The sequence below is a fragment of the Mustela lutreola genome, chromosome 7, assembly GCF_030435805.1.
Source record: "Mustela lutreola isolate mMusLut2 chromosome 7, mMusLut2.pri, whole genome shotgun sequence".
Classification (NCBI taxonomy): Eukaryota; Metazoa; Chordata; class Mammalia; order Carnivora; family Mustelidae; genus Mustela; species Mustela lutreola.
The window spans coordinates 39,577,503-39,720,794 of record NC_081296.1 but is presented as its reverse complement, the minus strand read 5'-3'; the positions used below and the strand labels follow the sequence as shown (position 1 = coordinate 39,720,794).

Here is a 143,292-nt window from a genome sequence, read left to right as displayed (position 1 = left end):
TAGTAGTAGTCTTAGAGCCCTAAAGTGTCATCATCATGGGGGCAGGGTAGGAAACAGCCTTTCCAGGCAGGAACAGCTTCTGTTCTGCATAGAGGTAAGAGATACCCTGGCCTACCTGGAGTGGGGTGGTGTGGAGGGCAGTGATGAGAAACAAGGCTAGGGACATAAGCTAAAAGTTTTGACCTTATCTCATGTCAACTGACAGACACTGAAAGGTGCTAATAAGGAGCACATGGAAAGAGAGTTTTGAATCAGATAGCCGGGAAGACTTCCAGGAGGAGGTGGCTTTTGAGCAGGTCCTTAAGCAATGGCCAGAACTTTGGAAAGTAGAGATGGCAATGAGTAAGGCAGTGAGTAAAGCAGGGCATGGAACAGTAGGCATGGGGCCATCTGGAGAACAGCCAGGCCAGCAAGAGATAGTGGGGAGATGTCACAAGAGATGAAGTGAGGCTGCATGGAGGAGCCCAGAAGGTCAGGGAAGGGAGAGAGCACTTGGGGTTGGTAAGTGTCAGAGGAAGCCTTATAAAGAAAATAGATCAGTCAGTGACTCAATCATCCCATGAGTTAGCCTTGAGTTGAACCATCAAGTTTAACAGGTTTGTGTGACCATGGGTGCCACATCCAGGTGGGCGGCCTCTGCCCACCCCCACCCCATGTCCCCTGCTTCCGCCTTTTCACCACGCCTTCACCAAACCTACCCATCTGGATCCCACCTCTTTGGAACCCCACAAGGAGCTTCGGAGTTTATCTTCTGAGCTAATCGAAATCCTTGATTGCATCTAACCTAAGCCCTTAATGTTCTATTTGAGAACACTGAAGCCCAGAGAGAAGGAGTGACTTATCCAAGGTCACACAGTGACACTTTCTAGCGTCAGAGCCAGAACTAGTGCCAGGAATCCCAAGGGCCCTTCCTCTTACACATCAGCCATCGGGGGGGCTCAAGGGCTTCTCTAATCCAAAGATGTGTCTTTGATCCCAGAAACTTCTTTCTCAGAAGTGAATTTCCTCATTAGGCCCCAAAGGAATGACTCTAGGACAGCGATGCCTCAAGCAACAGGACCAGTTCTGGAGAAATACCAGGACTGTGCAGTCCCACAGAAAGACCAGGTGAGTAACCAGCCTCCTTCCCCAGATTCAAAGCTGGCCTGAGCACTAAGTACAGAGCGAGGAGGTACGAAGAGCTAAGAATTTCACCTGCTCTGTTTCAGTTTCCATAGAAACCTCATGGAAAAGCAGTATGAACCCCATCCCGCAGAAACGCAGCCTCAAAGGGCGAAGAGGTGGCCCAAAGCACGATGGTGACAGCATCAGGATCTGCCCTCCAGCCACTCCCACCTTGCAAAAGGACACCATCCTAGCTGGCTCGCCCATCACGGACTCTCCCTTCAGGGCCTGGCCGGTCTCCCAGGGAACATCCGTCCTTTGCCGGGTCAGTAACAGCCCATCAGAAAGCCCCTGTTTAATAAACCATGTGTGCTAAATTATTGAAGGCATAGGAAAGTGCCATGAAGATTCAGGTCAACGGGAGTAGGGAGGAGGTGGACGGTAAAGGAATATTAATTGAATGTCCATGAACTAGACAACCTCTTGGGTTTTTTTTATAGCAACTTTACACTAAGCCATGTCCTTTCATTTTACTGATGAAGAAAACTGAGGCTCAGGGGGGTTTATAGACTGCCAGGGACAAACAGCCAGAGTGGGTCCCACTGGGGCCAGGCTGACTCGTTGGCCCTGTGTTGTCCCCATGACAGGCTGGTCCAGGAGGAACTGAGGGGATGGAGAGAAGGGGAGGGCCGGGGAGAAGCCAGAGGTGGGGGTGGGGGACTGGTGGGAGTGATTCTTAGCAGTGCCTCAGTTTCCCTCATGAGCTTCACTTTCTCCTGAAAATTGTTACCAACCCTACTGTGGCATGAAGCGGATCCTCAGGGGCAGGGAAGCAGGCAGCAGAGGAGAAAGTGAGCGACTGACCTCTCTTCTCCCTGTATCCATTTCAGGCCTTAGGGCTTTAACGTATAAATGAGGAGGGATACAATTCAGTCCATAACACTAACCAGGGAAGGAATTTAAAAACAACATCTTGGGGCGCCTGGGTGGCTCAGTGGGTTAAGCTGCTGCCTTTGGCTCAGGTCATGGTCTTGGGGTCCTGGGATCGAGTCCCGTATTGGGCTCGCTGCTCAGCAGGGAGCCTGCTTCCTCCTCTCTCTCTGCCTGCCTCTCTGCCTACTTGTGATCTCTGTCTGTCAAATAAATAAATAAAATCTTTAAAAATAAATAAAAAATAACAACGACATCTTAGGAGGCCTCCCACCTTTCGCATTCCTCTCCAGCAAACCTCACAAAGGCCGCACCTTCTCGCTCCACCTGAACACCCTTAAAGAGTAGTTTTGCTCTCTCAAACCTTCCTGAAGAAGCCAGCCCTGGGAGGCATTGGAGAGGCAAGGCCACCTCCTGTCTGCAGGGGAGAACACTGTCTGGGAGGCCCCACGTTCTCAGGTCCTCCCCCCTGCTGGGGGAGCCTCCCCTACTCCTGCTTTACCTACCCACAGGGAAAAGTAGGTTCGCAGAGTCAAAAGTACATCAAGGCAAACCAATGAAGACCGTCAGCTTCATGACAAGCAGCTAAGAACCTTCTGACAAATGAGTTAACCTCTGAATTTCCCTTTCTCCGAATGGGCATTATCGTGATAACATGACGTGCTCCCTGGGATTTCCAGAATCCCTGGGAGAGATTGCATCCCCTACCCCTTCCTGTACTGGCGGCCTTTGCCTTTGACTTTGCAATTCTTCTCACAAAGAAATAGACTGTCTCATAAAGACTTGGAGTCTATCCCCCTCTTTGATTCAGAGTTAGGCCGTGTCACCTTCTGGCTGATGGGATGTCAGCAAATGTAAGGCACGCAGAGGCTTGGGGGAGAACTTGAGGGACTAGTGTCATTGCTTTCACATACCCGCCCCCGCCCCGCCGCGTTGCCATGAGAATATGCCTGAGCTAACTTGGTAGAGCATGAGAAACCCATGGAGTGGAGTCAAGTTGCCCCAGTCTTCCCAGAGGAAGCCAGCCAAGATCAACCAACAGCCATCTTATCCCTACACCTTTACAGAGCTCAGTAGAGGCCAGAGGGTGCTCCCGGCTGACTCCATAAATTAAGGAGCTAAATTGTTTTCAGCTTATTGTTTTAAGCCCCTGAGTTGGGGCTGGCTTGCTACTCACTCCCAGCAATCGCTAGCGGACACCATCACGGGGTAGCATGTGACCGGTGCCCAGGGCGTGTTTACTCCCCGCATCATCCCACTTGCCCCCATCCCTTCTGACGCACACCCAGTTCTCCCGGAGCTAGCCAGAAGCCGTCCAGCGTGAATCTCATTGTTCCTCCCACCTCAGATTGATTACAGACGCTGACTGCTCAATTTTGATTAAATACTAAATCATAAGCTGCTTACAAAATGCCTGCAAAAAGCTGACATTTATGAAGTCCAATAAACTACTTGTAAGAACAGGAGTGCTAGATTGGGAGAAAAAAAAAAAAATAAAATCTTCATCCAAACAAACATCGGTTGACAGCAGACAGATGGTCAGAATCCCTTACTTGTAAACTAGAAAAATTAAGATTTGGCAAGGGTTGTCTGAAAATAACTAGCAAACATCAAAGTTTCCCCTTTCTATGCTGGTGTTTTTCTGGGCCCGACTTCAATATTTGCACAGGCTACTGCACGGAAAAGGTGTTGCAGGCCTCCGCGTCGCTGGCAAGGGAAGGCTAAGACATACCAGCAACGATTTATGGGAAGCAAGGTTGCCAACATCCCAAAGAGTGAACGCTTAACAGCCAGCAACTGCACATTCCCATAAACCCCCAGAACTCAACATCGGGCCTTCCCTTAATCTGCTGAGGTGGGAGGGAAAGGAAAGGCAGAATTTTCTAACTCGATTTTCCACTCGGATCGGCTTTCACAGGGGTGACTGTGAGTTAATCCTATGGGGCCTTTGGTGATCTTAATAGAAATGGAATCCAGCCTTAAAACCACAGGCAGGGCTCTCCTCACCTTTGTGAAATCAAGGAATGCGGGTGCTAAAAGTGGGCTTTGGCTCAGGCCCAAACAAGCCCCATAGGTCCAGAAGAAGTGCGGGCTTTGGCTGCCCTGGTTCTCATTGTTTTCCTGGCCTCTCCACGACCTCCAAAGGGCTCAGAGGGCGAGCGTGTGTGCCCATGAGGGGGACTCATGTGCTCCTTGTGCATGGGGATCAGCATAGTTCCAAAGATGGCCCGTGTGCCACCCTTTGATGGCTCTGCCCCTGCTGCGTCAGGTACGTGGCTGGCACACAAGCAGGTGACATCACGCGTGGCAGAATCCGGGGCCCCTGCTAGGAGAGCAGCATCTCGTGGTGGAAAGATTGTAGACACCGGAAAACTGGGAAACCAGGAAACCCGGCCCCCAACCATCGCTGCCTCCTTCTGGCTTCATGTGCCAGACCTTCAGACATGCTGAGCCTTGGGCTCCCCACCCTCCAACAAGGGGAAACCACGCGTACTTTGCAGGGTTACTGAAGGATGATATGGACAAGACGCAAAAGAGAGAAACTCAGAAGCTCATCATGGCGATGTATGGTGAGTGCCATGACGAAACTATGCCCGGGAACATCACAGGAGCATACAGAACACCTGGTCTACTAGGAAATGATTCCTGAGCTGTCTTTAAGGTTGTGTAAGAGTTAACCAGCAGAAAAGGATAGGAAAGAACATTCCAGAAAAAGACCAGGTGAGCAAATTATTGCCTATCAGCTTCTGTTTGAACTCTCCAGTGGTGGGGGTTTGATGGGTATTCTATTTGAACCCTTCAGGAACTCATAGCCTACCAAAGAACCCATTCCACCTAAGAAAGCTCAGGCCCTTGGAAAATCCTTTCTCACAGAGGGTCTCTCTATGGCTTCCACTTACTGGCCTTATTCCCAACAGGGTGTATACTGAAGGTGGCTCCTGGGTCTTTACCTCTCTGGGTAATAGAGTCCAGCATTATTAGGTGTTGCTTGTGCATCAAGGAGTGAAGTCACCTGGAGAATAGTGACCCTGGAATGGAGCCGAACATCAGGGTAGTGGGCCCAGCTCAGGGTGGAGGATCTAGGGCTTAGCTCAGCTTCCACGGGCCCAAAAGAACCACAGTCTGAAGCCCCAAATAGCAAACAAAGGGCATGGCTTCTTGAGGTCGTTGGCAAAGAGGAAGGGAGGCCATAAGGGAAGGCAGCTCACCCTGAACTTTCAGGCCCAGCTCCCAGCTGGGCCCTGAGGATATCCCAGGGCAGTCTCCACTCGGAGAGCCGTGGGTGGGCCAGCCGTGGGTAGATGCATGAGGAGGCCCGCCTGGCCCCGTAGAGGGCTCTCCAAGCGCTGTCCTGGAGATAGAGAATGCAAACTTGGAGATGGAGGACTTAAGGGGTCCTCGCAACGATGCCCAGCCCTAAACTGTGCCCCCATCTGCCTGCCGTAGACTGGACTCCACCAGGAGTTGTCCCTGCATGCAATACGGGAATAGATCTCTCCAGCAGAGCCAACGAGGTACTTCAGGCACCTCCTCAGACAGTGGAAATGCCTCCCTCAGAGGGCTTACCTCCTATGACAAGGAGACGAGTTAATCAAAATAAAAGCACTCAGGGCACCTGGGTGGCTCAGTTGGTTGAGTGGCTGCCTTTGGCTCAGGTCATGATCCTGGACTTCCAGGATCGAGTCCCGCATCGGGCTCCCAGCTCCTTGGGGAGTCTGCTTCTCCCTCTGAACTTCTCCTCTCTCATGTTCTCTCTCACTCATTCTCTCTCAAATAAATAAATACAATTTAAAATAAAAAATAATAATAAAAAAAATAAAAGCACTCAGAGCGGCACCTGGCACGTAGCATTATATTAACAACAACATCATCATCATCATTATTAATATTATTATTAGCCCAAGTACTCAGTTAGTGAGTATAGCAATAAAATAAAATAAAATCTCCATTTTGGTCGGTGCCGCAGTTTGCTTCTATACCTGGTACCTGGAAAACACAGTGAAAGCTAGAACTCTGTAGAAAAGCAAGGTCTATCCTCACCTCCCAGGATGCTTGCCTCACTGCCAACTTGACTTTCGCAGCCAGCAACTGCCTCTTCCTCACCTCCCCTGAGAGTTGCTCATAGTCACCACAAGCAGAGAGACGAGGGAGCAAAGCTGGACGCCGGTGACTTCCCCTCAAATCCCAGCTCCACTCTCCAGGCACTGTCCTTCCCGGGCCAAGCGACCACCGGTGGACACCGCCACGATATTTAAACACTTCCCTACCGCGATTCACCTTCCAAATCCCCCAGTAACGTTCCCTAATTAATCACCCTGTGTACTGCATTCTAAATTAATTAAATTAAAAGTCATTAAATCCAGGAAATTGAAATTAGTCTAATTAGATTAGAGGCAGATCCAGTGACTGTGGTGAGGGGTGTCATGTAAATTGGCCAATTTCAGGGTAGAAGAGATAAACTCTGATTACAGACACGCTGTGAAGAGGGAGAGGCAACCCTTCCAGAGAAGGCTCGGAGGTCAGAGCAACACTGTTAGCCAGGAGAGTCACCGCCACAGCTGAAGCGCTCCCCTGCGCCCAGCCTGCCTAGGGAGTCCCCACAAAATCCCTCTGAGCCCCGTGCTGGCATCTTCCCTGCCTCAGAGATGGGACAGCAGAGGCTGTGTGTGTGGAGGACCGTGGTAGAGGCCCACATGGTTTGACCCCAGAGCCCTGCTCGCCCTCTCGCGCAAGCCTCCCGGGTCAGCGTGCAGAAATGGCTCTGGGGGCTGGACAAAGGACAGCACTGGACGGTGTCCCCATGCCCACGAGCCAGCTCGGTCTGGTACAGTCGAGTGCGACACCCCCTCTCAAACTTTTATCCTCTCATAATGCGTACGGCGGGTAACGTTCACGCATCCACTACGCGCAAGGGGGTCTGGGCCAAATCACGGCTGTCAAGAGCTGTGAGGAGTCCAAGATTTCCCCTCCTCCCAAGCTAACAAGCTACCTCCCCAGACTCTGAAGATTCCTGGGTCAGAGACAAAAGACTTCATTCCTCACAGAAACAGCAAGAGCCAGAATAGGAGCATTTTCTGGCCTCGTTCCCCAAACCCCAGACCCCACAAGCAACATGGAAAGGGCCAGATGGCGCTGCACACACGACGGGTTGCATTGCCGGAGAGAAACCCCAAGCTTAGGGAAAGGGAATCTCAGATCGGGAACAGCGAGATGGCCCGCCCGGCACTCCGCAGGGGGATGCTCTCCTGCAGCGCTGTTTGCTAGACAACATTCTTAAAAAGATAGCCCAGAATAAAGGCAGGCAAGGGCCTCTGCTCACAAAACAGGCAGAAATACCAAAGGCCGGCAGAGAATTTTCCCCCAACCACCTCCACCCCTTGTTTTTAGTCTCAGTTTCTGGCAAATTCTCCCTTGAGCGCAGCACTCCACCAGCCGCACTGATTAACGAGACCGAGAATAGAACCAGTTCCGTCCTGTTTGTGTCAAGCAGCCTTGAGCTAAGGCAACTACCAACAGGACTCCAGGCAGAAAGAGGAGACTGGCCTGCAGGATTGACCTCAGCCATGCCCTCCCTAGAGTCCTAGACCCAGCCACCTGAACAGAGGTCATAATAATCAGGTTCTACCTGAGAAAGCCAGGGGGGTTCTGCCTTATGGCTCTGTACTGACCCTTCCAGTTGGCCCAAGGCGATGATCCAAGTAGACAGAATGTATTAGGAACTGCACACACTCCACTGCACCTGCCAGGAGAAAGCATAGGGCAATTCCATGATTTAAAACAACCCGGGCAGTGAGCTGAGATTGACAGGAGTGCCCCCCAGAGCCCAGGGCCAGGGGAGGTCAACTCAAGCCGGGGACAAATCTCGTGCCTCCTTTCCTAAGTGGAGGCTAACTTGGTAGGGATAACTAGACATAGGTACATGCAAGTAACAAGTCAGTTTCTATCAGGGAAGCCCCTCCAAGTAGCTTCAGTCATCTGGGGGTTCAGGGATGTACCCTTGGTGTCTACTTAGACACTTGAAGGTCTCCTAGAATAATGATCCTAAGGTTTGGTCACTGTGTTTTCGGAATGGACACACATTAGTATCTGGCTTCTCTACATGAGAAATACAGTCCCCGGGGGGTGCATACAGAGCCCCCAGAAAGAGAGTAATCTTTACAACTGTAAAGAAAGTGGGGTCCTCATCAGTCAGGGGACACCAGCTGACAGTATTCCCAATGGCACCTCAATGGGGGTTCAGCCATGGGGTCCCCCATTCAGCTGCAATCAGTCTAGTCTAGTCCTTGATTTAGGAGATACTGCCTGAGGGCAGACGGTCACAGCTTGTTCTGTCGGCCCATTCCCCTAGCTGGGTGATGTTCACAGGCCCTTGGAAGGACTGAGCAACAGCGGGGGAGAATGGGGCGGGGCAGAGAGCAGAGGGGCTGACAGTGTGGGAGATGCCGGAGCTGGGGCCATCCCTGCCTTCCCTATAGACTTCGCAGGAAGACGAAGGGGAAGGGGGACCAAATTATGGTCAGAACTCCCTGATGGGGAACAGCAGATCCAACAGACCATTAAATTTAAGGCGCTTCAAGAATTTGGGAGAATTGCCCCGGCGCATTTTCTTTTGCGATGTTCCAGGAGTTGGTTCAGAAAGATGAATCCCATGAATGCCTCTTGCTCCCTAGTAGCTCACCTCTGAGGACAGACCTAAGGTACTTCCTCCCCAGCGGCTGGGTTGCTGCCCTTCTGCTGCCATTCCAGGGGGTAGAACGTCACCCTTTTCCCAAAAATCTCCGACTCATACTCCGTGCAGAAGGTTCGTGAGTAAGAGTGGCGAGAGCATTTTCATAAAACATATAGAGACCCGTTACATCCCCCACTCTGGCCCATGTAGGAGGACTCGGGGAGCCACGTTCTCATCCAGGTGGTCGTTACCCTAAGACTCCGAGAGCATGACAACCCAACAAGGGAATCCAGGTGACCGAGCCAAAGTTCAGTTTGAACCCATAGATCTCCCTTGGGCCTCCCTGGGGTTGCTGTTGGGAAAGAAAACCACATCCTGCCCAGGAATGGTCCAGAAGGAATCCCGAAGCTTCCGAAATAGATCCGAATAACCTCCCAGCCTCATCCTTGCTCAGGAAGCAGCCAAGGAGAGAGGCTTCCTTTCTGGGTCAGCGGTATTCCATGACCAAACTGCCTGACTAAAGTAGGCGGACCAGGGCCGGCCCAGTCAGCAAAGAGAGGAGCAGGGGGGAGGGTGGGGAGAAGACGAAAGGAGAGACCCAGCTCAGGCATAGCCACACTCACCGGCATCTCCCGTATTCCCATTGAAAACACTGACATTCGGGTTACTTTCCAGTTTCCCCGCAACAGAGGGAGGAACTCACTTTATGGGCTCAAAGGTCCATCCCAATCATTCCAACAGCACAGAGGGAACATTCGTCCTCAAGCAGAAAGCCTCTCCCTTTATCAAGACAGAAACCACTGGCTGTTGGGAGAGGACGGTTTTCCCATCTTCTACGCATCCCTAGGTCCAGCCCCTCCCCAGTCCTCACGGGCGGCTGGCATCCCACCAGCTCATTAGAAACAGCTCTACCCAGGGCCCCCAAAGGCACAGGAGAGCTTCCCGGGTGGCTGCTTAAACGGGATGCAAAGGTACATTCTAGACTTTCCAGAGCTGGGTATACACAGCGTATCCTTCAAGGGAGGCTCCATGATATTAATTTTTACAGCTGAGTTGATAAGGATGAAGCAACAGGCGGGGAACAATGAGGCTGCCTTCCCCGGGCAATCCCCTCATGGCTGATGTTGCAAAACCAGAGCTGTGTAATAAGGCAGCTCGGTGTGGGCATGAAGGTTTGCTGCCCGGTGGGCCCTTCCGAAGCGAAGGGGCCATAGCCCACCTGCCTCGTGCCCCCCCCCAGATGCCTCGCGTGGTGCAGGCTCTCTGGCGATTAGAACAAGGGGCCTTGGTAAGTCATGAAAACCCGCGTGGGCGCCTGGCTTTGAAGACGCCAGTGGGACACGACTGCGAGCAGGTTGAAGCAGGCAGGGGCAGTATGCCTCATCTCTATTAGCTCCCAGCCAACAATTAGCCTGACCTTTTCCTCGGAAATCATACCAACTGCAACTCTTCCTCTGCTGCTTTGCCTAATTTGTTTCGCTGCTGGGGGGGGGGGGGGGGCAAGTCCTGGAGAAGAATTAAAGCAGTTGGTTTCTTGCGCCCATCAAAGGCAGGATGGGATGCTGCGTGGTGATTTTCAAGGCAATTCAGAATTAACTTCCAGTTACCCAGAGCGGACTCCCTCCCTGCCTCTCGCTCGCTCTCAGGCACACTCGCTCGCTCGCTCTCTGCCTTCAGCCTGACTTTGTTCACAAAGCGGAACTGTTCCCAGCCTCCCTGTGCTGGGCTTTCAAGCCAGCCCATGTGTTTCCACTTGGCCTGTTTTGGCCTCCAAAGGAGCCGATGAGGAGGCACAGAAACCGAGCACTTGTCCAAGGTGCCAATGTGCTCCCCGGCCAAAAGACAGGGTCTGGCGTGTGATGGCTGGAGATTGTAAGGCATCGGCCAGGTAGGGTGGCCTCCGGGTCCTGCCAGGACTCAGCATGTCATCCCTGAGTGCGCCCCCCCCCCTCCAGGGAAGAAAGTGGTGAGGAAGGGAGGAAGGGCTGGCAGAGTCGGCAGGGACGGGCATCCTTTAGGGGAAGCTTGCATGGACCGCCCCCCGCCACTTCTGCTAGAGCTGCTTCTACAAGATGTTCTCTCTCACCGCCCCTGCCCTGCGGAGCTCAGCTGCTCCCCTTCCCTGAGCATTCAGACCCACTTCCCCCGCCCCTGCCCCTCGATCCCAGGCGCGTGCAGCGAACTATTTGTTGGGAGCTCTGGGGGTATGAGAACCCCACCTATAGCCAGACAGCGAGCCGGCTCTGAGGGAGACACGCCCCTCTTCCCCTGTCCTGTCTCCTCTCCTAAAAGTCAGCTTCATGACCAAAGGGACCATACAGCCCTCGGGTGGCCCCCAGCACGTAGCCCAAGCCCTCAGTATCTTAGTCACAGAACCACATAAGTACTTGTAAATTGGATGATGGTTTCCTTCGAACGTGGTAAGCGCTTGTTTTTCCCCTTTAATGACTGAAGGAAATACACATGTTAAGAACATTCCCAGCCTCATCTCTGTTCCTACTTGCCCCCAAGGCTGTAGACAGAGTCACCGAATTTCCCCTCCACGTCAGACCAAACGGCTGGACAGTTTCCCGTGCGATTAAAAATTCAGCCTTGAAGGGGCTTCTCTTTTCCCCCTACTAACTGCCTCGCTTGGAGAAGCTGGGCCAAGCTATGAGCTTCTGAGTTCCTCCTGCCTGGTGGTGAGTTTGGCTTTGCCATAACCAGACCAGCAAGGTCCCAGACAACTTTGGGATCCTGAAGAAGGCCCCGTAAGAACTGTCTTCAAAAGGACACACCCCACTACATGGTGAGGTTGTACAAAGGGAGCTTTGATCAGTTGCAAAGAGCCCCCAGGCTGTAAGAGATGGGTGTGTGTGTGTGGGGGGGGGGGTGTTGCTGGCCCTTTCAACCAGGCCAGACTGATGTCTCCACTAAGAATTTAACTAGGCCGGTCAGGGAAGGCCCAAGGAGGTGACCTTGGAGCTGAGGCTTGAGTATAAAACCAAGCCTTGGCAGGTTCGGGGAAGGTCATTCCAGGCAGAGGGAACAGCTACCCTAAAAGCTCTGGGGCAAGACGAAGCTTGGTATGTGCAAGGAATCCAGCGGAAGCCACTGTGGCTAGAAGATGGTGGGCTAGGGAAAAACAGGGGTTGAGAAGGGGGCACAGAGTCTGTGTGGGTCCCGCATCTCGTGATAGGAAGTACAGGCTTTAAGTTCGACAAGAAGCAGTTAAAGTGCTTTACACAGGAGGGTGATATTTGGAGGTCATTCTGGCTATGGTAGGAAGAATGGGTATCAGGGAACCTGGTGGGGGGTGGAGATGCCTGTGAGGAAGCTCTTTCAGTTGACAGGGGAAGGCTTGATGGCTCGGCCCAGAGAGATAAGGATGAGGAAAGTGGGCAGATTCTGGAGAAATGTTCAAAATATAGCCATTACATTCTAGGACATCCTGGAGTATGGGGAGGAGGAAAAGGAAAGGACCAAGGGTGACTCCCACGTTGAACAGTGGGGCTGGACAGCAGGGCTCCTTACCTGGATAGGAACTACCCAGGGAGGTCTCTAGACAAGGCTTCTAGCTTGCTGTAGCCACTGCCACCTCCTCACTATTGTGATGGCTACTGGGGTGCTCTGCCCAGATCCCCTCTTCAGAGCCAACACACCAGTCCTCACAGCTCATCCCTCATCAGAACCCGTCTTGGACCACAAGTGACCGGCCCTCTCACGGGGACGGGAGGCCAATGACCAGCTGAGGCGTGGACACAAAGCCCAGCCTTCTTACCTCAGCTGGAGACCACGGTGAAGGGCCATCCCACTCCAGAGCTCCCTGTAGGATGGGCTGGAGCCTTGTTCATAGCTCTTTCGTGGGTGTGCTTCCCCCTCTCCCCACCCCCGGCCGGGCTAGCCTCCTCACCTCTTGATTTGTGCACACTTGATGCCCAGCTTCTCACGCAGCCCTCTCAGAGCCAGAAAAATCTCGTCTAAGTCAACTAGTATTATCATCATTATTATTATTATCACAAGATCATGTCACGGGTCCCATCCAATCTGAAACCTTTCTTATGAGGAATTCTGAAATTGCCTCTCAGACTTCCCTGATGCCTACTAGCCGAAGATTCCCAGCCCACACATCTCAGTTCACCACCAACACCCCATCCCTGGGAAAGAACTTCCTGTCCTAGATTTGCAAAGACAATACTCCTATTTCCTCTGCCTTTGTCTGCAGAAGCAGATGCTGGTTCCTAGGCTGAGAAGGGGCAGGTACCCTGGGAGCTCTGTGCATGATACACAGGGGATCAACAGGAGCCCCTTGATAACCCAGGCTCACCCCCAACCCCCGCAAAGGGTGGAGAATATGAGGACAAGAGCACAAGGGCCCCCTTCCCTGTTCCACAGTCATATACTGTGTTTGCAAAAAACGTGTTTTCATCTGCACACGTGCGTGCATGTGTGATGCTCTCCTGCAACAGAACACACCCTGTGCTGTGGCCAGACAGACACTAGACCCCAGACACAATGGTGTAGTTCATAACCTGTGCAAGTAAGTGCACCCCATCGAGAAGGCGGTAAGGGGCTACAATCCAGCCCGCAATTTTCTGCCCAGCCGGACACCCTGGTGTGGTTCCCTTCTTCCTGGAGACATCGTTTTCTAATTCTGCTCCCCAAACCCTGCGCCCTGACACAGGGCCAGTTCTGCCCAGAGCAGGTGTTTTTCTCTAATTTGCATTGAGACCACGGTAAACGGAAGCAAGGCGTCCGGGTTATTATACACTTGCCTCTCAGCTCCAAGTGCATCCTTCTCTTCCCTACTTGGGTGATGCCGGGCAGGAACTCTGCAAATCGCACCGGCCCTTCGCTGTCCACTTCCTGATGGACCCACTGCACTGTCACCATCACAGGGGCGGGGGACTTGGTCTATCCCATGGACTTCCTCTTCCAGGTAGTATGGCCCCCCAAGCCACAGGTCATTCTGGTTTTCCTCTTTTCTGTCATAGCCTGAGAACGAGCCACAGCATGTGGCCCTCAGAGGCAGCAGCCCCCATCAGGCAGCACCCCCTCCTCTGGGTGTGAGCCTCCTAGCTCCGCAGCTTCTTCTCCCAGCTCTGGGTTCTCACCACCCCCATCTCCTTTGTTCCCCCCATCTCAGGGCACCAGCTGCCTTTTTGCAGTTACAATCTTTTATGTGTCCTCGGTGAGCACTCTGCCTTTCCGGTACCTCAAGCCTTGTTGCATGGGTGTTTTACTGGAGTTTCCATGGGCTCTGTTTCCTGGCTGACCACCGTGGAGGGCATAGGGAACAGTAACCTCCATCCCTCTGAGCCGCACATAATCAGATGCCCCGTTTCATTTTAGGTACTCGTTTATTCATTTGACAAATGTTGGTTTCTACTGTAATCCCTGTGTAGTCTACACATTATGAAGGATTTCGTTTTATAGACACAGACACGTATGTAAATGCTGTTGATGCCTCTGGGATACGTACAGACATAACCAGGAGAACCCATGGTAGGAGGACGGCTGCAACTCATTCACTCTGGGAATCAGAGGGACGCGGTGGGGAGGAGTACTTTCCACGTCACCTTCTGAGTTTTTGAAAACAAGCCACTTCTTACTGTTCTACTTGAAAAGCTGATTACCACTCATGTGTTCAGTGCCGTCTGAGTGCCAGGCGGAGGGGAGGGCCTGCAGACAACCAGATGTCTTTACCTTCCACGACTCTCTCCCTGCCCAGCCCAGGCTGACACCGCAAACCAGCACCGCTGCGTATCTGGGCTTTCCCTTCTCATCTTAGAGTCAGGGAACATTCTCGGAAGATCAGAAGTTGATGGCGGAACCTCCAACAGCGGTAGCGGTCCCCAGACCGAGTCACTTCACTAAGCGAAGAGGGTGGTGAGGACACAGGCATGGGGGAGGGAGGCTTTGCAATGTCTTGTGCACAGGGTGGAAAACCAAAAGCAAAGAAAATTCGAGTAGGAAGGGACCTCAGAGCTGGTAGAGGACACTTAAGCCGCAGCCCTGTGTGCAACCGGAAACCCTCATCATTCCTACCCCCCTCACATAGGAACCATGCCGTATGAGCAGAACTGACCTCAGCCCCAGCTCTAGGGTCAGGCCTGACTGTTCCAAACCAACTTAGACCATCCTAAACCCCCTTCCATGGGGACTGGTTCTGGTAACTTAGACTTAAGCCCATCAGTTGGAAGACCTCTGCTTAATGACCATGAGAAGTGACACTCTTTCCAGGGGCCATGCTCAAAATATTTAATAACCTCCAGGTCAGGCCCTGAGCCACTGGAACTAGTGTAGGCTCAATCAGAGCAAAACTGGATTGAAACCATCCATTTGGTAGCTGTGCTTAACACCTTTACATAACCCCGCCTCCCTCTCCCTGGCTGTGAAATCTGTGGCTACAGTTGCTGCTGGCAGCCCTTTTGTGATCACGAGGCTGGCCACCCTGAAGATTAAAAAGGCTACCCAGAGGAGGGTTGAATCAAGAGCCCTGGTCAAACTATGCCAAGAACCACAGTCCTTTATTGTTTCTGTCCTACTTGTGGGAAGTTTCTCCACCTCCAGACTGTTGGCTGGGTGAGCTGGTGGTTAGCTTTTGTATCCTCTTATCTATTCCCTCACTTCATCCATGGCTGAACTGAGATCCAGAGCTGGGAAAGGCCTTCTTCAAACTCTTGCAGCACCAGGACCGCAATCTTTTGTCTGGCAGCCTGGTGTGCTTCTAATAAACCATAAAACCTCTTCTACCACGCTGTCAGCAGCAACCGGGACTCAGTATGTGTTTGTTGAATGAACTAATTACACTGAACATGAATGGACCAGAGGGAAGTGCTGGCAGGGGCACGGGATAAGCAAGGGTTTGGAGTGAGAGAGGGATGACACGGAGGGGGACGACGAGGAGGAACACCCATGAGTTTATTCTATTTTAGTCACATGAACACATTTGCCATAAAAAGCCTTCATTAAACTCGAGGTTTTCTGTGGATAAATCTCTGCTTGCCACTATATCCAGAAACAGTAAATATCCAAAACACAGAAAGCCTTTTTGAAGTTTATTACAAAAATAACTAAGAGGGCTCTGCAAAGATCTTGGCATACCTGGTCCAATCAGGAATTTGTGGTTGGGTGGAGGGGTGGTCTCAGCACTGTGCCCTTGTTCTCAGAACAGAGGATTTAAAACCTGAGTTTTCTTGGGGCGCCTGGGTGGCTCAGTGGGTTAAAGCCTCTCTGCCTTCGGCTCAGGTCATGATCCCGGGGTCCTGGGATCGAGCCCCGCATCGGGCTCTCTGCTCAGCGGGGAGCCTGCTTCCTCCTCTCTCTCTGCCTGCCTCTCTGCCTGCTTGTGATCTCTGTCTGTCAAATAAATAAATAAAATCTTAAAAAAAAAAAAAACACCTGAGTTTTCTTTGTACATAAAATAGAAATAATATAGGCCCACTATAATAGATCTCAGGGCCAGACAGCTCAACATTCAGCAATGTGGGGTTCCAGGAAAAATATACGGTGCATACAAATTGATTATGTAACACCGGTGTGTTCCGAGGAACACCCTGTAATCCAACACACTAATATTTCTATAGGAAAACAGATAAATATTTACAGTAAATAATGAAATAATACAGTAGGTAATTAAGACCCTAAATTAACCTCACATCACTGTAGCCTGGCACTTACCAGGTGAGTTATAAAAATCTTTGGCTATCAGGACAGTTTGGAGTTTGGGAACTCGACTGAGATAAAGATCCCACCAGGGGGACCTGGGTGGCTCAGTCAGCTAAGCGTCTGCCTTCGGCTCAGGTCATGATCCCAGGGTTCTGGGATCGAGCCCTACATCGGGCTCCTTATTCAGTAGTGAGCCTGCTTCTCCCTCTGCCTGCTGCTCTCCCTGCTTGTGTGTGCGCTTGCTCTCTCTCTCTCTCTCTTTCATTCTCTCTCTCTCTGTGTCAAATAAATAAACAAAAATAAAATATTTTTTTAAAAACCCACCAACACCCATTCCCAGTCAGTAATAACAGGGAAGATCAGTACATGCTCCGAGGCCACAGACTGTTTCCAACGGGCATCCTATCTCCATGGCAGAAGCATTTCCCGGAGTTCCCAGGGTTGCGCAGACACACAGTGTGGGATCTCCCCTGAGCCCGGGCAAAGGGAACAGTACGTCCATGGAATAGGTTCTAAAGCTGAATCTCTGGGCTACACCATACTGCACCCTCGCCTGCAAGGCAGGACTCAGCACCCAGTCCCTTGAGCCCCACAGCAAGCTTTAGAGGCAGAAAAGGAGCTTGGAAAATGATGCCAGGACCCACTCCATCCCACACCTCTCGCTAGCTCCACAGCCGTTATGAACCTAAAGGAGAAGAACCCGCTTTCATTTCCTTCCAAAACACACTGGTTCTGCCCTTGGCAATGCCCTCCCGCTCTCCTGTAGCTAACAGCATGGCCAGTGCTGAGAGCAGAGAGAGATTACCCGCTCTGGTCCCAGGTACTGGGACGGTCCATCTGACAGGTGTGAAAAGCACCTTTTTGCTCTTCTGCTTTAGTCTACATTTCCTTGTTTTCTGTTCAGTTTGAGTACCTTTTGGACACAGGTGTGTTGCTCAGTCCTTGCCACCTGCTCCCCATTCAGTGGCCTGGGCCCCTTGGTTTTTCTGTGGACATGCAGCTCTCTTGGTGTATCTGACCAGCTGGAGTAGCACAGAAGTCTCCCCTCCACTGTTTCGCACGCCATGCTTCTGTTCATCCAACCTGACAACTGGGCACTGGGCACGAAAGCTTGCAAAGTAATGCCCCAAGCTGCTATTCCCCCAGGGTGCCTGATGAGGCTACAGGGAAGTAGCTAATGAGACCCATTTTAAGTTTGGGACCAGAAGTCCTCCATTACCTAGCAGGCCAGGTCAAGGATGGCACAGCCGAGGGAGTGGAGTTCCCTGGGGAACCGCAGCCTCACAAGCACAGTGCACAGTGCAGGGCAGACTGGAGAGCCCTTGGAGGAGGTCCTTCCACACTGTTCTTCAGGCCACCGCATGTGTGCAGGCTGAGAAGTCTCCAAACTCAGCACTGAGGTCGCCCAGGCCCCCAGGTTAGACCTGTGAGTGGGCCCAGGACAAGCATGAGGCATGGGAGGCATCTGGAGGTGGGCGGGCTCTCCCTCGGGGGGCCAGCCTGCGCTTTGCACGACCTGGGAGAGAACACCCCCCAATGCAGAGTTTGAAGCCTGGGCCTTTGTTCGCCAGCCTGGGGTACAGAGCAGAAGGGACGGTCCCCTCGTCTGTGAGAAGCTGAGGAAGAAGTGCTGACTGGAGACATTCTCCCTCCTTTGTGGCTTTCTAAACCCGCATCTTGGCCCAGTCATTCTCAGCAAGCCCTGTGGTGTCTTTATAAAGCTCTGTGTCAGCCAGCAGGAAACAGAAATCAGCATACTCTTTGAAACAGAAAGGAATAGAGTACAAGATTAAAAACAAAGCAATACCCAGGAAAGGCTGGAGGGCCCCCCACACACACCGCCCCCCCCCCCCCCCCCCGGCCTCCAGGAATGTCTACGGACAGCACTGAGCTGACTACAAAGATGGCCGCTGCGTCTGGACCGGCCAGGAAGGTGGAGAATCAGGGACCCTGTGTGTTCAGTCTGGAGATCAGAAGCCAGGGTCGCAAAGCCATTGCCACTGATTGTCTCTGCTCCAACAAGGCAGCCACTTAGACACAGAGACATGGCAACCAGTGGCCTGTCTCCCAACCTTGCTAACCCACAGACATGGGCTAAACGTGATAGGAAACTGGCCTCACTTCGACTTTCAAAGCTCAGCTCGATGGTATCTGACTGGCAGCACCAAGCTCACTATTAGAACTCTAGCTGCAAGGGAGTCTGGGAAATTTGGGGTTTTTTTTCCTTTCATCCTTCCAAACTTTGGGGCTGAGGAAGGTACCCTAAAAGAAGAGGCCAGTGCCTATTCCTTAGGGAATTCCGGTGCTAGCTGTTAGGGTAGTAAATGTCTTGCTTTGTTACTTGTGTGTGTAAATTTATGTATGTAAACAAATACTTTACATAGAGCCAAAAGCCGTGTATCTCGGTGTCTTCATCTATAGACAAACCATATCTAACCAGTTCTTTTGGGAACAATGGTTTAAATGGTATGCAAATACTCACAAATCTCCATAAAACTTCAAAATAGCTTAGCTTCTCCTCTCCAGTTCCCCTGCTTCCCTTCCCCTTTACCTCCAGCCCAGGTGGCCACACCCCCACTAGGTATGAATCACCGGAGAGTTGTAAATCAAAGGAGAAACCAACAGGACAGCTGTACCTGCCTCCGTGTGCAGCCCCAGGAACGCAGAGGCTGTGTCTCATAAGGGCCACAAGGTCCAGCCTCTCCCTGGCCTGGGACTTGTGTTCTTTCTCCATAAGTCAGTTGGGATGGGGCTGGAAGATGTGTCAGTGGTCCATGGAAGGAAGGTGTAGAGCTCCACATCCTTCATCTACACTGCTCCAGACTCCTGCCTTCACACATACGTCTCTGCCAGGAGCTCTCAATCGCAGCACTATTGACATTTGGGCACGAGAACTGGGCTGTCCCGGGTATCATGGGATATTCAGCAATGTCCTGGGCCTCTACCCACTTGATGTGGTAGCACTCATCATCCCCCATCCAGGACAACCAAAAATGTTTCCAGATATTGCCAAAAGTCCCCTGGGAAGCGAAACTGGCCCCCAGCTGAGAACCAGTGCCCTGGCTGACACCTACTGTGTGTACAGAAATGTATATACACATACAAACAATTAAATATTTCTATGTCCTTATTTTAAGTTGGCATCTGGTATAAACTTTTCATTCAATCAGCATATGCACAAAACAGAAATGTAACATATTTTCTTCCTTTTCTCCTAAAAATTAATGTCATCTGTGATAATAGTGACATTTGTGGTGATTAAATAAATAGAAGCATCTTACATCTTTCTGTAAAGTTGGCACTTACCTTACCCAGCAATGACAAGTGGCCCTGGAGATCATTCATTTATTTCCCGTGGTCCTTCCCACCATGAGTCCTGGCTCCTTGAGCTCTGGGAAGCCAGATGGACAAATCCAGCATCCAACATGTATATTTGTCTCTCTCCAGCCATGATATCCCAGAGATCCTTGTGCAAACCGTTCAAAAGAAGAAGAAGAAGATGACAACAATGACGAAAACGATGACAAGTGGAAGCCCAGGGAATCCCCACTACACAAGGTTACCTTTTCTAAATCAACCCCAATTCAGTATATTAGCCAGGAAAGGCAAGACCATGGGACAGTAACAAATACCCATTTTATAGAGGTGGAAAGTTAAGACTTACAAAACTGAGGTGATTTTTCTACTCTGTGCAACCATTAAGCAGCAGAACTGGGATTAGAATTTGGGTGCCCTGACTCCAAAACCGGTTCTTCCTGACCCCGAGAGAACTCTGGAAGCTTCAGGGAGCCGAGGATACCCATGATACCACAGCAGGGTGATCATGCTTCCCACACCTCTGGACGTTTCTTTAAGGGTGCTTCTGCCTCCAGAAAGATTAGGATTATTACATCAGGAATGCGAGGTGTGAAGAGAAACAGTCAACTCTTTCCACTTCAAAACAGGTTTTTGGTACTCAGAGCAGAGACAAGCTCTTGGAAGCTAAGATTTGTGATTTGCAGGAACTACTTTTAAGTTCTAAATGCCTAATTTTTAGAACTGGAAACAAAACTCTGAAGGAAATGGGGCATAGGATGCAGAATGGAAAAAGGACAAATGGAAGCCAGACCGCCAGATACCTATGGATACGCAAGGTGGGTGGGAATGGGTTGGAGGCAGAGAAAAGAGTGGGACAGAGCTTCACCAAGGTGGGAGGCTGGGAGACGGAGCCACATTCCCGAATCTTCTTGATGTTCAAATCTCAGTGGGAAAGGAAATAACAGAGCCAGAACCTCTGACAAGTTCGAGGAATAAAAAAGGAGGAGCCTTTGGGTGAAAGCAAACTTTGGAGAAGTAAAACTATCCAGTGGAGGATCTCAAACGTGCGGACCCAGACTGGTGCAGAAAACAGACTTGGAGACGTGAAGACGCCTGCAGAGAACAGCAGGGCTACTGGGGAGGCAGAGACTCCCAGGGGATGGACAGCAATAGGAGATGTCCTGTGGGATCAGAGGAGGACACAGTTGTGTCCCAGCCCATGTCAACAAGGAGGGAACAACTGCCCAAAGACCAGACTAGATGGCAAATCTTAGTAGACACCAGGGGAAACAGATAGTGACAAGTGTGCCTTACCAGGGCAAGGATGCAACAATGGATGACAGCTGGAACCAAGAACCGCATGTCCAGCAAATATCCAGAGACTCCTTCGGATTGGCCCAGCTGGTGTCACATGGCCAAGCCCACTGAACCAATCACTGTGGCCAGAGGAGGGCATGTTCCAATTGGTCGAGGCTTGCTTTGTACATCCACTCCCAGAGCTCTGACTGAGCCTCAACCAGACCTATGGACCAAAGTGAGGGAGGGTAGAAGCCTAAATAAAATCAGGGCTGTTATTAGATGGAGAAATAGGTCCTAGAGAGACGAATGAGTTCTATGAAAGAAGGTATTTGGGGAAAAAAAGCCTCAGGGGGATGCAGACACTATGGTTGCTTAGCAAGTCTGCATTCTCAGTGTCCTCCTTGGGCTCACACTATCCCTAAGGGGAGCAGGGGCTTTACTCCAATTTCTACTAGAGCACTAAAACATGCAGTGGAGAAATAGATCTATCTGTCAGACTGGCCCAGATGAGATGTTGCATTCCCCCACAGGCTGGCTTTCCCTGGAAGACAAGCCAGATGAGGACAGACTTATCCTGGGAGATTTGCAGACTCTGACACCAACCCACCAGGACCTCACACAGGAAGGCTTTGGTTGGGAGACCAGGACAGGAGGCTTGTTTCAGTCAGGGCTGAAGCTGTCCTGTCTGATCTTGGGGAAGCCAGCTCTGGGACCCCAAGAGGAAAGAAAAAGGGCAGGGGAGCAGAGCCCATCTCTCAAGATGGCCTGGGCTCATGCTCATTGGTCACCCAGTCAATGTCCTAATCACCGAGGCTCATGGAGATGAGCAAGGTTGCCCACGGACACATTACTCTTACTAGAACCATGATTTGAACCCATAGTTATGGTTCTCTTTCCACAGCTGCTATTATCTGGGACATTGGCCAGCCACGGAGTATCAACCCTACTCAATTTTATGGAATGTTGTAGGGATGTCCCCTCACCCCACACAGATGGGGTAAAGGAAGCTATGACAGGCTTCCCAGTGTCACACAGCAAAGTAGTAGAGCCTGCTGGTCCCAGGAGAACCCAGGTCTTCTCCTGCTTGGCCCAGTGTTCTGTCCTCTGCCCCTAACTTGTCCACCATCCCGGGACCTGCATCCTACATGGGCCAACCATCTAGGGTACTGTTCTGGAAGTAGACATGAAGCCACAAGTCAGGTGTTGACATCTCCATATCCCCATCACAGTGCCAGATCCCAGGGCTGCCACGCACGTATCTGAATGTACTTCTTGGAAGAATGAACCCAGTCTCCATCCTCACAACCCCAAGTGTGGTCTATGGACCAACAGCATTAGCATCACCTGGCCTCTTTTAGAAATGTAATATCTCAGATCCTTCCCAGAAACCACGTATTTATTTGGACAAGATCCCAGAGGATTCTTCTGCATATTTCTGTTGGAGAAGTGCTGGTCGGCACACCTTCTTCTGAGCACTGGGACCTTTGCCAGCCTCCAAGGTTTCTGACTCACCAATGGTTCCTGCACTTTGTTGCTGCCATAAATGTGCTCCCGGTGGCCCCCATGGGTTTACACTTGACGGTTGCCAAATACACCAGGCCCTTGGGGACATGAAGATGCTACTGACTTTCCAGTTTCCAAGGAAGTGAGTTCACAAAGTCCTTTGTGGTCCTTTGTGGTCATCAAAGGCCAGGAAAGGAGGGACACAGAGGCGTCCTGGATGTTCCTGCTGCTGATCCTCCCTCATCTTCTGACATGGAATGCCTGCTTGCCTTTCCCTGCAAATACTGGGTTTGTAAACAAACCCATGTGTGGATGTATCAGGGAAGTCCAGGCAGGAACCCTGCATTTTCCAGGACCTGCATCTGGGTTTTTACAAAAGGCTACCCTCCTTGGAAGAGACCTGCTTCCCCACTTTCACTGTGGTTTTTCTTCTCAACTGCAATTTCGTTGTGTTTTGGGGTTTTTTGTTTTTTTTTTTTAATAGATATAAGTCCCCAGTTTTTGGTAAGTAGTAAAATCCTCATTTCTCTTCTCTCTCCTCCTTCTCCACTGAGTCTCTAATGACTGATACACACATATTTTGCAGAATAGCAGGTATCAGTCATATAAAATCTTGGAGAAAAAATATGAAAGAAAATAGAAAAGTTTTAATAGTCTCCCCGTTTAGCACAAAACTCTCAATGGTAGGAATACTTTTTTTTTTTTTTAAGTAGCAGGTTTTTTTTCTTTAAGCTTTATTCATTAATTTATTTGACACAGAGAGAGAGAGAGAGCAAGAGAGCACAAGCAGGGGGAGCAGGAGAAGCCGGCTACCCACTAAGCAAGAGCCCAATGCAGGACTCGATCCCAGAACCCTGAGATCATGACTGGGGCTGAAGGCAGACGCTTAAATGACTGAGCCACTCGGGCGCCCTGGTAGGAATGAATACTTACGTGTTCATTCCTCAACAAGGGACTGTTCCCTCCGCACCGTGAGTCTGTGGAAGTATACAGATGTCTGTTGACACTACTTGGAGGGTAGGCGGATGAGGTGGGAGGGAGGAGGCAGGCCCATGAGACCATATGTGCTATCACCAAAAAATGAAAATTAAAAAGAAAGCAAAGTACGGAGCCCCTCGTCGTGTCTTTATTTTTTGTTGATGGGATTTAACATAAAATACCGCTGACCCAGCTGAAATCTTCAGAATCTGAAGTCGACATCAGATCCCCATGCACCATATTTTTGACTTGCAAATACCTTCCAAGAATAGCAGGAGTGTCCTTATTAAGCCCGGCTTGTGATGCTTCCGTACCTCGCGCCGTCTGCTCCAGCACTGTATAATTCATGGACTTGCCTTATGAAGTTCGGGAGGGATCGAAACCATGACCAGCCCGTGAACTCAAGCTGACACTTCCATTATTTTAAAAGGAATACGGCGCAAGCTGACATCTGACCCACGGCTCAGCCCCACCTGGCAGGGACACCAAGCGGGCTTTACTTGAGCCAGGTCCCGAGACCGGCTGTCCACAGAGACTCTGGGGCCGTGGGATTCAGCGAAGGGACACATACCCCCCCCTGCCCCACTGATGCCGGGTCATGACTTGCCATCTCTGCGATCACGGCCAGCACAGAAAACCAGCCTGTGGGCCCGCGGTACGTGGAGGTGAATTTTGTTAATTTCAGCAAGAAAGGGCAAGCCCCGCCGTGATCATCATCACCATAGTTACCATACGGGAGCTCCTGCAGCCTGCTGGGCCCTGGACCCATCATCTCCTTGAAGCCACACAGCAAACTCAGATTTATTATCCCCTTTTACAGAGGATTAAATGTTTCAGGTCCAGAAGCTGGCCTCAAGCCACATCGACAATGACCAGAAAAGTCTGGATTCACACACAGGTCTGTTCGGCTCCAAAACCGATGTTCTTAGTCTCTGCTCCCCAAAAGGGGGTGCATAACTCCCAGGGCTTGACACGGCAATAGGCCCATGAGAAGAAAAGAACAAGATCATTTTTTACATTTTGAAATCTCACTTAAAACGTCTGTCCTTGGGCATTTTCATCGTATGCATAACATAGTATTACGTTTGAACCTGCATAATGAGTAAACAAATACGTGTGCATCTTTGGGTAGCTGGTAGTGAGGCCAGAGCTGAAATGCTTAGAACGGCTGCTCTTGGCTCCTCCCTGCACTGACCCCCTGCCCAGGGGCTCCAAGAACAGACTCTAGGCGATCAGGCTGGCCCTCTTTCCTGAGGACTCTTTCTGAGATCTGGCAAGCTTCGCTTCTCCGGCCTGCCCACTCCACCTGGCAAGCCAAGAGAGACCACTTGTTTTTGGTTTCTAAAGATTTCTTTATTTAAGAGAGAGAGAGCACGCAGAGGGAAGGGAGAAACAGACTCCTCGCTGAGCAGGGAGCCCGATGTGGGGCTCGATCCCAGGACCCTGAGATCATGACCTTAGCCGAAGGCAGAGGCTCAACCCACTGAGCTAATCAGGCACCCCCACCCCCAAAGGCCACTTCTAATTTACAGTGTGACCTCCAGCCAGCCAGGGCACCAGCCAGGGCACCACCCTGGGCCTCAGCTCCTCATCTGTTGGCCTTTACCATAGAGATGTACACTTACTATTGATTATTGCCCCCTAGGAGTTATGGTCTTGCGTCGGGAGCCTGAGCTCCATTCCCAGGTGGAAATGTGACCCCTTTGTGCACTACTGATCCAACTTCAGGGCAGGGGGACACGCTCCTGCTGCTGTCCCTCCAGTCAGGGGTATCATCTGGCCTGGGATGCCCCCTGCCTCCAGGGCTCAAGAAGCTTCATTTGTGGACCTGGTCCTGCTGCGGCTTATGCAGGGGATCTAACAAGCTGAGTGTCGTGAACACCCCTGGACGGTCAGAAAAACTTTCTAAAACTTTCCTCTGCTTCTGCCATCATTCATCCAGCCAGGCCGGATGACGGAGCCTCCCATTCCTGTAGAGGAGACTTACTGAACCCCTCTAGGGCTAGGCACTGGGGTTCCAGCCCAAAAGAAAACCCACAGTCTCTGCAGGGAGGTTTCCAAAGTAAGCGGGGGAGACAGAAAGGAGTGAGAAACAGTGGAATGAGGACCATCCCCTTTGGAGATCATAAAAGAGGACCACCCAACCCTGGAAAACGGACACCAGCCCCCAGGTAAAAAGGAATGTCCTTATTCAAGATCAGACTTAGAGCCTCAGCCAGGGGTATACAGATACAGATATGGAAGCTACAGTTCCAGAAAGACTCTCTGACCCCCTCTACACCTCTCTCCAGGTAAGATGTGAGTGCAAAGAAGAAAACCCACAGCTACCAACACTCCTGCCTCAGATATGCCCCAAATCCTATCTGAGAGGTCAGCTTGGTTTGAGCACCCAAAGGAGCCCCTGCCACCTAAGACCAAGGGTGGGGGAACTAGCTGGAAGCTCAGACCATGCAGACGGGCCCTGCCCTTCACACTTCCTAATGGCTGACTTGACTGTCTTCATCTCCTTCCCCCCCACCCCCTCTTCCACCCTGCCTGGGGACTTGGCTGCCACCATCCTGGGGATGGAGATATGACCAGCCTCTGTCTGCAGCAAGTCTGCAGGGTGGTGCTCTGGTCCCCGTGGCAATGCCCACTGTGCCCCCTATCCCCTGCTGTGAAGCCAGGAGACCATCTCCAGGGCTCCTCCTCAGCTCCGGGCAGGCCAGGGGAGACCAGAACCTTAACTGAGTTCCCTGCCTCCCTCTGGGCATCTAGAGACCTCAGGGAGCCCAGTCTGGCTCTCAGGGTAAACAGCTGAGAAGCAGAACATGATCACAGCTGCCACTCACAGCTAGCGACACAAACACAAACAGGTCCTTGGGTGCCCAGAGCTAGAACATGGGGAGCAGAGGAAGCAGGATTCCTCCAGGACCAGAAGGCCAGGTCAGAGCAGGGAGTGGGGGACACACGGTGCACCCCGGGAGCTGATGAGAGCAGAAGCTGCTCTATATTGGGCACCCTCTCTGTGCCATGCCGCATGCTTGACACTCACAGCTCATCACTCCCCCAGACATCACATGGTAAGCCTGGGACTCAGGGTTATGACCCCCGCCGTGTTAGAGATGAAGATGCTAGAGCTCTGAGAGGAAAACTGAGAACCCGAGGTCACGGTGCTAAGAAGTGACAGATGAGCCATTTGAAGCCTGCCTGCCTGCTCCAGGACCTATGCCCCCTCTACCTTCTCAAGGCCTTGCGTCTCGCTGACTCCCCCTGAGGCCAGACCACGTGTCCGCCACGGGATGCACACAGAAGGACAGAATCTTGAGTCGGTGGGCTTAGAGCTGAGAGGTAGAGACATGCACCGAGAAATCAGTTCTAGAATAACAAACCATGGGGTTGACTAAGTGAGAAAAGCACATCGAACTTGGGAGTTAGCCCACTCAGGGTTTGGGCCTGAGCCTTCTGAACCTGAACCTAGGCACCCTCATCTGTAAAATGAGTGGTCCCGAGGGACCCCATGAGCACCAGCACAGTACTTGGCCATGAGTGGGCATCTCACGAATGTTTCCTTCCTTCTTTTCTTTTTCTGTCCCTCAAGATAAGTTCATTAAGACTTTGGAGAAGGAAGCACTCCTGGCAGGCTTCCTGGAGGAGCTGACCCCTGCGTCATCCCCGACCCACTGGACCTGTGGCATCTGATCTCAGTAGAGATGAAGGTGTTAAATTATTTGCCCAGTATGTCACTGTTTTGAGCTTCAGCTCCTCATCTGTGGAGCAGGGATAATTACGGTTACTTTATAAATAATCATGCACATGGAGGTACCAGTAAAGTGTCTGGGAGAGAGCTAGGAGCCCAGAGAACGGCATTCCAGGCCAAGATCTGCCCCACCATGACACAACCCTGGGCAGACTTCATTGTCTCTTCTAAGAAACAAGGAATGTTAAGTCACTGGGTGAGTTGTGTGGCATCTCTGGGTCTCCTGCTTCCTCAGGAGTTCAATGGCCTGCTTGTAGCTCTTTGAGGTTTCTTCTTATGTCTAGAATCCCCCGAGGCTCCGGTTCTAAGTCAGGGCCCACCCTGTCCCAATGGCCTCCCCACCCAACATAGGCCATCCAAGACCCTGCAGCCCTGGAGAACAGTATTCTGGGTCCCAGGGTGGGAAAGGAAATGTTTCTGGGCCATCTCCTATTCCCCCAGGGCCTTCGAGAAAAAAAAAAAGTGGGGGGACGAAGAGCAAAGAAGAAGTGTGCCTTGAAAACAAAATCACAGGATGTAAACTCACCCAGGTAGCTGAGGGCAGGGCAGCCCTATCACCTACAGAGGAAACTCAGGGCACTTCCTGCCTGTGCTCGGAGCAGGGCTGGCCAGGATGTTGGTGGAGACAAGCCCCAGGCAAGACAGAGTGCTCTGACCACGTGTCAGGTCGCACACAGGGGAGCAAACGTCTACTTCTGATCAATGGTGAAGAGCTAGTGGCAGGTGACAAACGGATGAGGACCCACAGATGGGCCCCAGGCCCCTGAACATAGACAGTCTCCCTACTCTTACATTTCCCGCTTCCAGGGTACATTTTCCTCAACAAACCACCCTCACGCCACCCTCACTCCGTGGCCAGGTCAACCCCACCCTTCCTAGACCAGGATCTAGAACTCACACATCCTTCAGTGGGGCTCTGGGGTGGGTGGTCTGCCAAGGTTCAGGGCTCGGGGTGCTCAGCTCCGAGTCCCTGCTGTAGGCTGGGGCATTCCACCGAGAAGGGGGTTGGAAAATGGCAGCACAACTCCCCAGTCTCTACAATGGAGCTCTGTTTTATGGGAAGATTCCTCCAGGGTCCCTCCCCATCATCCCTCTCAGGGTGACCTTCCTCGGGAGGAGGGTTGGGCAGGAGCCAGCGATAAGGCTACATACCCTAGCCTGACCCCAGCTCTCTCCCTCTCTCCCTTTCTTCCTTTCCACTGTCCCCTCCATACACAGGAACTGAGCACCTACTACACGCCAGCCCCATCTGGGGGACTACCTATGTAGTGGTAAATGAGACTCAGCTATCTTGTGCTCTAATCCCACACTCTGACCCATTCTCCTCCTGAAGCTGGGGACCTAAGGAGGGCAAGAGCGGAAAGGGCTCCTCCACCTGTGAGCTGAATCACCACCCCCATTTCATAGATGTGGTCACTGAGGGCCAGGAAGGAACCCAGCTTGAGGTTGCCGGTCTTGAAAGCAAGCTAATGCCTGCTTTAGCAGTCCTGCATCAGCCTGCGGGGACACGTGGGGGAGTCAGGACTGACTCAGGGGTAGGAGGGTGCAAACACACAGAGCTGCCTTCCTCCTCAGGCCGCTGCAGGGGCTGGGGAGGCTGACATAGAAGCCCAGGCTCCAATGCCAGCAGGGCTGTTCCAGCCAGACTTGAGGAATGCCCAGCCACTTCACGTTTTAGAGATCATGAGGGTACTAGCTGCTCACTGTCCCCAACCCACATGTTGGCATGGAGCCAGGACCTAATAGGACCGGAGGGGGGTGGGAGGAGTGCCCCCTGCCCCTAAAACCTTGCTCCTGAGTTGACAAGAGTGAAAAATGGGGAAGATGGGACCCAAGACACCTGTCTGAGCCACTGGCCTTTCATTCTCTAGCCCTGCCTGGCTGTCCCACGTCCAGCATCCTTCCTCCCCCCGGCACCCTCACGTCTGCCCCATCCTGCACTCCAGTCATTCAGGGACCAAATGAACAGAACCCTAGCTGTGGAATTCCAGGACAGCAGGGCAGAGAGGGGGTTGGGGACAGAGCAAGACTTGCAGGGTCATTCCTCACATGGTAGGAGTGATGGGGAGTGTCCTAGGGCTGAGGCCCAGAGAGGTGTCACCCCTCGCCCAAAGTTGCACAGCAAGAAGGGGCAGCGCTTGGCCTGGAGCCCGGGTCTGTACCATCATCTCAGACTTCGACGACTCCTCCGAGTGGGTGGCCCCCTGCTGGTTCCACTCCCTGCCTGGCTGTCCAGGCCTGCTGTTCCTGCAGCTTGGAGAGAGAGCCTGCTGGGGTGGGGGTGGGGGGAATTGGTGCAGAGGAGAAAACAGAAAGTGCCAGCTGATTCATATTTCTAAATGTCATGTTATTCCAGGAGCGTTCTCGCTTTGCCACCACCTTCATCCACCAACACCCCCACCCCCCCGCTGTCTTGAAGGAGGAGCGGTCACGGGAGGCGGGCTACTGTGAGACCAGGGTCTGGGGGCTGCATCTCCACCCTGTCCCCTGGATGAGTGGAGGGGTGGGCACTGTGCTGGGAGCCTGGGAGCTTGAGTTCAAGCTCCGGCCTTGGAATCGCGTCCCTGGGGCCCCTAAGCCTGGCCCCACCTCCTTTGTACATTTCCCTGTACAAATCGGGGAGGGGGGGCTGTGCTTCCCAAGGCAGTGGCATATCAGATTTGCCTCAAAAGAAAACAAAACAAAATGGTCTCGGGCTGCACCCCTAGAGATTCTGATGCAGTAAGTCAGAGACGAGGCTGGGAGTCCATATTCGATCCGTGTTCCCTAACCCCTGCCCAGCCCAGTGGTTCTGTACATCCTGTCCCAGGAATGTGCTTCCATCCAGATTCTCATTCGTCTTCAGTATTTATTTACCTCCTCCGGAAGGCCCTCCCTGATTTACTCACCCCATCTGCCACCTCCAGAGCTCATCACTCCTGGCCCTGCCTTCGCACCCACGCTCATCTTAGTACTCCCAAAAGACATTTAGTCATTTGTGCTTGTTGTCTGCGTGTGTGCCCCACGTGGGTTCGGGAAGGTAAACCTTCCATGCAGCATCGAAAAAGGAGCTCAGCCCTTGAGCCAGCAAGTCCCAAGCTTGTGGCCTCTGTGAACTCTCCCGAGGTGTAGTGTGCAACACTTAGCACAAGGCTTGGTGGAAGGGGGCAGTCAGAGGCCACGACAGGACAGCTGGGTTCATGCCGGAAGGTTCCTGGGGGGCTCCTGACTTCCAGGGCGGCCATGGGAGATTCGGACACCTGCCACCTGCTGTGTGCCTACAGGCAGAGGACTCGGGCAAGCGTGGGTCCTCCACAAAGAAGAGGTGCTGCTCAGAGTTCTCCAGAACCTTTCAAATGATGCCAGGTGCTGTCCTGCAGGAAATGGAATTCCCAGGAAAAGAATTCCCCACAAACGGTTCCATGGGAGGGGCAGGAAGGGAGGGGGCTGCTGACAGAGGCACATAGGGTCAGGGGGACCCGAAGGGGGATCCCGAGGCTCTGTGGTGCCAGGAGGCATTGGAGCCCCACACCTAAAGAGGCAGGGGCAGATGGCATTGCCAGACCCCAGTAGGAGTTAGAGTGCTGGGAGAGGGGCTGCCCCCCAAGACTGCAGTCACAGAGGGTGGTGGCCATTCCCAGGGCCACAGCATCACAGCAAGGAGAAGCAACAGGGAAAAAGACCCATTTTCTCCTCCCACCTTCCCATCTCATTCCAGTGCCTGCCATTGACCAAGCCCAGGCTGCAGCCAGAGGCACCAAGCAGTCCCTAAAGGTGCCCCCCACCACCACCACCCGGGGCTCAGAGAAGGGCAGAGAGAGTTTTGCTGGTTGTCGAGTGGGTAGAAGGCAAGCAGAGAATAATCAGCTACTCAGGCAGCCTGGCAATCTCCCAGCTCCTCCACACCCCCGCCCACCTTCTCCACTCCACAGGGCTGGGGGGTGGGGGTGTGCCTGACACAGCCATGGGAAGATGGGCTTTCAGCCGCCGCCGCTGCCAGGAGCACACAGGACGATGGCAGGAAGTCACCGCCCCACTTTGGGACCTGCTCCCCTCATCTGTAAACCCCAGGGGCTAAGCTAGCCAGCCCTTTCCAGTGCTGACCTGAGGTTTTCCTCCCCTGCCTTTTCTCGAACGGAGCCCTGCTCGGTGGCAGGAAAATGGGCTCGGAGAAGCAGGAAGCTTAGCAAATGGAAAATTAATTCTGGACGGTAAAGAGCAGAGGCTGTTGTTTGTGATGTATAACTTACTCTTTGTGTCAAACTGTGTACTGTGAATATCAGTGGGATGGCAAGAAAACCGAGATCTATTGCTTCGAGTTTAATCTGTTCCCCGCGTTGGAGCAGGGAGAGGGAGGGGGAGGAAGACTACCACTTTAATCACAGGCCCAACTCGAGATGTCAAGCTGCTCTCGGGCGTGTTAGTCAAACGGTGTTGTATTATGGGGCCTCCCAGACAGCGCCCCACACTGCAGCTCGATCTGCCGAGCCATAAATTAGCACACCTACTTTACGCTCTTCAGGTAAAACCAGTAATTTAGCTGAAAAACACACACGCACGCACGCAGAGCTTGGGGAGGGGGGATGCGCGGAGGGTGCAGGGGGGCACTCAGGAGAGGGGGCTGCTCCCCTTGAGCAGGGAATAGCCAAAAACGTGCAAACCGGGATGAAATGACCCGTCTGCGGCACCTCCTGTCATTAGTGCGTGGGCTCCTGGTGCACGCCCCAAAGCCGGCCCACCTTCCCTTCTACCTGTCCCGTGCCTCGCCGCCCCCCGCACCCCTCTTCGCCATGAACCGTAAATTACATGCTGACACCTTTAATTTGTGCAAAGTATGCCTGGCTGCGCCTAGCATCAGCAGCCGGCTGCTATAATAAGGTCAATCTATATTCATTGTCGCAGCCCTTGACGTGCCAGATAACACAGGGAGGCAGCACTGTGGTGGCTTCTCCGGGCGGGGGGCGGGGGGGTGAGTGGGGGGGTGCCCACTGCCGCTCAGCGCAGCCTGGCACCAGTTGGTTCATTACTTATGCATGGCATGAGCGATGTTATGATTTAGCTAATCACCATCAGGTATTCATCCTACTGCTGCCTGGAGACGGCCGCGGTGCACGCCGGCCTGCCTGAGCCAGGGAAGGAGCCCCCACCCCTACTCCCATGGACACCGTGGAAAGACCACTCGGTGGGTCTGACCATCCTTGCTGGGCCATGGCCCCTGGTACTTTAAGATTCAGGACTATAGGGGCGCCTGGGTGGCTCAGTGGGTTAAAACCTCTGCCTTCAGCTCTGGGCATGATTCCAGGGTCCTGGGATAGAGCCCCACATCGGGCTCTCTGCTCAGCAGGGAGCCTGCTTCCTCCTCTCTCTCTGCCTGCCTCTCTGCCTGCTTGTGATCTCTGTCTGTCAAAAAAATAAATAAATAAAATCTTAAAAAAAAAAAAAAAAAAGAATAAGGACTATAGAGCCCCTAGCTGTCGGGGGTTACTCCAGGAGGGGGGTACGGGAGGAGATGTGGGGTGTCCCTGGATCCCAGGGTCCAACCAGGGGTGGGTGTCTCAGGGATGGGTCACACAGCATGAGCCTAGGCATTGGAGTCCTAGGGTTCTGGATTCTAATTCCAGCTCTGCCTCTTACAAGCTGTGAGAGCTTCAACAAGTCGCTTAACCTCTCTGGGCTGAATAGACCAACAATTCCAATCCTGATGCAGAGAGGGTAAGGAGACAAATACACGAATACAGTTGCTGGTGGGTCAGTCCATGGCAGCTCCCATTACTCAGAGCCCTAGTGGGCCCATCACAGGGGCTGTTGGGTGGATGTCTGCTTTCACGTGGGGAATTCAGACCCCAAAGTTGGCTAAAGGATGGGGCTGGGGCCAGTGAGTGAGCGACTTGGTCAAGACACTTCCCAGATCCTGAAATGTTTATGCTGAAGAAGATTCAATCACACTGAAGAAGCAGGAATCCATGGCTGGCGGCGGGGGGGGGTGGGGGGGGTGGGGGTGTCCCAGGGGCAGAAGTGAACCAAGCTCTGGGCCTCCAGCAGGCTGGAGGCAACAGATGAAGCACAGGCTTCTGGAGGAGAAGGGATGTGCAGGGGGGCCAGCCAGACCCTTCCTGCTAGCAGTGACTGACGGAAGACAGAAAGGAAATGGATCCATCCAAGGCAGGCCAGGCAGCTGGGGTCCTAGCAGGCTTCTGCCTTGGTAGTTTTGTCTGTTGCCCCTCAGAACGAACAACCATCAGTCTCCTGGGGGCCACCCTTAGGATGAGAGGGCACCCTCTCTCCCCTCTTCATGGCACAGTTAGGAGAACACAACATGGTTCCCTGCTTTGTCCATAGCCAGGTGAGCCGAGGGAGGCACACAACTGAATTCAAAATCCTCTATCTGATCCTCATTTTCCTTATTTACACAAACGGAGCCAAGAGTGAGCCCAACGGCACACCCGCATGGTCCAGATGAGGACCCCTTTTCTCTCCAATCAACCAGCTTCGGGTCTAAGGAAGGGGGTCACCTAAGTCCTGCTACAACACCAGCAGCCAGGCTAGACGCTTCGGTGATCTGGAAACATGCAAGCTCATCCTACTGCCACGCCTTTGTCCTCGCTGCTCTGTTCCCCAGCAATACTCCTCCCTTCTCCCTGTCCCCAGACCCAGCCCATCATCCCAGGTCCTGGTCAGATCCTGCTTCCTCTGAGAAGCCTTTTGTCACTCCTCAGTGTCGGGACTGTTCTCCTGCCCACAGCACCAACCACCCTTTCTGACTGGAAGTGGGCTCGTGATGCGTCCTCTAGTGATTTGGCCCCCGATAAAGAAAGAAGGGATGGGAAGGTGAGCCATTCCACACAGACTAAGCAGCGTGAGGCCCCTGTGGGTCTCCCCCGCCCCCACATCTGTAAAATGGACAGGCAAAGGCGGTGTGGGTTGTTCTTGGCCGCCCCAGGCATCACAGTGCTAGGCGAAGCTTCCAGTAAAGCTGGCTGGGAAGGGACTGCAAGGGCGAGGCCAGTAGGCATCTCCATGGAAACCAGTGCCCGTAGGTCGAATTTCCCCCATCTTGACAGGCTAGGGACTCCCAGTCCGAATTAATTTACTTTAAAGAATGCAAATGTTCTCTCCCATGTAGCCTGGCGCCTTGAGGTTTCTTCCCAACGCCCAGTGCAGTCACCTGCCTTGTCCCACCTCTGGCCCGTGCCCTCTGCTCCTGCCTCCAGGCCAGCACAGAGCTGCATCTCCGCATACCTCCCCACACCTCACAGTGACCCACGCACCTGCGCCGCGAGCGCCTGCCAAGTCACAGAGCAGCCGGTGTTCAATCGCCCTCGAAATATGCTGCATCTCTTACCAGCAAAACTTGGGCAGAGTGGAGGGCGGGGCCTCCCCAGGCCAGCGGGGCCAACAACCTCCCACCGCCACCTGCTGGGTTCGCCTGGCTGGGCACTCCTGCCCATCAGCGGCAGGTGAGGTGCCACCGACGGGAGAGCCACCTGACCGGCCCGGGGCTGGGCCCACACCCTCATCCCAAAACATCCTTATCATTCACTAGCTCGTGACCATGATTATGCCACTTTGCTGCTGAGGAACCAGAAGCGTGGGGCTGGTGCATTCCTTCGTAGAGCAGCATCTGAGCCCCACACAAAGACGGAGGTTTTGCAACCCGTCCTCCGCACCAGGGACTCAGAGCCTGTCATCCCTAACACCCATTTCCAAACTTCTTGCCCTAACTGGCTGTCCCACCACACACCACTTCCCCACCTGCTCCCCAGGAGAGGCTGTTGTCTCTTCCGTATCCCACATGACCTAGGGCTGGGACGTGAGGTGGATCCCCTCTAAGAAGTCCTCCCCCTTCAAATGCCCCAGCTCCTCTGAGTTCCATGCCAACTGACTTTACCTCTCACCACCATCCTTGCGGCAGTGTCACCCACTATCCCCCGGGTCACACCCTGCATTCACAGCAGACTTAATGGGCCCCTTCGCCCACTGGCTTTCTCTCCGTCCCCATTGGGTGACTTCACGTCCATTTTGAGGATCCATCCAACAGGGAGGCCTCTCCGTTCCTCCACCTGCCTGGCTCCAACCATCCTATCCACCCAGCGGCCATGGGCATCACACCCAGACCTTCCTTACCATCTACACAATACCCACTTCAAGCCCCCGATCTGGGACCACCTGCTCCCAGCTATTCTTCCAGACCACTCTCCCTTGGCCTCACTGAGCCCTCCGGCCACCAACCGCCACTGTCTCAGGTTCAATACCCATCGGCTGTGCTCAGGTCAACCCTACACCAGCGTCCTCCCTTCCTTCTACACACTTAGACACCATGCCCAAGCTCAGTGCCCTCCAGCCATGCACCTACGTGATACCTGTACCCTTCTGAAGCGCACAGCTGCAGAAAAAGCAAACTGACTTTCCTCTAAATTCACGGCCTCAAATTTCAAAGGAGCACTGCCGCCGAGCAGCTGCCTTGGCCACCACAACCCCGTTCTCCCACACAGATGCCCTGTCCTTTCTCCTCTCCCCACACCCCTCGCCACCCCCACCCTCAGGGGTCTCAGGCTTTGCTCAGAAGATAGTAGCAATCAGAACTCCCTCAACCTTCCATTGGGGAACCGGCATGCCTCCTGCACCTGCACATGCCCCCCTCTGCTCCCTCCCTCCCAAGGAGTGGACGAAGGCCACTACTCTGCCCAAGAGCCCCTGTTCCACATGGGGTCTGGATCCCACCTCTCTCAAGAGTCCAAGACTGGATGTCTCCTCTTTCTGCACCCCATTTCTCCCTGTCCCCCAGGTCACCCTGGACAGGATGCCCATGGTATAATAAACAAGCTACATTCTTCACCACGCCTCTCCCTAGCTCCCATCCTGGTTTTCCTGTTTCCCCTTCACTGCAGAATGTGCTGAAGAATGCTCAGCAGCTCCTGTCTCCATCTCTCACCGGCCATTCTGTGCCCACCACTAGAGCCCGCTCCCACGCCCCTGGCTGGGAACGGACCGGCAGTGGAGCATGGCTAGTGGGCGAGAGCAGGAGGGAAGGGGAGCTCAGGGGCAAAGAAAAGACCCTCACTGGGAAGGGTCTCGGGCTCAATCAAAGACGTTGGATGTTTCCCGTAGCCATCTTCAGATTTGTGTTTTAGAAAGGAAGTTCTGATGGCACTGGGTAGGAGACCGATTAGGAGGACATGGAAGGGGTGCAGAGGAGAACTCAGGGAGGTCTGAGGGGACAGAGGAGGGACGTAGAATCACTATCAGGACTAAGGGGCCAAGCATGTCCATCATCTGGTATGAAACACTCCTTACCCCATGCTATCCCATCATGAAACATACCAGACTGGGTGACCCCGGATTGGTGATCGTCTCTCTCACCCTCCCCCAGCAGTAGGCACCCTGCTCTCAGCCCCGCCACCACCCTCCCCTCGCAGCTGGCATGTGGTAGGTACACTCCATCAAGGAAAGGGTGGACCACACAGTGGCAAGGCCGGCTGGAGGGGAGCAAAGGGCCGGGCTGTGGAGGTGTAAATGCCAACCTCAGAGCCCAGACTTCGTCCTGTCAATACCAAGGAGCCCCCCAGAGGGCTGCGAGTAAAGCAGGGGCACAGCCAGCTCTGTGTGTGACCTAAGCTCATCCGACAACTGAGGAAGATGAATCGGAACAGGGCAAGACTAAAGGGGAAGACCTGTCTCCAGCCAGCTCAGACCCTCCGGGCAAGGAAAGATGAAGTCTGATCTTGGAAAGAGGACTAAAGAAAGGCCAGTCTTAGAAACACCAAGAAGGGGGGCACCTGGGTGGCTCTGTGGGTTAAAGCTTCTGCCTTCTGCTCGGGTCATGATCCCAAGGCCCTGGGATGGAGCCCCGCATCGGGCTCTCTGCTCAGCGGGGAGGCTGCTTCCCCTTTTCTCTCTACCTGCTTCTTTGCCTGTGATCTCTGTCAAATAAATAAATAAAATATTTTTAAAAAATAATAAAAGAAATACCAAGGAGGTAAGATTGGCGAGGCAGGATGATAAACGGAAATATAGTTAATCAGTTGGTGGCTCAGGCAGCTGGATAGATGGGGCAGTGGGTGGGGGGGTGGTAATGAACTTCGCGGGGGACGGGGATCGTGTTGAGTTTAAGCTCACCGTGGAGCACTCTAGGGAGAGATGCACTGGTCTGGCAGCTAGGCGTGCAGGTGGGATGCTTAGGGTGGGGAGGCCCAGGGCTAGAGATAGAGACTGGGGATCCCTCTGCCAGGTGAGGCAGTGACCGCAATGGCATGAAGACCAGGGAGTCAGTCACCCAGAAAGGTCATGCCGAGTAAGAAGAGCGGATAGTCCAGGACGGAGCCACGGAGACTGCCTTCCTTTGAAGGTCAGTGGAGAAGGTCAGTGGAGAGAAAGGACCCACAAAGAGACAGCCAGGGAAAGAAATCAGGACAGGGTGGTATCCCAGACACCAAGAAGGAAGGTTCAGGAAGGATTAGGGGTCATGGAGCTGGTAGCAGCAGCAGGTCTGGCTTTCACTGGTTTGGCTGCCTGCGGGTCCCTGATGACCTTGCCAAAGCACTGCCATCGAATCAGGGGTGGAGGAAGTCACACTGCTGTGGGTGGGCTAAGGAATACAGAGGCAGCTCGATTCATTAGTTAATAGCTTTGTGATCATCGTTACACTTCCTTCTTCCAAAAAGAAGCAATTTCTCAACTGTAAAATAGAGATGAATATAAATCAAAAGAGAAGCATAGGTAAAGGACTAGAACAAGGGCAGCCACACAGTGCTGGTCAAAACAGGTTCGGTGCACTTGCTTCTCATGTTGACAGGCATATAGCCAATAAAGCTGTTAGAACAGGAAATTAAAATTGACATGCCGACATATACGCCAAAACACTGGAGCTGGGACTCGAACAGATCATCATATAACCGTGTCCCTAGAAGCCGAGTTTGCAACAGCCAAGAAAAGTGGGAGCCACCCAAGCAGCCATCGACAAATGAATGGATAAACAAAATGTGGGACACATGTCCAGGGGAATAGCACTCAGCCTTACAAAGGAAGGAAATCCTGACCCAGGCTGTGACATAGAAGAACCTTGAAGGCATTATGCTAAGTGAAACAAGTCGGTCACAAAAGAGCTAAGAGTGTCTGGTTTCACTAATAGCAGGTGCCTAGACTAGGCAAATTTGAGACAGAAAGTAGAATGGCCGTAGTCAGGGGCTGGAGGTGGGCAGGGTAAGGAGTTCGTGTTTAATGGGCACAGAGCTTCAGTTGGGGAAGAAGAAAAGAATTCTAGAGGCAGGTGCTGTTACTGGTTGCGAAATATGAAAGCACTTAACACCATGGAACCGTACGCTGAGAAATGGTTAAAATGGCAAGTTTCATGTTGCATATATTTTACCACAATAAAAAAAAATGCTCAAAGAGAAGAAGAATATATATTATAGTGTGGGCTAATAAAATGATGGGGATTGAGCATTTCATTATGTTCTGAGCTTCTTGGTAACCAAGACATAGGGGGAAACTTTTGAGGCTTGATGTTTAATAAATGGAAAAAGTTACGATGGCAAGAGATTTCAAGTCCACCCACCCCCAGCGCCGGCCAGGACTGGGTCGGAGCAGGCATTTTTGTGAAAGAGTTAGGAGAAGCAATCATAGCATCAAAGACAAAGCAGAATATTGACAACGTTACAAAGACACATTCATCACAGAGCCATTTCTGGTGGTGAGTCTTGAAGAAACATGAGAGAAAAATCAATAAAACCTCACTCAAAAGGTCTTTCCGGTGGGAACAAAGTTAACAAGGTCTAGATGTGAAGATTTCCAAGATGGGACTTAGAATTCCCTAAGAACAAGTGTGTTCAACTTGGTGGTACCTGGAGGACTTCCAGGGGGAGGCATCCATGAGGCAGGTGCCAATCCGCCACCAAGCTCAGTGGAGAGGTCCGCTCAGTGAAGGTGGGGGTATGAACATCAGCAGCACAGAGCTGCTGTCTGTCTAAAGCGTGAGGGTGAGAGCGTGATGGCCAGGGGGGACATGGGAGTTCTAGGAAATGCTGCCCCATGATCACCCCCACTTCCCCAGGGCCCACCCAGGTATGGAGCAGCAGGCAGCAGCTGGCAGCACAAGAGGGGAGCAAGAGCTCATGTCCTCTGACTTTACATCAGCATGTGCCATTGTCCTGGGCCCCTTCTTTGCACCAGAGAAAGGACCCAGTGCTGGGTGTCAGAAGGCCTGGGTCAGAATCTCACATCAGCACTTCTGTTGTTGTGCCCTTGGATGACTTACACATAGTCATGCAACCTCAGGATCTCCATCTGTAAGTGGTGACAATAATTTTGCAGTCCCTCTCTTCCCTGCAAGGTTATTGGGAGCAGGAGGGTGACTGAAGAGGGCTTTGGCCCATGCTGATCCATGGCTTCTCTCTCCCTCTTCACCATCTCAAATAGATAGCACAAAGAAACAGTGCCCCACCCCCATGCAAAGGCTGCCAGTCAGGAACCGCCCTTACTGGGGCTATCAGCTGGGATGAGCCACGAGACAGCAGAATGCCGCCTGTAAACCACTGATATGTTTGAGTGACCATGTGTCCATGCCCTACAGCTGATCCTACCTACCAAGGCAACGGGATGCCCTTTCACCAAGCAGGGGAAGCCAGGAGGCTGGCCAGGGGCATGGGAAGATGGTGCTTTGTGCATGGGTTCAACTGTGGCCATTCCACCCAAGGAAGCCTAGAAGCCATGGGATGGCCATCAGCAGGTAGGGTGGACGTGGTGGACACTGTGGGACCCTTGCAAAGGGAATCCTGAAACTAAAAGTAGTGAAGACTTTAACAGTGAGATGACTTCTGTGCATTAAAAAGGGCCTGGGGAAGATCGGGAGTTCCGACGCATGCCCAAATTCGCATGGCACCCAGTGGCCACAGCCAGACCTGAGTGGGACCCTCCCCGTGTGCAGCCCAGGGTGTTTGACACAGGACAGTCTACAGTGCTTGGCCTTGCATGACGCTGTGGGGACATGCTGGCAGAACCCCGTCAGACACATCAGCTCTTAAAACCACAGCCTGGATGGCTGTGCTCAGCAATCATGTGTTTAAAAAGCAATAAGACTAAATGCTTTTCCGTTTCCCCTTTGAGAGACCATGTATGATAAATGATAGGCAATTTCATGGTTGGAGTTTCAATTTCCGAAAATATTAGTGCTATTCCCCAAGCTCCACTTCCAAGATAAATTCTTTTTGGCAGCCTCCTCCGTTGTCTCCTAATTCCCTGATTCTGAGCATGTTTGGAAGTCTGGTGTAAATTTCACGGGCTCAGCCCCAGCATCCCACCCGGCCTGGTGTGCCCTGGAAAGGGGTAATCCACCTGCCCCTTTGGCAGGTTCTTTCACATTTGCTTCAAGTCCCTGCGTATTTACAAAGTACCTGCGGGTTTCCCAGCCCTGTGCTAAGTATTATTATGGTGGTTGTAAGGAAGCTACAATCAACCATTCAATCAACAAATACTAATGGTGCATCTGGTCTCTTCAAGCTCGAAGCAAGAAGATTAACTTGCTGTCTAGTGCCCCTCTAACACCTTGTACTGGTTCCACTGTCTCCATTTCATTGCTGGGAAAACTGAGGCTCAGGGTAACCTCATAAAATTAGTGTGGACTGCTCAGTAGACAGGGTGAGATGAGAGACAATGAACATTTACTGAGATCCTATGACAGTTCAGGCTCTGGGCTGAATGCTTATCCAACCCTCAGCATAGGAGGCTAAGCTGTTTCTCCTCCTAAAACTCAAAGTAGGTGTTATTATTCCCATTTTATAGATGTGGAAACTGGGGCCCAGAGGGGCCAAACAACTTACCCAGAGATTCTCATCCTACTGGACCACACTGCCTCGCCTGATATCACAAGGCCAGATGGTGTCCCAACAGCCATCTTCAAACCATGGGAGAATCCCTGTTTAAAAACTTCAAAACAACAAGCCAGTCAGTAGGAGACCAATCTTCCATTGCCCCTTTACCTCTCATTCCTCACTACCCTCTGCTTGCGCTAACCCTAGTTCCCCTCCTAAATTTCTCAGGCTGGTGTCCTCAGTGTATCACCAACACCTAGGCCCATTACCTGCTTTCTCTCATGCTGTCATCCTCTCTTCTCCACCAAATCCTCTTTATCGTGGCTCAGCTTGGATCCACATAACCACCTATTTTCTCTCTAACATTTACTCACCCTTTAGAGGGCCTCTCTCATGCCCAGGATGACATCTCCTTCTCCCATAATCTCATGGTATTCTTATCAAAAGACTGAGCACAAAGCAGGTATTCCAAAACCTTAAGGAAAACATAGAGGCAAGATTAAAATGAAATGGGGCAAAATGAGACTAGATCTCTCAGAATAGAGCAAGGGGAAGGAACTGCAACGGAACGCAATAGAATAGAGCCAAGAAGAAGAGTGCGGTTCAGATGGAAAGAAAAGTGTGTGTGGGGGGGGGAACAGAATAGACTAGAACAGCATGGAACAGAATAAAAGAGGATGGAGACAAGACAGTTAGAACTAGACCAGGACAGCCTGGAACAGAATCAACCAGGACGGAACAGATGAGGTCAGAACAGACTGGAACAAGGTAGAACAGACTAGAACAGGGTAGAATAGGGTTCACCAGAAGAAAACGGAGTAGGAAAGACTCAAATGGGTCTGAACAGAAGACAGTGCAGTAGACTAACAGCTACAGCCCTCTGTTAGACAACTAAGTGAAACAAAATTCAGTCCATCCATTCAATACATATTTATCAGGTGCTAATCTGGGCTAGGTAATAAAAAAAAAAAAAAAACAGACATGGTCCCTTCCCTCCCAGAACATACTGTCCAGTGAAAAGGGGGAAAAAATAAGACATACAGAAACATTAATAAATACATAATCACAAATTATGAATTTCTATGAAATACCATGAAAGAATGGGCAGGAGTCCATGATGAAGAACAACAGGATGAAAGTAATAATATTAATAATAAGGAGGGCAGGAAAACTGAGACCTAAAATTGAGGAGGTACCTGAGACACTCGGAGAACTAGGGAAAAGGACTCTAGGCAGAGGGAAGAGTAAGTACAGAAGCCCAGAGGCAGGAAGGCATTTGGCCTGTTCTGGGAGCTGAACACTCAGTGTGAACAGAGTTCAGGGTGCAAAGCCCAGGATGACAGGACAGCTGGGGAAGAGACAGGCATAGGCCGATGTCATGGTGGGGGGAGGGGTTGGATTTCATCCTAAGAAGCCTCTAAAGGGAGTTTCATACCTCCTCCTTGGGTGGTGTCAAGGAATGACTTAGGGCAGGGGGACCAGCAGGCATCTTCTGAGGTCATCCGGGTCATGAGGCTGGCGGCTTGGTGCAGAGGGACAGCCGCACCAGAGTGGGAGAGACTCAGCCGACTGGAGAAACATTCTGAAGGTAAGCCCAGACCCCAGACTTGCAGAGGTTTTGGACCTGGGGTGGGCAGAAAGGGGGATCTGAAGAAGCCGCTGGGGTTTGGCTTCTCTTTTCCGAGGTGAAGCTGGGAAGAGATGTTCTGGGAAGGAAAAATCAAGTTTCCTTTCAGGAATCCCGGGGTTCAGATGCCTGGGTCATGTCCAGATAGAGATATCAAGTAGATCTGGACATACAGGCCTGGAGATCTGAGGAGAGTCTGAGCTGGAAATATCAACTGAGGAGTTGTCAGCATATAAATACTGTGAAAATCATATATGCAGGGGTGCAATGCAGAACTCTATCAAAGCACGTTCCGTGGGCTCCTGGCCCTGGAATCCCTCTGGGTGCTTGTTGAACGTACAAGTTGCTGGGCCCCCTGGGGCCACCGAGACAGAGCCTTGGGGTGGGGCTCCGGAGCCCACATGGGTAGCAGCCACCCTGGAGTGTTTGCATGCTGTCTAACATGTGCATAACCCCGGTCTACAGACAGAACAGAGGGCACTACCTCTCTCACTGAGAAACATGGTTATTTGCCCCTGAAGAGGGAAAACCCAGCAAAGGTGACAGAGAGGGAGTAGCCAGAGAGACAGGAAGAATCGGGGGAGGCTGGCGTCTCACCTAGACGAAACTAGATAAACTAGTTTCGGGGAGAGATTAGAGGATATCAGGACATGTGGTCAAGTGGGCCCCACTCTGCTACGCCCGGGAAGCACGGGACAGCCCCCACACCCCGTGTGGCAGGGCTCAGGCCTCCGGGCAATGCTGGGCCCCAGTGGAGTGGGGCGAGAACTGAACAGGCCAGAGGAGGACACTTAGATGACAAAGTGGGGGAGTGGAATGGGCCATAGCAAGATCTGTTGCCAAATCAATGAACGTTTGGGGACAGATCAAATTTCACACGTGATTTTTATCCCCTCTGGTAGCCGCCCCAGGAGGCCTCTGGCTGGGGGAAGCGGACATGCTGGTGGTCAGGTGGTTCTCTCCAGGTCCCAAGATGGCTTCCTTTTCCCACTTTCCTCTCACAGGAGTCAGTAGTCCTCTCCCAACCCTGAGAAATCACCCTGATACCCCAGCCCCTTACCCCAGGCTTGTCCCAGCTGCTGTCTCTCCCCTCTCCAACCAGAGCCCTTAACAGGCCGCAACCAACTGGTGTAGGAGCTGGAGGCCCCCTCCCCGCTGCACCCCCGGGGACCTCACCTCCAGGAGTGAGTTGCTGAGGCCGCCATTTCTTACACACACAAAACAGGGTGACAAGACGTCACCTGAACCTCAACAGGGAGAGGTTATGAAATGGGCACCTTTTGAAAGACACATTCAACTTTCACATTCATAAAACAGAAACTGGAAACCTATGGCTTTCATAACGCAAACCTCAGAAAGCAAGCCAGCAACATTTCCTTGTTGGGGAGGTTCCTGAAAACAAACAGAGATTTTCAACTGGGGACAAACTGCTGGGGGATCTTTCAGAATCCAAGTTGGTGAGATGTTTACATTTTTCGAAAGGTTAAACATTATGGAAGGAGTGAGTCCCCCCAACCCACCAACCTCCACTGGCTTCCCCTAGGTCTGAATCCGATTCTGTTACAAGTGTACTCCCCCAGCCCACGTCCAGGAAGGGCCACACACCTCGGAAGACCTGAGGAGCCCCTGTCATCCATCTGGAGGCAAATTCCTGGCAAGGAGCAGCTGGGAGAGACTTCACAGAAGTCCCTGAACCTCTCAAGAAGAATCTGCAGCAGCAGAGGGATTTTCCCCAGGAGAGCAAATGACAACAGAGCGCCTGTTTGTTTTCGATGCAGGAAGGAGCCAGAACATCTGCTCCAAGAAGCCACTTGAAAGATAATCAGGCAGCAATGTTGGCAAAACAGCTGTGTGGCAGGCAGGGAAGGGGGCGGCCAAGAGCTGGGAGGGTGGGGGGAGTGGGAGGAGGGAAGCTAATGCCTGAGCTAGGCGGGCAGCCACGGGCCCAGGACCCCTGCTCGGGCAGGGAAAGCCCCGCCCCTGCCCCGCCCCCGGCCCTGGCCCCGCCCCCAGCGCTCAGGGCTCGCTCTCTCGCGGAGAGCAGCTCATCTGGGTGGGGGACAGGAAGGGGGCGACGGGGGCGACGGGGGCGGGGGGAGGGGGGTAACGTGTCGCTCTGCTGAGGTCCCGGATTGGATGGTCCTCCTGAAGAAATGCTGGGTTTGTTCCAGATTTCCTGCAGGAGTCAACTCAAATTTATAGGATGAGCCTGACACTGTTGAATGTTTCCTACACCTGTGGCCCTGGGAAGCCTCTAAGGTTAAAGAAATCACATGCTCGCGCCTTTTTGTTCCAGAAAAGGCCATTGCAGTTCAGTACCATCCTTTCCCGCATGACTTCGACGGGACTCAACTCTGCCCCCTTGTTAACCTGTGACAGAGCAGACACAGTTCCTCCGAATTCCCATTCTTTGTCTCGTAAAGGAGGAGCTACTGAATCAGTAGCTACTAAATTTCACGTGTGATTTTTATCCTCTCTGGTAGCAACCCCAGAGGCCTGTGGCTAAGGAAAGCGGACATGCTGGTGGTCAGGCGGTTCTCTCCAGGTCCCAGGATGGCTTCCTATTCCCACCTTCTTCCCACTAGAGTCAGTATCCCTCTCCCACCCCTGAAAATCGCCCTGAGGTCCCAACTCCCTCCCTCAGGCTTGTCCTGTTTTGTCCCCCCTGGTCAAATAGAACATTTTATCAACTAAACAGTCAAATTCCTTTCATCTGCCTCAGCCCCCACCAAGATGTGAAGCTCCCTCAACCAGAATACAGCCCTTCCTTAACTGCCCCTTGGGCTGGGCTCAGGGAAAGGCATTCTCCTCTGCACTGTGCCTTTGAGTCAAGTCCATCCTGAATGAAGTCGTGTTGGCTCTTTGCCTACAGGAGGTGAAGGTCCTCCGATCACCTCCTGCAGTCCAGCTTGCTCAGTGCCTAATGTGACACCCCACGAACCACTCTTTGGGACTAAGAAGACACGAAACCTCCAAAGACCCAGGATTCTATCTGCCACTCACCTAGAGGACAAAGAAGCAAGTCACTACTCAGTGAGCTCATACTGGGAATTGAGCTCTGCAGGGTTTGGCTTGACAACCCCTATGCCCAGGGCCAGGCAGGGTGGGGGTCCCTCAGGCCAGTGCCTGCTCACTTTTCTTTCCAAAAAACTGTTCAAGTAACCCAAAGAAAGGCAATAAAAAGAGAATGGAGAAACGCAGAACAGAGACAAGAAACAGAAAAAAAAAGATAATTCAAGATATATATATAAATTCTATTCTATTTCTATATACTAGCAATGAACACATAGACAGCAATATGGTAAATACAATACCACCTGTAATTGCTCCCCCCAAGAAGGGATACTTAGAGTGTAAATAAAATAAGAGTTATAGGCTGAAACTATATAGTGTGGATGAAAGCAATCAAAGATAATAAATGGAGAAACATGCTGTATTCGTGGATAGGAAGACTCACCCTAGTAAAATTGTCAATTCTTCCAAACTGATTACAGATTTAACACAATTCCTATCGAAATCCCAGCAAGGTTTTTTTGTAAACAAGATTATTCTAAAATGTATAGGAAAAGACAAAAAAAAAAAAAAGAAAACAGCTAAGACAGTGTTTAAAAAGAAGACTAAAATGGGAAGAATCAAATTTCAGGCTTAGGTGCTCACTGTAATCAAGACTGGATAGCTATGGCAGAGGGAGAGCCAGCCAGATCAATAGTACAGGTCAGAGAACCCAGAAACAGACCCGAGCAAGTATGCTCAATTGATTTTGATGAAGGGGCAAAAGCAGTTCAATGCAGTAAAGGTAGCCTGTCCAAGGGCTGGTGTTGGAACCCACAGGCTTGCTGGGTTGGCTTTCAGACTCCCCTGTGTTTTTGGAGAACCCAAATAATGCATGAAGCGAAAAGAATATAAGGAACCCAAGGCAATTCAGTTGCTATACAAAATTAAGGGGCAGTGGGAAGGGGAGGAGGAAGGAGAGCGTGAGGCAGAAAACACCTGATCTTGAGAAGAGAGCTGGTGGGAAAGCGTCAGGTGTGTTTAGATGGGGGGGAGGCTGTGGAGCTGCTACAGGGCCAAGAGGATGGAAGGAAAGACAGGAAAGACAGTGGAATTTTAAGGAGGGTCAAAACGTGGATTTCCGGGGTGCCTGGGTGGTTCGGTGGGTTTAGCCACTGCCTTCAGCTCAGGTCATGATCTCAGGGTCCTGGGATGGAGTCCCGCATCAGCCTCTCTGCTCAGCAGGGAGCCTGCTTCTCTCTCTCTCTCTCTCTCTCTCTCTGCCTGCCTCTCCATCTACTTGTGATCTCTGTCTGTCAAATAAATAAAATCTTAAAAAAAAAAAAATGAATTTCCTTTAATGCCCTGTCAGAGATCCAGTAAAGACTGAAATCGGCTTTATTGTTTTTTCTAATTTTTTAAAGATTTTATTTATTCATTTGAGTGAGAGAGTAAGTGAGAAGCGGGGGTGGGGAGTGGGAGCCAAGAGACAAGCAGGGGCAGGGAGCCCATGGCGGGACTGGATCCCGGAACCCTGGGATAATGACCTGTGCTGAAGGCAGACCTTGACACCGAGCCACCCAGGTGCCCTGTGTTTCCTAGATTATGGTTTAACGTGATGGCACAGTGAGACTGGGCACTGTGGGGCCTGACCTTATACTAGAGTTATGCATTCTTCTCACCACCTTCTCCATCAGCTCTGCAGAGAAACCACGCTGTGGAGTGGTGGACAACACGGGCCACGCCCCTCCAGGCTGGGCGTAGACCCTCAGAGGCACCTACCCGCAGATCATGCTCCCATTCAGCTCTTTACAGTCCTCAAGGGTGGCACAAAGACATCCAGTTGGTGGTGGGGAGCCCTTTCTTGGTAATGTTAGTGATTAAAAAGTGACACAACAGATGGGTTCTTTAGGAAGGCCAATTAGGTAGTGATGTGCAGAATAGGTTGATGAGGGGAGAGATTGAGCACGTGTACAGGTGAGCATTGTGCCCCCCGACACAGTGTCTGGGACAGAGTATGTTCTTAGTAAATATTTGACTGAGAGCTGGCCCAAGATTTGCTGATGTGCGCTAGGATAAAGGCAACAGAAATGGAAAAGAATTGACGGGTGTGAATGCAGGGCTCTTAAAGAGGACATGACCACCAGATCTCGGGCACTGGAGCCTGGAGAGACCTTTGGCTGCAGTAAGAAGGGAGAGAGACCAGGCATGGACAGATGACCACAGTGTGGGGTCCTCTGAGTGGGTGGTGCTGTTGGGCTAGCTGAGTAAAGCTATCCAGTGGGTGGGTAGACATGAGGTGCTGGGGATCCTTCCCACCGAGATGACTTCTGGAGCAAGGGAGGCAGAATGAGAAAGTTCCTGGCAGATCACACAGCCCCCTTTGCACTCTGTGAAGGGAGCAGGAGAAGTTTCCAGTCCTGCCATCACCCATGTGTCCTCCCTCCTCCTGTCCAGTCCCCAGGAGAACGAGACCCCCGAGAGGTCAAATACAAGGGTTCCTCACATGACATCTGTGCCCAGCGACAAAGCAAGCACCTCTGCACTGCTCCCCGAAACTTCTGTTCTCTAAGCTCAGGTACCCCAGCCCTGGACACCCCACCCATCCCCATCCCTTCCCCCACTCTTTGTTCTCTCCCTCCTCTATTCTCTCCGCTGTCTGCATTCCCCTCCCTCCTCCCCACCTCTGTTCTCGCCTTTAGCCTTTCGGCTTCTCTCTGCTTCTGCCCCCTTCTTTTCTGCTCTCTCTGTGCTCACACAAATTCCACAAGCACGAGTCAATTTTAAGAGACCAAGAACTAACTCAGGGAGACTCGTGCAAAGGGCTCTAGCTGACTGGCGTCCACAGGCCTCCTTGGCCCCCTTCAGTGGGTGATATATTACAGAAATACATTAAGGGGCCGTCCCGCTGACAGCAAGCTAAGGTACTATGTCAAGGTACCAGCCCTGGGATGATGTACGTCCCCCATAGATCAGGACACCATCGCTCTGATTACACTTCAGCACTGCGTGTCGGAGCACCACGGGGCTGTGATGGACGGTGGAGATCCATCACCAGCCGATGGCCCATTCCCAGCCCAACATTCATAATCAGAGGTGATTTAGGGGCCGTGCTGGGATACCTCCCAAGATGCACACACAGCAAAACTGGACTCTTTCCTTTCCACTGAGAGAAGTTTAGGGAGAGAAACACTTGTAGCCTATAACGTCAAGGCCAAGGGTTCGGGAATCAGACAGCCCTCCCCGACTTTTCCATTTAAAAGCTATTTGACCTTGGGGCACATTTTCCTCCCTCCTGGAGGTCATTGCCTTGCATATAAAATGAGGGTGATGATACTGTCCTCCCCGGATTCGAGTGAAGCTCCAATAACATAATATAGGTAAAGCATGAAGCACAGTTTCAAGGTCCTGGGACCACCCTTCTACTCCCTGACCTGTTCAGGGTGCACACAGCAGCTGCAACCCCCAGTCTCCTACACACACTCTTCACCTGCACCCCCTTTCCCTTCACCTCCCTCCTTCCATCCCTGATGGCTCTGTGGCCAGCGGGGCAGGTCCCCAAGGACACCCATCTCAGGTCAGCCATCCAGCCTGACTTTCAGGATTGCCCATCAATCCTCTCCCCACTCATTCTTCATTCAGTTGGTAGGTGTCGAGCACCCACTAGGTGCCAGACCCTGTTCTAGGCACTGAGGACACAGAAGTGAATGAAACAAATGAAAACGCCTGCAGTCACGAGTCAACTCCCTTGCGTCCATCAAGTAATCTGTCCGTCTTGGGGTAGGAGCCCTGCCTGAGGGCCCTGTGAGCACAGCCTTGACCCAGACAGACTAGGAGATGACCGTGACTTTTAACCATGCAAGGAGAATGGCATCATGACAGCTTTCTCGGGGACCGTGGCTATTCCTTCCCTCCTCTGATCCCGAGCTGCTGAAGCCCAGAGAGGGATGGTAAGTGACCTAAGGTCACACAGGGGGCGTCAGGTTGAGTCAGGGCTGGAACTCAAACTCCTCAGAACTTTAAAGTTTACCTTTAGATCTTAATTGCGCAGCATCCCATCTTCCTTGTCTCTCAGGTAAAGGAGCCCCTGGATTCCTGTCCTTAGGCAAATTCCACCTCCCTGGAGAGAGAAGCTACAGGTGCATGAAGAATTAGAACTTACATCACGCCAACATGGGATACCTCATTCATCCTCCCATGGCCCCGGGGCGTGGTGGGGGGCAAGCACCCCATGATTCCATTTTATAGTTGGGAGGACTGAGGGCAGGAAATCGGGTCACAGACTCTGTCAGTTTGGCCTCTTCTCCACACTGCATACAGAGGAGTAGAAAACTGAGTCACTGCACACAACACACACACACACACATGCGCACACACACACAGCTTCATTTTTAATATTTAACCATATTTTTAGTATGGTAACCATATTCCTGTATTTTTAAATTTTTTTTTTTAGATTTTATTTATTATTTGACAGAGAGACACATGAGAGAGAGGGAACACAAGCAGGGGGAGTGGGAGAGGGAGAAGCAGGCTTCCTGCTCGCAGGGAGCCTGATGCAGAGCTCAATTCCCGGACCCCAGGATCATGACCTGAGCTGAAGGCAGATGCTTAACGACTGAGCCACCCAGGCGCCCTTAAATATTTGTTAAAGATTTGATTTACTTATTTGAGAGAGACGGAGGGAGATCATGAGCCCTCGGAGGGACAGAGGAAGAGGGACAAGCAGACTCCAGCTGGGATATGACATGAGCTAAAGTCAGATGCTCACCTGACTAAGCCACCCAGGTGCCCCTTAAATATCGTTTGATATATGCTTTTTTAAAATGTATTCTACAACAGGGGCGCCTGGGTGGCTCAGTGGGTTGAGGCCTCTGTCTTCGGCTCAGGTCATGATCTCAGGGTCCTGGGATCGAGCCCCTCATTGGGCTCTCTGCTCAGTGGGGAGCCTGCTTCCCCCTCTCTCTCTGCCTGCCTCTCTGCCTACTTGTGACCACTGTCTGTCAAATAAATAAATAAAATCTTAAAAAAAAATGTATTCTACAACATAAATACATGCTATTTATCAACCCTTTGTTATCATAGGTCTTAATGATTTCTAATATTCAGGTCTGATAAATAAAATTGAGATGAATATTCTGATACTGTCTCCAGGGTTTTCTTCCAACGGATTCCTAGAAGTAGAGCAGTTGGATCAAAGCTATGAAAACTGAAATTCTTCTGGAAAGATTGTGCCAATTTATGTTCCAATTTTGTCACCTGGTCGCTAACATTTACGCAGCCAGCAATAGCAACATCCATCCCAACAATCAGACAGGTGAAAACAGAATCTTGTCTTATTTTGCATTTCTTTGGCAAATAGTAAAATGAAATATTTTTTTCATACATTAGCCATTTGTACATCCTATTTCATGAATGTTCCTTGCCAAATTTTCTACTGAGATGTTAGCACCTTTTTTTTTTTTAAGGCTTTGTAAAAGCTCTTTATACATCAAGGCCATTAACCTTTTTCCATATCTGTTGCAAATATTTTTCTCAGTTTGTCGCTCCCTTTTTCACTTTTGCAGTTTCTTCTTAAATACCTATCAGGAGGTTTAGGGTAGGCAATTGCTTTTGTCATTTCTTCAATTGTTTTTGAGCTTAAATGGATGTTCTCTAATTTAAATGTTCCCTTGTGTTTTCTTCTATTGTTATGGGTTTCTTTTGTCTCCTGCTCTCATTATTTGAAATTTCCTTTAGAAAAAGGTATAAATGACTGTCTCCCAAGTAGTCAGTTTTCTCAACACCCATTGTTAATCCGAGTATTTCCTACTGATTTGTAATGCTTCCCTTGAACTCGTGTTGCTTTTATGCCTGTAGTAAAGTTGGTTTTACAGTTATCCATTATGTCCTCTTGATGCCCCGTGTTCCTGGAGCTCGTACATTGACAGGGACAGTTGCTCTACCTTTAAAATAAAACTTAATATTGCTAAGCAAGCCATGCCTCCTGTTCTTAAAAGTACGTGAGCTATTTTTAGTTTGTTACTTTTTCAGACTCATTTTAGAGTTGTCTTGTCAAATTACCAAATGTTTCCATTGAGATTCTTACCATATTTTTGCCAGATCAACATATTAATTCAGGAAAAATAAATGTCTTTTCATTGTTCCTTTTTCCCCCAAAGCCAGTTGTGTTCTCCACTTACTTGAAAGTTTTCTTACACAAAACTAATAAAGTTTTGTGGCTTTGTTCATGAAAGTTCCACCCCATCCTCATGGAGAATCATTCAGAAGTAGATTATGTTTTTGTTTGCTTTTATCTTCCAACCGGTTATTGTGGGTATGCAAGGAATTGGTTTTTGTATATTCATCCAGGGAGGAGGATATATCTGTATATTATCGGGGAAGAAAATATCCTCACCAGCAATGTTCCCAATGATGAGTCACAGGAAACCCAGGGAGAGCAAAAGAAGAGCTGTTCCCCCCCCCCAGAGACTCAGCCCATCCATCACTCTGGACAGGGGAATAAGCAGCAGGCGCGGTGATGCCCAGGCCTCTGGCAAACTCTTAGAAGTGCTATACACACATTTTATTGTGCCTTTTAATCTCAGAATGAGGCCAAAGGAAGCTGTTGGTGGATCAGGCTGTGTCTAAGTGTGAGTGGGGGACTGGGGGCCACACATCCGGCCAGGAGAGCCCGTGTGCACACAGGGGCTGCCTGAGTCCTGCCCCACCTGCCCTTGAACCATGGATGCTGAGAACAAGGAGAGACACTCAGGGATCATGGGGCTCATAGGCTGGCCAGACACCGGCTCCTAGGAAGGGCTGCGGGAGGGAAAGGGTTTTTACCCCTGCGTACCGCCCACACTGGAAACGTTGTGTGCCCACCTGCGCCAGCCCTCTACTCCCGCCCACACCCCCTTTGGACTATGGAACTTTTGCTTCTGCGTTTTGCTGAAGTACATATTTATATGCTCTCATGAAAGAGTGTATTGGGCAGAGGAAATGGAAAACTTGGGGCCTGATTCATACTTAGCAGTACTTAGAAAGCCCCAGAACAGCCCCCATGGTGGGGATCCACCCACCCACCCAGCTGCCTCATGATGGACGTCCCAGTTTGCTAATGGTGGCCTTGTGGATGACATAGCCATGGGGAAGCCCTGTGGCATGGCCCTCCTTATTGTAGCCATAAAGGCTCAGATTTCAACAGAGCCTTGGACCCCAGATGTCAGTTACACAGAGGTTTCCAAGTGCTTTTTAAGCAATGGAAATCTTTTTTTGATTAGAAGCCCTTATGAAGGGCGCCTGGGTGGCTCAGTGGGTTAAGCCACTGCCTTCGGCTCAGGTCATGGTCTCAGGGTCCTGGGATCGAGGCCCGCATCGGGCTCTCTGCTCAGCAGGGAGCCTGCTTCCCTCTCTCTCTCTCTGCCTGCCTCTCCATCTACTTGTGATTTCTCTCTGTCAAGTAAATAAATAAAATCTTAAAAAAAAAAAAAAAAAAAAAAAAGAAGCCCTTATGAAACCCTAGTCATTAGAACAGATATAAATGGAACTGCCTTCAGTTGCATGGGGGGAAAAAGTCCTAAATCTCCCTACACAAGCATGCATGTGTGTGCGTGCTCTCTCTCTCTCTCTCTCTCTCTCTCTCTCTCTCTCACGCGCACATACACACACACACACACATACACTTGGAATCAAGTGTGTCATCCTGCGAAGGCACCGGGGACATTCCTACACACTGCTAGGATGGTGCCAGACACAGACCTCTTTTTAAGGGTGGGGAACTGAGGCCCAAATGGCAAACAACTCTGTATGAACATCAAGCAGCATCTTAATGGTGGATGTAGGGCTGGAATCCTGGCGTTGCTTGTCATCCCAAGACCAGTGCAGAGACAGAAGGGCTGTGCTCATGGAGTTTAACTTGGGAGTCGGGGAGTGATGAAGAAGCACGACTAAGGGCTGTCAGGATGTTCACTTGGATAGCGTGGTCTCGCCTGGAGACCTGCTCCTAATCACAACACTTGTAAGAATGCACTGGAGTCCTGAGTTACTCATGGAATCAATTAATCCAGGCGAGCTTGAGAGCCAAGGGTCAAGGCTCCAGCTTCTGCCCTGGGTGTCACTGTGCCAGGGACCTTGGGCCAATGACTGTCTGACTTGAGTTTGACTCATGATCTCCGGGATCCCTTCCAGCTTCCGTGCTCCACATCCAGCCAGTGCATGAAGCTTTCTGACCTACAGCTGATGCAAGAACTCCTTTAAGGAGCCAAAGGTCTCTATTTGGGGAGTGACCTCAAAGAGCAGATGGAGGAGTCTGAAGATGGGGGTGGGGGGGAGCAAGGCTGCTAAGGCCATTGCGGGGGTGGGGCAAGGCCACCCTACTCTGTAGGAAATGAAGAAAGAAACGGGATTACTCAGAATGAGGAAAGAGAGAGAATCAGAGAAAAGGGGGAAATTGGAGAGCAGAAGATGGTACAGAGCTGTGAATGTCTGGAGTGGTGCATTGGCCAAAGGGACACTTTAAGAATGGAAACACCTGCTGTTGAACTTGAAGTTGTTTGCAATGATGTGATGTAAATCCTTCCTTTATTCCCACCCCCATCCCACCCTATGTCTTCAAATCAGTCTGTCTCACTCATGAATGCTTTGTGCCAGTGAGCTGTTCCATGGAAAATGAGAAGAGACTGAGATGCCCATCTGGGTGTGAGGAACCTGAGGCAGCAGGATCCAGGAGGCTATGTGTCCCCTAAAAAGTCTCAGAAACCTCAGGGTCCCTAAGTCTCCACAGAGAAGGAATTTTCAATGTTCTAAGTACATCTCACCTGGATTCAAGAGGCAGAGAAGCTCTCACATAACACATAAGCTGATTTCAGTCTTATAAAATACTTGTGTTATACCTATCACATGTCCAACCATGAGCTCTGGGCTGTAGGAACCCCAAGACACAAAAGGCAGGAGTCGTGACATTTCATTGTGTCTGATCAGGACCTCAGGAGCAGATGAAAGACAGAGGTTCCCCAGTCTAATGCCATACCCTTTGACTCAGCAGGACTTTGACAGGCCCTGGGATGTGCTGATGACATGATCCCAGCCCTCAAGGAGCTTACAATGTCATTGGCGACTTAAGTAACAGGATTCACTCTGGCCTTCTTCTGGTCACTATTGGTCAAGAGTGGTTCCTATTAGTTCCTGTTGGTCAAGAGTTCCCAGGCCAAGCAGAGAACAACCAGTCACAACGGAGATCCATAAGTCTTTACCTCAGATCTCAGATGGCCAACATCACTGGCAGAGCAGCTCTTCTCTGCCACTGTGAGCCCAGGGGAATGCTGTCCCTTCTAGATGGAAAAGCATTGGCTTGAGTTCTAGAACGTATAGTACATGCCTTGTTCTTGTGTCCCAGCCTGTTTCCAAGACCTGACTCCTTTCCTACCTGGACCAATGATTCCTCCTGCCCTTCTCTGCCTCAGCTGGACCCTCTGAAGCACCCCTGGCTAGCCTGCCCTACAGCCCTTCTTCTAGGACTCCCCTCTGAACACAGTTTTGTTGCGGGCAATGTGATGGAATATTGGAAGACGGTGAGAAGGATTTCTTTAATATAGCCAAGCATAGCTAGAGATGTGGAAGCCAGTCAGGGATCAAAGAAAGCATCAAGAGGTACACCCAGGAAGTTAGCCCAATGAAAGGGAGAGGGTTCTACAGGCTGGGTTGGGGGCAGTCTTCTGAGGAGGTAAAATGGAATCACAATAGAAAAAAAAAAAAAAAGAAGAAGAAGAAGAAGAAAAAAAAGGAACCAGTTTCATTTGTGAAACTATTCACTCACTCATTTGTGCAACAACATGTGTTTAGGCCCTTCTGTGCAAGGATACAAGTATAAGGGAACTCAACCTTTTTCTTAAGAAGCATACCATCTACTAGGGGATGGCATGGTCCTTAGAGGTTGGCAAGACTCTGAGCATCAGAAATCGGTAGAAAGACATTCTAGGCTCGGGGAACAGCTGGAGCCCAAGCAGGAAAGCAAGACTCAAGGGCCAGTGGGCTGGGCAACTTGGATAGAAGAGAAGGACATGGAAATATGTTCTAATTCGAGATCTTTCCTATGCGCTGAGGCGGGCCCAGGCCAGGTGCTGGGGACTTAGGGTGAATAAGGCAATCTCTGCCTTCCTTTGCCAGGACTTATACCATCATTCTAGAAAGTGCAAGGAGGCCACACGGTAGCCAGCTCCCCTTCTCAAAGCGTTGTACACAATCAGCATGGGTTACACAGCAGACCCAGGCAGCTTCATATCCCAGTAGAGGACAGGACAGCAACCACTACAGGGACAGCTGGCAGGGAGGGCCCTAACCACCTAACAGGAGACAAACTTTGGCGGGGAGGAAGTAACCTCCCTGCATCGCTGGTAAGTCCCTGGTTCTGCCTGAGAGAGGCAGAACCTTAAAGAAAAGAGCCCCAGAAAAACCAATAGCAGGGCTGGTGCTCTTGAAGACATGCTAACCGAAGTATACAGACATAAAACGCCTACAAAGGCAGGGGAGGGTAGAGTCCCAAAGCGTACAGCTTGCCCTTGCAAAATGGCCCTGGTCAGAGCAGGTCAGGGACTAGGTCCCCTCTCTGAGATTTATGTAGTGAAGCCTTCTCATGTCAGGGCTGGGGAATCATGGGCAGTTTTCTTTCTTTCTGGTTTGTTGCCCTTTTCTTGTTTTGTTTTGTTCTCAGTGAGATGATGCTTTCTAGATGGTGATGCTTTCCTCTGAGGCAGGCAAGAAGGAAGTAAGGAAGCCAGCTTATTGGTGGGGCATGGGGCTTGGGAGGAAAATGCCTTCCCCTGGGAGTCAGGAAGTCTGGCCTCAGTTCTGCTCCCACAAGCTGTGTGACCTCGGGCAAGGCCCTTCCCTTCTCTGGGCCCACTCATCAGTGAGCCACTTTCCTCTCCATACTGGGCCAGGGTCCATAACTTATAAGAATAAGAAATTATTACTTTTAAAGAAGTAACAGCAGAGGGAGTGGGGCGAGAGCTGGGGCTGCAGACAGAAGAGTTTCTGGGAGCAGACCCTGCTCTTTTGTCAGTGTAACCAGAAGCTGTTAGGCGATGGCCCTACAGCAGGAGTAAGTGCCAAGGGTGGTTCTAGAAACAAACTGTGTGGGGTGGTGTGGGCATTTCCTTTGGTTTAGGGATAGGGCTGGCTTTCTAGCACCCACCAACACAGCCAGAGGCTGACATACAGCCTTTGGGTTATGGGGAGCCAGGAGCCTCCTACGTGCTCTGGGAGATGCTGAGGAGGGAAAATCAGAGCAGGCCCAATATGCCCAGCTTGCCTTCAGTGCTGGGAGAGGGAAGAGACAGGCTCCTGGGACTTTCTCTCCACCTCTTTGCCCGTGGATGGCTTAAGTAAACCTCCTTTGGGGGTCCCCAAGGTCATTTACAGCTAGTGGAGCAGAACCTTCCCCAGGGGCTTGCCTTGGTCCTGCCCAGCCTTCAGGGCTCACTGACGTTGACTAAGCCAGTTTCTTAGCCCCAAACCCATTGTGTGAATTAGATTCTTCTCAAAACAGAACATTCTTGGAGTCGGGACAAAGGTCAGGAATGCTTGCCTTTGAAAAGTCTCTCCATTGTTGTTTCTGCGTTTTATGTCCTTGCCAGAGCCTGAAGCATTGATCTCGTGTTCAGAGGGGGTCTGGGTGATGGCCAAGCCTGGTGGTGACCAACTGTCAGACCAGTGGGGCCGAGCCTCCACAAGTGACTTATTACACCGTCTCCTCCCCGTGGTCCATGTAGAACTTCAGACTGGGGGCCCAGAGGTAGGTGGCAGGGAGCTCAGCTGGTGGAAGGTCTCCAGAGAGGGAGAGGGGGGCGAGAGAGGAGAGGAGGGGGAGGAGTAGGAGAGAAGGGCTGGAGGAGGGAGAAAAAGAGGGAATGGGAGAGGGACGGGGCAGGGGGAAGGAAGGGGGAGCCATTTACTTCCCAAAGACTCAGTTTCTTCCCCTGTAAAAGGGGGACACTGTTCACCCTACATCAGGCTTGTGAGTTAGAAAGCATCACTTGGGTAAAAGTCCCAATACAAAGCTGGGACTCCAGAATATCAGAGAGGGGAGAGGGAGCTGCCTGGGCCCGGGATCCACCGCTCTTAACAGCCAGAGCCAAGAATGGAGCCCAGGGAGGTCTGAGTCCGAAGTCAGGACAGGCCACACCAAAACGCCACTCCCCAGGCTTCCTGGAGGCAATGTCACGGAGTCTGAGACTTACTCATGGTCTTTCCAAATAGCTCGGTGACTTCCACCTCGAGGTGCTCAAAATTCCCCACAGACCCCAAATAATAACCCAGGGAAAACACCAGCTTAGGCTGGGATTCACCAGAGGAAATGACTTAGGGAAAGACCAGAGGAGTTGGCAGAGAGACCCGTGAACCCCAGGTCTCTTTTCAGGGTGACACTACCTCATAACTTCAGGCCCTAGAGGCTGCCCAGTCTTCCTCACTTGCCTCCCCACAGGTACACACAAGGTCTCACATGGTTCTTGGAACCTTCTCCGTGTGGGTGCTGGAGTCCCCAGGCCTCGCTCTTATTGGCAGCCAGCAAGGGGACCCTACAGTCACCTGCGAGGCAGGGAGGCAGGGGGGCCAGGGCCCCACTCTGAGGAGGCTGGGAGGCAGGATCCAGCTTTAGAGTCTGTCCTTTTGCAGCTCTGGTTTCTCTGAATATATGTATGAGGAAACTGGAGATTTCCCCCATCAAGGTAGAAATTTACATAATTTGTAGATCTCCCAAGACACAACAACTATAGATTCTTTTAAAATGTGTGGTCCGGGGCGCCTGGGTGGCTCAGTGGGTTAAGCTGCTGCCTTTGGCTCAGGTCATGATCTCAGGGTGCTGGGATCGAGTCCCGCATCGGGCTCTCTGCTCAGCAGGGAGCCTGCTTCCTCCTCTCCCTCTCTCTGCCTGCCTCTCTGCCTACTTGTGATCTCTCTCTGTCAAATAAATAAATAAAATCTTTTTAAAAATAAATAAATAAAAAATAAAGAGTGTGGTCCAGAAGATAAGGGCCCCTTTCCCTCCACTAAACAAAGAGATCAGAGGGACCCAGAAGCTGCCTAGAGTGGAGGCCAAGAGTAGGTTTGCTGAGGGCATCTGTGTCCCAGGCACTAGTCCCCAGATCCGTTCAGTCTCAAACCACCCACAGCAGAAGCAGGACTTGCTCTCTTGCCAGAGAGCGAACTGGAATTCCCAGAGTATAAATTACTTGCCCCACATACACCAGATTCCAGCTTAAGGCTGCTTACTTCGTGGAAAGCCCAGCATAGTCCCATTACTCTCTTTCTGGGTCCCCCCCCATAAAAGAACCAATCTCTTCCCTCTCTGCCCAAGATCACAGTGCTCCTAAAATCTCCCAGATCCAAAGTCCTTGGCCAGCTAGGCACTTAATTAAACAGAGACTGAACATTCCTGGATTCACGTTCAAGACCCGATTGAGGAGCAAATGTTAGAGGTGATGATCAGGGGTGGAGAAATTTTCAATGCGCCGATTAAAGTTGATCAAAACTGATGTGCCAGTTAGCAATCACCCATCAGCCCAGGTGCAGGGGGGGGCACCCAAGGTATACAGAAATGTGGCTCTGCTGCTGCCTGACATCGGGGATGCGTTTTCATCTCTGGGGCTTCCTTTCCCCATCTGCAAAATGGGAACAGTAATGCTGTCTTCTTACAGGTACTGTAGGAATTCGATGAGGCAATTGTAAGGGCCTATTTAGCCAGAGCAATTCCATCCTGTTAAATAGTGATTTTGTTGTTTATGCAGTAAAACTTAAACTGACCCTGCCCACCCCCCCACCCCTGCCAGAGGAACTTATTTAAAAACAAGTCCCAGAAACCAGACCCAGGTAACAAAGCCCAAATACAAGAGTGGGTCAGACCAGGTGGAGGTATCCAATCAGTGGGGGCGCATACTGTGTCCTAGCTACCAAGGAGTATGGGCTTGGCCCTTTGGGCGCCTTTTGGGTGCCAATTCTGACCAAGGTGATAGGCTAGTTTAAATATGTACTAGGGTAATTTGTAATTCAATTGGCCACCCTTGTGTGACGTAGCATGACTGTGCAGCTTTCTCTGTGTGTTACAATCTCATTGGCCACCTGTGTGTGGCCAGACCCAACCATATGTCCCTTGTCCCTTAACAGTTAGTCAGTAAGGCAGGGAGGGGTCGCCTCTTTGTAAGAGACGGCCCTGGCTGGTCAGTTTGATTCTCGATGCTTGGCGCAAAATAAAGCTTTGGTTGACCTTCGCTTTGTATCAGTCTCGTTCCTTTGACCATGGACCCAACAGCAATCACTATAAACTGTTCAGGGCAGGGCAAGATGGTGGTAAACGCTACTTAGCATCACTGTTGTTGCAAGGGAGGCTGGGAACTGATATTTATTAAGCCACTCCTGGGCATCCCTGACCCCTGAAGACAACTTTCAATCCTTAACGGAATTAGTCCTCTCTCACTGTCTTCATTTTCTGGATGAGAACACTGAGGGTTGGGGACTCATCACACAATTATTCCCTGACAAAGTGGAGAGGCAGAGCTAGGTCTGTCTGATATTGGGACAGAGAAGATCCAATCAAGTCAAACAAACGGGTACTTTTTTAAAAAAGTTTTAAAGGTTTTATTTATTTGTTTTGAGAGAGAGAGACAGGAAGGAGCAGTGGAAGGGGCAGAGGGAGAGGGAGAAGCAGACTCCCCACTGAGCAAAGAACCCCATGTGGGGCTTGATCCCCGGACTCTTAGATCACTACCTGAGTTGAAAGTGGACACTTAACCAACACCCAGGCATCCCCAAACAGGTACTTTTGTTAGGACTGTTGGGACCTTAAACTCTCTAGTATATTCTGGACCAGCCTGTTCCATTGAACATTCTGTGATGATGGAAATGTTCTAACTTAATGCTGGTTAACACGGTAGGTCACCAGAAAGGTGGCTGGTATGACCAAGAAACAGAATTTTTAATGTAGTTCAATTTTAGTTAATTTAAATAGCCACCCATGGCTAGTGGCTGCTCTTTCAGACAGCACTAGCCTACACAATAGCTCTGGAACCCTCTTTAACCTTGCATCTAAGCCCCTCCCCTGCCCGTCCCTATGTCTCCCTGAGGGTGACTGGCTTGCTCAGGTCCCCATGGTCTTGCACTCCCCACTCACATCCCATGTCAATCCCTGTCTCTGGTCCCTTGGTTCTGGTGACCCTCCCTGCCACCCCCCTCTAGCTCCTCCCCCTGAGTGTGATGTCAGGTTCTCTTAACTCCTGTGCTCATGTCTCCTGTTACATCTGCTGAAAACTCCCCAAGCCAGCCCCAGAAGCTTCAGACTCTTCACCCTTACCTTAATATTCACATCTTCCCCCCAAAACTTACCAAGACCCCAAGTCCAGATCCAGATGCCCTGGCGGGGGGCAGAGTAGGTGGAAGGAGAGCAAAGGGACAGACTGTTCAAAACAGATGCAGCCAAGAAACCCCAGAATATTTGGTTGCTTCTGTATGGGAGATACAAAAAGGTAGGGCACCTGTTGGAACTTACACACTAAGTGGGGAGACATGATACACTGAAAAGACCAGAGAGAGAGAGCCACATCCTTACAGCACAACTAAGAGGCATTACAGCTCCTCAAGGTCAAGGGTGCTCCTGAGGCTCAGAGAAGAAGGAGACCTCTCTGGGCTGCACTCATGACAGGGACTCCCAGGCGAAGGCGGAGGCCTGCCCACCCTTTTCAGCCCACAGCCCCTCCATCCAGCTTGCAACTCTGAGGGCTGCACAAAGGACATCTTTCCTCCATCTGCAAGCTGGGATTGGCCAAAGAGGTGCAGGAGGAGAGAGTGGGACTCTGTGTTCCTCTGGCTCCATCTCTGCCAGGTGCGGGCTGAGCCATGATCAGTTTCCTCGACTGAAGGCCATGACTTCTGCCAAGGGCCCGCCCTGCCAGCCATGGTTCCTTCGTGGTTCTCTTGCAGTTCTGCAGGTGGCTCTCCAGGCCACGCCCAGCCACTCCTTTAAACAGTCTCTTCCTCGCTCATTCCGAGCACCCCCTTCGGCTTCTCCTCGTGACCCAGCAGATCCACAGTCTCTGCAGGGTATTCCAGGATGAGTGGGATTGAAGCAGGCAGAGAAGAAACTAAGCAAATCAGGAGAACCCCAGGGCAGAGAAGCAAGACAGAAGCGTCACAGTCTTGCTCTGAACGGAGACCAGCGGGCTGAGAAGGGGCTCTGGGTGGGGGAAGCTGAGCTGAAGCTGGGGCTGGACTGTGGGTGCCTCCATCAGCAGGAGCTGGGACTGTACACCTGGGAAACCAAGAGACCCATGTCAAACTGAGACGAGGCAGCATTTCAGGGGCCCTTGTGCCCTGTCCTTCCTATGGAACCAGTTATGGCTATCACATAGGCAACTGGTTGTAAGAGTCTTATTAGCTAGAGCCACCTGGGTGGCTCAGTCAGTTAAGCATCTGCCTTCATTCGGCTCAGGTCCTGATCTCGGGGTCCTGGAATAGAGTCCTGCACCCCTGAGCAGGAAGCTTGTTTCTCCCTCTCCCCATCTCCCCTGCTTGTGCTCTCTCTCTCTCTCAAATAAATAAATGAAATCTTAAAAAAACACAGAGAGAGAGAGTGTCTCCTGAGCTACCCAGTGACCACACAACCAGCTTTTAAACACACATGACACTACTGGTCAATAAACAAGGCTGCCCTTGAATAGACTTCCACTCTGGCTCTCATGACAATCAAGTGAGTAAAATTCACTCATATTCAAGTGTATCTATCCTGGATCCAGTGACCTACGGAATCATGGTTCTGTTTGCTAGACAGGAACATTCTAATCCTGCCTCTTCACATCTTATTGGTCAATCAAACGCGAGGACATATTGCATACTACATAGTGTAGATATATCGTAGTGATCACTGTACTTGTCGATTTCCCCCTGCATAAATCAGATCTACTTTCGTTTGGGGGAAAAAATGTTTCTAATACATATTTTATGCCAGATGCCCTTTGAACAAAGTATGGCATGCCTCCAATGCTAAGTGCAATGACATTGGGGCTATTCTTTTTTTGGGGGGGAGGGGAGGCTTTTCTTTGACAATACTTGGCAACTTCTAGTAAAGTGTATTGACCTCTGCTGCCTTTAGAACTGAGAGAATGTGGGCACCTCAGCCGGCTTCTTTACAAAGACGGAGCTGTCAGACTGGCCGTTGCTCCCTCAGCTGAAAAGCATATAGAATTCTTGAATGGAATCATGCATCTAGAACTATACTAATGCCTTAAAAGATGGGTGGAAAAATTCTGACTATATTTCTCAGGACAGGAAGGGAGGGAGGGAGGGATGGAGGAAGGGAAAGAGGGAGAAAGGAAGGAAGGAAGGAAGGAAGATTGTGGCGTCAAGTGCTCCTGCCTGTTTATTTCCTGAGTGTCGGGATGACAGTAAATTGATCTTCTGCAGTTTTGTTGTGGGTTTGTTTTTTTTTTTTTTTTTTTTTTTTTTTTAGAAAAGAATTTTATATTGTTTATCCTTTTCTTCACAGGTCATTGATAACATTAATTACCTAAATAGACCCAACATTTCAGGGTTAAGTGTAACCGCTGACTAATTTGTACTTCTTTTCCACCACCTTAATGAACTCATGCAGATGAAAAGTCCACTGTAAAGCACAAGGACAGTATCAGTGACCCATTAGAAGATCCCCCATTAAACTACTGCTTTGTGAATATCAGCAAGTGACACGGACAAAATTCGAAGTATCCATGGATTTGCATGGAATGGTACAGCGTGTCTATAGTGAGTTTCTGCAGACTGTTATCTGTTAATTTTATTTTTGACAATTTCTGCCCTGGTATCTTAAGCAGAACAGCCTTTCTCCAAATTAAAACCAATTAAAAGCTATTTAAGGAACACTCTGTGACAACAACGTTTAACAGAATTAACACCACTCACTGCAGAAACAAGGCAGCAAAACTTGCAAAACTTATCGATGATTTCGCTCACGCCAAATCACAATGATGATGCTGGAAGTTTGCTTCCAATTTCCAAATTCGTCTGTGTTGACTGAGTATGGCTTGGTACTGACATGTTTTATTTTAGAGTCTAAGTCTTAAAGTTTACTTATATAGGTTTTTTTGTTATATCAGGAAAGAATGGTAGTAATTAATAGTTTCTTCTTTTATTGTATGTGGGGAAGGCACTACACTAAATATCCACTTTAAATCTGTTTTTACAGATGATGCCATCGTGTTAAAGGGACTTTAAAATGGTTTTACCCATGTGCAGAAGAGCAAAAATGAAGGGTTGTTCTGAAGGGCCAAAGGGGGGAACTGAGAGCTCCATCTGTTCTAGGAACCAGACTGTGGATTTTTCTACATTATTAATTTTTATCTTCCCAACAACTTTGAAAGACAAAAATGTTTATCATCCTCTTTTGATAAGTGAGGGGGCTTCACATCAGAAGGTGAAGTAACTTGCTCAAGGTCACGTAATGTGCCCAGACACCAAACAGCTCTGAAACACTCATAAGGTCAAAGAGAGCTCTTTCCCATGAACCCAGGATCACGGGATGTTGCCACCCACCTAAAGATCATCTGAAACGGTGGAGCCAGGAGTCACTGAGGTAGAACTTGGCCTTCTGATGTGATCCGAGGGCACATTGGGCAACAGTCCAATCCCTGGCACAGCTCCACATGCTGCCCCATTTGAGTTGAGGGTGCTCGCAACATTAGCTCTCCTGTTAGGCTTACAAATTAGGTGCTCAGAGGGCCAGCCCGGTGCAGGGATGAGTGTGAGTCTCAGCTCTACCATATACAGACCTGGAATAAGGCACCCAAACCCCACTGCAGCTGCAAAAAAAATGTTTTAAGTGGATAGCAGGGGTTGGAAATAATCTATCTGACATCAAAGGCTGTCTACAGGAATAAATTAAATGATTTGTGAAAAATCCTTGGGAAAAAAAAAGCATATACACAGAAGGTGCTTGACGATGGTGGCTGCATTAAAATGAAGCCTGGAGTGCAAGGCCATTGCCCGGGTTCAGAGTGTTACCTTAGATCCTTGCCGTTCAAAGTGTGCTTCATAGATCGACAGCATTGGCAACCCCTGGGAGATTGCTGGAAATGCAGAATATGGGCTCTACCTCAGGCCTCCTGACTCAGAAACTGCTTTTTCAGCAGGGTTCAAGTGTACACATTCCAGTTTGAGAAGTACCACCTTAGGCTTCCTGCTGTGGTTCTCTAGGTCTCAACCGTCAGAGAGGGAAGTTAGCGTGGTTCACTGTTCAATTATTCCTCATCAAAAAATAGAATCCAAAGGGTCGTTGAAGGTCATCCAATCCAGAAACGATCAATGCACAACACAGGGGACTGCCATTCCCTTCCCAGTGACCAGGCAGACATCAGTAATCAATCATAATCATCGATAATCACTTGCAATCGATGAGGGAACATCTTCCCCGAGCTCAGAGGTAGCAGCCTCATGCTCCATATTGCACTCCAGAAGGGCACTCTTTCTCTTAGAGTGAATATGGATATGAAGACTATTTACAGTCCCCAACCCTTGCCATGTGGTCTAACCCCTCTTATTTCATAGGGGGACACTATCTCCAGGTTAAGCTTGTTTTCCCAACATTCCATCCCATTTCATATGCTCCCCTACAAAAGTGTTGAATAAATCACATGGCCGTACTGATTAAAAAGAAACCGAATTCCATCAGGTTTAAATGACATACCCCTAAATGGAGAATCCTAGTCCTCTGACTCAACTCTTCTCTTCCTGTCATGGTCCCCCTCTGTCCCACCATCAGTCTTGGAAACCTAGGAAGAAAGTCTTGAAACCCAGGACACTGCTCTGATGCCAACGCCGAGGTAGAAGGACATGAGAACGTTTTTGCCAAGTTCAGAGGCTTTGAATCGCACCCCCGTGGGCCCTGGCAGCCCCACCCTGTCCCCTGCTGGGAGCGGGAGCTGGCATCTTCAGAAGGGCCGGCCTGCCGGGCCTCACGCCTGTGGCCCTCACCCAGTTTCCCAGCTGCCTGCCTCAAACACAATGAGTACAGTTCCAAAATAGGAGTGATATTTTGAACTTAATTTTTGTTCACATGTAATAGGAGACAGAGGCCCCTGCTAAGCTATTGTGCCAATTAGCCAGCGGGAAGCAGCCCATGTTTCTGGAAGGCAAATCATTAAGAACTGTAATACAGTGTAGGCCTCTAGACCGGCTGGACCCAATTTTAAGTGAAAATTAATGGCAAATTCTTGTAACCACATTAAGGGCCATTGTCGTTCATTTGAAATCGGTTAAACATGAAAACAGTATGAAAACCATCTTGAGTTTATGGAATATAAATATTTGTCCGTATTTTGTCTTGCCGGTGCCCCGGAGAGACTCAGAGATGTTGGCAGATGTGGTGTTCTATAAACATGCTTATGAAGGGGGGTTGGGATAAGGAGCCTGATCTTATTGGGTCAAGCTACTTGTCAACTTTTCCATTTCCTCAGTCAGAAGATAATTAAACAGTAAGCAGATGTCAGGATCTAATTGGTTCAAGGAAAGATGGCTTGATGACTTAACGGTGCTTGTGATTTGTACATACTGTCTGCACACAGCCCATGGGTTAGTACAAGAAGCAGAAAGTCATGCAGTTACTTTTCCTCACAGGGAGGCAGAGGCTCTCCCAGCAAATCCTATCTGCAGACACTCTCCATATCAAGAAGCAGTCAAGAAAGTTCCTGAAACGATGCTCTGGGCCTCTCAGACTGGAGAGAAGCTTTGCCACTTTAGAAGAAGAGAGTGGAAAAAGGAGAGAAAGACAGATGGAGTAGAGGATGGGGAGTCGGGAGAGGACAGGAAGACAGAGATGAGGAAGGGGTGAGTAGAAAGACCGCGACAGAAAAACGAAGTTTCATTGGAAGATGGTGTCTAGGCGGGGGTGGGGGGTGTGGGGAGGGGGCAGTGGGTATAAATATGCTGCAGCCAGCTAGGGGCATAGTCTTCCATCACCTTCTCCCTGTGGGACCCTGGACCATTTGGGACGTCCCCAAATTCATCCCCATATCTGACATTTGGGTATTGTAATCCCCACCCTGGCTCTGTCACAGGCTTGTTGTGAGTGACCTTGAGAAACGTGAAGGTCCCCAAATCGTAAACTGCTGGACAACTGCTTTAACATCTCCCGAAAGAGCAGAGGAAATAGAGTAAAAGAGAGTGGAGAGGAGCTGAGGTCTGAGGTGGGGCGAGGGAGGACCGTTCTCCGTTTTGTTTTTGTGTCAGGGTCTGTGATCTGGGTCCCTCCCGTGGTGCCACGTGGAGTCCGACATGTTGCCGAGTTCATTAAGGAAGCTCTTTCAGACCCTAAAACAGACCGCCCTCCGATGGCGCGCGTGTGCGCACACACACACACGCACACGCACACGCATACGCGCACGCGCACGTACACATACAGGCGCACACCTGCATGCACATGCGCATGGCGCACGCACGCGCACACGCGCCGCTCCCTATGGGACTGCAGCAGGTGTCCAAGGGAGCCAGGTGAGGACCGGGCTTGACAATCTCTCACTACGCTGTGTTTGGAACTTCAGTTCCACTTGTCCTCGGGTAACCATTTGCATAACGGCCTCTCCCTTCAGGATAAATCTCCCCGGAGGCCTGCCGACTCCCCCTTTCAAACTGACCCCCATTAGGGGACAGGCATGCCAGCGCAGCCTGTACGCCTTAAACCCATCCTTCTTGTGTGGTTATGTATAAAGTAGTCTGCTCCAAAGAACCCATTTACTGATGTGGGGTTCGCACTTACCCTCCTGTCCCGTCAGAGACTACCTTACTGTGTGGCCTCAGAGCAGCATGAAGCCGCTCTGGGCTTCTGTCTTCCCATCCGTGAAATGAAGTTGAACAGCTTGATCCTAAGAACCTTTCTATTGGTGACTTTGGAAGGGCTCACCCTTTACCCACTGGAAATCTAGGGTAGGAGGTATCATCTCTCTCCCCTTCCTCCCTCCCTGCTCCCCGCCCCTCACTCTGCTGCTTGCCCTTTGCAGGGGTCCTGCACGGACTGGGTCAAGGACTCCTTTGCCCTCTGGCTTGCCTAAGGTCTCAGCCAACAAGGGGCAGATCAGAAACAGGAGTTTGAGGTCTGGGTGTGTTTACCTGACTTCTCCTTAGGAGCCCCCGCCATTGCTGACTGCGCCTCCCCCCTGGAAGGTCCCAGTGCCTGGGTCTTCTCTTTGGACTCTCTCCTTGCAGGTTGCCTGACAGTTTCTTCCCCTTCTTTCTTCAGGACTTGGGGTGGTAACAGCTCTACTGTGACTAACCCCAGATACTGTGATATCCCTTGTGGTTCTCCCACTTCCAGACATCACTTTAGCAAGTGGGCCTTTGTAAACAAACTCTCCTTGGTGGGGGTCAGTCAGAGGAGAATAAACAGGTCCAATGGGGCGGGGGGGGGGGCATGAGCAGAAGGATCAGGAAGACCTCCAAGGGAAGAGGCAGGCCTTTGCAAGTTTGCACTGAAGCCTGTCTGGAAGGACAAGAAGTTTAGATGGACCACAACAGAGTGGGAGAGGGCATTCTAGGTAAGACAGTGGTGAGGAGGCTGCCGTGATGCTTGTCTGGAGGGAAGAACTTGGTAGGGAAGGAACAAGGGTCACAGTTGGAAAGCCAATGAAGCCTCAGTCTCAGGGACTTGAAGGGGACAGAAGCCTGGGATTTTGTCCAAGGGGAAATGAGAGACTGAATGGTTCTGGAGCAGGGGAATGGCCTGATCACACAGAGCCATTTGAGGCACATTAATCTAGCAGTGGGGAGGAGACAGTATGCTACCAACGGGGTAGCCCTGTGCAAAGGGCAGGGAGGGTGATGCCGAGTGGGACTCCTCTACCTGGTATTTCTCCTAGCGGTGGTGGGGGAAGGGCCAAGGTAGTGCCAGCATTACCCCCAGAGCCATCTCACACCCATGCCAGCCTCAAAAGAGCAGAGAGTGAAGTGCACCGCATCCTGAAGATGTAAGAGAAAACACATTCTTGGAAGAGATCTCTTCTCAAAGACGTCCGCCCACAACCCCCAGAATAAGGGGTAGGCAATCTGCTTCTCCTGGCATCTGATTCAAAATGCTCCTGAGGCCAAGAGGACCTAAAAGAATACCTCTGCTCGTGTGTGCAAGAACAGCCCAACGGGGGACCATCTGTTTCAGGATGGGCTCAATGTGGGGGCAGAAACAGTAGCCCCCAAAGGGGTGCTATTTTGGTTTCCAGGAAAGTATCCTGTGAATATCCCCAGCACCAACTGGAGATCTCTCTTTAGCTCTCTGCTTTGTTTTTTGCTAAGCCGACCCCATCCCAGGTGGTGGGGGGTCACTCTCTGCGAGGTTCTGTGTCACTGATACCTGGGTGTGCACATGTTTGGGGGTGGAAGGAGTCCAGGGGCTCTGATCACCTGAGACAGTGCAGACCCTGTAAACAACAGTAAGGGTAAAGGGAGATAGATTCAAGAGACAGAGACCACTCAAACTGACTACAAAAATGTCTTCTCAGGATTGGCCCTATATCTCCTCCTTGAAAAGATTGCTTTGACTTCCAGATGGACCTGGAAAGGGATCCTCCTTCCCCGGGAGGGGGAGGGGTGCACACAGCCTGCCCTAAGGTCTACTTCCCTGACCATCCCCTGGTCATGTCAGGGTTATCACAGTGCTCCAAGGGAGGCACAGTGGTTGTGTGGATAAAGAAAGGAGGGAGCCACATCCAAGCTCTGGAACATTCTAATATTTAGAGGTCCGCTGAAAGAGACAAAGCCAGCAAAGAAGGAGAGATCTGTGAGTTAGAAGGAGAACGAGAAAGTGAGTGTCATAAAAACCAGGAGGGAGAAAGGCAGAGGACATGATCAGATAGCTCAGATGCTCCTGGAGAAGGGGGGAAGGGTATCAGGATGACAATTATGGATGTCCTCGATGATCTGGACAAAATTAGTTTCAGAGGAGTGAAGGAAACAGAAGACTGGCTTCTGCACCTCACCTATCTTCTGAGGTAGACAGGCTTATCTTCACTTTGTAGATAAGGAAACTGATGCTGAGAGATAAACTGACTCACTCAAAGCCTATTACCTGTCAGACTGGTACCCTATTGCCTATGATCATGGGGTCATGAAGGCTGTTGGGAGACATGGTTGTCAGGGACACTGGTGGTGTTGACAGTGGTATCAGTGGTGATGCTGGCGTTGATGCTGTTGGTGATGTAGAGGACAATGGTGATGGTGACAGTGGCGTTTTTGGTGGTTGTGTGAATGGGCAAGTTGATAAAGACGATGAAGCAAAAAAAAATTGGTCTGTGGAATCAGGCAGATCCAGATCTATATCCCAGCTGCTCAGTGACACATAAGCTTTTCAACCTTTGAGCCTGTGTCCTAGCTGTAAAGTGGAGATTATATTGCCTACACTGAGGGCTGTTGTAATAATGACATGGATGGGGAGCACCTTGAGGCCCCTGGCTCCTGGGAGGCCCTCAGGAAATCTTTGTTTCATTCATTTGCTCTCTGGGCAAACTTAGGGAGTGCAGTGGACCTCACTCTGTGAGCCAGACTCATCCCTCCCAGTCTAACTGCTTTCCCCAACTAAAGTCACCTCTATTCTCGAGATCAGTCATGGCCATCTTGGGAATGAGGTGTTCCCCACGGTCACCCCTTGGTGCCCACACCCTGCTCTGGAAATGCTGTCCTGCCAGGAGCCCCCCTCTCAGATCTGCCCCATCCCAACCCCAAGTGGATGAATGCCCAAGAGACCCTAAAAAGAAGAGGGTGGGAGAGGAGTGAACACTTACTGAGCACTATTATGCGCTCAGCTGTCTGGTCTCATGCAGGTGGGAAAGAGGAAGTACAGGCTTGAGTTGGGCTCTGGAGTCAGAAGTGCCTGGAACAAAGCACCTCGCTTCCTTGACATCTACTCAAATAAAACCTTCTTCATGAGCCTACCCTGACCATCCACCCATATATCACCCCCACCCCTAAGAACGTGCCTATCACCCTAATCCTGCTCAGGTTTACCCATCCCCTTTCTAACCTGCTACAGTTTTTCTGTGTATTAGTTTATCTGTCTTCCATCGAAATGTAAGTTCCAAAGGACAGAGACCATGACCTCTTTTGTTCACTGATGCATCCCTAATACCTAAAACAGTGGTGGCCCCTAGGAAGCGCTCCCTATACGTTTGTAGAGTGAAGTAGTAGTAATGCAAACAGCAGCTTACCCAGCTCTGTCAGGCTCTAAAACCCTCCGGGGCCCCTTGCAGACAACAAATTCAGGTTTGTCCCGGGGTCACAGCCCCTCACCTCATCCCACCATGTCATTTCCAGAAACCTTTCTTTGAAGTCTCCCTCTTAGATCAATTCATTTATTCATGACAGGGCCGGGCGGCTATTTGAGGAATACAGAATGTTCCTGGACTCCAGAAGGTACCAGGCCCAGCTCCAGCATCTTGTCTGAGGAGAGGAGCACGTGCTATGAGATAAAGCAAGCAGAGACACTGGCCTGGCCCACCCCGGCCTGGCTGGAGGGAAGCCCTTGCTGTTTAAACACTCCTCAGTCAACATCAAGTCCAAGGGCCAGAAGGCAGGTCTACCCCGTGTTTGCTCCGAGGGGTCCACCTACTGGGAAAACGCAGGTAAGTCAAACAAGGCTATTTGTTCTCCCCATACAGCAAACAAAAAAACAGGACGAGTCCTCCTCCAGGGCCTCCCTGCTGGACCCAAGAGGCATAACTCAAGTAATGGGAAGACAAATATTTTCTTGGAGAAAATGATAAAACTTGAGGCAGGAAAAGCAAACACCGTCTTCAAAAGGGCAGCTGGGGAGTTGGTGTGGAGCTGCCCCAGGAGCCATTAGGGAAGATTCCAGAAGTGGGAAGCACTTGGCCTGCGGGCTCCTGGTTTAGAGGGACCGGCTGAGGGAAGTGGGCACTTTGCTCAAAGCCGCGAGCACGTCGGGCTTAAGGTGCTCTTATTCACCCCCGACCTAGGACTCTCATCATTAGGAAGGCAGAGAGAATTCAGAAGACATGGTCCCAGACAGGCCAGAGCATGAGCGAAGAGCCAGACATGCTGGGCTTGAATCCTGTTACTCATTCACTCATTCATCCGTTTGGCCAATCAGTCAGCCCTTGCACACATGTGCGCCAAGCGCCAACCGTGTGCCAGGCTCTGGCTGGTGCTGCGTGGTTTGAGTAAGCCCTTGATCACGTCGGAGCCTCCGTGTTCTCTTCCATGAGGCTGGGGGACTGGGGCATTGATACCCCCAACTTGCATCCCCCACTGGTGAGGGTTAGCCCAAGGGCATTTCCAGATTTGTACCTGCTTGCAACCAAGAGAGAGAGAGAGAGCGAGCATGAGCAGGGGGACAGTTAGGGAGAGGGACAAGCAGACTCCACACTGAGCACAGAGCCCGACATGGGGTTCAGTCTCACAACCCCGAGATCATGACCTGGGCCTAAATCAAGAGTCACCCACATGGGGCACCTGGGTGGCTCACTTGGTTAAGCAGCTGCCTTTGGCTCAGGTCATGATCCCAGGGTCCTGGGATTGAGCCATGCATTAGGCTTCCCACTCAGCAGAGAGCCTGCTTCTCCTCCCTCTGCCTGCCACCTGCCTACCTGTGGTCTCTCTCCATCTCTCTGTCAAATGAATGAATAAATAAGAGTCAGCCACTGAACTGACCGAGCCACCCAGGCATCCAAACAATATTTTTGTGTACTCTCCCCAAGTTACTTTATCCATGCCCCCAATTTTAATTACCAACTATATATGAGTGACTCAGATTTCTTTCTCACCCAGACCTCTCCCCTGAGTTCCAAAAATGGTGGCCCACTGGACATCTCAAATTCAATGTGTTCAAAATAGAGCTCACTGTGTGCCACTTCCTACCATACTACTCCCCAAATCTGCTCTTTCTTCTTTCTCCAGGTCAGTGTGTAGCCCCACCTCCCCCTTGTTGCCCAGAAGGGTTATCTCAACACTCCTTCCTCTCCACTACCCCTTCTTGATTTCGGCTCTGGTCATGATCTCAGGGCCCTGAGATCAAGCCCCACTTCAGGTACCACAATGCATCATGCCCCTTGCTCAGCAGGGAGCCTGCTTCTCCCTCTGCCTGATGCTCCCCCTACTTGTGTAGTCTCTCTCTCTCTCTGACAAATAAGTAAATCTTTAAAAAAAAAAGAAAATAGTGCCTTTCCCCAACTTTTGTTTTTCTTTGCCAAACTCCTATTCATACAGCAAAACCCAACTCAGGTATAACTTCCTCCAGAAAGCCTTCCCTAACTCCCCACTCCAACCTCATAACCTCATAACCCACTCTAACCTTATAAAACCTTTATTCCTCAACCAAGTTCTCACTGTTGCAGTGGAATGGGAACTTGCAGGTGCCCCTACCAGACTCTGAGCTCTTAAAGACTGGAACAGGGTGCTTTTGAATCCCCAAGACCTAGGAGATACTCCATACATGTCTGTTAACTTAGAGCAAATAAAAATTTCTCTCAGTTCCAGCGTGCTATGATTGTATGCTGCTGGTTCATAGAGCTTTCTCCAAATCCACTCCGCTCTTAGAAAGAAGTAGAAGACAATTATTTTTCTTTTCCATTGCTAGTTCCTGTTAATTCAGTCAAGATAAATAAAAATTAATAGGCACTCATTTGTCATGTGGATTTAATAATCCAAAATTACATTTGTCTTGGCCCAGAGTGTTAGTACATCTCATAATATTTGCAATTTACTGAGAAAAATTTAGGATCCAGTGTCGTCTCTCCTGCTTAAATGAATACACACACACACACACACACACACACATACACACACACACATAAATACTGGCCTAGGGTCTGCAGGAACTAGGAAAGGAAGACAGAACAAAACTATGGATTCTGAGAATTCCTAAAGAAGTGTCACCCAGACCAGGACACTGCTCCTGACCCACAAAGTGTCCCCAGCCCTCCCAGTCAAAGCTACTCAGGGAAAAGATGATGAAGCCCATGGCAAATTGCCATGGGAAGGATGTAACTTCCTCTTTAGCTCCATTCCTAGACAGTAAACCTCCAAGCTCCACTCCCTTCTAGGGAAGTCTGGTCATTGACCTAGAAAGCCACCTGCAAGAGTGGAAGGAAAGAGGTAAAGGTCCTTTGCTTAGCACTTTAGTCCCACAATCCTCTGCCACTTGCCAAGATTCTCCAGGCTGATAAGAAGCTCGTCTCCCTCCTTCTGTTTTATGCTCTCGGGAGCCTCTCGTGACCCACCCCTGCCAGGTAGAAACAGAAGAGACACAACCAACATGGTCCCCAGTAGGTTGACAGTGTCACCACATACAGCACAGTTCCATGTCGCTGTTGAACAAAGCATTCCACTCCTTAAAAAGCTTTAGGACTACAGGATGGAAACAGACACCTCGAGCGTTTGCATTTACTTCTCAAGCAAGAAGTATCTCAGAAGGAAAGTGCCAATGTGTAGTCTCTAGTCTGTCCCCACAGCCCTCTGTGTCCACTGATGCTTGAAGGGATTTCTGTCAATTCTAGAGAGTGACCAGGGCAGCAAGGACAAAGGTCCCTTGTAAGGAAGTGGGACAAGAGTCCTCATGGTTTGGGAAATAGAGCAGAGGGATGGAAAGCGTGTAGATGGGACCTCAGACCCCAGCTTCAGCACACAGCAGCCCCGCTGGACCGTCTGTCAGTCCACCTTGGCCTCTCCCCACCTTGGCATCCTGCCAGCCTCTTCTGCAGGCTGGGTTTCCCAGCTTCCATTTCGGCACAGGGTCTCAGCCTGGATTCCACCCATGAGACTCGCCTATGATCTCTAGAAGGCTAAAGAGCAAGAGACCATCCTTCTCCAGAGGCAGCTGGAGACAGACCCTGAGGCAGATGGGAAGTTTGTCCACCTCTGGCCGGCACCTGCCCTCCCCTACTTACAGCTGCTGGCTTCCTGAGGTTCTGCACGGGTCCAGGGAAGTTTCAGAGAACTATGTTTTGGAACCTGCGGGCTGGCCTTCAGCAATGACTTCCTGACCTTCACTCACTCTCCACCCTTCCTGCAGCTGCAAAGGCGCTAATTCCCTGAATTCACACCCTTCGCACTTGAAACACGTAGGATCTGGGGCTGACTAGCACGGCAGCTCTGCAAACCTTAGGCAAGCCACCTTACCTCTGAAAGGCAAAACGAGATTGACACCTGTCCCATGAAGTCCTTGTGCAGACTTGACCCAAGAATTTCTGGCTAGCACCTCCTTCTCCTCCCCTCCCAGGCCTCCCGTGTCTCTGCCCTCTTCTCTGCCACCCCTCACCCTGGATAGGCCATTTTATTGTATGGCCAGTTCTTTGTGAGTATCAGTGAGCCCTACCTGGGTGCAGCTCAGTGGACTGTTCAGAGGACTATGGGTAATAAAAGGGAAGAGATGGACCTGGAAGGAATGAGGAGCAAATACAGAAAGGAGGGTGAGCATGTAGGGGGCGGTTCCCGGCGTCCTGGGAAGGGGGAGGCCAGAGCACAGAGGATGGCCTGCCTGCAGACACAGGGGTCCTGGGCACTGCCCATGTGCCCACAGAGCAGGGGCTGCGGTTGAAGGCAGGCCGTCCCCACCAAATGGCTTCATTCTCCCCACAGGGTGAGAGGCTGGACCTCACACTTGGCCTTCTTCAGGAATACTGGTGAGGACTGCATGTCTGCTTCTCAGGTGAGGCTGTGTGTTCAGGAGGGCAGGGCCCTGTCTGGCTTACTCAGTGTGTAGTAGTGCCCAAGGTGATGGGTCCTGGGATGGGGGCAGGGGGTGATGGGAGATAGAGCTCCCAGTTCATGAGAGGAGGACCAGGCATCCCAACGAGCTCCTGGGAGTGGGAGTTCCCTGCAGGTGACGGTGATGCCAGGGGTTAGTGGGGACAAGCTGGCGGCAGGAGTGAAGAAGGCAGACCTCGGATTTCATCATAGAGGTAGTGGGAGACAAGCAGGGACAAGGGATGAGGGGATGGGCCCAAGCGTCGAAGTGTGGCTCCTGCTATCTAGACTGAGACAGGAGGAAGCTGCTGGGCAAGAGGAAAAGAAAAGTGTTGAAAGCCTCAGGGACTTGATGGGGAGACTTAGGTACAGGGTGAGAGGGGACTGAAGGGGACAGGTCATGGCTGGGGGAGGCTGCTGTCGGGTTGAATTCCAAAGAGAACTGCAACTGAGGATGACAAGTTCCAGTGGTCCCCAACCTGGCCAGTCCCCAGAAGTTCAGACCCAGTTTCTGCATCTCATTTCTGGAGCCTCTGGGACCTGGGAATCTATGTTTTAAAGCTCCCCAAATGGCACCTGTGATCAACCAGCTCTGGGAATCCCTAGTATGGGGGGGTAGAAGCGAGGTTACGACTGCAACAGTGATGGTCATCAGATCTGAAAAGGCGTGGGAGGTGCATGAGGGGTGGCTGAGGGAGGTGTCATTTATGAGGACACTGATGTCCCCGGGACAATGGAAGGCCTTGTGTGAGGAGGAAGACTGTGGGCAGGTGCCAAGGCCCTGGATGAATCTGGAGGTGTGATCTCACAGGGTGGTGGCCATGAGGCCATGTCTTGGCTGGCTGAGCCTCAGGCATCCCTGGGACAGCGCCACGTGTGTTGGGGATGGAGCTGAAGAAAGAGCAAAGCCCAGCCTCCAGAACAGCTTCCAGAGCCTCCTCAGAGCTACACGCTGGTCCCCCAGCACTTATGGGGCTTGTACTCCGTGCCCAGCCCTGTGCCGGACACCACAAAGCTGGAGAGAGGGAAGCACTGTGCCTGCCACATCAGGACCCCGACATCTTGGGCGGAGGGGCTGGTGTCTGTCTTCTGCCCAGGCCTGGGACTGTTTCAGTTCCAGTAAGAATCAGGGTGTTGGCCAGGGGCTTCAAGGAGTTTTAGCAAGGGACATTTTGTAGCACTATGGACAGTTGAGGGCCAGTGGCAAGTGTGACACCAAGGTTCCCAGAGCCGCAACCCCTACCCTGCCCTGGACCCAGCTCCCATCTGACATTGCATCATGGGCACTTTCAGATGCATCTGGAAACAGTGCTCTCGTCACAGCAGCAAAGGGCAGGGACAGGCGGCAGACTAGGCAGGACAGAAAGATCTAGAAAGATACCACATGATGACTGCGACATGATGCGGCACTCTGGGGGGGACTCTCCAAAGTACCAAAGAAGACTTTGCTCCTAGTGCTGCCCAAGCAGCTGGAGAGAAGAATATGTGCATGCAGAGTGGGGGCCTCCCCTGTACAAGCTGTCTGGTGAGTCCCCGGGACACTAGGATCACACGCACGGTCTACCTCACAATCATTTGCCCGCTTCTCCAGAATGCAGATTCTTGGGCTCCTCCCCAGACCAGCTATACCAGAAGCTCTGGCAATACTGCCAAGAAACGTGCACATTCTTTTAAAGTAGGCTCCACGCCCAACATGGGGCTCAAAACTCTGCACCCCAGAGATCAAGAGTCTCATGATCTCCCTCCTGAGCCAGGAAGGTGCCCCAGAAATCTGCATTTTAAACAAATTCCAAAGGGGGCCTTGTCACTCTACCAATATTTCCCACACCCTACCTTCCTATGACCTCCGAAGAAAGTATCAGCAGGCCCATTATACAGATGGGGAAACCAAAACTCAGTGAGGTTACGTCACTGGCCTGATATCTTATGGTGGAGTTCAAAGCCAGGTCTTTTGATTTCATGGTCTTCGATGTTCTTTCAATTGCTCTCCTCCCTCAGAGAGGGACGATGTGATTGGCAGCCCCAGAAGTGGGGTCATCAGAGGCTACCTGGGTGGGGAGCTGCTCTGAGGCTGGGCCCTGAGCTGGCCAGGACCGGGCAGGGGAGAGGTGAAGGGAATGGAAGACGGCCATTGCTGGAGCGTCTGGGACACTGAGCACAGGACTGTTGCCACACACCCAGTCTGGCTCACTGAGGCCCCACGACAGCCCTTCGGGCTCCATGTTCCTATTCTCCCATGGCAGCTGGGACAATTTGAGCTTGAGAAAGTTAGGTCACCTTAGGGGAACTTGGACAAGAGGCTGGGGAGGCTCTGACTGGGCTGAGCCAGGCCCTGAGACACTCTCCCCAGATTCTCCAATTATAGACCCCATTTCCCCATGTGGCCCCACAAATAGGGCAGCTTCATAAGGAGTGTGCCCAATTTCTGGGCCTTTGAGCCTTGGGTCCAATCATACAAAGCAGCCCCTAGCCAAGTCTCTCATGAAATCAGGCGGCCAGTCTGAAGAGTTTCGGAAGACGCCCATTGCTCTGTGGGACTCGTAGGCAACTGCCTCTTTGGGAAGCAATATATGGGCCAGGTTTCTCTATCCAGCCCTACCTAAGGGACAGAGGTACAAAGAAGGACAGAGGGGATCGGGGAGATGCCAAATGGTGTGAGGCATGGAGAGGTGTGTGTTAACTCTGAAAAAAGAAAAAAACAAAACAAAACCTAACTGCCTTTCTGCAGCTGCTTAAACACACCCGGGTTGCCCACCTCTGCCAGCCCGCGTCCCTCCTTCCTGATGATAAGCACATTCCCTTCCTTCTCACCATCTGAGCCCACAGGAACCCTCCCTCCTCCGGTGACACAACCTCCTGGGACCGAAGCCATTGGCTACGATGGTCAGGGTGCCTCATCATCCCAGCCACTCAGGGATGGGCTCTGCTTCTGGTCAAAGGGACCAACGCGCAGGCAGGGAAATGCACTGAAAGCCCACTTATCCCCAGCATCACCATTTTAATTGATCATCCGCCCCCACCAGGGCATATCGAGAGAGCCCAGACTGGAGAGGAAGGCTCCAGGCATCAGGATGTGGCCAGAGCTGTTCAGCAATGGGCTCTCTGGGCCATCATGCGGTCACAGCGTCAGGCCCAGAAGCAGACAGAGGGTCACACACACAGGAGGCCCCTGCCACAGACAGGGCCTGCCCCAGGCTATAAACACTTTCCCTCTGGCACTCTGTCCCCAGCCACAAAGCACCCAGAGTGAGCCTAGATATGACCCTGCCAAGCTTGAGGCAGTGTCTCCAGAGAGGCCTCTGTGGCCAGTACGCCCCTGCTGTCCTCCCCAGTACATGCCTTCCCACGGTGCTCAGGCTTGGCTGACTGCGGGAGCTGAGAGAGCACAGGACAACCCTGGGTGACAGAGAGGAGGACGGAGAGCCAGGGACAGATTGTTATAAATAGGCATGTGTGACTGAGAAGGTCACCAGCCAGAGTGAAACACGCCAGAAATTCTCCGAGAGAGAGAGAGAGAGAGACAGACAGTCATCTGAGCATCTCACAACCTCTCTGTCTCAGGAGGGAGAGCTGGAGTGGGTTCCAAGACAAGGCCAAGGTAGGAAAGTGGCCACAGACACCTCCTCATGCCGCCCCAGGACCAGAAGCCCAAAAGGCTCTGGGATTGAAGAGTCACTTTTACATTGCACTGATTTCCTAAAGAGGCTGCCTTTTCTTGGCACACCCAACACTGGCCAAGCCATGTGGAGAGCAAGAGGGTCAGGAGGCACGAGGAGATCCCTTGACCCCTCACCCATTCAAACCCTCCTGCTCCCCAGCCTGGCCCACAGCTGAACTAGTGCATGGCAGCTGAGGGAGAGGCCCCCCACGGAATATCCAGCCATTTCAAGAGACATCTTTGTCACGCCTGGCGAGGGGGTGTTCCTGGCATGTCGTGGGTGGAGGCCAGGGATGTCGCTCAGTGCTCGGCCATGCGCCCGACAGTCGGTCACAACAAAGGATCATCAGGCCCCCCGGCTGACAGTGCTGAGGTGAGAAACCCTGGCCCAGCCCTTTCGCGCGTCCCCTCCACCTCCAGACACCACCTCCTTTCCCCTTCATTTCCAAGGGCCCTGTCGAGGCAGCCAGAGCACACAAGTACTCATAGCTACGCAAATAGCAACTCCTTATTTGCCATGTTTGTTCAGCCAATATTGACTCTGCAGCCTAACACTGGGGCTATTCAGCCGGGGTTTTTCTCCATATTGTTTGAGCAGCATTGGAACAGCCTGTGATCACGGGTGGCAGAGCAGGAAACTGCACCTCCCTCCTAGGTACCCGCCTTCCCCCCGCCGCACCCCCTCCGTGGGACGCTCGGGGAAAGACAGAGGAACTTATGTGCTCGTGGAGTTAAGCGGACCCAAAGCCTGCTCCTCCGCTGAGCAAACACACCGAGGTTCGAGAGGGAGCCTGCTCCCCGGCTAAGTCAACACTCCAGGGTAGCCGGAGGAGCTGAAAAAGGTTACATAGGGAGGCCATCCCCTGGGGTGGGGCCGGGGAATAATGCTGGTAAGGCGGCCCCAGACTGTAAACCAAACCCCTTGCTGCGATCTGCTGGGGGAGGTGGCGGGGGGTAGGCCTGCAGGGGCTGGGGTTCATGGAGCCTGGGTGACTGAGCCGTTGATCCATCCGTCACCCAAGCCCCAGACAAGGGAGGGCCTCACAAAGGTGCGAGATGTTGCATTTACTGGGAACAGAAGTTTAGAGCCAAGGGTCCTTTGTGGGCAAGCTAATGCAGCCACCGTGTTGTGATGATGAAGACCTAGAAAAGCAGCCTCCGTCAGGGCTGGTCCTTGCTGTGAGGGAGCACAGCCACCGGGCGCGAGTTCAGAACAGAGAACAGCCCTCTCCTCAGAACAGCACTCTCCCTGCCAGCTGGGCTCAAGTCCCTGCCACGGGAGCCAACATCGAACATGCTACAGTGAAAGGCTTTCAAACAGAGTCCCGGAGAGGGACAGTGACCTCCATTCATGTCTGGGGCAAGCTGGGATGTCGGGTTCTTCCCGAGAGCCATCCCAGAGGGGCAGAGGGAACAAGGAACAGAAACCAGTGGCCAGGCCTGCACCAGCCACAGGGGTGATGGAAGGAAGGCGGGATGTCCTGCATTCCAGAGGGGGAACCCCGAGGCACAGAAGCACAGCTGTGAAGTAGGTTTGGAACCAAGACTCCCGAGGGGCTCCGGTGAGGGTCACAAGCACAGCCATACTCCCCAGCCCAGGCAAGCAGCCCTGCAGTGAGACCAGACCAGGCACAGAGCCTTCGGAGGAGACAAAACCACATGGAGTCCTTGGACCGGCTTTCCCTTGCCCACAGTAAAGTGAATCTCAGCTTAGCTGTAGGACTGGATCTGGGCCCATCTCATGTCTCTAGGTCAACATTAAACAAGTTGCCAGAATCATCGAGGGGGCATTCTAAAAATTAGCTCTGGCCAGCCCTAGTGGCCTGGGAGCACCAAAATGGTCATTTGCTGAAATTGGTCATTAACATTTCCTACTAACTGCTCTCTCCAAAGGCTTAGAAAATGAGGGGGGAACTCCTCAGAAATCAGCAGTTATGTAGGCCCTTATGACCTGGACTCAAAGCTTCAGAAGCTATTCATTTTTAAAAGTACATGGTGGGCATTTTCTACATGTGGTGGAACACTTATTCAATGCCAAGTCATTCCAGTCTTCCCCCACAGGAGACATGTTTGCCAACGTGCCTGCCGCGCCTGTGCTCACTTCCCTAAGAAGGCCTTCCCACCCACAAGAGTGGTCCCTGCAGCCATGTTTATGCACCTGAATGCACCCTGTTGGAACAGAGACAGACACCTGACTGAGGAGATGCACCCATTGGCTGCCCATTGGCCAATCAGATTCCTCCTGGGAATTTAGGTTTAGACTCTTGGTGTTGGGTCCATGATCTGAGAGATCATATCTCCATGGAGGTGAACATTTTTGGTCCTAGAGAAGGCCAGTCTTCACAGAAAAGATAGAAACAGACCTCCTGAGAGAGAATGAGATTTTAAAAAATAACAAAACAAAACAAATCACAAGGCCCCAGAGAAGGAGGGACACAGAGCACAGGCAAGCAGTTGTCTGGGTCTCTCATAACTTTCCAGTAGTGTCACCCTAAGGTTCTCCTGCACACTGATTGTCAACCTTGCCCGTGGATTCGTGAGACTCCTCATAGCCTTCCAACAGATTCATTATTGTTATTATCAAGAGCTATGTTTATAGTTCTGTTTCTTGCATCAAACAATTATTGAACAAGACACCTATTAAGAAATCACCCCTTTGGAAGCATCTGGGTGGTTCAGATGGTTAAGCATCTGCCTTGGGCTCAGGTCATGATCTTGGGGTCCTGGGATTGAACTCCATTGCAGGCTTCCAGCTCCACGGGGAGTCAGCTTCTCTCTCTCCCTCTGCTTGTGCTCTTTCTGTCTCTCTCTCTCTCTCTCTCACGAATGAATAAATAAAATCTTCAAAAAAAGAAGAACGAAAGAAAGATAAATAAATCACCTGTTTTCTGGACTGGAAGCTCACCCTTTCTTCTTCCTCACCCTTAGATCTTACTTGACTCCTTCCTTCCCTGGTATTTCCATGTCTTCCAAATTTAGTGCTTCCTTTCAGTGCTTCTGTAGTAATAGCCAGCAGGATGGCTCAGGGATCAGCAGATGAGTACTCTGTGTAGCCTAGACTCCACATTCCACTCAGTAGTTTGCTTGCTTAGCCTACTTTAATGGAGGCCATGAGCCCATTTGTCAATAATTAGTCATTCAACAAACATCCATCAAGTTATGTCCCAACCCCAGCAAACATATGTCCAAAAAAAAACTAACTTTAAAAGACCACAGAGAAAAGGCAAGCACGTTTTTTTCCAGGTTCCTGTCACAATAAAAGAACAATTCTGATGTGCCACCAGCCCTAACACAGCCAGGAGCCACAGGCTACAGCAGCAGCCCAGTCAGAAGAAGTGTTGAGACAGGTACAGCCTTTACTTTACTAACTACAGAGGGGTAGTAGTTAACTGTTGCTTATGAAGGAAAATAAACCACCCCCTCCCCCCCAGTGAATCCCCAAGAGAAATGGAAGGGTAGTTGGACCACCTACAACATCAGAGCTTCCCTGAAGGGCCTGCAGGGGTCCAGACTCCAGGCACAGGATACCTGGAGGGCATTCATCTCATCTCATCCCATCCCCTGTGTGGTAAGGCATCTACTGCGTGATCAGGAAACACCTCCCATCCCTATACGCTGCAGTATTGTCCTGCTTCTCAATTTGATTAGTGCTACAGTAATAATAATATAACCACTAACTTACTTAAGATTAACTTTGTAAAACCATCTAACAAATCTGTCTACCTTGCCATTAATGCAATCAACAGTTCTCTCTCTCTCTCAAATCTTCACAGGTATTTTCTTATTTGCATTTTACTTTCCACAGGTAATATTTCTACATTGACATGACCCATGACCCTAGCATACACATCAGGTTGTAATTTACTGTTTGATCTTATCTGCCACTTCTCTATGGGTAAGCAATATCTCTCAGGCTCCCATTCCCTGTGCCTGACCTCTGACCCCACTCAAAGCTCGGTCCAGTTGTTACAGCACGGAATGCCTACTTTTCTCCTTGGTGCCTCTGCTGCAAAGGCTTCTGCCCTCAGAGTGGGGCCTCACTGCAGCCCCCAGGGTTCAACAGCAGCTGGGAAAACCCTTTCCCCCAGGCGTGGCCACCCTAGCTGTAGACCACTGCTCCCTCCAGGGTGTCCCCCACACATCCCGTCACCCACTCTGCCTGCCACAGTCCACTGCCTTCCCAGGTACTGACATACCAGGTACCAGGCTTTCCAGGAACTGAGCTCTCTTTTCCATCTTTGAACATCAGACCTAGCACAAAACATAACACACAGCAGATGTTGAAAATATTAAGCAGAAGAATGAGCGGGGTAAAGAACTAATGCTTTGTGATGAACAAATGAACCCTACGGGCCCAGCTTCCTCCTGCACCTGCTTCCCTTCCACCCATAGCTCTCTGCCAGGACCCTGGAACCTGCACATGCAAGAAGGACCAGGCTGCAGTGATTGGGGGCTGGTTCGGTTAATGTTGTCTTGCCGGAGAAAACCAGCCCAGGACTTTCCCCACCGTTTCCTGTTCCCTCCCACTCATTCCTATCCCAGCTCTGGCTTCCCTTCCCATCTTGCCCAGAATTCTTCCCACCACATTTGGGCCTTTCCATTCTCTTGTTCACTTAAAATAGTATTGAGCATCCGCTCTGTGACCCAGATGCAGAGACAAATCAGAGAGAATCCCTGCCCTCCAAGAGCTCATAGGCTGGTGCGGCATAGCCTGGATATATACAATAACTCTGTCTGGAGTGGAGGTTAGGAACCTGAGTTATAGAGCACCAGCTGCACTTCTGGTCATTCCCATGAGTGACTGATGCTCTGTGCTGTGCTCAGGTCCCTTAGGGGCCAGCAACATGGTCTGATATTTTGGTCCAGAGGTGTTCCTTCGGGTGAAGCACTGCCCTCTTCCTACATCTGCCTTCAAAGGTGAATCCTCAGCCCTACAGGGAACCCCAGGCAGACCCTGAGACTTGGGGATCTGAAGCTCTCCTTCCTCTCTGGGATGGTTAGGGCTCCAAAAAAGTACAAGCTTTCTGGGAGTCGAGACAATAGTAGGCAGGTGAGAGAGACACAGAAAGGGGGCCTGGAGGCTCCAGTGACTCACCGACAGGCAGGCTCATCTTGCAGGAAAGAAGGGGGCGGCAGGGACCAAGGCACTGGCTGACATATCCAGGTCTCAGGGCCCCTCCCTCACCTTATGACCTCGTGCCCTGAAGAATGTCAGAGGCCTCATTCCCAGCCGTCAACCAATCTTCTGATCTGTAAGGGAACCTGGACCCCTCTAATCTGACCTGCTCAGTTTACAGCTAGAGAAACTGAGCCCAGAGAAAAGCAAAAGGACCAAGTCTCTCTTTCCCTTTAATTTTGCATTGGCTCCTGTTTGGCAAAATGACATTGGGATACGTTTATCTCTTGTGATCAAATAACTCCATTTCTGAGAAGCTCCTCTAAGGATATAACCCTTAGCACAGGAAAAGCTTTGGGCACAAAGGTGCTCATTTCAACACCATTCCAACTAAGAATGCCAGAAGAGGGGGCAGGCCAAGTAATTCCCACGATGGAAAACAGGTTGCTACATCTCCACTGAAAAACTGTAATTCAGTCCAACCTTTAAGAAATGGGAAGCTTCTATTATGATATTGGAGGGGAGGAAAAGACATAGATTTTTATATGAGCTTAACTATGTGAGAAAAGCAGCTAAACGAAACCAAGACTGAAAAAAAAATGATTTGCTAGTGTGTTTGACTTGGTCCCTTGTGTATTTTTTAGTAGCTGTTATAGGTGGTGAGATATGAGAGAATCTCCTCTAAGAGACTTTCAGATTGGAAAAAAAAAATTCAATTATATCTTTAAATGATGGTATTGGGGAGCCAATTTGAAGGGAAAGGAAAAGTAGTTCCTAGTAGCCTGGGCAGCTAAAGTTGCTTCTCGTAATTATTACGAAGGCCATTGTCAGAGCCAGCCTTTCCCTACATGATCCTGTAGGACCCCCTGCTAGACACCAGGTTCTCATGGGGTGTATTCATTTATTTCAAGAGAATTTACTAATACCAGCACTATACCAGCCGCTGAAAACACAGGAGTAAATAAGGCAGAGAGGGTCCTGCCTCTGTTCTAAGGAGGGAGGCATTAAAAGGGTCTGCATTTAACTAGCATCAGCTACGATAACAGCCACAAAGAATGTCTATCAATTGGGACTAAGTTTGACTGCCAGGAATAGAAATCCAACTATAGTGAGGAAAATGAGTGAGGGTTCTATCTCTTACATAAAACAAGTCCAAATGTGGGCAGCCCAGCCTGGAGTGATGGCTTTCATGAAGCCTTCAGGGGCCCAGACTATTGCTCGAACATAAAAACATCCTTAATATCCTTTTTTTTTTTAAAGATTGTATTTATTTATGAGAGAGAGACACAGAACACGAGCAGAGGGTAGGGGCATCAGACAGAGGGAGAAGCAGGCTCCCCGCTGAACAAGGAACCCGATGCAGGACTCATTCCCAGAACCCTGGGATCATGACCTGAGCTGAAGGCAGATGCTTAACCCATTGAGCCTCCTAGGTACCCCCAACTTGATACCTTTAACAGGAAGGACTAAGACAGCTGCTAGAGCTCCAGCCATCACTTCTGTGTTCCAGGCAAAATGAAGGAAAGGTGCAAAGAGCAAAATGCAAAGATTAAAAATAGCACTTTCTCAATTTTTCAGTAGCCTTACTCAGCAACTTGCTAGCTGTCAGGAAGGCTGTAAGAGATAGTCTTTTAACTGTACACATTGCTTCCCTGTTAAATCGGGAGTTGATAAAAGAAGAAGGTAATCATGTATATCAGAAAGGAATGAGTAGTCCCTACCCTAGACGATGTTACTAGAGCAGAATACAGAGGGATCCAACCAGGTTAAGGCAGGGGCTCAAGGCCATAACATTTAAGTCAGGATCTAAAGGATACACAGAAGCCCAATAAGCAAAAAGGTTGGGGAAGAGTCCCAGGCAGAGGACCCAGAGCTCAACCCAAGAGGACAACGCTGGTGAGAATTCAGTGAGTCTGCAGGGAGAACACTGAAGTGAGGTCAGGAGAAGTGGCTTCGAGTCCTCACTCTGCAGGAACATCACATGCCCTCCCGAGCCTCTCGGGCTGTAAAGTGAGCAGTCTGCACTCGGATCCTGTGAAATATTTAGTAGGGCCTCTGCTAGGTTACGCGGGGCCAGGGAGGGGGCACCCCGCTCTGTGCCTTAGCCCGATACTGTCAGGGCTTTGGGACAAGGAGGACAGAGGAAGCCCCTGAGGTTTGAAAGCTGGAAGGGGAGTGAAGAAATCCAGACCCACCCCAACCCCACCCCCTGGAGGGTTCAGGGGAGTTCACATCCGTGCACCAGCAGCCTCCCGTTGACCCTGGGACACTCAGATGCAGAAGGACAAGCCCCTGCAGGGGTAGCAGGCAGGAGAGGTAAAGCAACTTGTCCGCATGACGTGTCACCACAGGTGGCCTCTGCCACTGAGAGTTCTCTGAAAACCCCCAGTCTCTGCTGGGGGCTGTGTGACTCCAGTCAGGCCCCACTTGGGGCTCAGTTTCCTCATCTGCACAATGGGGTCATGTGGTTCTGCCAAGGGTCAGCCATCCAGCTCCCTTGCCCAGGGCTGGTGACTTGTTACATCTTCACAACAGCCCGGCCAGGTGCCCTGAGCCCCGGGTTAGGGACAGGTCTGGACCCACGACCCTCTCGGCTCTTCCCACTGCTGCGGCCTGACTTGCAAAGTTCCAGAAAAGCTCATTCCCTGGGCCCTGGTGGACGCCCCATCTCTCCCTGCCCCACTTCACTGCCGAGCTTGTGGAGCAGGGCGGGGTGTCTGGGACCCGGCCACAGCTCGTGGGCAGGGGGCGGGAAGACACCAAAGGAGGCCCTTCACGTTATTACTATTCAGGTCAAAACACCTCCCTGTGTTTAAACAATTACAATCCATAATTAGTTGCCATCACAGTGGAGCAAGCCCACTGTGGTTTCAAAATCACAGTGACTGCTTTATTTAGCTAAAACGACCGCAGCCGGGACCACTGGATCCTCTGTCAAACAAAACATCTCAGCTCTGGTTTCCCAGCGTTCTCGTAGCCAGCCTCTCTCGCAGCCCTACACGCACAAGCCCACCCCACCCACTGCCCGCCCCGGACTCTTCACACCCATCCCAGAACTCTTCTGTAGCTTGTCCTCCTTCTTCTTTGCTTCTCTAAACCCTGTCCATTCCTTTAAAGCCAAGCTGGGGCCTCCTCCTTCAGGAAGGCTGCCCTGACTACTGCAGCGCCATCAGCTTCTCCAGCCTCTCTATTCCCACTGCTTCTCTGTGCGACTGGCTCATTAGCATCTGTGTGTGTCAGCTGAGAAAAGAGAAGGAAGGGAAAGTAGATTGTGGAACAGGAGGGAGAAAGATGGGCCACAGCACGGGTCCCGTAACCTTCTCCTGTGCTCTAGAGAAAAGGGAGGTAGGATGGGTGGGAGGGAGAGGTGGATGGATCCGGGTCAGAGGGTCCTTCCTGCTTGGGTTTAGAGGGTCTCAGCAGGACTAAAGCCCTATCTTGCTTAGGACTCGGGAGGAGAGGCTGGAGATGGAGCCCAGAACACAGCTAGGTTCTCTCCTAGTGATGGGGATCTACATCAGTGCTTTCCTATCTGCTCTGCAAGGCACATGCCACTGAAGTGTGGTCGGAGAGCCAAAGGGTCTCAGCCCACCTCCTGGTATCTAAGCCTCTTCCTCTGACAAAAGTCATGTTGAACTGGCTTCCACTCCAACATTCTCTGGTTCCACAAAACATTTTTAAGATGGGGTGGGGGAGGGGAACACAAGTTCATACTTTGTCCATTTACTTTCTATAGGTTTTGTTTCTTATATTTTTATGTCTAGTGCCATAGAGGCAGGAGGAAGGAGTCAGTGCAGAACTCGCTCAGCAGCTCCCTAAAGTAGCTTCAGGCCAGGAAGTGGGTGACGAGTGTAGGGTGCCTATGAGAAGAGGACTAGGGCCACCCTTCCCCAGAGCGCTGCCACGGCTCCTGTCTGCCACACCCAGTCATGTTGGACAAGCCAGAGAAAGAAGGTACAAGCAGGAGCTTGCCCAGGTTTGAACAGTCCTGCTCCCTGAGGGGCCAGGTGACCTCGGGGTCCTGCCAGGACAAGAGAGCTTCTTCACCCAGACTGCCTGGTCCTGAGCCAGCCATAGTCTCGACAGCAGATGGGGCTGGTGGAGGTCCTCCTTGCAACCTTCATTTGCTTGGGCTGTAAGCCCCCCCCCCCTCCACATAGCTGCCCACGCCCCCCCCACTCCCCAGAGCTATTGCTGTCCTTGGAGAGCCTCCACACCTGACATTCAGTGTCACCCAGGCTCACCTCATGGGACGTTTGCTGATTGATGGACTCCAGCCTGGAGCAGAGGCAAAGACCTGAACTGTGGACTGACCCAAAAGGAAAGGGAATTGGGCTCTACTGAGGAATAGCAGAACGGGTCCAAAAGAGAGGAGTCGGACAGACAGTCATTCTTTCCTAGCCTGCTGGTCCCCCCTCCCCTGCCCCACCATTCATTCATCTGTGCAGGACATGTTTACCCAGCACCAGCCATGTGCCAGGCACAGCGCAAAATGCTGGCCCACAGCGGTGAACACGACGCACTCTCTGACTTCATAGTGTTTATAGACCAGTCAAAAGGGCAGACCTTGAACAAATAATTACACAATGAATTCATTAACTGGTGTTATAACTGATGCTTTGAAAAATTAATAAGCACAGGTGTTAAGAAAGAACAATTTCCAGGAGGAGCTTACTTGTGGGAAGGTCACAGGAAGTTCACAGGAGTGATCTTTCAGCTAAGACCTAAAGATGGTCTTTAGTGGGGAGGTAAGAAAGAGCCAACAGCCTGTGCAAAGGTCCTGGGACAGGAAGGCACATGGAATGTTCCAGAAATCTAGAGAGTCGGCGTGGTTGGTGCTCAGAGCCATTCAGGGAAGAGGGGGTATAATGAGGCAGGAGTAGCAGCAGGACTTCCCGGGCCAGCAAAGAAAGAATCTAGCCTGGGCGGGTAGAGGAGGCCAGGAGAAACTTCAGCAAAGACAGAGCTCTGTACTTTTTCACCTTGACCGTGGCAATTTCTTTCCTGCCATCCCTCTTCTAAAGGACTACAAATCTCAGGACTTGCTTTTACTACCCAGAATTCATGCCATATTAACATCCTACATCTGCACAACTCCAAGAATGATTACAGCATTGTCCCGCCCACTATCTCTTCTCATACTCACAGAAACCTCATCAGCTAGGTGTTTTCAGCCCCGCTTTGCAAATGAAGTCATTAAGACTCCGGGAAATTAATTAACCTGCCCAGAGGTCACCTGCACATTGTTCTTCTGTTCAGGGTATATGGCAGCCTGATGAAAAGGCAAAGAAGAGGAAAAATTAACATTCACTAGGTACGCGTATGCAAATAAGTACAAATAGAAGTGAAGCCTACTAAGAAGGACAATCTAGCGGTAAAGAATATGGTGCATTCCAAAGCCTGTGAAAGTATTTGGGACGAATCTGATTTTCAAAATTGCCTACTAATGGCTACAAGTATAGGTATGGGTATAAGTACAGATACATATACAGATAACGTACATAGAAAACCAGGAGTTGGAATAACCGATTTTTTTCTCCCATAACTTGAGATCTTAAACTGCTCATTTTGGGTAGCTGGCAAATTTTATGGCTCTATGTGAAAGCAACAAAATGGTTCCAAACTATAATTCAGATTCCACAGTTTCATAAGTAAGGAAAAGGTTCGTTCTTTCAGTTAGAAATGCTCACTGTTTCCATGTCCATTACAACTTCAATTAAAATGGTAAATGATAATAACAAGAGCATGAATCCTAGATCCCAAACTCAGGTTTGGAAAAGTATCACTTCCTTCCGTTTCTCGAATGACCCCACTGCAAGGTCCCGAGCGCCCCCACCTCCCCCCGACGGCAGTAGGGATCCACTCTCATTGAGTACCTCCAAAAGCAGACGCAGGATAAGCTTACACGAAGATAGCAGACAGAAACTACATCCGAAGAGAACACCCACCTAGAAAGCAGAGCAGGAGAGTCAGGGGCAGGGATGGGGTGGGGCAAGCCTAGCCTTTCCATATAAAATATTGAGTGCTAGAGTCAGGCTCCACATTAGAAATTTGACACTCAGGCAGAATTCTGCTGCCAGGCTGCAGTGCAAAGCCACAGGGAAAGTGAAATTTGAAAAAATGAATCCTCAGTCCTACGGCAAATTAGTCATTCAGTGAATTGATCATTTGGCAAATTGGCTTTTAGCAAATTGATTTTGGGTTGTCTGGGCTTGCTCCTGGAAGGCCATCCACCAGCCCGTGGAGTATGTGGAGCCTAGTGGGCGAGAACACAGCTCCCAGGGAGCAGGCCGGCTCTGCTCCCAGGAGAGGAAACCCCCAAGCCTGGTGAAGGCCGGGTGAGGAGATGCCATGTCAGGGATTGCCCGGAAGCCTGGCTGTCTTTTGGGCAGCCTTGGGTCTGGGTCCGTGGGAAACCCCTCTGCCACCGGAGTCAGCTGTGCACCAAGACCCTCCGGGTGGAGGAGGGGAACAAATGCATGTTCTGTTCCAGAAGCTGCGATGGGGTCTCTCCACTGAGAAGTGAGAGAGGACTTACCTCTGATCCTACGAGAGTAGCAGCCAAGACCTTTTAGACTCACTGTACCTCCAGCCCCAGCAGCTGGCTTCCTTTGCCATCATTTCCCGGGTTAGAGAGTTTGATGACAGGGGAAGAACGACCAATCCACCCTGGGATGAGAAGCTGGACCACGGGCAGGACCCTCCCCAGACCAAATGTCTTTCTCTCCCACGAGCCTTGAGTGCTGACGATTCACATTAGGCCTCAGCCAATTTACTAATGGTGGCATGCAGTGGACCTTCAAGTCATTTATAGGCAGTTATACCTCAAAGCTGAACCTGTAAAACCCAATGATCCCCTGCACCTTTGTAATCTTCTGCCAAGCTGCCCAAATCTGAGCATCCGCATGAATGCCTGCTGAGGGATGAGGTATACCTGTGCGGCGTCCTGCACTTGAACTATACCCACCTTGGCCCTCCAGATTCACGGCAGGTGGAGGGCTTGGCAGGATTTCCAAAAAAGACACTCATACTTGAGGGGCACCATCCAGTCAATTTCTTTCCTGCCTACGTTTTGCAGCCAGAGCATGCACTCTCCAACACTTCCTCCTACGCTCATGTTTCATGGTTCTGACACCCAGAATCGTCTGGGTTACAACCTCCATGAGTTGTAACAGAATAGAGTCGTGACAAGAGATCAGCCAATCCTGACCAGCACTGACCAGACGTTCAGTGATCACTTCGATCCGCAGAATGGTAAGTTGGCAGGACCCATCTCTGGCTGTCACGCTGAGTAGACATGGCACCAAGGGGTCCCCAAGAAGGGGGAAGTAGGAAGGAGCCCAGAAAGATGGTCTGATGATTTTGATGATAATGAACCGGTGTCTGGGGAAGAGGAGGAGGAGAAACAGGAGTCCTTATAATATTTTAAAGCAGCTTCACTTCATCTTCATAAAGAAGAGAGAAGAAGGAATTAAGAACCCCATGTTGCAGGTGGGGAACTTGAGTCTCATTAAGGTTAAGCACCTAATCCCAGTTCACCCACCCAATCTGAGCACAGATCTTGCATATCCAGGAGCCAGCTCATGGTCATGTGCTGCCCTAGGACTCTCTCCCATGCACACCTTTGCCCCTCCCAGTTGCCACCAAATAACAGGTTGGGGCAGCCTCTGGGGTCCAGAGGACAAAGCAGAAAAACAAGCCTTGACCCTACTCAGTACAAACTTCCCCACCAGAATGGAGAGAAGGGGAGTTCCCAGCACCACAAATCTATGGAGCTAGTGAGTTGTCAGGACTGGTGGCACCCCTGGGCTCCGACACCCTCCGACCCATCAGGCCCAGCCTTTCCTTTCCCCTGCAGGCAGTGCAGGGCAGGGATCACTAGGCTCAAAGGCAAGCTCCTCTTGCAATGTCTGCCCACTTGTTCTGCCCCAAGCACCCAAGCACTCAGTATTTTGTAATTACAGCCTCCAGCGAGCGCTTTGTCACCTTTTGCTGAATTAATGTGTGCATGCACAAATGAGTGAATGAAGAAAACTCTAGCATGTGTGTGTGTGTGTGTGTGTGTGTATAGCACTTCTATTTTTCATATCACCTTTTTATCCACTAGTCCATCTTATCCTTGGGATACCCCTGTGAATGCAGTATTGGAATCCCTGCTTCACAGTTGGAGAAACTGAGGCCCAGAGAGATGACTGCCTCATTCATGTGAGGTAATGGCAGAGCTCAGGCCAGAATCCTAGCCCCAGGCTCCTACTTGAGCACTCCTTCTGGCCTGGATAGGCTCTCCAGGAGAGGAGCTTTGCCCCCCGAAGCCCAGCAAGTCAGAGGCTCCCTCGATGCCCAGCTCACCATCAGAGGTGCAGACAAGGCTGAAGCTACAGGAAAACCCCCAGAGGAAAGAGCTGTCACCCCCCGGACAGGGAGCACTCATGACTTTCCAAACAGGCCTCCACACCTCTCCCGAGTTAGCTCATCATTTCCAGATCTGGATAAGGACTGGAAACCCCCCTTCGGGACCTTTCTGAGGGTGACTCACTCGGGGCAGGGAGGTGGGAGAGGTGAGGCACTCAGATCTCGAATCTCACCAGTCTTCGTGACAAACAAGTGTCTTCTTTGACCTCACAATCGTTCATTCAACACATTTTCCTGACCACGTGTTCTTGGGGGCACTGAGTATCCAGCACCATGCTCAGATCTGTGCAGGTAGGAGGCGACTCGGCAGCCTGCCCCTCACAGGTCTGCACACAGTCCATGACCTCGCCCCTCGTGTCACTGCCATCCCTGCGGCCGAGGGTGCCAGTGACCTTCCTGCTGATGCCCAACCCCAGGCTTGTGTGCCTCGTCTGGGCAACCCTTGGGAATAGCAACCACTGGTTCTTCACTACTGTGCCCTTGACCTCAACCATGCCTCTCCTCCCCCACTGCCCACTCATTTCCCCTCCTCTCCCACTCACTCTTGAAACACTCCCAGGAGTTCTCTTGTAGGCTTTTTTCTCTGTCTTCCTCTATTTACCCCCCTTTTAATCACCCCATCTATAGCACAGGGAGGCAAACACTACCCAACTGTCGTAGACACTAGGGTTAATTCTCCAAACTCCATGAACTGCTTATGGACACCTTCTTCTGGAGGGCTCACGGGCCTCCAAAACCCAGCATATCCACCCCTGACTCACCCTCACAGTGCCCACCCACCCTGCTCCTCCTCTCCCTGATTCTGGCCTGGCGTCAGGGGCTGCAAGCAGGCATCCCCTGGAGCCAGGACCCTGGCAGTCGGCCTCCCTTCCCTACCTCCTCATCTCCACATCCAGATGGTCATCCCACCAGATCACTTCTCCCCACATAGTGCCTCAGAACTGTTACCCTACTCCTGCCACTACCCAGCTTAATGGGCCTCCTCATCCTCCTCTTCTGAACTGGAGAAATGACCCCAGGCCGTCCGGGACCGGGTCCCACCTTCTTCCCAGGCCCCTCTCTACTCACCTGCGTCTGTACTCCAGCAGTAGTGAACACTTCCAATCCCACAAGGGGCCGTACCCTCTCCCCCTGCCAGCTTTTGTGTTTTTCTTTCCTAGAAAGTTCTCTCCCACCACTCTGGGAACCCCACCTAGGGAATTTTACAGCCTCTCCTTCAACACCTAACTCAAACCTTACCTTGTCGGAGAGCCCGTCCCCTCCTCACCTCTCCCAGGCTGGACCAAGCTCCCCCAACTCACCAGATGCACCCATATGGGCCAGCATAGGCCATTGTCACAGCACTCACCGCCCTGAATTACAACCTTATTTATAAGTGTCGTACCCCCTAAACTTGGGCCCTTCAAGGACTGTTGCCTGTTGCTTTTTCTCTGTGCGTCCAGCTCCTGGCAATATCCTGCCCATGGCCCACCTTGGTGAATGGCTAAAAGAATGGATAGTGCAGGTCGGTGAACTTGATGGAATACGGGATGGAACCTGACAGTAGGAGGAGGAACAAGTCAGGAGGAGGAAAAACACCGAGCACGCCTCTGCCAGGCCCTAAGGAGTTCACAACCAGCTCGAGAGAGACGGGACTCTCAAAACACGTCACAAACCAGAATGGCTTACAATGAGCTCTGTGATACCCTTACTCCCTCTGGAGCTCAAAGGGACAGGAGCAGCAGGGGAGCTGAAGAAGGATGGGGAAGCAGCTCGCCTCTGTGCTCCCAGCCTGCCTCCCAGGATCTGAGCAGACAAAGGTCAAAGGGTTGAGGGAGACGGCTTCTCCAGCAAGACTGCACCTTCCAGACCTCTTGGGTTATTGTGGGAGAAAGCTTGGTGCCATCTTTTTGCCAAGGAGCCTGGCTCACTGGTGAGGGTGGGAGAAGGGGCAGGCAAAGCATTCCAAGCAGAAGGTGGACATCCCCAACCCCCCACTGCACCGTCAAGACGCCAGCTTGGAGTCCACTGGCTAGATGATCCGGAAGACTTTCTGACTAGGGATCCAGACGCCAGGCCAGACCTCCTGGCCAAGTGGGAAGGACCAGCGCCCAGAGGCCGGGAACAGCACCGAGAGAAGGCAGGGAGGGCAGGCGGGAGAGCAGGCACCATTACGTCTTCTGTTTGACTCTGGGCCAGCTAAGGTTACATGGACCGACTTGACCTGACCTTCGTCTTTATATGATCCAGGCAAGTGTAAATACTGAGGCATATGCCAACACTAAAGGAAAGCAAGCAAGCCCATGTAAGCATCTAGCACGTCCTAGCAAGACTGCACGTCCAGCTAGTGACCCCGGGGGCCCCTTCCCCAGGGCCAGGCTGCCTCCTGGGTCCGAGCGGTGAAACCTGCTCCTGAAAGCACAGGATATAATGCTGAGAAGGGCTCCAAGCTCAGCCAGCCCCAGCTCCCCATCGACAGAAGCTGAGATCCAAGGAGGGAAAGGGACCTGGAGGGGAATCACACAGCTGCCCAACTCCCAGGACAAAGCTCTCCAAGCCTACGAAGTTCCTGGACCCCACACCCGCACTGTTCTGTAGATCTAGGAAACACTGCTATTGGCCCCACCCCCTTCAGCTTCCACCCCACCCTCCACCAAGGAGAGAAACATGGCTGCATTTCAGCATCTCGGATCCAAGCAACAGGCTGAACAGCCAGAGCAGAATGGTGGAATTTGAGGCCTCAGCAGCCAAAGGCTTGGGGAAGGCCCAAGAACCCTCGGCTCTGTGCGGGTTCTGTGTATCAGTGCCCTTTACATTCGGTGCTGGCCCCCGGCCTACCCTCCCAGCCTCACTCTGGGTCTGACCATGACACCGAAGACAGAGCGAGGCCAAGAGGGAAGGAGCCAGAGGAAGGCCTGCTCTTTAGAGGCCCCGGTGGGGCCCTGGCTCCCGGCCCCAGTCTCTTGGAAGCCCCCCGAGGGTGAGTCTGCATCCACTCGCCCACAACCAGTGACATGGCACAGAGACAGGCCCTGAGCTCTGTCCCTGCTTGAGACCCCAGCACCCCTCCTGCCGTGCTGGCTCCTCCAACATGGAGAGATGGCCCCATGATGGGGAGAGTGGAGACAGGCCTCTGGTGCCCTCTGCTGTTCTGCACTCCTGGCCCACAGCCTGAGGGATGGCACTGAGGCTGGCGGCAGAGACCGGAGGAATGCCACCGGGGCATGGGTTTGCCGCACCATGTCCGTGCCTCTATCTCCTTTCCAGAAGGATCTAGAACAAATGCCATGCTCGCACCCCAGGAAGGGCAGTCAGCATGCACTAGGGTGAGTCATGGTAACCAACAACCACCAGAGTGAAATAGCTTGCAACGGGGAAGCTTTATGTCTTGGAAGTGATTTCTCTGGGTTTGGTGCTCCAAGTTCCCTCTCCCCAGGGTCCCGGCTGAGGGAGCAGCGCCATCTTGAATCTGGCTGTCTCAGGGCAAGAGCCCAAAGGGTCTCGGATGGGCCCTGAAAACTTGCCCTCACAGCTCACTGGCCCCACGCAGCACAAGGGGCCTGCACGTGCAGTCCTACCAGGGGCCCAGCACTCAGGGAGCGAGAAATAATTTGAGAGCAGCATTCATGACTGCTAATAGTTTGTTAGCTTTTGGGGTCACCAAACACGCAATTCATTCTCTCTCCCTCCACCAAGCAAAGTACACTCACTCCTCCCCAAGGAATACAGCCCCAGGGTCTCTGGTGGTGTGTAGGGCTCTCCGTATCAGTGATCAGTATCAATGAAGGTCAGCGATCCCTTTATCGTGTACAGACGAGGCTCCTCTTGATCCAGAGACCAACAACCTAGGGATTAAAGTCACCTGCCTCCCAAACACTCCATATTTGATGATATAACAAGTAGAAGGTAACATCAATGAATACTCCAAGTCAGAAAGGGGAAGAACAGGAGACACACCTCAGCAGAGTACCCCTCCACAGGGATCCTCACATCCCACTGGGCAGACATTTTAAAGGTCCCTGCCTGGGATGGGGGTGTCTTCCTCCACCAGGCAGACTGGAGCTCTCCCTGGGGTATCTCTCGTCTTGGTTCTGTGCACCTCTGCTCCTTGTCACCCAAGTTTCTCCCTACTCAGAACCTGAGGTGTTTGTTAGCCCTGTAATGACCATGCCATGTCCAGATTGTAGCACGACCACAACTGCAACATCCCTTGGGTCTCAGTTCAAATTCCAGAGACAGAGAGAGTGCAGGAGAGGAGGGAAGGAAGGAGGGAGTCTCTCGCCTGATCGCTGAGGTTCTACCATTTAGGACCAGGCATACAAGTCCTAGCCACCATCCAGCTTACGAATGGCCCGTTCCAAAGGGAGCACAGTGCCCACACATTCTGGATTGCACTGGAGGTAGATGGGAAGGCCAGGAACACATGTTTTCTCTGAAACAAATTTCATGGAGTTGCTTCTGAACAACTCTGAAGAAAGCACACAATTCGCGGTGAGAAAGTAAGGTTTGGCTTGCTACCATCACAGACCACTTGCCTTCTTTATTTGTGTAAGTCTGTTTCCTCATCTGTAAAGTGAGGATAATAATCTCCATCCTTACTCCCTCTCCTTTACTCCCCCTTTTGGCCCTTCAGGCCCCAGATAAAACCAATTCCCTGTCGGTTACCTGGGCTGGATCACAACATTCCAGGCTTACGGGGCTGCCTCTCCCAGGGACGTTTGCATTTGTATGAAGAACTCTTGGAGACTGAATAACCAAAGGAGCAAATCTCTAATGGTGAAATGTAAAGTAGTAAGAGAGACCTAAAGGGAAATATTTCAGTAGAAGGAAAGAAGGAGACACAGAGCACTCAAGATCCACCTAGATATGAATCCTACTCTCTATTGTTGACTTTTTCTTTCCTCCTTCATGGGAGAAATGACTCAAAGCCTATCTTGAATGACAACTCTTATTACCAGAATCCTCGGGTCATTTTTAGTGGTAAACTGGCTCTTGAGAGGTATGTGTGGGTGTGGTGCCTGCAAAGGTATGCACCCCTGTCCCCATGCCCCATGTTCTCTCACTTCTGCCCAAAGGTGACTCAGGCCTAGTTTTGATGATGGCAAGACTATTACAGCCCACGGTTCTTGACCGCAGAGAATGAGAGTGCTGGGTTTCCCCTTGGAAAGCTCTGCCTTCCTCCCCACCCCTGCCCTACCTCTTTAGTCCCTGGTCTGTGATGATCTGAAGATGACCTGGGTTGGATGTCATCTTGCCCTGTTTCTGAACCAGAAGTCCCATGCCAGGAATGATTTGCACTATCCTTGTGTCCTCGCACTAGCGGCCCCTACACAGGATTTGGTAAAGAGCTGGCTTTTACCCCAAGCAACAGCACGGACTCCTCTTTGGAGCCTTTGGAGCCACTGCCCACCTGGCTGCCCTCCAGCCTCACTGCCCACTGCCCCAGCACCCTCCTCCTGGGACCTTCATCTGTCCCATCTGTCCCATCATGGTCCAGTCCCTGAGCCTTAAGCAGACAATCCCCTTTGTTCCCACCCATCCTCACTGCCTAACCCTAATCCTATTCCCTAATCCAATCCTCGACCTCTGCCGTTAGGGGCAGACTGCTTACACTCTCTGGACTATGACCTCCCTGTAACATGAGATCAGAGAAAGCAAAACTCCTCAGTTCTAGATCCCTCCTTTTCCCTGTCCCCTTTAAGGTGCATCAAAAACAACAATGGCTAGAGGTGCCTGGGTGGCTCATTCGGTTGAGCACCCGACTCTCAATTTCAATTCAGGTCATGATCTCAGGGTCATGAGATGGAGCCCCACATAGGGCTCCATGCTAGGCATGGAATCTGCTTGAGATTCTCTCCCTTCCTCCCCTTCTGCCCCTCCCCCTACTCATGCGCACATGCACGCGCGCACACACACACACACACTCAAATAAATAAATAAAATATGTTTTTTAAATAGCTAATTTAGGTGCTTTACAGTCTATACAACATGGCTACATTTATTATTTCATTTAAAACCATTGATATCCCCCCTAAGGGGCAGTTATTTTACAGAGGTAGAAACTGAGGCTCAGAGGTGTTAAGTGACTTGTCTAAGGTCACACAGCTAGTTTAAAAAGTTGGAGGCATTAAAACCCAGGTATCCAGACCATGTTTTCCTTCCACTTTGTCCAACGATGTGTCTCCCATACCCTCTGGCTGATGGGTACAATCCTTATTCCCCAGACAGAGCACTTCCCATGCCAGAGTCGGCAAGAATAGACTTAGGGCATAAGTCTTCCCTGGGCCCAGGAACAGAGGGGCAAAGAGCATCAGCACAGAATGGGCTGCCTTGGATCTGAGTGACCCGAAGAAAAGAAAAACGGTGATTTTAGAGCTCATCACATCCTCCTCTATCAGTGGCCTGGACCTCTTTGGAGCCGCAAGGCTGGTTCTAATTCGTAAGGCCAGACTCAACAGGGCCTGTGCTCTCCCAGCAATGGACCGGCGCCTGCAAGTCTCCTCCCAGCGCCCCTTCCCTGGCTCACCACAGCTGCTGCCCAGGATCAGAAGCGAGGTGCATCCTTTCTTCATCTCGGTTTCTCTTCCTGTAAAACAGGAATGATCACCCCTGTCCTGCCACCATTCTCTGGGAGGAAGAATGGAGGAGAGGACAAGAGGGCATGAGCTGGTCTCTTTATAGAGCTGATATTTGAATAGGAGGCACCTGGATGGCTCAGCCGGTTAAACGTTTGCCTCTTGATTTCAGTTCAGGTCATGATCTCAGGGTCATGGGATGGAGCCAAGCACCAGGCTCCATACTCAGCGGGTAGTCTGCTTGGATTCTCCCTCTCCCTCTGGCCCTCCCCCTGCTCTCTCTCTCAAATAAAATAAATAAATCTTTAAAAAAAAAAAAAAAGGTAAGAGTCAGAGGGTCCAAAATGCTACCTGATAAAAGGACTCCAGAGAAGTCAATTCCCTGGCAATTCTGGAGAATTTAATTTTCTAGATCATTAGAATCCCCTTTGATTTCAAGTCTGTGGCCATGAACCCATCTACTGTTCCTGAGAGAGAGCCTCACTGGGCCCGAGACTGGAGATGACTCTGTGGGTATGTGTCATGCTGGGCTGCAGAGCTCCACTATCTAGGGCCTGGACCAGGGGCAACTGCAGCACGTGGCGTCACATGGACCTGGAGCCCAGATGGACTCAGAAGTGGCATCTTCGAACAAATCCCCTGAGAGTTGCTTACATTAGTTTCTTTGGGTTCTTTCTGAAAGAGGTCAAGTACATAAAAATCCCAGTTACATAGGAGCTGTAATTCATCTTATCATGGCATAGAAAGGTGCACTGAAATAAAATGTACGGGAATAACAGTTAGTGTGTGTGTGTGTGTGTGTATACAGAGAGAGAGAGAGTTTAAGAAATTGCTGGCAAGAATTTGTAGGGTACACTAGCAGGCTGGAAATTTATGTAAGAGTTAATGCTGAGTTAATGTGAGTCCCACAAGGCAGCAGGATGGAAACTCAAGCAGCATTCCTACAGGGAAGTCCTGCTGAGGATCCCCTCTTCATTGGAAAATTCGATCTTTGGTCTTATGCCCTTCGACTGATTGGACAAGGCCCACCATGACATAGAGACTAATCTGCTTTACTTAAAGTCTACAGATCTGAACATCCATCACATCTGATACCTTCACAGCAACATCTAGACTGGTTGGTGTTTGACCAACCCCCTGGTCATAGCCCAGTCAAGTTGACATATAAATTAACCATTATGTCACCCTCCCTCACCTTTGTGTGCCCACCTGGCCCTCAGAGGTAGTCGGTCCTGAGCAGATACACAACAAGGATGTATCTTGATTTCTCTCTTATTTTTCTTACCTTCCCATTTTTGGTAACCCCAGTCTCCTGGGAAAAGCCTGAGCCCCATTCAGTGCCACCCAAGCTCACACCTCAACCATGTTCGGTGAGTGCTAGAGAAAGGAGACGAACCTGAACTTGACTCCTGGCCCCCACCACTCAGGGGCCCTGGGTGAGAGGTTGAATCCCTTTGAGTGTGAGTTCTGCGTCTGCAAAGGAGGGGGCGCTGCGTGCTGCTCCCAGTGCAGGGTTTCCTCAGGCTGGATGGGACGATGCATACGTCTGCCATAAAAGATACACCCATCATCTTCGTAATGATTATTTTATTGCTTCTTTGCACACAATTAAAACTCACTAATTCAGACCTATCAGAGAGGGCAGTCAATGGCTGGAAAGTCCACATTAAAAAATAATTTAAAAATAATGTCGTTTTATTACTTTAAAATATATTACTCAATCCCGGCTAATAAAGTGTTATACAGTGAGCCCTTGGGGGCCTTACGTTAATGAACAAATAAGAACAATTTGAGGTTAGTCCATCAATTATTGGTGTGGAAAAGGGAGTTTTCGAAAGTACTTGAAAATGCCTCCAAAGAGTGTACTATCCTCTGTAGATTAAGTGTTTCCCCTGCAATCAACTTAATGCATTTTATTAATTCAACAGCTTCTCACCACCTTGAGTGCTCCAGGCAATTCGGCACGGAGCTGACCAGACGTCCTATGAATTCTGACATGCTGGTAACTGAGTGTAAGATGCTCCGTCAAGTTAGGGCAAGACCTGTTTTTATGCTATCTCCCCTTTTTAGAAACCTTTATCGGGGGGCCATCTCGGCCTGTAGCCCCCAGAGGTGGGACTGTTTCTGTCCAATAGCAGAGGCTGGACTTAGGAGTGTAGGCTCTGGACTGATACAGACCTGGGTTCGAATCCCACCTCTGGTTCTTTCAAGCTGTGTGTCCTTAGGCAAGCCACTGACCCTTTCTGAGGCACAGTAAAGACAAAGACTTTCATCACGAGGTAGCTGTGAGATTAAATCAGTTGTCACTAATTTATCAAAAGAAGCTAAAATATGTGACCTGGTACTTGAGAACGCCCTCATACAGATGACAAATCTAGAGATGCGTCCAGAGGTCACAGGGACGGTCCCAGAGAGGCTCCAGGGGTAAGGTATACTGGAAGTATTTTTCTGGGTGCCAGGCCAGTCCTCGGGAAAGTGATGAAAGTTGCCTGCAGACAGACGATCTCAGGACGGGAGCCCAGGAATTGTCATTACTATTATTAGCAACAAAAATGACAATTTATATTTTACAAGAGCTCTCCGGCTTCTCTCAAAAGCTCCGCTGAGACAAAGTATATTTGACAGAGGTTATGCCAGGGCACGGTTTTTGTCTGCTCCTTCTAGGCCTTCCAAGTCTGGTTTGGGCTCGCTCACCAGAAGCCCATGCGCAAAATGAGCCCAGCCCCTATAAAAAGGGGCACCTCCCTGAGTGTGAGGTGCAGGGTAATTTTCCACTGTGCCTCCACTGTGCCTCTGGGTAGAGAGCCCCAGGGAGCTCATCATGCACTGAGTAAGCATTTCCTCTGTGGAGGGCCTAGAGCTTCAGTGTGGCCTTACTTTGCCCTCAGGGATGTCTGCCAGTGAGGCTGGACTATTGCCTCCACCCCCAGTTTCTTGGGGGGTCTCCCTGGAGGTCACAGAGCTGCTAAGTGCTGGTGGGAGGATATGAAGACACCCTCGGTACCTGCAGCTCCATTCCACCAAGGCTCCTGCCCTTCTGTGGCACCCCTGGTGTGAATTTTGTCACCCCGCTTTGAACAACCCGCTCTTAGAACTGTCTCCACCACCCTTCCTTGAATTCCAGCCACAGGCGGACCCATGTAGCTCTCCTGGAGGGCAGACTGGGACTTGTCTGAGTCTGTCGATACCGTGGGGGCCAGCACCAGGCCTGCACCTGAACAAGGCATTTAACACATAGTCGTGTTGATGGAATTCCAAAGAATTTCCCAGAGGGCCATTGGAGGAACTTTGTACCTATCTGTCTGTTTTACGTGACCCCACTCTAAACACGGCTACTTTTAAGTAGATGGGGGGGGGGCTGTTACCAGCTGGGGCAACCCCAGAGACGGGTGACATTGCCCCAGTCTCCCTCCAGGCTTGGCACCACATCTCAGGAAAGGATGAGACAGGAGCTGAGCCTCCCAACATGGCCGACTGGAGGCAACCCAAGGGCACGTCTGCTCAACAAGAAAGCCCAAATACAGGCCCCTTCCCGAGGGAGTAGGAGCTGCTTGAGAAAGAGGGTGTGATGGCAACTGACTTCACCACACCTCAGCCCCTGACTGTAACCACCCCACTCTGACCAGGGCCCCCAACCCATGCAGCCTGACCACAGCTGGCAAATCAGCAACATAAGGAGAAAGATGGACACCTAGGGGGGGATCAATTTTTAACTCACTCCTCCTCCAAGCAACAAAATTATTTTCTGTAAAAATTATGATATGCAATGAAAAACAGTATTACATGTGCTCTAGAGAGGCCCATTGTCATTTCTTCAGAATTCTCCATAATTGTCATTTCTTCAGAATTCTCCATAACTACTCATGATTTCCAAAGTGTTACATACTCTTAATACATCCAGACATTGTTTCAATCACCTCCTCTTTCTTTCTTCCCCCCTTTCTTTGCTGAGCTCCACTGAATTTAGGTCATTTCAGGTTGGTACAGGTGCCCACTTGAAGTTTCTTTATAATCTCAGAATGATTACAAACCAGCGGCCAGTTTCACAATACTACAAGACACTGCAAGTCACTCCAAGTCCCTACAGGACAAAAAAGCACCACTATCTTAAAACGGTGTTGACACAGGCCCAGTAGCTTGAACTTTGATCCTTCGGTTACAGTCTGATAGAATAATAAGTTATGTCAATAATTATCCAGTGAACTCACAAGAGGGTTTTACTAAAACTAAAACGTCAGCAAAGGATACCAATTATTGATAAAAATCCTTTTCTGGATTTTGTTCTTTTGAAAACAATTAAAAAATAAGTTTCCACTTGGAACACATTATTCAGATTCAGTTAACTTTTTTCAAGCATGAGCTAAAACACGCACTCGCTATGGGATGCCTGGGTGGCTCCGTAGGTGAACTGTCTGCCTTCAGCTCTGGTCACAATCTCTCAGGATCCTGGGATCGAGCCCCACATCCATCGGGGACACTACTCCTCCCTCTACCTGCTGCTCCCCCTGCTTGTGCTCTCTCCCTCCCTGACAAATAAACAAATAAAATCTTAAAAAATAAAATAAAATCTGCACTCACTAAACAAAAACATTACATCTCACAAAGCGCCCTCTTGGGTCATTTCAGATTTTAAACAAAACTCAATTCCCATGGTTACCCAGCGTGGCAGTGTGCAAGAAGTCAGGTTACATCTTGCACCTTTACGATCGCTCTGCTATCAGCGGCATCAAATCTACTTTTTTAAGCTCAGGTACTTGTGCTACCACAGGGCAGGAGGGACACACAACTCTGTAACTGGAAGTTCTCCAAATTAACATCGCTGTACAATAAAATGTTTATTAAAGCAGCGGTAATAAGGAGGCTTATATGCTCAGACTTGTTATTACTGTCAGGAGCCCCCACTGGCTTACACCTTAGGCCAAGGAAAGATTTTTCACAGAGAATTTTATCGCTGACATTGTGTATAATCACCAGGGCGAGGTGACAATCAAAGCAGACTGAATTTGGTTTTTTTCAGTCAAACTTGGTTTTTTTCGAACTCCTCTGCACGTGCTGATCCCCTGCACTCAAGGCCTGTGCCCATCACCCCATGCTTCGTACACAGCCTGAGATACCCTCACAGCCCCCTGCAGTGTCTTTCAGAGCTGGCCCCCAGGACGTGGATCCATTTCTCTGGCGCAGATGATGAGAAGCATGGACTGACTCTGATACCTTGTTGCTTTGGCACCAGGAGCCACATTTATAACTTACCGAGTGCGGCCTTATGGCATTTTAAGTTCGCCTCTCAATGTCGATGTAATGTCTCAGTTTTCAACTTACTGTTTGAAAGTTCTCAAAATGGCCTCCCTCGCCCCCTAATGAACCGGCAGCATCTTACCCTATAAATTTGGTCTTCCATGTTCGGTGGCATTAGGTAGGGCCCCCAACCTCCAGTTCACCACAGTCCCCACCACTCCCTAAGCCTTGCCTCTGGAGCCTCTCTCCTTCCTAGCTACTTTCCACTTAGCCTCTGAAAGCATCTGACTTTTCAATCCACCTATGTGTTTTCTTGCCAGCCAACTCAAGTCCAGCTGAGAAAAACTCAGTCCCGCATCATCTGGAGAAGCGGTGGTATGGTCTGCGAAGAGGGACACTGTGTATTCAGCACTGTGCCAGGCCCTTTGGAATCTTCTCATTCTTTTTTAAGACTTTATTTTTAAGTAATCTTTATAGCCAACGTGGGGCTCAAACTCACAACCCCAAGATCAAGAGTCCCACACCCTACTAACAGAGCCCACCAGGCACCCCAGCATCTTCTCATTGGACCCTCACTAACCAGATGAGAAAAGCACTATTCTATAACCAAGGAGCAAGTGGCTCTGAGGGGTTCAGTGTGCCAACCCATGTCACAGAGATTCTGGGCAGTAGTGCCAGGGTGGAACCCCACGTGGGTCTGGAGGCTGCTCTGATCCTGAAGTGAGGGGGAAGCATGCTGGAGTTCTCCCCAAGAAAAGGGGGATGCCCTAAGTAAGCGATGTCTTCTATTCCTCCTGCCCCCCACCTGGGCTCTTTATACAGACCCACCCCCAGATGCTCCCCTGGAGGCCAGCCAATGCCTGCCCCGGGGCCACACGACAGAGATCTGTGCAGTCTCTCAGACCCTGTCCTCAGAGCAACATGTACTAGATTTCATGCTCAGCTATCATGGTCTTGAAATTCTCCATAATTCTAATCAAGGGTTCATACTATCACCACCTAGACCAACAAGTGACAGTGGTAAGATGGCCCAACCAGCACCAGGCTCCCTCACGCACGGTGCCATTGGTGCTGTGCACCCAGAGGACACCTTGCACCCAGCAATGCCTTCTGGGAGTCACCACCCACAGACCCCAGTTCCCTCTTCCAGACGCTTCGCAGCCAGAGTTCTTGGGCTTCACTGATACCTAATCAGCCGAGCTTTGCGCTGGACAGTCACCGCGGCAACCAGAGGTTGGTCTCTGCCACTGAGTGAGTCAACAAGTATTTTTCAAGTCCTGTGGTAGAATTTGGACGGAGAATCAGTGACTTTGCTGGACAGTCTAGTTTTTAAGTATTTTTAGTAATCAATACCCTAAAAGAAGGGGGAAGTCATATTCGTTAAGTCATGAGGTAGACACAACAGTAAGGCTGTATAAACATAGACTTTGGCCACAGAGACTTTTGGGCTTGAGTCACAGTACCACCCCGACTAGCCCTGTGACGTTACACAAACCACTCTCCCCTCTCGGCCTCAGTTTCTCCTTTACAACAGAACAATTCTCCTCCCTGCCCAGCTCACTGGGCTCTTTAAGGATGAAATGAGCTCATGTGTAACAAAGAGCTTTGTTGACTGTGCAAATGTTAGATTGTTCTTTCAATAAACATTTATTAAGCGTTTACTCTGAGCCAAAGCCCGAGTTAGGCATCAGAGTCTCTCAAATGTAAACCTCCCGGGCTCCCTGGGATTCATTCTTTCTTTTCCCCCCCAACTAAGGTGATATTCACATGACATAAAATTAACCATTTGAAAGAGAACAACTGAGGAGCACTTAGTGCATTCACAATATTGTGAACCAACCTACTAAGTCCGAATCTGTGAAAAAACTGCACCCACTAAATATCAGCGTCCTTTGAGGGTATGTTCTCCCTCGCGAACATTTCGTCCTTCTTCAGAGCTGATTTCCTGGGTTTGATAATGGCCTGATGTCCCTCTGGTCACCTGTGATGCCAAGCCAACCCCCGGATCCAACCTCCATCTTCACAACTTGAGATCCACTTTCTTCTGCCAGCCCCAGGGAAACCAGAGCCCCAAGCCTGCCATTTTTAATGACGCCAGGGCTGGATGAGCAGGTAATCACCATGCATTTCAGTAAATTACCTCCATAAAGGAGCGATCGTGTTTGTTCATGTGCCCTTCCTTCCTGGAATCAGCTCCCTGCCTGCCAACATTGCCTCTTCCCAGCAGCCTGTGCGTTTGGCGAATGTCGGCCTTGTCAGGCTGGGGGAGAGTCAGGTGCAGGGGGAAGGGGCGGTGTTTGGGCAAATATTAGACTTGGCCACACTTGCTGTCCATATCAGGAACCCGATTGGCGTTATTGATTGACAGATGTGGGGACCAACTGTTTGGAAAGCTGAGCCCCCTCGGATTGGGGTAGGTGTTTCGGCAAACAGCCCTAATACTGGGCAAACAGGCCTGTTGGAAGAAGTGCCTGGCATGTTAGCAGAGCAAACCAAGCGCTGAGCAAACAGCTTAAAAGAATGTGGCCACCTCCATGTAACCTCAGCCGAGGTATTGATCCCACCGGAGGCGGGAGAGGGGCTGAGCGGGGAACAGAGAGATCCACACCCCAGCAGAATGTAAATGTTATCTTTAAGCTGCGGCTGTCAGGGCCCTAATGGGCATCTGTTTGGAATTTGTCTTCTTGCAAATCTTTAAATCCAGGTCAGGGCCACACACAAAATTCAATAACAACTTTTCAGAGAGATCGGGGCCTGGGACTGATCTCATTTTTCCTAAGTCCCACTGGGACCTTCTGTTCCTCCTGGAGGTAGCAGCCTCGGATGGAAACTTTCTAGGTACAAGGCCCAAGCTAGAAGGAGGCAAGTCTCCTGAACGTGAGTCAGAGGAGAAGAAAATCTGAAATCAAGGTGCTTTCTTTGATCCCTGAGCTGTCCGTACAGGAGAGCTGGTCGGTGGAAAGAATCCCGGAATCCGGGCCAAGGAACCCGGTGTTGCTGCAGCTGTTGGTTCCACTTGGATGGCCTCCGTTCCTCACCTCCCTGGGCCTCAGCTTCTGCCTCTTCCAAGAGGAGCACACAGACCCTGCTGGGCATATACAAAGCCTCAGGCCGGAAAGCTCACTCGGGTTGGGAGAATACTCTGTAGTCAGAAGACGCTGCTCCTGGGGTCAGAAGTTGGGCATTTTGTGGGATGCCCCTCCGGGGCCCAAGACCCTCCAACATTACCCCGTGGCAGTGGCACAGACCACAACCGTGGCTACCCACTGTTGTTCCAGGAGAGTGACTGCACAGAAGACGGACAGAGCAGGGAATATGTGATGTTTGTAAATTCCTTGAAAAGTCTAAAAACCATGCTTGCTTGCCTTTTGGTATTTCTGGAAAAGAACAGAGTGAACTGTACTTGCTCCTCACCGTTCCAAATGAGGTAAAAGGGCTGTGATCGGAGAGCACCACTGGTCTGCAACTTCTCCTCAAGAAAAGCCACAGGAAAAAGAAGCCCTTCTCCCTTGGCCTCCCACCCCCTTCCCCAGCCTGGCCCAGTCCCTTGGCCAAGCAGGTAGAGGCCAGGCACAGGAAGGAGTAACTCAGCCACACCACAACCACGGCCCCCGCCCCCAGAAAGGAAGGGGCAAACCCGTGCTGAGTGCTGACCCGTTCAGAAGACTGAAGCCCGTCTCCAGCAGGGGCCCTGAGCAGTGAGGGTAATCCAGGCTGTCACTGGGCACTGCAACTTACAAGAATAGAGAGAGAATATAAACCCTTTTGGTCATCTCCGACTTTGGGTGTCTGGTTTCACCGTGATAAGAAGAATCAAAGAAGGCTGTGGCTCGGAGAAGGAGCATTCCCAATTTTAATGGCCCTTTAAACAGGCACCGAACGGAAGGAGGTCGGCGAGTAGTCAAGAGTGTGGGCTAGGGACGCCTGTGTGGCTCAGTTGGTTGGACGACTGCCTTCGGCTCAGGTCATGATCCCAGAGTCCCGGAATCGAGTCCCGCATCGGACTCCTAGCTCCATGGGGAGTCTGCTTCTCCCTCTGACCTTCTCCTCGCTCATGCTCTCTCTCACTGTCTCTCTCTCAAGTAAATAAATAAAATCTTTAAAAAAAAAAAAAAAAAAAGAGTGTGGGCTAGAAATCCCTGCTCAGCCACCTGCTAGCTCTGTGAGCGTGGGCAAGTTACCTGCGTTCTTTGAGCTTCAGCACTCCTCCCTGTAAAACGGAAATAATAGTACAAGGGATGAAATAAGGTACTGTGTCTCGGCCCTTCAGCACTGTCCTTCACCCACCGTAAGCCCTCAGTAAATAGTAAGGACTCATTATCATCTCTGTGACATGGGCAGGACAGACCCTAGCACGAGCTGTCATTGCCAGTATGAGGCTGTGGGAGATGCCCCTGTCCTCAGTGAGGACATCCACCAGCCTAGCCTAGAAAACCTAACATCAGACTGAGGTCAGCATGGAGGTTTTACCACAAAGTGGAGAAACGCATTGTTTTTAAGAGCATGGCCCTGGAAAGTTTCTCCGGCTACCTTCTCCCATAGGCACATCCCGCCTTTCTGCAGCGAGAAGGCTATAAGGACAAAGCACCCCTCCACCCGCCCCCTCCCCATCGCAGAGATGGTCTATTGCCCTCTGCTTACAGATCTGGCAGAGGAAACCCTAGGACAGGAAGGGACTTGCCTTGGGTCGCCCAGTAGGTCAGACAGGGAGGGAGCAAGCCACCTGTGACACTAAGGAAATGGGCAGAGGAGGCTGGGTCTTCGAGACAGAAGCACTGACAAGCGAAAGCCAGCCTCCAAAGAGAAGGGGGTAGTGACCTACTTCACCCCACCCCCACTAAAGTTATTAATCCATTAGGGCTTCTCTACTGCAATTAGAAAGAGCCAGGTAAATTGTACCTGTGTTGACACCCTTGCTCTCAACCTCATGATTAACAAACATACCCTCCGTGAAAGGACTATCTCAACAAAGGGCATCTCAAAACCATCTGTTCTGGGGACAGGAGAGCAAATACGAGGACGAGGACGCACGACATGGGGGGTCGTCGAGGAGGGCAGGTGTGGAGAGGTAACTGTATTTCCCCAATCCGCATGGCCTCGCCTCTGGACCAGTACAGAGTGTCTCCCCCTCCCCCCTTAGAGAAAGGGATTTTAGCGAAGGTCTCGCATTTGGCCTGCGTCCCCTGTCCCCTGCGGCTGTCCTGCCTCCTGGGCCTTCCAGGGGGTGCCCCACTGATCTCGCCACCCCCACAGAGCACAGGCAGAGCCCCCCCTTCCCCAGCTCTCTCCCTTAGCTCCAAGAGAGTGACGCAGAGGCTCAATGTCATGAGCCAAAAAGAGTAAAAACTAAAAACGAGGAAGCTTGTTCCGTAAAAACCACTGCTGTTTTCAAGGGTCAGGAGAGGATGCCCTCAGTGGCCTGAAGGGAAGAAAACAGGGCACATGCACACCACCACCACCTTCTCTGGTCACTCTTAGGTTCCATACTTGGCTCCCACAGCTGTCGAACAACGTCCCTCCTTTCCTGCCGCTCTGCAGACCTGGAGGAGATTCTGTCTGGGGCGGGAGCGGTACAGCGCCTGCTTCTGGACCAGGCTTCCCAGGTAGAACACACGGGAGGCAGGAGCCCGGTGCGCATGAACTTAGTTTGTGCGCAGTTCAGAACAGCTCAGAGTGTGCCTCCAACCCTTTCTGAATCCACACTGGGGCACGGAAGCCCAGAAAACCCTTATCAAAAGCACCTCCTAGGGGTGCCTGGGTGGCTCACTGGGTTGGGGACTCTGCCTTCGGCTCAGGTCATGATCCCAGGGTCCTGGGATCGAGCCCCGCATTGGACTCTCTGCTCAGTGGGGAGCCTGCTTCTCCTCCCTCTCTGCCTACTTGTGATCTCTGTTGTCAAATAAATAAATAATAATAAAAATATATTTTAAAAAAAATAGTGAGACTCAGGAATCCATACGTCAACCCCTTTTGCCCTCATTTGAGTTAAAATGCCCCGTTCTTTTAAAATTCTGAGGAAGAGAAAGTCTGAGCTACAGAACTTTTTTTTTTTTTTTTAGGAAAGTATTTTATTACATGAGAACCCCCTTCTGAGTAGGCCAGATACTGTCCTCGCCTCTCAGCCAGCCCCTGCGGGAAAAGCACCTTGCTGACAGGCGGTGACTGCAATCCCAGGCTGGGGAGGGTCCCAGCTCTGCCCTGAGACAGCGAGAGGGTTGGAGTCCTTGTCCCAGTTAGCTCCTTCAGAAAGGCAAATGGGATTGGGAAGGGGTAAGGAAGGGATGGGGGCAAAGTCAGCCATTCCCAGCCTGCTTCTCAGTCGTTTGAAAATATTTCCCCAAGAGGGGGTCTCTATGGCAAGAACAAGGTTCAGAAACTCTGGATCAAACAATATTCTGAACGACAGGGCTTGTCAGAATCTTGATTTATTTTTTTTTTCTAAAGATTTTATTTATTTATTTGTCAGAGAGAGAGCGAGCGAGAGCGAGCACAGGCAGACAGAGTGGAAGGCAGAGTCAGAGGGAGAAGCAGGCTCCCTGCGGAGCAAGGAGCCGGATGTGGGACTCGATCCCAGGACGCTGGGATCATGACCTGAGCTGAAGGCAGCTGCTTAACCAACTGAGCCACCCAGGCATCCCTGTCAGAACCTTTAAAAAGTTATAAGAATTGTGACTCTCCAATCCTGTGCTGACAGGGCTTCCTCCCAAGCTTGTTTGACTCCATTGATCTAACAACCCAGTCGCTTAGGGGAGTGGTCACTATAAGACCCATAGAACCTAAACTTCAGGGCCTCCCACCTAGGTCTTTGCAAGGCTCTGGAAACACTCTAACAAAATGTTCACCAGTTATATCCATCCACCCCACAAAGTAACGTTTGCAGAACATTTGTGTAGCATTTACAGAAGTAAGATACTGCCCTATATCCATACCCTTAAAGAGAGCCCCTAAAATTCTGACTTTTGGACCCCACAAAATATGTATCCTTCTCTGCACCCATCTCCCCATCTAGAGGCCCCACCCTTACACCCCGCCAAACACCTTAAAATGTACTCACGTCCTCGTTTAATATCATTTATAAACTAACTTGAAGAATGGAGTCGGAGATAGCATAATGTCATTTGTTTCGTAGACTTCTAATTAAACATTCTTTCATATTGGTTTTGCTCTGTTGCAAGGAATGTTAATTTCAGAGGCAACGTTTAAAATTTCCATGTCGTGATCACTGTCTTAGACCCTGGGGATGCTCCCGGTCCCTGAGCACCTGGTCTATACTGCAAAATGCCAGAAACGGTGCCCCGCTCACCAGCCTCTACAGTTCCAGAAACACTATGCTGGGTTATCTGCTTGGGTGTCTCCACTTCAGGGGAAACGTCTACCTGACATCTCATTCAGACTAAAGAGGGATCAGGGTGGTGGGGAGAGAAAGAGTCTGGGTTATGGAAATTGAACTTTTATTATCATCGAGAAACAGCGGGTTTCCTTGAACTGGTTTAACAAGGTGTTATCTAATGAGACCTGAGGGGCTGCTTTAATTTAGGACAAGATTGTTGTGCAATTAGCTTATCAACTCTGTATATGTAAATGAAGGCTTTTAAAGTCCTTGAAAACGGCTCCTGCTCTTAAGTAATTGAACTGTTTCCCTGGATGCTCTTCACTCTCCCCTGCCTGGACACTTCTTTTAATTAAGCATTAGTGTGCAAAGCGCTGTGCCTAGGGGTTGAAAAGGAGGAAGAGCCAGTCCCCTGCCCTCCATCTGCCTATTGTCTAATTAAAAGTTGGCCACCCTTCCCCGAGGAGGGCTGGATGGCGAATGTTTTCGGCTTTGCAGACTATCTCTGTTCCCAGAACCCAGCTCTGCCCTCCCGGCACCAAAGGAGCCAGAGACCGTGAGCAGATGAATGAGGGCGGCCATGATCTACTAAACCTTCACTTACAAGAATCACCCAGGCTATAGTGCGCCAACCCCAGGTCTAATGAGAGAGACAGATGTGTAATTGACTACGTGAAGGTACAAATGCAGGTCTGTGCTAGCCAAGGACTGCAGAGTGCGGACAGAGGGAAGAAGCAACTGCTTGGCACAGGGAAGACAGAGGCTTTCCCCGCGTCTGAGCCCTATGGAGACACTGCCTTTTGGCTGAGCCCCTTATGCTTCCCCAACTGCTTTGTTCTTACCTGATTTTCCTCCCCAGCAAGGCTGGAGCTCCTGAGGCCTGATGTTTTCTTCTGTCATTCACGGGGCTGAGCTAAACTGGGTGCCTACGTCCTGCCTGCAAATTCTGAGTCAGCATCCAGGCAAATGAGTTTCATGTTGGAAAGAGCGAAACACCGACACCAGGCATCCCCCCCCCCCACTCCAGCCAGGCTTCAAATAACCATTGCTCGTTTGGGAAACCACCTTGCCTTTGAGGGGAATTAAACAATGTAATCTCCTGCACGCACCCGTCACCTCTGCTCTGACTCCTTTATTGTTCTTCCAGACACTTTCTCTTTGCATTTCCAATATCCAAATGCTGCCTAGTTTACTGTGACTTGTTTGCTCAAGGCTGGGCAAATACAAGAACAAAGGAGGCTGTGAGCCTCCGCAAGGGCTCTGCTATCACCTGCTCTCACCCTGAGCTTAGCAGCCTTCAGCACCCCATCCCCTAAATAGGCTGCAGGCAAAGGTTCCTTGAGATGCAGCGGCTATAAAGGTGGGACAGGAGACACCACCGGAAAGGACTCCTGATAGCTTATCTCTAACTCCACCAGGAACTGGGTAATGGTGACCCACTGGCAATAAGAGCACGTAAATGAATGACTCACCCCAGAAAATGCGTGGGGCTGATAACAAGAAGACCTAGGCATTTCCAAGTCCCAGGTCTTACCAAGAGATGGATCTTAGGGGGCTTAGCCCTGGCAACATCGCCACTAGCTATCTCCACAGCTTCTCCAAATTCATATGTAATCTCCCTGTGAGTACATCATTCTGGCCATGCCACTGGACCACGCTCTGAGTCCCCCACTGCCTGGTTATGCCTGGTATCTGCCCAGTGGGAGGCAATGCTCATGAGTCCCCCCAACACGTGTGTGACTCTCCAGGAAGCCAGACGAAGTCAAACCAGAGAACGCTAGATCCAAAATGGAACTCCTGAGTAGTATTTCCAATGCAAGTTGCACCTGCAAGCACCCGGCCCCTCCCTACCGAGTTAGAGACCCCAGCTGCAGTCTTTCTCATCTGCAAATGAGAAACTACCTCTGAACTGCCGCACCCCATCCCCACCTTCTCACCCAGCACAGCTCCTGATGGACAGGGAGTCCCTCTGTGGTCTAACCCTGGACCGAGTGATCAGTGTTCTACAGAGAAATCTCCCTGCCTGGATTACCCTCCTGCTTCTTCTTCCCCTACCCAGGGTTTACCCAGCCTTCAAGATCTGGCTCCAGGCTGCCTCCTCCAGGAAGTCTTCCCCCATCAACCAAGCTCTGCCAGCACCTCCCACCCCAGAGTCCCAACCCGGCTTTTAGGCAGGCTCACACAAAGTCAAATTTAATAGCACCCTGTCCAATCTCACAGTCTCAGCACTCCACATGTGTTCATTATCTCCCCAGAGTGTGTAAGTTCGTTGGCTAGAAACCATGCCTTCACTTCTAACCCCCTAAGCTCAATTGCACAAGGCTAGATAAACAGCAGGTGATATAAATTGCTGTTGCTGATATAAATTCCAAGGATATAAAAAAGGGTACAAGCCCAGCTGCCTCCTCTTTTAAAAGGAGACATAGTGAGGGTGCTTGGGTGGCTCAGTGGGTTAAAGCCTCTGCCTTCAGCTCAGGTCAAGATCCCAGGGTCCTGGGTCATGATCCCAGCGTCCTTGGATTGAGCCCCGCATCGGGATCTCTGCTTAGCAGGGAGCCTTCTCCCCCCACCCTCTCTGCCTGCCTCTCTGCCTACTTCTGATCTCTGTCAAATAAATAAATAAAATCTTTAAAAAAAAAATAAAATAAAAGGAGACATAGCCATAGTAGCAACCAATTCCTGTGAGCCATCACATATCCGAAAAAGACTCCCCACATTCATGATCTCAATTAATCAGCAACCCCAGGGCGATATGTAGAATCCCTCCCACAATATGCAGATGGGGACACCAATGGCCAATGAGAGTCTTTGATTTGCCTGCAAGCACAACTCACTCGTAAGTGGCAGAGTCATGATTTGAACCCAGGTCTTAGGACACCAAGCCTTTTTTTTTTTCTTCTCCAGCATATGGTCTATGAGCTTTGAAAGCCAAGAGCTGATCCAAGGGGCGGCTGGCAGTTTTGCTACAGAGAAAACTGCAACCATCGGAAAATATATAACTTGTCCATACAGAGATGCAGGGACCACAGAGAAGGTAAGTTTCTGCCAGACCTCGAAGAAGCAATGGAATTTGGACAAAAAGAGAGGCAGGAGAGAAAAGGGGCATGAATGGGAGCAAGCAAAAGGCTTTGGAGAAATGGGGGGGGGGCACGGGAAACCACGTGGAGGAGGTATAAGCAGAAGGCAGTCTGAGGAGAGGAATATCATGCCAAACTAGAAGCAAGTCTTAAGCCTCAAGCGGGAGATTGTGAAGACCGTGTAAGCAGAGATGGGGGTAGGGGGTGTTTGAGAGACCTCCCCCTGCCCCCCGCCCCCCACAGGACTCCATGAGAGACCAGACGGGGATGGAGAGCAAACAAGAGTAAGTCAAGGTCGTTCCAAGCCCCCCAAGCCAGAGAGCCTGCTAAAATGTAGGTGTCATTAATCGACATGGGGGTGGCGAAAATTGCCGCTGATTTAAACTGGGAAGGAAACAGGCAGTATCACACAATGTCAAATTTAATAATATGCTGTCGCTGTGCACTATCTCATTATTCCACACATGTTCATTATCTCCCCAGATTGTGCGCTAGCTGGCTTTTGGAAACTATGTCTTCTTTTTTAACTTTTGCAGCTCCTCGTGCAGGGCTGAGCAGAGAGCCGCGGCCCGAGAAATACCAGTGGCTGTATATTTTAATGCCACGAACGGGGGCCTGAACCCCAGGGTGGCCGCAGAGACATTTCAGAGAGACAGACATCAACGCAATATTTTCTTGAAAGTATTTTTGCAGTAGCAGCTAGATGTGTCCAACAGCACATCTAGCTGCTACTGCAAAATACTGTCCCTTGGGGTAATGAGTGTCCTGTCACTCAAGGTATCCAAGCAGAAACCAGACAATCGTCAGAGTCTCTATGGAAGGAATCCCTGCCTCAGGAGGGAAACCAGACAGAACAGCTCATAAAGCCCCTGCTCCATCTCTCAGACGCTATGGTTCTAAAATGCTGTGAATTCGATCTCCCATTTCCTTGGCATGTCCCATTCAGAAATAGCCAGACTGACTTAAAAAAAGAAATCTCCATGCCTCCTTCTATTTCCTTCAGACCCTTTAAATGTCAAGTTCCAGACCATGGTTCTGCCATGCCGGGCGGCTGGATACCAAACCCATGAGGGCTAGGTTTAGAATAGCACGCCCGGCATGGCCAGAGGAGGTGGGGGGGTCTGACTTCATGCATTCCTAACACACGTCTATTTTTACAGCCATGAAACACAACGCCTCCCTTCGCTGTTCACATCAATATCACACAGGGACGCTGACACAGGGCCATCTGTCCCCGCAGACGTGTTCTTTCGGGAGGGGAGGCAGAGAGAACCGGAGAGAAATAGATATGCATTTTTGTTCTAAGTCTGAAAATTGATTTGGGATATGAGAGCTCCCAGACTCGAGCTGGGCAGAGACGCCGTTTGCCAATCCATGTTGGGAATAGAGCATCTTATTTTTTTGCCTCCTTCTGAAGTTTAGCGCAGTCTGTCAGTCCACCCACACACTCATTCATTCATTCACTCCCTCGTTCATTTGCCTGAGGCGTGCCAGCTCTGGGCCACACATCCTTTCCTCATGCTGGACTCTTCTGGAAGCCCCTGATGCGAGAGGTCACGGAGGTGGGGAGGACTTGTGACTGGGAGGTTGGATGAGGCATGTCCTTTCTGAGCACCTCTACTACATCCAGGGCTGTGCCCAAACTGAAACTAGGCCAGGTGGAGCTTTCCCCCCTGAAACCAGCCATTGCACTGAGGCACGAGATGAGGCAGACTTGAGAGCCAAAGGAGGGATGTCATGTGTGCTGGAGCAAAACCAAAATAGTTGCCAGCGAAATGGGGGCTCGAGATCAGTGTGGCTGTGGACCCCCAAACCTGGGCTGAGTCAGCTCTTCTGGAAGAGCCCCACACTCTAGGGGAGGAGATGGAGGAATTAGTCTAAAGAGCCAGGGCACCTGGGTGGTTCAGTTGGTTGAGGGTCTGACTCTTAATTTCAGCTCAGGTCATGATCTTGGGGTGGTGGGATTAAGCCCCATGTCAAGCTCTGCCCTCAGTGGAGAGTCTGCTGGAGATCCCTCTCTCTCTCTCACTCCCTCCCTCACCACCCCCCCACTCTCTCAAAGAAATAAGTCGATCTTTTAACAAAATATATTAAAGACCCACACAGGAAGGCTGTCATCAGGGGCTTGTTATGGACTCTGGTTCCCCAAGTTTTGAGGGCCCATTGCACTTTCCTATCTCCCTCCTCTGATAACATATCCAGTTTTCCTGCTCCCCCATCCCTGCTGGTCCTGATGGACCTGCTGGTCATGCGACTCCATCATCTCTAGGTAACAGCTCAGTCCAGGCCCCCGTGAATCAGATCACCCCTCTGAAACTCCAGGCGGTGATTAATTCAGGGAGGCACAAATGATTCTGACACGGCCAACTACAGGCAGTCCTAAGGCTTTTCTGCCAGAGCTAACAGGGAAAATGACCTCTCTCGATTGCTATTGCTAGTTTGAGAGAATATGAATCTAAAACTGCCAGTTGCCATTTTGTCTGCTCCATGGAAAGGATCCAGGCAAAGGACACAGCAAGTCAGAAACGACACAAGCCAAGGAGAAGAGAGAGAGACAGTCGTGATGCCTTCAAATGACCCCTGGTTCTACCAGTCAGAAGCCAACCCCTGGACTGCCCATTTATGAGAGCCAATGATTTCTTTTTTCCCTTCTTCCTCAAATTACTTTTGATTTGAACACTATCCTCCAGCACTCCTGAATTTCTGAATTTTTTATATACCAACGAATTGGACAAACCCAGAAGAGCTGGATAAATTCTCAAAGACATACAATCTTCCGAGACCGAATCAGGAAGAAATAGAAAATCTGAACAGGTCAGTCACTATTAATGAAGCTGAATCAGTCATTACAACAGTCCCAACAAACAAAAGTCCAGGACCAGATGGCGGCACAGGTGAATTCTACCAAATATTCAAAGAAGAGTTCATTCTTATCCTTTGCAAACTATTACCAAAAAAATTGAAGAGGAAGGAATGCTTCCAAGCTCATTCTACAAGGCCAGCATTACTGATACCTAAACCAGACAAATACTACAAAAAAAAGAAAATAATAAACCAATATCCCTAATGAACATAGGTGCAAAAATCCTTAGTATTAGCTAACCACGTTCAATAATACATGAAAAGGAGCATATGCCATGATAATTGGGATTTATTCTAGAGATTCAAAGATGGTTCAATATCTGTGAGTCAACATGATAAAGCACATTAACAAAATTAAAGATAAAAATCATATGATCATCTCAATAAATGCAGAAAAAACATTTGACGAACTTCAATGTCCATTCATGATAAAAACTCCCAAGAAATTAGGTCTAGAGGGATGTACCTTAATACAATAAAGGCTATGTATAACAGATTTACTGCTAACATCATACTCAATAGTGAAAAGCTGAACGTTCTTCCCCTAGGGTCAGGAACAAGACAAGGATGCCCACTCTTGCTGCTTTTATTCAACATAATACTGGAACTCGTAGCCACAGCAATCAAACAAGAAAAAAATAAAAGTCATCCAAATTGGAAAGGAAGAAGTAAAACTGTCACTATTCAAGATGACATGATACCATATACAGAAAACTATAAAACCTCCACTCAAAAACTATTAGAACCAATAAATGAATTCAGTAAAATTTTAGGATCAAAATCAAGATACAGAGAAATCTGCTGTGTCTATACATTAATAACACACCATGAGAAAGAGCAAATAAGAAAGCAATCCCATTTACAGATGCATCAAAATGAATAGAATATCTAGGGGGCACCTGGGTGGCTCAGTTGGTGCGTGTCTGCCTTCAGCTCAGGTCATGATCCCGGAGTCCCAGGATCAAGTCCCGCATCCAGCTCCTTACTCAGTAGAGAGCCTGCTTCTCCCCCTGCCCCTCAGCCTGCTCATGTTCTCTCTCTCTCTGTCTCTCAAATAAATAAATAAAACCTTCCCAAAAAAGTTTAATTTTTTAAAATATCTAGGAATAAATTTAACAGAGAAGGTGAAAGACCTCATGCTGCAGACTAGAAGACAGTGATGAAAGAAACTGAAGATGACACGAGTGAAATATATTCTATACTTATGGACTGGAAAAATTAATATTGTTAAAATATCTATACTTCCTACAGCAATCTACAGATTCAATACAATCCCTGTGAAAATTCCAACAGCATTTCCCACAGACCTAGAAGGTAGTTTTTATCCTAAAATTTGGATGGAACTGCAAAAGACCCCAAATAGCCAAAGCAACCTTGAGAAAGAAAAACAAGACTGGAGGTATTGTACTCCCAGATTTCAAACGACACTACAAAGATATAGTAATCAAAACAGTGTGGTACCAGTACAAATCCAGGTACATAGATCAGTGGAACAGAAATAAACCCGGACTTATATGGAAAGAAGGAGGCAAGAATCTACCATGGGGAAAAAGGCCATCTCTTCAGTATGTGGTGTTGAGACAACTGGACAGCTACCTGCGAAAGAATGAGCCTGGACCACTTACATACTCCACATACAATAACAAACTCCAAATGGGTTAAAGACTTAAGTATAAGACCCCAAACTAGGGATGTCTGGGTGGCTCAGTCGGTTAAGCAGCTGCCTTCAGCTCAGGTCATGAATCCAGGGTCATGGGATCGAGTCCCACATTGGGCTTCCTGCTCCAGGGAACCTGCTTCTCCTTTTAGTTGCTGCTTCCCCTGTTTGTGTGCTCACAGTCTCTCTCTCTCGCTCTCGCTCTCTCTCTCTCTGACAAATAAATACATAAATTAAAAAAAAAAAAAGAACCAAAACTATAAGCTCTTAGAAGAATACATGGGCAGGAAGGTCTTTGACATTGGTCTTAGGAATATTTGTTTGGATCTGTCTCCTCAGGCAAGGACCACAAAAGCAAAAATAAAACGATGGGACTACATTAAATTAAAAGAACATCTATGCAGTGATGGAAGCCATCAATGAAACAAAAAACAAGCTAAGCAATGGAAAAAGATATTTGCAAATGCCATTATCTGAGGAAGGGTTAACACCCAAGATAGAAAAAGAACTCATAAAACTCAGTTTGATTAAAAATGGGCAGAGGACCTGAATGAACATTTTTTTCTTTTTTCAAAGGAGGCATATAGATGGCCAACAGGCACACTGGAATATTACTCTGCCATAAACAAGAATGAGCTCTTGCCATTTCCAATGATATGGATGGACCTAGAGGGTGTTATGTGAGGTGAAATAAGTCAGTCACAGAAAGACAAATACCATCTGATTTCACGTATGTGTGAAATCTAAAACAAAAACAAAACAAACAAAGAAACCCAACAGAAACAGACTCATAGATACAGAGAACAAACTGACCGTTGTCAGGGGGAAGGGAATGGCGGATGAACAAACTAGGTGAATGGGATTAAGAAGTGCCAAGTCTCAGCTACAAAATAAATAACACACGGATATAATATACAGCATAAGGAATACAGTCAATGTTATTGTAACAACTTTGCCTGGTGGCAGATGGTAAATAGAATCACTGTGGTGACCATTTCCTAATGTGTATACATATCAAATACAGTACCTTGTACACCTGAAACTAACACAATATCGTATGTCAATTATTCTTCCATTGAAAAAAGAAACACCATAAAAAAATAATTTAAAAATAAAAAGGAAAAAATCCTTGGCCAGAGCAATTCAATCTCCCAGGGTCCAGAACATCCAAGTGGCCCCCGTCATCTGGGGGTTGCTAAAGGACTCTGAATAAAACAGACATCCAGCCCCAGCAGTTCATTTTCTTAACAAAGATTGGAGCAAGCAGAGAAATGACACTGCAAAATCTTTTTTACACACAATGATTGGAAAAAAATAAGAGAATGAATTTCTGTCACTTCGGTCAACAGATTGAAGCTCTCCAGTGGCCTGGTTAAATGTAATTGCACATGTGACAGTGGCTCACACAGCCAGGTCAGGGTAGCAGGACTCCCTTTGGCGGGAAGAGGGTCAGCTTGTGCCAGGAGTCCCCAGGTGCCTGCTGGCCCCGGCCAGTGTCTAGGGCACTTGGATTCACCAGAGACAGTGCACTGGGAAATCCTTCGGGGTCGGTCTGGACACGCTAGCTGCTGGTGTGGACAGTCTTCTCCCAACAGCACTGGGGGAGTCTGAACCCCATTCCAGGGCCTCTGAGGAGGGAGATCCACTCATCTCCCTAGCTACTACCCAGATGGAGAAGTGGTCAGACAAATCATACCCAGCTCCTCTGTTATGGATGGATGAACATTGCCTCTCTACATGACGCACGCGATTAAAACTTGTACGAGCACATTCTATGACACAGCAACTTCCATCTGGGGCTGTGCAGGTTCTCTCTCGCTATGGAACAGATTGCCCCAAAAGGTAGTGGCTTAGAACAACAACAGACCTCCATCAGGTCCATTTCTGTGGGCCAGGAACTCGGCGGCATCACTGTATGCTTCTGGCTGACATGTGCTTTCAGTCAAGATGTCAACTGGGGGCTCAGTCATCTGAAGGCTCAACTGAGGCCGAGGGACCCATGTGCCACATGGCTTATTCACCCAGATGACGAGTGGGCGCCAGGTGCTGACAGGAAGCTCACTTCCCACCACCCAGACCTGGAGCCAAAGGACTGGCTGGGCGTCCTCACTGGCAGCTACCCAGGCCTCCAGCCCACAGGGCTTCTCACCAGGATCTCAGGCTGACGTGGGCCAGGATTTCGCTGTGGCGGCATGCAGGGAGGCGGGGAACGGAAGCACTCTGAGCAGAGGCAGTGACATAGAGGACATGTCTCCCTCTCTGACAGAGTAGTGTGCAGCAGGTAAAAAAATTAAATGTATACTTGGCCACATGGACGCATCTGAAAACATGGGGCCATGTAAAAAAGACAACAAAAAAAATCGTGAACTACAGAATGAGTTCTCTTGTATGGTCCCATTTATAACAGTTAGATATATGCACATAAAACAACAAAACACCATGCAAGAACATACAAACAAGATGTGCGTTAAGCCTACTGGAGTGGCTGTCTGGGGGGGGCAGGATGGGAACGGAGAAGAGGACTGGGATCCCAGGGAACACATAAGTCAACAAAAGCATAGGGCCTTCTGGAGACCTGTAATACTGGGGCACCATGACCTGAGAATCCACACCTGGCATCCACACACCATTGTCCAAGGAAACAGACATCTCCCTCTACAGCTGGTCCTCCTGCAGGGACAGCACCCATGACACAGGTCTCTTCGGAGTGGCTGCTTTTTTATTTCTTGGTGGTGGTGGTGGTACTTAGTTGGCTTGATTTTGCAGCCAAGCGTGTGTCTCCAACCCACCTTCTCTCTCGAATTCCAGACTCCCTTGCCAACTACCTGGGCTTTGTACAGACTGAACTCATCACCTGTCCTCCAATCACCGGCCCTCCTATACCTTCTCTCTCTCGGAAGACGCTCCCCTGTCCACTCAGCCATCCCACCCGAAACTGTATCTCGTCCATCCCTCTGCCCTTCCTTTCAGCCCCACCTCTGTCAGGATACCCTAGGCTTAATAGAGCAAGCTCTCCTGTCTGCAAGCCAAGGCATGAATGATGCTTGCCTCTGTGTCCACGAAGACACGTTCAGTGGCAGGTAACAAACAGCACAAAGTTATTCAAGTAAAATCTAGCAAACACATCACCAGGTCCTGATTTCTTCTTCTTCTTCTTCTTCTTCTTCTTCTTCTTCTTCTTCTTCTTCTTCTTGTTCTTGTTCCTCTTCCTCTTCCTCTTCCTCTTCTCCCTCTTCCTCTTCTTCTTCCTCTACTTCCTCTTCCCCTTCTTCCTCTTCTTCTTCCTCTTCCTCTTCTTCCTCTTCTTCTTCCTCTTCCTCTTCTTCCTCTTCTTCTTCCTCTTCCTCTTCTTCTTCCTCTTCTTCTTCCTCTTTTTCCTCTTCTTCTTCCTCTTCTTCCTCTTCCTCCTCTTCTTTTTTTTTTTTTTAAAGATTTTATTTATTAGAGAGAGAGTACACAAGCAAGGGGAAAGTGGCAGGCAGAGGGAGAAGCGGGCTCTCCACTGAACACAAAGCCCAACTCGGGGTTCGATCCTAGGACCCTGAGATCATGACCTGAGTCAAAGGCAGATGTTTAACCAACTCAGCCACCCAAGCACCCCACCAGGTCCTGATTTCTATCTTCAGTCTCAACACTGCCCTTCACCTTAGGGAGGCATCACCCATCCAAGGCTCCCAGAGAGACTCTCCTTCCAGGGTCACCAGCTGGAAGTAGAAACTCCTGGTCCTATTCCTGTCAGCTTGACATCCTGGAGGGAAAGGTAAGATCTTATCCCCAGGCATCACTGGCTCTCCTTGGGCCCTGTGACCATCCCTGAACCAAACACCTTGGCCCCGGGAAATGCGCTATGTGCCTGGCCCAGAGAGTATTCCCAGAAAACGTAGTCATCACTGCCACCCGCATCAGCATCACCGTTGTTAACTTCTGGGTAAGCACTTGACTAGAAGGATATTTTAAAAAGCAAGAAATTCCAAACATGAGTCGCACCAGGTAATCTAAGCCCTTATCGTTCTTAAGAGCTCTTAGCAGCTTTAGACCATGGTCAGCGGGCACCACACATGATTTTCCCTTGCTTCTGTAAATTAAAATGCTACAGGTCACAAATCTCTAACAAGTACATACAGAGCCCATCCTCGTTTTAAATTTAAAACACTGTGTTAACCCAAGTCTCTGGGAGAGGAAATATTCCAATTTGTCCCAATTCCTGCACTTTTCCAGTTGGTCCCACAGACACAACCCAGGAGCTTTTCTGATTGTTCACATACATCTCTTCAGAGTCAAATCTTCCCGCCTCAACTAAAATGTGAGCTCCTAGGGATCTGAGAGCCTGTCTACAGCTCCCCCAAGTTCCTCTTAACAGCATCTTAGGGTGAAGACTCCGAGCTGGCCGGCCGGCTGACTCACAGCACAGCCTGGATTCCGCTGGTTGGCAGAATTCCCGTCTGTCTGCGCAGCCCACACACCCCCAGCCCCACTGCCAACCGGGGCTTAGGCCCCAGCCATTAGAGACTCCATTTGTGCCATTAACGGGAACGTCCGCAACAGCTGCCAGCAGCAGGTGCAAAGCCCAACGGAGCCCGGCTCTGGAGAGAAATCTTTTGCTCATTCAAGCCAGCTGTAGAGACAGTGAAGACAAGTGGGAGGGGTAACCGTTCCTTCTGAAAGGCAGCACAGGACAGGGAAAGTTTGGTCCGGGCCATTTTCATCATTGACTCAATCAGTCAGATGGCCAGCTGGTTGACCACCCAGTCACACAGAGCCAAATGCCCCTCGTCATGGGGACTGGGATAGTCCCACCTGCTCCTCTCACTTCCAAGAGCCCTGGCCCTACCTCTAAATCCAGACTTCCCTCCTTCCCAGGCAGGGCAGCAGACAAGTGGGAGAGAAGAAAAGGGACCAGCATTTAGAGCCTCCAGCCATGCATGGCCTTCCGAGTCCCTGGCACCTGGGATGTCTGAAAGACATTCAGAAGCCTGGCCTCCACCCCAGACCTCCCGAGTCAGCATCTGTAACACTCTCTCCCAGGGAATTCATGGGCACAGGCAAGTCTGAGAAGCCCTGATTCGGAGACTCAGGCGTTCATTCAATCATTCAAAAAAAATTTTACACCATTTCCATGATGTACCTGCCACTGTTTTAGGCATGGGGGCGGGGGTACCGTACACCAATGACAAGAGAAGACATCCCAGGTCTCATGGGGCTTGCTTCCTCATGGAGAGAAACACACAACGAAGGTGATAAACACATAAAGCAGTAGGCTAGTGGGTGACAACTTCTAAGGGTACAAACTAAGGGGAAGAAGACAGAGCCCATGTGGGGGAGTGGGGAGCAGCAGGTGTAAAACAGGAAGCTTCCCTGCACAGTGGCCTGGGAGTGAGGACCCAGGAGGAAGAGAGGCCGAGGGGAGGGCTGGAGGGAGGAGGCCCTACAGCCTCCGGTTGCCCAGGACAGAGGGAATTCCTGGGGCATGGGACTTGCAGTTTGACACCTGAGAAAATCCACTGCAAAGAGGAACAGTTGGTTACCGTGGAAGGAGAGAAAGGACAGGCAGTAGGTGAGCCCAGGAGAGGGGCCTGGGGCTCTTTGATCATGGTGTGGGCCTCTGCCCAGCAACATAACATCTGTGGGGGAGGGGGGTGTGCGGTTGTTAGGAATGCAGATGCCCAGGCCCCCTTCCAGACCTCCTCAATCAGAATCTGCATTTTCATCAGGTCCCCAGGGAGGTCCTAAGGCATATAAGCTCCTTCCAGACCCTTGTGATGGCTTCAACACCTCCTCTGAGCAAGACAGGAGACCACCACAGATGGCACGATCTAACACTTACCAGGCAGCTGGGCTGAAAAGAGATGGAGAGTAGAGCCATCCTCGGGGCCACTAAGGAGGGCCTGAGATTACCCTGCCCGGCAAGGAGAGAGGCTGCAGAGAGGATGGAAACCAATTCTCAGAGGAGGTAAGCCCGACAGACGCTTTCTCTTAACCTCATCTTGTGTTTCTTGCATGAATCTTTTTCCTTCCACCAACATTTCTGGGGGCCTGGTTTACAGAAGTCCCCATGCTAAAGGAATGAGACCTAGTTGCTGAGACCAGCCATTGTAGGCTCCTCTCTCTGACCAAGAAAACCCAGGGCTCCGGGAGTCCAGGGTAAGAAACATTCAGTCTGGGTGGGGGCAGGGGTTCAGGGCAAGGTTCCCCCGAAGGACTCATCCTCCCCGCAGAGCTGAATCTCAGGGGGTCTGAGCCCTCCCTACCACCCCCTCCCCAGGTCATTCCCCCTAAAGGCGAACAAGGGTCAGTACGCACACCCCAGGCCAGCTACTTACAGGGGCTCTGTTCAGAGCTTGGGTGCGCGTGCGCTAAGGTTTTGGCTGGGCCTGGGATGGAGTCAGGAATGGGGTAAGATGTTCTCTCTCTCTCTGGTGCAAAATTCCAAGGAGCTGACAATTTTGAATAGGAGCCTTCCTTCAGGTCATTATGGAGATAATGTGTGTCCAGATAGGCAGAGAAACCTATTTTATTTAACAGCTCATTAGTGTGAGTTATGACTTTTTAATATTTAGACATATGGTTGGGGGCCTCCATCTGTGTGCCCTTGCCCTGGGCCTCACAAACGTTCTGGCCAGGCCTGCGGCAGAGCGCCGACCCTGCACTTCTCCGCGGAATGTTCCTCCCCTCCCCCACCTTTTCTATCTGAACCTGAAATGCATACAAGACCCACGTGGCAATCTTCTGCATTTTTTTTTTTTTTTTTTTTTTTTTTTTGCCTGCTCTCTATCGTATCCCTTCAGCTGATGCTTGATGCCTGAAACCTTCTTTTCTGGAAGAAACCATCTCTCTGTGGCTTAGGTGGGGCTGAGCTCCTAGGAGCTAGATGGTTGGAAAGATTTTCTCCTTACCCTGGCAAGACAAGCCAGCACGGAGAGAAGAAAGCATCCCCAGGACATGGTGTGGGAGGGAGACAGAGCCCAAGGAATTCTTTGCCGGCTCCTGGATCCAGCTACGCCTGATCCTAGCACATCTTTACACTTTACAATTACCTAAGCTGTTAAATGCATCTTGTTGAGCAAGCGGGTTGGAACTGGATTCCTGTTACTAGGACCTGAAAGAGCCTGTACAGTAATCCCAATTCACAGAACCACAGATGTCGAAGCCTACAGAGGCCTTAGAAACCACTTGATTGACTTCTGCTCTTCCACATGTAACAAATCTGACACTTGGGAGGGAGAAACTGTTTGTGCTATTCACACAGTGAACGGGGGTCACAGTGGAGCCTGAAACACAGATCTCTTTGCTCCTGGGCCATGACCCCATGTTTCCTCTTTATGTCACCTTCTCCAGCCTGTGCAGGCCAGACCTGCACCCCACCTTCCCTTCCGAGTCCCCATGCCATCTGGTTCTTCTCCAGCTTTTATATTATCACTCCATTGGCTCTGGTGAATGCTGATCCAAACTGAAACAGTAAACCTCTTGAGGGAAGGACGCCAGCCACCCCTCATGGTGAAGTTCCGCTCCCGGCACATGGCAGGAGCTGAACCAGCCCTGCTAACTTACCAGCCGGAGGCCTTGATGCCTGGTTGACTAAATGGAGGCCCCTTTTCCAGCCAATGCGCCCTCTCAGGGTGTTTCTCGCAGGCGAGGCATTCTTTTCTGGGCCAGCAATTTCCCAGGCCGTTAGCAGGAGCTGCAACCGGAGGCAGGAAGGCTACGTTGCTTTTTTTTTTTTTTTCTCCATTTCCTTTTGTTTTCAATTTTCTGCCCGTGGAGGATTTCTCCCCCCTCCCTTCCTGAACAGCCCAAGTTGCTAAATTGCACATCGCCAGCAACTCCTGTGAGTTTCGTCCTTAAGTGTTACATTTCTGGAAGAGATACTCCACACGCGGCACTTCTCTGCGGGAGGGGGCTGGACAGGCACGCTAAAATTACATTTCCATTTCGGTTCCTATGTTTTTAAGCTGTTATTTTAGCATTTCTGACTAGTTCACAGTTGACACCTACTGATGGAAAATTAAATGAAACTTGGCCAAGAACAAGCCCTCCCTCTCCTCCCCAGGCTGAGAACTAGCTCCTTTTTAAAACGAGCCGCAGCTGTGGAGGGCAGAGAGCCGCCCTGATTTGGAAATTTGAGATCTGCTCCACAGCCCCGGTTCTGTGCTCCCCCAGCCCTTGGACCCGGGGTGAATCACTGAGCCTTCTGACCCTCATTTGTCTCCTCTGTAAATGGGTGTGTTCTCATCTGTAAATTCTACTTACAGAAGCCAGAGTTATGGTGAGGTTCTAGATTATGTAAAAATACTGGGCCATCTGCGGACAACTTGAAACCTATACCGTGAAAACTCTTGACACATAGTAGGTGCTAAGTAAATCTTAGTTATTTTTTGGTCTTAGTCCTTTTCTCTTAGCCATCCGATATTCTTTGTGTCAGTTTGTCTTGGTTAACTACACAATTTTTTTTTTTTTTTAAAGATTTTATTTATTTATTTGTCAGAGAGAGAGCGAGCACAGGCAGACAGAGTGGAAGGCAGAGTCAGAGGGAGAAGCAGGCTCCCCGCAGAGCAAGGAGCCCGATGTGGGACTCGATCCCAGGACGCTGGGATCATGACCTAAGCCAAAGGCAGCTGCCCAACCAACTGAGCCACCCAGGCGTCCCATGTTAACTACACAATTTAATGTGAGAATTACAAGATACCTCTCCCTCCTGGGTAACAGATCAGGCCACGCCCCCAAACAGAGGTTGTACCAAGGCCATGGAGTCCATCTCAGTTCAGCCATTCCAGCAGCACCCTATTGTCCTGGGGATCCGGCCTAAACTCCAGGACACCACGTGTGGTGTGAAGCGGCTCCCACCTTCCTCTTCCCCTCCAGCCATATCTCCTCCTGGAACCTTTGGTGATGGACTTCCATCTGCCTGATAGATGCTTTTCCTGGCTAGGTCCTCTTCAAACTGCTAGACAGAGTTTTCTAGATCCTGTCTCTGGGCTCCCACTTCGCCCTATGCCTTCCCCTTCAGGCCACCATTAATGGTCTTGTCCCCCTAGACAGTCCTGTTCATCTTTTATCCACAATGCTTAGCATAGAGCAGGAGCTGCGAAAATATCTCCTCAAAGTGTAAGAGGATTAATCAACACATATAAAATAAATACGAGGAAGATTCCATACGTAAAGATAATTCTCCCTCCAGGGGATATATAAAGTCAATGCAATTGCAAACCCATATTCTACTAGGGTCTTTATGAAACCTGAAATGCTAATTCTAAAATTTGTCTAAAGAGTAAATTCATGAGAATAAACAAGATAAGCTTGAAAGCCTGCTCTGAAAAATATCAAGATCTATCATGAAACTGTATCAGTTAGGACAGTTCATGGTAGTAGAAGAATAGACCAACAGATGTAAGGATCAGACGAAAGAGCCCAGGTATTGGGAATCAGCCAGGATGGGCTATTCTGTGATAGCCCCCAAATCTCAGGGACTTAACACAGGAAAGGCTGATTTCTGGCTCAGGGTACACTCTCGTTGTCCGATGGTTGGGAGGCTCTGTTCATTGAAATCACCAGGGAACCAGCTCAGAGCAGCCACCACCTCAAACATTGCCATAGAAGGTCTGGGCTCAGACTGAAAAGTCTTGCATTAGCTCTTACAGGCTTGGTCCTAAAGTGACCCGATCCCTTCTGCTCACAGCTCAGGCTAGAACTAGTCCTGTGGCCCCACCCAACCCCAAGCAGTGCAGAGGGAGCGAAACCCTGCCATCTGCTAGGAAGCGAAGAGAACTGAAAGGGCATCGTAGTCAAGGGCACGAGGACTACACACTACTTTCACCAGTTAGTTCACGCCCCTACTCCCCGAAAAAGTCTTTTTTTAATTATTATAAAAAAGAAGAAAATATAGAGAAAATGTTTTTATAATCTTAAGGAAGATGATTTCCTCTCCAAAGTGTGAAACTCAGAAGCTATAAGAGCAAAGAATGACAGATTTAATCGCATGAAAAAATATAAAAATTTTGCATGACACAATAATCTATAAATTAAGATAAAGGATAAGTGACAGACCAGAGGAATATTTGTGCCATAATACATAACTGACAAAGGGTTAATATCCACAGTATACAAAGAGCTCTTGGAAATCAATAAGAGGAATCAATATGTAGAATACACATCACATGATTATCTTGTTTAGAGGGTTGGGAGAAATAGAGATGCTCATGTATTTATTGTTAAAAGAATATACTGACTTTTTTTTTGAGAATATTTTGAAAATACTTATCAGCATGTTAAATGCACATACATTTCATGCGGCAATTCTTCTAGTCCTCCTATAAAATATCTGTAAATGTATTCACACAATGTTATCTCATACAAAATGTTCCTTATAAATATGTAGGTACCATGTTGGTCATTACAGAATATTGGTAAAGGTTAAAAAAAAAAGGATCACTTTTAAAAAGAAAAAAGATGACCACGATACATTTGTTGTGTGGGGTTTGAGGTTCCCATTGGTCACTCCTCCTGCTCCCTGATTTCTCACATATTTATAATGAATCCTAAGAACCAAGTAAGATCAGTTTTATTGATGATGAAGTGGGATAAGAGGACTCAGTGGAGTGTCAAACCACATCCCATGAACCCAGACCTGACTGTTCACCGGTTAGAAATCAATAACAGGTTTTTTTAAATCCTATAATTACAGTACTAATTCTTTTGGAATCTTTAAGCATGGAAAGAACAGGGCTCCAGAGGCCACTTAGCCTTGGTATGAAATCACATAATTGATGAGCCGCCTAGGGTCACCATCGAGCAGGTGGCAGAGCCAGGATTAAAAGTCCAATCTGACAGCAGGGCTGGTGTTTCCACCACAAGCCCTGGTTCCTGCGGTAAGCCCGACCTCCAACGAACCCCACTCCCAGGATCAAGTCTTCGGTATCACCTCTCCAAACTAATCTCTGACTTTAACATCACTGTTTGGACCTGCCCACTGTCACCTCTCCTCTTTCTCTAAGAACTAAAACCAAAGAGGTCCCTCCGTGCCCTTCTTATCCCTTTAGGGAAAGGGCAGCATGTTCCCAGAGCTATGGAATGGCACAAGGCAAGTGCTTCCCTGGAGTCTGTGAGGACCCTCCGACTCCACCCCGTGCTCCCCTCCCCCACCTGCCCCCACCAGCCTCCCCCAACTGCCTCCTCTCTTAGGAAGCTCAGAATCTCACTTTGACTCCAACAGCAGAACGGTCCCTCACTCAGAGTATAGCATCCATTTTCCACTCCCAACCCCCTCCCAACATTTTTGTCTTTCTTCTTCTTAGTAGGCTTCGATCCCCGGCCACCTTGTGTTTCATGGTACCTCTGTGTAGCCCAGGCAGCTTGGCCAGCACACCCATCTTCTTCTTCTTCTTTTTTAAGATTTTATTTATTTATTTGACAGACAGAGGTCACAAGTAGGCGGAGAGGCAGGCAGAGAGAGAGAGGGAAGCAGACTTCCCGCTGAGCAGAGAGCCTGATGTGGGACTCAGTCTCAGGACCCTGAGATCATGACCTGAGCCGAAGGCAGAGGCTTAACCCACTGAGCCACCCAGGCGCCCATTACACGCATCTTCTTAAGACCTGGGAAGTTCAGTTCTTTTGCCTCGATTTTCCAGTCTGCACAGTGGGAGTGGATAGTCACAGGGTCTCTCCTGCAGATTCATCCCAAAGATTAAATGAGATAATGCATGTCCTGTACCCTGTAGCCTCATGGGTTTCTTGACAAAAGTGGGAAAGCTGTACATATATGTGATGCCTTTTCTCACCTCATCCTCATGGTGAGTTGGACATTTGCATAGTTTTCTCTTTGGTAAATTTGGAGCCCTGGCACTCTTTGCAGCGTCCTAAGGGAGGCGGGAGGATGGGGCAGGGGAGCAGCCAGGAGGCAACTGAGACCCCCAGGGCAGGAGAGGAGTCTCTGGAGGGAGACTGGAAAAATGGCAAAGGAGAATTTTCTGGGCTCCGATATTGCTGAATCACATCCCAGACCCCGCTCTGCAAAGCTGATCCCCAGGGCCTGCTCAAATCCCGCCATGTGCCAAAAGTCAGTCTACCTGGCCAGTTAGCCATGTCCACCCAACGGATGGTTAGCCCACTCCCCCCACCCCACAGCGCGGCTTTGCGAGAAGCTGGGGTCTCAGGCGCCTGACTGACTGACTGCTTCCCCGTTAAGTGCTGAGTGTCTTCCTGCCTCTGTAGCCCCACCCGGCTCAGCCTGGTGCCTGGGACTGGGACAGAGCGAAGACGGAAAATGTTTGCTGACATGAGACTTTCTGGGCTCACCGCTTTCCTGGGGGGCCGGTCCTAGCGTCCCACGAAGTGGGGTATTAATCGTATAAATCTGCTGCGCACAAGAAGAAGAGGAGAGAGGGGCAGGACTGGACCATGGGTCACTCGGGAATTCCTACGCAGAAAGGTGGAGGGGCACTCCATGTTCAAACCCATCCCTGAGCTGCATGATCCACCAAGCCCATGGCTTTGACTTAGATAGCTTGGAGGGGTGGCTTGGAGGGCAATGGACAGCACGGATGAGGTTGGAGTCTCCAACCTTTCCCCCAGCGCCCCCGGCTCACCCACCTGAAATGCACTCCTTCCCTGCTAAATGTGAAAACAGCCTCGCCCTAGCAGGGACCTTCACTTTATTTCTGACAACAAGCCTCAGCCCACAATGGCCAACTGAGCCTTGTCTTGGCCCCGTCTATGCAGGGTGACCTTGGCGACCCCGCTTAACCCCCTGGGCTTCAATTTCCCCAGCCATAAATGGAGCTCGACCTCTGCTCCCCACTTCTCTGGATCTCCAGCGAAGCCCAGGAATCCTGCAGCCCACCTCCTTGGAGGCATCCGCAGGGAAGGGAGCCGTTTAGAACCGGAGCCCTAGTCTAGGGCATCAGGGACCCGGGACGGCGCTGTCCCCATGTACTGCACGGGCTGCAGCTGGGGATTACGAGGCCACCTCCAGAGGCCGCCACCGGTGGCACCGCCTGCCCGAAAGGCCCCACTCTTGCCAGAATATTAACACTCAGGATCCATTTGTGTGTTACTCATGATTGCGACCACGGTTCCAAAAGGATTATGCAGCATGCATATTTATGAGACAAGCCCAGACAAAGACTACCACATTTTAAAAGATGCAATTATCTCTAAAAAGTTCAGCTTTATTTTCATGCTAATGAATACAATATTTTTAAGCAAACCTAATTGGTTTGCCTGGGCTCCCATAAAAGCTCTCAACTCATTAGAGCTCGGAGGTCCCCTTCAAAAGGGGCTTTAGAGGGAGCTGGGGGGCTAAGGAGGGGCTGGGGCTCAGGCAGCGCTCTTTTCAGAACTTTTCAGTCGCGCCTGCTGCCGCCCTCCGGCCCCCTCCCCTTCCGGAGCCCTCAGGCTGGATGACCAGTAAGGCCTTTCAGGAGGGGCCACCCCGAGAGTCTCACCCTGGGAATGTGAGAGCATCAGGGGAAACTGAGGGCCAAAAGGAATGTCCTCCCTTCTCTCTGCAGAGGAAGTGAGATAGTATCCCCCTTACCTGCTCTTGTGCCCCCCCCGCACACCCCCCATACCCCCCCTCACACTCATACACCACTGTCCCAAAAGCTCTGGCTCCCTGGTGGATGCTGGAATTCTACCCTGAACCAGGAGCTTCTAGCAAGTCACGGGCCAGGGCTTTGGGACGGGGCTTCCCTACGCCCCCATCCCAGATGCCCCCTGTGTTCTGACGTCTGCTCATTTGCCCTGATTTCACCTTCTACATGGGACGCCCTTTTCCATTCTATTTTTGGCATAACTTGCCTTTGTAAAGTACATTTTACAAAGGAGAAAACTGAGGCTCAAAGCCACAAAGTGAGTTTGTGCCAGCCTGCAGTCTCTAGATGTTCTCCATGACAAGTCGGACACAGGGCATTTTGTGACAAGGGGCTATCCTCCTTCCAGCCCGAGTCTGGGCCCTGCTTCCCTCCCGTCTCAGCCACCTCCCTGCAATGTGACCTGGGTCTTTCCTTTACATGCCTAGACCTCCCCATCCCCCTGATTCTCAGCCCCCTGGGCACTGGGTACAGCTGTGTGGTCCGTGCACTGTGCAATACCAGGGGGCAATGTCCTTTATGAATGGTACCCCCTGGAGCTGTGCAGCACTAGGCCCTATTCCGCATCCATATCCTCCATCAGCTTCCTGCAGGGCCATTTGGAGATTTGGGGCCTACAAGTTGCACAGGAAAGATTTGCAGTCCCCTTAGCCACCTCCCAGAGCCTGAAATCCAGGCACCTGGTCAAAAGACAACAGCGTCAGGAAATGACCAGCAGGCTCACACTGGGGCAAAGAGGAGTGTTGGAGCAGAGAAAATGTGGCCGTAGACCACATTTTCCATAGACTGGAGCAATAGAAATGTGGCCAGGGCTAAGCTACAGCCTGGAGGTGAGGACAGGTGGGTACCAGGCCTGGAATAACCCACTAGGCTTTGTGCCTCCATTTTCCCCATTCTGTAAATGGGGAAGTGTGGCCTGCTTACCTCTTAGGTCCCACCCAGCCCAGGCATCTTTTGATTCTACAGCAGATTTTCCCATAGAGTCAATGAAAGAAACAGAAACTAGAGTCCAACTGAAAAGTCAGAAGGAAGAGCATCTGGGTGGCTCAGTCAGCTGAGCTTCTGCTGAGGTCATGATCTCAGGGTTGTGAGATGGAGCCCTGAATTGAGCTCTGTGCTGGGCGTGGAACCTGCCCGAGATTCTTTCTCTCCCTCTGCCTCTGCCTCTCCCTAGCTCGTGCTCAAATTCTCTCTGTCTCTTTCTCAAGATTAAAAAAAGAAGAAGAAGAAGGAAGGAAGGGAAAGAAAGAGAAGAGAGAGGAAGGCAGGAAGGAAAGAAAAAGAAAAGGCAGAGGAAGGTCCTATTGATGTGCTATTTGGGCCGTGATTCCATTCACCCATCTCTGCTCCTGGCTGGGGACACACTTCTCGAGTCAGGCTCGGGGGTCCCAGGGAGAAGGCTCAGAGGTCAGCCGAGCAAGCAGGAGAAGCATCTGGAGCGAGGATGTCATTGGCTGAACCTGAAAGCCTAAGCCAGCTAACCAGAGAGGAGGGGAAAGTTATTCCAGAAAGGGCTAGGTGGCCCCAGCAGCAAGAGGTCCCCGGAAGTAACGGGGAGCACCAGGCCAGGGAGGCAGGCCAGCCGCTGAGAAGGGGACAGCAGAAGGGAGGCCTCAGTGGCAGGCCTGTGGTTTAGAAACCACCAGACCATGTTCCCTTGTCATCCTCACACCCACCTGAGGAAGGAACGACTGTTTCTTCTTGTACAGGAGGGTAAAGGGAGACTGAACAGGAGGTCGCCAGTCTAAAGCTGTCCAGCATGGGGCAGGGCCAGTGCAGGACCCAAGACCTCCATCCCTTGATGCCCAATCTGGTTTCCATTGTCACTGAACTACCTGAGGCCAGATTTGCAGGGCCTTGAATAATAAGATCAAGACTCGGGATAGTAGTTTATGGGCAAGAGGGGGCCCCCAAGAATCTTTGAGCAGAGGAATTAGCGACGATGAGCCTAGGAGGCTGGAGGGTGGTGAGGGAAATGGAGGCAGGGCCTACTTAGGAGGAATATTTAGATTAAGTGAAAGGGTCAGTCTGGGGCCCTCTGAGGGTTTGTCTTGGAGAAGCCGAGTTACAAGTGGTTGTCCGCTGGGCTTCCGGCGGGGTTAGGGGAGCGGGCAATACCGCAAGGACTGTGGGGACTGAACTCCGGCCCCGGGATGACACTGCAGGGACCCAACCTAAGCTCAGAGCCAAACCCCGACCCCCTAGGCTTTACTCCTGCCTAATTGGCTTAGATTTATCAAAGTAATTTTTAAGGGGGAATTTTATATGAAGGTAATTATGCTCAGCTGAACTAATTTTATTAAACAATGCTGCCTTAATGGCAAACAAATCTGTTATTAATTTGTAACCAAGCAGCTATTCCATTCAATTTGCGGCATCAGTAATGAGCCCTGTGGCCGGAATAGTCCAGAAGCACCCCTTTCTGAGGAAGGCAGCACAGCCAGGAGGCCAGAAGCCTGGCCCTGGACCCCCCGCTCTGCCGTGGACACATGTGGGAGCCCCACCGCACCCTCTTTCCCTGGGCTGTGGCTCTCTGCCAATAGAGCTGGGGAACCGCCCAGAGGGACTGCCCTGTCACAGCTCAGGGACGGAGACTCTGGATGGACGCTCGTGCTTCCTCTGTTTTCCCCATCTGTAAAATGGGGAGAAGGACAGTGCCTCCCTCCTGGGGCGACTGTGAGAGTTAATTAGTACGTGCTCAGGCACGTAGGAGGCAGTATAAAAACACTTCTTATTTTTATTAATATTCCCCATTTCAGGAATATGGGCTGGGGATAGTGGGGAGCCCACAGTTGTGAATGGAATGGGTGAGAATTCCTGTTCCCTCTAATCATCAGCACCCCTTGATTCTGGGTTCCCTCGGACCCCCTTCTAGGAGGGTGAGACATCACAGCAGCCCATGGAAAGAGACCAGAGAACGAGACTCTAGCTCCATCCCTGCCCCTGGGTGGTCCTTGGGACTACCTTGACATTGCCCTGGGTGCCCCTGGGTGGCCATTGGGACTACCTTGGGACTACCATATTGCCCTGCCAAGTTGCCAGCCCATCCTAGGGACCAGACAGGATCACCAGGGGGGCTCTCCGATATCCAGCGCGGGTCAGGATCAGCTGCACAGCTTACAGTAGAATGCTATCCTGGCCCCTGCCCCAAGTGACAGCCTTGCTACCACAGATCTCCCCCCAAATCTGTGTGCTCCAGGCTCCCTCTTGGGAATCCTTGCACTGCTGATGTCACTCGCTAGTCTTCAGGGCACCCTACACCCACTGCCTTTGTGGTCACACCGGCCAGTATCCAAGTGAGGAAGGTACAGCTTCTCGAAGTAAAGACACGTACACATTTAATGGTGAGTGGGAGGCAATCCGACAGACCCTACCACTTTACGATGCTCAGGGCAGGGCAGGGCTGGAGTGGGATGGTCTGTGTCACTTGCCGTCACCTGGGGGGCCCTGATCCCAGCTGCTGCAGGGACCCGCTGTGCTGAGGGCACAGAACCACCAACCACCTGAAAACCAACTGTTCAACGAGAAGCTACTAACATACCCTCCATGCACAGGCACACAGACCACTGCCCTCCTAAGCTCAAGAGCCCCCCAGCCCATCATCATGTCTGACTTCCTAAAATTAGGGGGAGGACTATTGTGTCTCCAGAAGGCCTTTCTGAGATCCTAGCATTTACATGTGCATGCACTGCTCAGCCCCTTAATAAGTCCTGAATTTTGTCCAGAAATTTCTCCTGAGCTTGATTCTCCAGGGCTGCAAACCCACAGAGCCTACTCCTCGCAGCCCCCTTTACCCATCCAGCGAAGGAGCGCGAATCCCAGCAAAGAGAACAGACTGAGGTAGAAAGAACAACCGAGACTCCCACTAGACCCTGCATCGTCTAAAAACAAGAAGCCAACCCTAAGGAGTCACCCTCAGGAAGGGCATTAAGCCCCCCCAAGGGGCCCAGCAGGGAGGAGGGAGAATTTCCCTCCAGGCCTCTTCACTTCTATCCATGCTTCGTGTCCACCTCAATTCCCACCTCCTCCTAGAAGCCTTCATGTGCTTCTTGGCACTTCTCATCCCCCCTCTCGCTGGGATTCTGCTGGCCAGTGAAATGTGACTGGAAACATCAATATCCCTTCTAGGCAAAGACAGAAAGCAGCTGATGGGTTTCTTCCTTTTATAACAAGTAACCAAATCCATAACAGTGAATTAAGAGCTCTTACTATCTCATGGAACAAGAAATTGCAAAATAAGCAATGCTGTGTCATCTCATGGTTCCAAGATAGCTGTCTGACTGCCATGTATTCATCAGCTATGGCTGTGTAACAAATGACCCTAAAACTTAGCAGCTTAAAACAACTATAAACAGTTCAGACCTCACAACATTTCTGTAGATTGGAAATTCTGGAGCAGCCTGGCAGCAGAAGGCTGGGGAAAGGGGTTCTCCTGTGTGGTCTGTCATGAGGGGGTGGTCAACATGCCAGCTAGGGCTGCAATCATCTGAAAGGCTTGGCTCGAGCTAGGGAGTGAGTTTCTAGAGCAGCTCCATCACATGCTGGACAAGTCGGGCCTGATTGTTGGCGGGAGGCCTCCGTTCCTCCCCACAGGGGTCCCTCCTCAGGCTGCTTGAGTATCCTCAGAACATGGCAGCTGGCCTCCACCAGCGTGAGCCATCTCTGAGAACAAAGCTGAAGGATGCATGTCTTTTTTTGAACTGTCTTTGAAAGGCACACCCCTTCACTTCTGTCACACTCTCTTCCTTAGAATTGGGCCCATGGTCAAGCAGAGAAGATCGGAAGCTCCCTATTTGGGAGGGAAGAAAGCTGAGGACTTGGTGGACATTTAAAAAATAAAAATTAAAAAAAAAAAAAAAAAAAAAAGAGGCACCTGGGTGGCTCAGTGGGTTAAGCCTCTGCCTTTGGCTCAGGCCACGATCTCAGGTCCTGGGATCTCAGGTCCTGGGATGGAGCTCCACATCAAGCTCTCTGCTCAGCATGGAGCCTGCTTCCCCCTCTCCCTCTGCCTGCCTCTCTGCCTACTGGTGATCTCTCTGTCTCTGTGTCAAATAAATAAGATCTTTAAAAAACAAAAGAACAAACAAAACAAAACAGAAAAAACACCAAAATACTGTCCATGCTGGAAAACGGAAGGAAGCAAAAAAGGAAGGAAAAAGGAGCCCCTGAAACAGTGAGTAATCCACACACAGGAACCCGGATCACTTTATTACGTGCTTTTCATACCACCTGAAGTGAATCACTTCCAGGATCTGCCCCGAGGAAGGAGTTTGCTCTTGGAGTGGCACAGGTCCAGTCAGGGACCTGACGGGGCGTCCCCGATCAGCCACACGCCTGCTCCCCAACCCCCAACCATGGGACTTGCCTGTGCAACCCTGAGCAAGGCCAGCCGCCCTCTCTGAGCCTTCGTCTCGGGTTCTGGATGAAAGGAGCGCCTGCTTCCCAGGTTCCCAAGACTGACTGAGCACGCTCCGTGATCTCTGAGCATTCCGCGCCGTGCCCCTTGCCCTGGCTTTTGGGTGATGCCAGATCCCACCAGAGGCTTTTAGTCCCCGTGTTCTGCCCATCTAATTTCCAACACACGGTGCTCAGGCACAGAGAGAAGAGCCAGGCACAGAGGCCAAATCCCCAGCCTAGAAACAGTGGTGCCATTGTCAACGCCTCCGGCGACGGCATCCCCACCCAGCCGAGGAAGCCTCGTTCCCAGCCCCGCTTAACAACGCGCAGCCTGATTTACTGTGAGCAGCTGATCTCATTGCTTCCATAGCAAGTTTAATTTGCTGGGGAAGCGAGTTAGTGAAGTTCTAATAACACAAAGCCGCAAATAATACCGAAGAGAGTTTGCATTATGATAACTTTCCAATTAAAATGGATTAATGGAGGAGAAACAGCAGCAGCAGTGTCTAGACAACATATTACTAAATCCTTGGAGAGGGAGATGGAAGGGAGTTGGGGGGAACACGAGGAAGCCAAAGGCAGGAGTTGGAGGCACCCCGGGGCGGTGTGTCGGGAGGTACCCGGCGTGGGCCCCTTACCATGGGCATCCCATCTGCTACAGAGCACATGCTTTCCGGCATTTGGGGGAACCAGCCCTGTAGGACCCCAAGGCCTTTGGGCTCTGCACCTCTTTAATTAAAACACAAATCATGCCTTCAGGTTCCCCCAGGGCTGACTCGCCCAAAGCTACCTGAGAGCCAAGGAGGAAGGCCCCAGCAGGGAGGCCGGAGACCAGCACAGACAGTGGGACAGGTCTGGACTCCTCCGCAGGATGCAAAATGGTCCCTCCCCATCTGTACCAGTGACCCTGACCCCTGACCACCGCCCAGTGATCCAGGTGAGTCCATGCAGAGCCTCTCTCCTGGGAATCTGAACATGAGACCCGAGAGAGCCAGGGCCGGCGTAGGATGAGAGCTGGGGTTCGTTCCTGCAGGCGCTTCTCGCGGAGAAAGCTCCGGGCCCTGCCCTCCGGAGCCCAGCCGGTCAAGTCTCTTGCCACCCTGCGAGGCACCCCAGGGTCCACGTCCTTCCCCTTCGCTTACACAGACTAGCCGTTTTCTGTTGCCTGCAAACAAAAGAAGTTTAACAAATCTATCATTTCTTCTCTGGGGGACCAAGGGAAAGTCACTGCACCCCTCCGAGCCTGTGTTCTCGAAGATGGGGATGCACACATAGCTAGCTTGCGAGGTCGGTGGCTGCGCCCGCTTTAGTACAATGATATGTTGGGGTAGATCTCTATTTAGATCTCTCTCAGGTCTGGAGTTGGGGGGTTTTACAAGTGGGTCCTGAAGAGGTTGGCTGGACACTCCTGGGGCAGGAAGACCAGGAAACCCGAGGACCATAATTTTACCAGCATCAGAGTCTCACGGGGCATAACCATGAGCAACTCAACACCACACTGAGGCTCCTTCCAGAAATCCCCAATGCTCCCCCTCTGCCTGGGAATGCTCCGATTTCCTGCAAAGCCCATGAGGCCCTGAGCCTGGCCCTCGTGGGCCAAGTGCTGGCCATGTGCTGCCCCCTGCAGGCCTTCATTCTTATCAAACAGGCCAAGAAAACACCCGAGCAAGTACAACCCCACACTTAGTGTTCAGCAAACACAGACCTCCAGTTTTATCTAGTGCTCCCAGATCCCTCCCTGTCTGCAGATGGTATGGAACTACCACCAAAGACACATTATTCTGGAGATAAAGGAAAATATGAGACAAGAAAGGACCAAGGATAAAAAGATCACCACTTCCTTCATATTCAACAACACTCCGCTTCATCCCATTTACACACACACACGCACACACAACTGTGTCCAAGGCAGCCTTGAGGAGAAGGGAGAGGGGCTCATATTCATGCTGTGGGTCATGAGTCATCTCATTATCTCATTGTTGTCATGATCTTTCAGGCAGGAAATACCAATCCCCATTTTACAGATGATAAAACTGAGGGTCAGAGTAGTTCACTTGGCCAAGGTCAAGAAATTCCTAAGTATAAAGTCTGTTTGAGTCCAAAGATTTCCCTCTTGACCAATGCTCTTTAACCTTTTTTTGAAAGTAGAAACTGTGTCCCCAAAGGAAATCCCATGCCTGGGACATAAAAGGAATACTAAAAGCAAAACTCTCTAGTTGAGCTGGGTGGCAATCATCTAGAAGGAAAGAGATGGCTTGTCCAGCATGACCCACACAACCTCTCATGTCTATGCCCTCCACTGTCCTGGAGCAGTCCTTGGACACAGATGCTGAGACCCCGTCTGGTTTAGGGGAGAACTGCTGCTTCCTGCCCAGGCACGTTTTATTGGAGGCCCGAGATCAAACCAACAACATTTTCCAATTAACTGACAGGAGCAAGCTCCAGCTTTGGGGATCTGGGTGGAAATTCTGGTTCTACCATTTATTAGCTGTGCAATTTTCTCAGCTAACCAGAGCCTTCCCAGGATGCCACAGTCCAGAGCCAGCCAGTAGAAATCTCGTGCAAGCCACACATGTAATTTAAAATTTTCTAGCAGCCACATTAAAGAGAAGGTAAAAAGGTAAACCAGTATGACTCATATTTCTCTTTACCCCACTATATTCAAAACATTATTACACCAACATGTAATCAATATAAAAAATTATTAATGAGTTATTTCACACCCTTTTCTGTACTGAGTCTTTAAAATTCCATGCATACTTTACATGTTCAGTGCATCTCAATTCCGACTTTCAATTTACATTGGAAATCCTTGATCTTTATTTAGATTTCATAAAATTTATAGTTGAAGAAGTAAATTCACATAGCCAAGTTGTTCCAAACATGCTTAAAAGTTTTCCAATAACTGGATTGACTAACAGTTTTTAAATAGAAATTAAAGTTAAATAAAATTGGTTTGGCTGGCAAGAAACAGAGACCCTCTCAAAATATCTTCCTATAATGGTCTGGGAGTGGGAAGGCTTCAGAAAGCTGTCGCAGGGACACAAGGATAGGAATTAAAGTCCAGCCGAGCCTCAGAGGCCCCCGTTGAGGGCAGGACAGGGCCAGGCAGGCCCAGCTGAGCATGTGCTGTGGATACTAAGGGGCCACAGATCCCCAGAGGCCTCAGACCCCTTCTCCAGGAATCTCTAGGGCTTCCTTCCTGGGGCTCAGTTTCCCCAGTGAGTACTGCTGTCATAGGAAACATTCATGTCCACAGTGCCCAGAGAATATTTGTAGAAAAGACTACTTTTAGAGAATGAGCTCTTCCCCTGCTGGTCTAGTTCCCTTTTTTTTCTTCAGCCCTTAAAAACGGATAAAATGGGCTGCCCGGGTAGCTCAGTCAGTTGGGCATCTGCCTTCGGCTCAGGTCATGATCCTAGAGACCTGGGATCGAGTCCCACATCGGGCTCCCTGCTCAGTAGGGCGTCCACATCTCCCTCTCCTCTCGTGCTCTCACTCCTCTCACTGGTGCTCTTGCCTGCTCTCTCTCACTTTCAAATAAATAAATAAAACCTTGGGAAAAAAAAATCCCTGTGATAAAATACATAGCACAAAATTTACCATTTTCACCACGTTCATGAGTACAGTTCTGGGGCAGTAAGTACATTCACGTTGTCCTACCATGCCTACCGTCCATCTCCAGAGCTCCTCTACCTTCCCCAACTGAAATGCTGTCCCCAGTCAACACCAGCTCCCCATCCCCCACCCGTTAGCCCCTGGCCGCCGCCATCTTACTTCCTGTTTCTGTAGATTTACATCTTCCAAGTACCTCGTTCAGATAAAATCATTTAATATTTGTGGGACTCCTTTCATGCCTGATTTATTTGACTTAATATGATGCCTTCAAGGTTCATCCATGTCGTAGCACGTGTTGAATTTCCTGCCTTTCCAAGGCTGAGTAATATTTCTGGTACTGATAGCCTAGGCTTTGTTTATCCGTTTATCCCTCTATGGACCCTTGGGTTGTTTAATTTTCAGCTCTTGTGACTAGTGCTCCTAAACACGTGGGTATACAAATATCTCTTCCAGACCTGGTTTTCCCTTTTTCGGGGGTCCATACCCAGAGCGAAAATGTGTATGATAATTACATGTTTGATTTTTTGAGGAGCCACCACACCACTTTCCTCAGCAGCTGCGCCATTTTACATTCCCACCAGCAATGCAGAAGGGCTCCGATTTCCCCGCACCCTTGCCAACGCTTGTTATTTTCTGAGTTGCTGGGGTTTTTGTGTTTTGTTTTGTTTTTTATAATAGTCATCCTAATGAGTATGTAGTGGTATCTCATTGTAGTTTTGATTTGCATTTTCCTACTGATTAGTGATGTTGAATATCTTTTCATGTGTTTATCAGACGTTTGTGTATCTTCTTTGAAGAAATGTCTGTTCTAGTCCTGTGCCCGTTTTTAAATCAGGGTGTTTTGCTGTTGTTGCTGAGTTGTCAAAACTCTTTATATATTCTGGATATCAGTCTTAATCAGGTATATATGATTTGCAAATATTTCCTCCCATTCCATGGACTGCCTTTTCACTCTGTCAATCGTGTCCTTTGACGCACAAGACTTTTTAATTTTGATGGTGCCACCTTCTCTATTTTTTCTCTCCTGCCTGTACTTTTGGTGTCATATGCAAGAAACCTTGCCAAATCAATGTCTTGAAGCTTTTCTCTTCTATTTTCTTCCCGGAGTCTCATAGTTTTAGATTTTACATTTAGGTCTCTAATCTATTTTAATTTTTGTCTATGGTGTACAGGAAAGTCTCAACTTCATTTTCTTGTCCATGTGGATATCCAGTTTTCCCAGGGTCGTGTATTGAAAAGACTGTGTTTTCCCCCATTCGGTGGTCTTGGCACCCTTGGTGGAAACCTCTGGAAGGGGCAAAGGGTGCACTGAAAGGCCAGTCCTCTGGTTGGAAGACAGGCTCCACTGTGATGCTTGCGGCACCCTGCACAGCCTCTTTGCCTGTCTTCTCCTGTAAATAAGGCAGGGAGGACTTGATCATCTGTAGGGCTCTTTGAGGAAGTCAGAGGTCAGGGAGGCAAAGAGAGTGTGACTGTGGCAGGAGTGAGGCTCTGAGCCTTTGCTAAGGAAACTCTCCATGATTT

The 143,292-nt window shown here is 50.6% G+C and overlaps 3 long non-coding RNA genes across 4 annotated transcripts; all 3 read right to left on the bottom strand.

The window, feature by feature from the left end:
- Positions 1 to 28,657: 28,657 nt before the first annotated feature.
- On the bottom strand, positions 28,658 to 44,572 carry LOC131835822 (uncharacterized). Its single transcript, XR_009355374.1, has 5 exons — positions 44,187 to 44,572; positions 42,390 to 42,578; positions 41,329 to 41,429; positions 40,964 to 41,069; positions 28,658 to 29,440 (listed from the first exon to the last, which is right to left on the bottom strand). It is a non-coding gene; the product is annotated as an uncharacterized LOC131835822 (long non-coding RNA).
- A 15,586-nt stretch (positions 44,573 to 60,158) lies between these two features.
- Positions 60,159 to 102,833, bottom strand: LOC131835821 (uncharacterized). Its single transcript, XR_009355373.1, has 2 exons — positions 98,961 to 102,833; positions 60,159 to 61,851 (listed from the first exon to the last, which is right to left on the bottom strand). It is a non-coding gene; the product is annotated as an uncharacterized LOC131835821 (long non-coding RNA).
- Positions 102,834 to 105,567: 2,734 nt separating this feature from the next.
- LOC131835823 (uncharacterized) lies at positions 105,568 to 112,917 on the bottom strand. 2 transcript variants are annotated; one of them, XR_009355375.1, is made up of 4 exons: positions 112,417 to 112,917; positions 108,426 to 108,454; positions 107,899 to 108,341; positions 105,568 to 107,621 (listed from the first exon to the last, which is right to left on the bottom strand). It is a non-coding gene; the product is annotated as an uncharacterized LOC131835823 (long non-coding RNA). The 2 variants fall into 2 exon arrangements; XR_009355376.1 differs by lacking the exon at positions 108,426 to 108,454 and having other exon boundaries at positions 112,417 to 112,915.
- Between the last annotated feature and the right edge of the window lie 30,375 nt (positions 112,918 to 143,292).